General features: G+C 44.1%; 9 protein-coding genes, 1 long non-coding RNA gene and 2 pseudogenes across 14 annotated transcripts in view; 5 read left to right on the forward strand and 7 right to left on the reverse strand.

Moving 5' to 3' along the window:
- Positions 1-14,218: 14,218 nt before the first annotated feature.
- Positions 14,219-16,845, reverse strand: LOC133914429 (peroxygenase-like). Its single transcript, XM_062357534.1, has 7 exons — positions 16,761-16,845; positions 16,519-16,661; positions 16,132-16,281; positions 15,813-15,898; positions 15,390-15,484; positions 15,146-15,271; positions 14,219-14,772 (listed from the first exon to the last, which is right to left on the reverse strand). The coding sequence occupies exons 1-7, from the start codon at positions 16,826-16,828 to the stop codon at positions 14,634-14,636; spliced, it is 807 nt and encodes a 268-aa protein (XP_062213518.1). The 5' UTR covers positions 16,829-16,845; the 3' UTR covers positions 14,219-14,633.
- A 9,056-nt stretch (positions 16,846-25,901) lies between these two features.
- On the reverse strand, positions 25,902-29,811 carry LOC133916619 (peroxygenase-like). Of its 2 annotated transcripts, none has more exons than XM_062360368.1 (7): positions 29,706-29,811; positions 29,435-29,574; positions 28,671-28,820; positions 28,416-28,501; positions 27,939-28,033; positions 27,704-27,829; positions 25,902-26,290 (listed from the first exon to the last, which is right to left on the reverse strand). In XM_062360368.1, the coding sequence occupies exons 2-7, from the start codon at positions 29,544-29,546 to the stop codon at positions 26,152-26,154; spliced, it is 708 nt and encodes a 235-aa protein (XP_062216352.1). In that variant the 5' UTR covers positions 29,547-29,574; positions 29,706-29,811; the 3' UTR covers positions 25,902-26,151. The 2 variants fall into 2 exon arrangements, with proteins under 2 accessions (XP_062216352.1, XP_062216351.1); XM_062360367.1 differs by having other exon boundaries at positions 25,903-26,290; positions 29,435-29,595; positions 29,706-29,805.
- Positions 29,812-34,674: 4,863 nt separating this feature from the next.
- Positions 34,675-36,812, forward strand: LOC133914431 (MA3 DOMAIN-CONTAINING TRANSLATION REGULATORY FACTOR 2-like). The gene is made up of 2 exons (XM_062357535.1): positions 34,675-34,876; positions 34,956-36,812. Exons 1-2 carry the CDS (start codon positions 34,808-34,810, stop codon positions 36,810-36,812), a joined length of 1,926 nt encoding a protein of 641 aa, XP_062213519.1. The 5' UTR covers positions 34,675-34,807.
- Positions 36,813-41,136: 4,324 nt separating this feature from the next.
- On the reverse strand, positions 41,137-45,333 carry LOC133916620 (glucan endo-1,3-beta-glucosidase 3-like). Its single transcript, XM_062360369.1, has 3 exons — positions 45,018-45,333; positions 41,808-43,064; positions 41,137-41,719 (listed from the first exon to the last, which is right to left on the reverse strand). The coding sequence occupies exons 1-3, from the start codon at positions 45,082-45,084 to the stop codon at positions 41,541-41,543; spliced, it is 1,503 nt and encodes a 500-aa protein (XP_062216353.1). The 5' UTR covers positions 45,085-45,333; the 3' UTR covers positions 41,137-41,540.
- Positions 45,334-52,877: 7,544 nt separating this feature from the next.
- Positions 52,878-59,917, forward strand: LOC133916622 (uncharacterized). 3 transcript variants are annotated; one of them, XM_062360371.1, is made up of 15 exons: positions 52,878-53,116; positions 53,194-53,242; positions 53,702-53,879; positions 53,979-54,310; positions 54,536-54,780; positions 54,892-54,940; positions 55,698-55,776; positions 56,087-56,714; positions 56,795-56,887; positions 56,972-57,020; positions 57,125-57,247; positions 58,151-58,255; positions 58,341-58,432; positions 58,526-58,679; positions 59,327-59,917. In XM_062360371.1, the coding sequence occupies exons 1-15, from the start codon at positions 52,968-52,970 to the stop codon at positions 59,606-59,608; spliced, it is 2,607 nt and encodes an 868-aa protein (XP_062216355.1). In that variant the 5' UTR covers positions 52,878-52,967; the 3' UTR covers positions 59,609-59,917. The 3 variants fall into 3 exon arrangements, with proteins under 3 accessions (XP_062216355.1, XP_062216356.1, XP_062216357.1); XM_062360372.1 differs by having other exon boundaries at positions 56,096-56,714; XM_062360373.1 differs by having other exon boundaries at positions 56,159-56,714.
- A 423-nt stretch (positions 59,918-60,340) lies between these two features.
- LOC133916623 (homocysteine S-methyltransferase 1-like) lies at positions 60,341-63,693 on the reverse strand. Its single transcript, XM_062360374.1, has 7 exons — positions 63,393-63,693; positions 61,922-61,978; positions 61,580-61,785; positions 61,351-61,480; positions 60,990-61,193; positions 60,826-60,897; positions 60,341-60,705 (listed from the first exon to the last, which is right to left on the reverse strand). Exons 1-7 carry the CDS (start codon positions 63,543-63,545, stop codon positions 60,556-60,558), a joined length of 972 nt encoding a protein of 323 aa, XP_062216358.1. The 5' UTR covers positions 63,546-63,693; the 3' UTR covers positions 60,341-60,555.
- LOC133916624 (B-box zinc finger protein 22-like) lies at positions 61,987-63,381 on the reverse strand (annotated as a pseudogene).
- A 25,402-nt stretch (positions 63,694-89,095) lies between the features above and the next one.
- Positions 89,096-89,843, reverse strand: LOC133914432 (uncharacterized). The gene is made up of 2 exons (XR_009909247.1): positions 89,631-89,843; positions 89,096-89,530 (listed from the first exon to the last, which is right to left on the reverse strand). It is a non-coding gene; the product is annotated as an uncharacterized LOC133914432 (long non-coding RNA).
- A 6,880-nt stretch (positions 89,844-96,723) lies between these two features.
- On the forward strand, positions 96,724-98,897 carry LOC133916625 (3-ketoacyl-CoA synthase 6-like). Of its 2 annotated transcripts, XM_062360377.1 has the most exons (3): positions 96,724-97,594; positions 97,749-98,570; positions 98,716-98,897. In XM_062360377.1, the coding sequence occupies exons 1-2, from the start codon at positions 96,884-96,886 to the stop codon at positions 98,520-98,522; spliced, it is 1,485 nt and encodes a 494-aa protein (XP_062216361.1). In that variant the 5' UTR covers positions 96,724-96,883; the 3' UTR covers positions 98,523-98,570; positions 98,716-98,897. The 2 variants fall into 2 exon arrangements, with proteins under 2 accessions (XP_062216361.1, XP_062216360.1); XM_062360376.1 differs by having other exon boundaries at positions 97,749-98,897.
- A 29,281-nt stretch (positions 98,898-128,178) lies between these two features.
- On the reverse strand, positions 128,179-129,964 carry LOC133916626 (large ribosomal subunit protein uL15c-like). Its single transcript, XM_062360378.1, has 3 exons — positions 129,454-129,964; positions 129,094-129,245; positions 128,179-128,531 (listed from the first exon to the last, which is right to left on the reverse strand). The coding sequence occupies exons 1-3, from the start codon at positions 129,875-129,877 to the stop codon at positions 128,310-128,312; spliced, it is 798 nt and encodes a 265-aa protein (XP_062216362.1). The 5' UTR covers positions 129,878-129,964; the 3' UTR covers positions 128,179-128,309.
- An 8,692-nt stretch (positions 129,965-138,656) lies between these two features.
- Positions 138,657-139,593, forward strand: LOC133914820 (glutathione S-transferase T3-like; annotated as a pseudogene).
- Positions 139,594-142,017: 2,424 nt separating this feature from the next.
- The window catches only part of LOC133916627 (beta-hexosaminidase 2-like), a 2,520-nt gene continuing 1,871 nt past the window's right edge, over positions 142,018-142,666 (forward strand). The window contains exon 1 of the mRNA XM_062360379.1: positions 142,018-142,666. This exon is cut by the window's right edge and continues 375 nt beyond it. Coding sequence (XP_062216363.1) covers positions 142,192-142,666 — 475 coding nt within the window. The 5' untranslated portion in view covers positions 142,018-142,191.

Consider the following 142,666-nt stretch of genomic DNA (forward strand, 5'->3'; position numbering starts at 1 on the left):
GTACGACAAACACCTCGAGGCTTCAAGACAATTGTATTGGATTTCATTTTAGCACAAAAAACTTGATTTTTTAAGATTATTCATTTTGCATAATTTACCACGTTTTCACAAGATCAAGTCAAGTAATGTCTTTGCAACATAAGGAACATATGTTCCCTCAAAGTTCTATCATGAGCTAAACATTTGACAAAGACAAAAAACATAATGCAATATTCCCCAATCTACTATTTTGAATCAAGAAGCCTAGAGCAAGATATTCATTAAACTAGCTTTAACACAAACATTGACCAAGCCTAAGCAATGACAAATATGTGATCAAGAATGTAGCATTTCTTAGTCTACATGATTCATAAAATTACCAAATTTAATCTTAAAAAAAGCTAGCCTGCTTGAAATGTTTCATGTCAAAGCATCAAGAGGAGTCTAAGATTAAAAGTTTGCTCCACACAACTACTCAACTTAGTCTAAATTCAAAACTAGCAATCGAAAATACTAAAGTCATATAATACAAAGCTCAACTATAATAATTATCTTACATAATGCTATGGAAATACAAATACAACAAAAATAAGATAGAGTATGTACAAAAATATCTCCCCCTCACACGATACCACAGGGATGGCACACACCAAGCTCTCCCCTCAGAAAAGCAAACCTTACTGCATCAAGAGGCTTGGTGAATATATCGGCTAGCTGGTGTTGAGTATCTATGTATTTCAGCTCAATATCTCCCTATTCATTGTAGCCTGTCAAGAAGATTGTATCCCAGATACTCCACTAAGACCACATCCTTGAGAGTGAAACTCTCATTCACCTTTACCATACATTTGGCCATCACTCTTCCTTTCCGATCATCCCCGAATGTTATGTACTCATGTCCTTTCATCGGGGTGAGGCTGGAGAACTATGATGCATCTCCGGTCATATGGTGCGAACAACCGGAGTCGATGAGCCACTTGTTTTTTAAAGGAAAATGATGTCGCCTAGAGGGGGGATGAATAGGTGTTTTAACAAAACTTCATCCCCTTTTAATAGTTGGCCTAAACTTGCAGCGAAAATAAAGCTAACGTATTTTTCACAAGTGAAAGACCTAAATATACTAGACTCAACTAGTGCACAATCACCCTAAATAAATGTGAAGGTTGCAATCCTAGGGTGACAAAGATTATTCAAATCTAGAAAAGTATACAAGAAACCATGATCGGAAGTTCCGATCCTATTGATCAGATGTTCCGATCCAAGCCAATCGAATATTCCGATCACACTGATCGGATGTTCTGATCTGTTCAAAACAGCTAGAGTGAATAACATGAAATTAATTCAATGCGCATACAAGTAAGCATACAAGCATTGATATCAAAGTAATGCATAAGAGTAAGGAAACATAGAGACAAACAATTTGTTACTGAAGTTCGGATATCCACCGATATCCTACGTCTCCATTGAGGAAGTCGGTGACACTTGAGATGGGTATTTTTCAACGATTTTCCTCACGAGGTTGCACACATGCACTCCTCGCCTCCACTATGGTGAACTCTTCCTCCACTCCGGAGATGGTGAATTCCTCAACTATTTCCGGGTCTCCTCACTATCTTCACTTAAGGAGATCGCCGGCAATCCATCACTGAGCCGTCTAGGAGACGGTGGTCTCCAAGAGTAATAAACTCCTGAACTCGCGCATGATCAACGCTGAGTGGTCAAACACACGCAACTAATGCGACACGTGCGAGCCACCCAAGCTCCACACACACCTTACTCTATCCTTACTAAGCCACAAATGCTTGAATCTCACCTAATCTTGATAGAGAGGGGAGGGGAGCACTCAAAGGTGGAACACCAAGTTCTAACACTTCTCACAAGCAGCATAAAGCCAACCCAAAAACATCATCCCCACACAAGGAGGCCAAGGGGTACTTATACCCCCACTCTAAAAAAACTAGCTGTTGGAAAGATTCTACACTGATTGGAACTTCTGATCCCCAGATCAGAACTTCCGATCCTAAGAATCCCAACGATCAGAAACTAGCCGTTACAACATTTTCTAGCACACATCAGATGTTCTGATCTCCACATCGGAACTTCCGATCAGTTCAAAACAACAAATTTGAACTTCACAGATAAACCCAGATCTGCTAAGAACCAGATATCAGAACTTTCGATGTTTAGATCGGAACTTCCGATTAAAAACTAACTCCAAACCAAGAACCCCGATTTGGCACAAAACCAGAGGTTCCGATCCAAATCAGAACTTCCGACTAACTCCCACACAGCTAACAGAGAACACCAAGTTCTCAACAAACTGGACTATCCGATCCACAAAAATATGCTACTTCAAATTGCTCATATTTGCAGTAAAGAAATTTTTAGGTACTTGCAAGAAAACAAATTTTGCAAGTTATTCCCATGCTATGATGCAACATACACTAGGTTGAATCTATGATGCAAAAATATGCCGAAATTCCCCTTTGATAAATGCATAGATTTTATTATGCAAGATTCTTTGATTGTGCAAGATTTTTCTTTGTGGCATATTTTCTCCCCAAAAGCTTAGTGCATATTTTCTCCCCCTTTGGCAATGCAAACAACAAGGATAACGCATCATGCAATGCATGAACATGCAATTCTAAGGAGCTTTCACAAGTATACCACAAAGCATTTGCAAATGTTAGAAACGTCAAATGGCTATGGAGAGTAGAATGTGGAGCTCACAATCGCACAAAGGCTCAAAAAAGATACAATATCACAAGAACATGAAGCTACACAAGCTAAACATGAAAAATTGTTGGTGCGTTTAATTTCACATAGCCGAATCATGTTAAAAGTGACCACCATATAAGCATTCACTTGTGCCGAAGCAATACAAGCATTAAGAACTAGCAAACTTCAATCTCGAACTAGAAAAACAAGCATTCACAACAGTCTAGCTTTGTTTCTAACCACCGACCCATCCTCCCCTTGTTTGTTTTTGAAAACCCATTTGGTGCCTATGGTATGGATATTTGGAGGTGGTTCTACAAGGACCCAAAATTGGTTTCTCTCAAAGTTTTTTAGTTCTTCATGAATGACATTGATCCAATTTGAATCAGAAAGAGCGTGTCCAACATCATAGGGCTCAAAAGAAGCAACAAATATAGAATCTGTGAAATGTGGACTTGTACTCGCCAGATGGTCCGGCGCTCAAAGAAATAAACGCCGGATACTTCGCCGGAGTAATTGTTGCAGAGAGGATGCAAAATGGGTGTCTGGTGGAGACGCACACGCCGAATGGTCCGGCGATGAGATGATGTGCACGCCAGACTAATATTTCCAAAGAGGATGCGAAACTGTCGATCTGAAGAAATGAACATGCCGTATAGTCCGGTGCTCAGAAAGGGTGAAAGTGCTCAGAAGGGGTGAACACCGGTTCATTCGATGTTCACAATTTGTCTGAATTGATTCTTTCAACTGAGAATTTTGATTTTGACTAATTGGAGATGGAATTAGAGAAATGTGTGTGCTTGTCTAGTTGTGCAGGTGATGGATGCAACTTGGCGGTTGACGGAGGGATGATCGGGGCCAAGTGTGGAGCTTGGTGCCAGACGATCGAGGAGGCTGGACGAAGTCAAGGGTGGTCCTAGCTATATATATGGAGGTCAAGCAAAGCATGTGAAGGTGGATGAAGGTGGCGTGTTGACGAAGTCAAGCGAAGGGGATGCTAGTGCAAGTGATAAGGCGGCCTGATGGATCATGAGCCGGAGAGACTTGCCGACGGTCAAGATCACAAGACGGAGTACACGTATCGACATCGGAATGCTTGCTTAAGACGTAAGCAAGTGGCAGTGAGTCATACTTTGAGAAGCGTGCAAGATAGTTTCATGGTTTGACCTCAAAACCGTGGAAGGATGGAGTGTACTCCATCGAGACAAGTGGCATCATCATGAAGCTTGCGTCAAAGCGAAGATAAGTCATGAAGAAGCCATGATTGTTCGATGAACAGAGCGAAAAATAGACTAAAATGCCCCGATGGTAGGTAGGAGGCTATTGGAAGATAGTAGTATTTTAGGAATAAGGAAATTTAAGTGCTAAGCTACCTCCATAGGGCTATAAATAGAGGGATATGACTGTGTGGGAGGCTTAAGCAAGCACCATGTTCTGAGACACCATGTTCATCTGGGTCCTAAAACCAACACCATGTTCTGAGACAAGGGGTTTTCTAGGCCTATTCTAGCCGCCTTAGCTATCTCGGTGGATTTGAGCTTGCTGAAGAGTCAATCACAAGTCAATACATCATAACCAGATTACTCCTCAATGCCTGAGATCTTCACTTCATATATGCTACGATCAAGAGTAGAGATAAGCTTGATCGCCCTCTCATGATCAAAGTAAGGTAAAACCCCAGTGGATCTAAGGTTGATGAAATTCTATCAAATCGAGCAAAAATAGCATCCAAAGACTCACCAGGGTCTTACACGAACATATGATATTGTCGGTGATATGGGAACCAGGGGTCCCTGAGTCCCGAGACCAGGACAGTAGAATGCCACGTGGCGCCTTCCCTCGGGACTATTTCCCCAAGGACCTGAGAAGGCAGTTCCGGGAGAGGGCGCTCGGGACCATGAACAGTGGCCCCCCGAGTACCCGAGTTCCCCGAGGACCCGAGAAGGCAGTTCAGGGAGAGGACGCTCGGGGCTATGAACAGTGGCTCCCGAGTACCCGAGTTCCCCAAGGACCCGAGAAGACACTGTTCCGGGAGAGGGTGCTCGGGGCCATGAACAGTGGTCCCCGAGTACCCGAGTTCCCCGAGGCCCTAGAAGACACAGTTCCGGGAGAGGACGCTCGGGGCTATGAATAGTGATCCCCGAGTACTCGAGTTCCCCGAGACCCAAGAAGACACAGTTTCGGGAGAGAGCGCTCGGGGCCATGAACAGTGGTCCCCGAGTACCCGAGTTCCCCTAGGACCGAGAAGAGACATATCCGGGAGAGGGCTCTCGGGGCTATAAATAGTAGTCCCCGAGCACCCAGAGTTCCCTAAGGACCTGAGAAGCCCCTTACCGGTGGACCCCACAAGGGCTCAGCGGTAAGGTGTCAATTGGTGAGAGGTCCGATGCTGCATTTAAGAAGGAGCGTGGCCTGTCACTTCCAACCACTCCCCCCACGCCTGTTGTCAGTCCCTGCCACCACCCGTCAGGGAGGTGTGGGGGTATTTAATGCGACGGGTCCCATCGCACGTCATCCTGCGCGGCTTGGAGATATCATCGCTGGGCTTGAGGCTTATCACTTGCCCCCTTGCTGTGTCAGGCCCGCTCTGACCAAACGGACATGCGGGGTGGTTCGGCTGCTGCCCGATGGGCCCCCCCTCCTGCAAATGGCTAAAGCCGTGCGTAATGGGCGACAAGACCGGCTGGGGATGTACTTTTCAACCCCTGTAACGCCGAGCTGCAGCCCATGATGGTTGCTTTCCATTTATGGCTCATAGGGACCCGTGCCCTCCTTTCTGGGCATGCCAAGCCCCCTCGACGGTATAAGAAGGGGGTGGACACCCCGGAGAAGAACAAGTTGAAAACAAACAAGACTCCGACAAGCAGACAAGCTAACGAAGTCAGGACACACGAAGCTCGAAGCAAGACCGAAGCTCTAGACTTAGACAAAAATTCTTGTAACGCAAGAGATCCACAGAGAGGCATTCCCAAAGCAATAATAGCACACACACACGAGTAGGGTATTACGCTCCGTGCGGCCCGAACCTGTCTAAATCCCTCGAGCATTTACTCTCACTAGCATCTGATCATCCGTCCCGCCTGCATCCCTCATACTCGCATTTAATTCACGTACGAGGTAGATTCAAAATCATCCCCCTGGCCGAATCTCAAAGGGGGTCCCTCCGGATCCCCGCTTGAGGAGTTCATCCTCCGACAGATATTCTTGATTATACGTGCTTTGGCGTCGTGCCTTGATTTGGTGTCACACCCTAAAATTTCAATTTTGGGATGTGAATATTTTCAAACAATAGAATAGCATTTTATTATTTATTTAAAAGCCTTTCCTAATATTTGGTATTTTAAAAAGAGTTTATTTTGGGTGACAAAAAAAAATATTTGGGTTCAAAGCTTTCCAAAATGCCTCTCTGAATTTTTCTAGATTTATTTGAGTGTATTTGCTTTTTTGAAAATTCTTTAATTCATAAAATTCCTAAACCCTCTTGGGCCGAAACCTATCTAAAACCCAGCCCAAGCCGCGCCCCCCATCTACTCGTCTTCCTCCTCACGACACCATCCGCTCCTCTCTCTGCCATCCGCCATGACCGCCCGCGTAAGCTCGCATTAGTGCGCAATTAGACAACACTGGCACCCACTAGCTATCAAAACGTAGCATGCATTCATACCCTCATCAATCCCCTCTTCATTCCCCTCAATTCAAGATCAAAACTGATGCTCTAATTATCTCTAATGGCCATTACTTCAGCTGCCAGTTACTCCTCATCGCCCAGCCACCCCTCTATCCACATGGCCGATAAGTCACCCATTTAGCTTATGTGTCAGCGCAGCAAACAATGTCCAATCGGTGTCATCTCATAGCCTTGTATTCTCATGTAATTTTGGAGTTTAAGACGGCCTCAAATACAAATCTTGACAATACTAAAGTTGTAGGTCTCATCGAGATCTTCGATTGGCTCCTATGGAAGTCCCCATTTGGATAATTGTGTTAGAAGTTATGGCCCCCGAAATCAGTGTTGTGTAGATAAGCCTGAGTTCAAATAGTTTATCTTGTGATGCATTTTTGAAAATCACGATGGTATTTTCAGAAGTTCCAATGAATACCAAAGTTATATATCTTTTCGAGTACTACAAGATAGAGTCCAAAAACGTACAATTTGTAGTTCAGACGGAGGAGATATCATCATCGAACCCGAGCCATCTGTTTCGTCTTCCACCCATTCGTTTCGTCTTCCACCGCCGGCTGTTTCCTACCACCGGCCGTTTCCTCTCCCCACTTTGTGGCCAGCAGCACCCGGGCCTATAAATAGGAGCTTCACACTCTCCCCTACCCCTTCCCATTCCCCCCAAACCATAGTCACTGCTGCTGCCCTACCAGTGCGCCACCGCCACTGCCGTTCGCCACCATTCCGACGAGTCATCGCCCATGGAGGAGTTGCTCCGTCGCCCCACCACCGTCGATGATGTCTCTGTGCTATAGCGTATCATCAACATTGTCGAGGATCCTCTCCACACCCCCTGCCCGTTTGGACTGTGCCGCAGTGCCATCGGTGCCAAATGCCGCCACCGCCAGTGCCGTCGTCGTCTCCGCGAATCCTTCTTCCCCGATCGTCGCAGCAAGGTGAGGACCTCGGACCAATACCTTCCCCTCCTCTTTTCCCCTGTATGGATGCCATTTGTGATCCCTTACCGAACCCCTAGCCCAACCAAAGCCCGATATGTGCCACCACGGTCGTCGTCGTCGTGGACAGCTGCGCCATCGCGGATGGCATCGGCGTTCCTCGTTCTACCAGAGGTTGGATCGCCATACCCTTTGTCCAGCACGTGCCCCAGGATGTTCCCCACACCCTCACCAACCAGATCGGCTATTAGAGCACTGAAGCCAGTGCGATCACGATTGACGTGCCCGTTGCCATAGTCTGGACGAGTTTTGCGCGTGCAGCGCTGGTTCAGATAGCGTTCCCAGCGATCCAGTGCACAAATCATCGAGCCCCTTCACCACGGTGATCCCCTTTCTGTAGCACACGACTCGACAAAGTAGATTGCCGAGAGGATCACAGACGACACCGGGATCAACATCGTCATGTGCGCTGCTCCATTTTTGGCTGCGCCCAAAGCATAAGCCGATGTTCGCATTCGCGTTACCCATCAAACCAGGAGCCGTTTGGATGCACCGACCGCGTCACGGTATGTTACGTCACATCTTCTATGCGGCCATCTATAACGACGCCACCAAGAACGCGATCCCAACTTCCAATGTCGTTCCAATTGATCAATCTTCTTCTCAGGTGAAACCCTATCTAAACCATCACTACATAATTGTGTTCCAGAAAATATGAATATTTTTGTTCAAACCATTTCTTGAATATCACAGCAAATCTCTGGGAACGCACACATCTTCTTCGTTGTGTCTGTGCATGGCCACCACTAAACCTGGGAGCGTTCGTCACTGTTTTGCCACTACCTCGGGATTCCTCTGCCAAGACCAACCATAAAACCGAGCTTGCCTTCTCGCATTCTACACCATGCTCTCCTCGATTTGTTGAAACTCACTTCTGCCCCATGTCGATGTCAATGACCGCCAGCGATCGCCCTATTCAGCTCTCTCTACCCTCTCTGTTGGTATGCATAATTGCAAAACCCCCCTCATTTTATCTCTTTTATTTCTATCTTCATGTTTCCTATTTAGGACATTTTCATGTTAGCCCCTGGCTTCTATAGTTAATTCCGTTCCAGTGTTTATAATTCAAATAGAGTTCATCATTTCAAACCTTATTCAGCGAATTTCATCTTAACTCCAAGCCACTTTGTAAATTCATCTAAATTTAGCAAGTTTCCAACGAATCATCCTTGTTCATGCCTAAAAATTAATTAGTCACTGTTAGCAGTGAAACCTCAGTGGGTGCTTACGAGTCGGCGAGAGCTTTGTAACGACCTTATAGTGATCTCTCGATGCACACCTCGGAAGTGTGTAATGTACCGACGGGTACCGGTAAAAGAGTTGATCACAACTTGTGGGTAAAGTGTGCAAACTCTGCAGAGTATAAAACTGATCGATCAGCCGTGCTCACTGTTAAGAGCGACTTGGACTTCTTCTTGATTAGTTAGGATCAGGGATCTGGTATGGTTGGTCGGGTAGTCAGGTAATGGGATTATCTGGTGAGTTTTGGTAGTCGGATGGAATCCGATAAGATGTTCTTCTTGTTTAAGTGATATCTTCACACTTAGTAATTAGGATGTCTGTTGTTGGAGTTATAGGTTAAGGTTGCTTAGTGCAGTAAACCAGTATCTAACCTTTTTTGACTTGAGCCCGATGTCATTCTTTCCTACACTTGTATAGTACGATATGTATTCACACTTACTATTTTTGAATAATAAATGCTGCTCAGTTGGAGAAGACTACACGGAGATCAGGGAAGTTGGAGACTACAATGAAGACAAAGCGTCCTAGGTCGCATTGCCCTTAGTCGATTACCTATAGTGTGCCCTGAAGTTTTGTTGGAGTTTCCTCTTGTTCTTCTGCTGTTGTTTAAAACACTGGTATTTATTTCAATAAAGTTGTTTTTGTTCGATATAGAACTGTATATCAACGATAATGTCACCGCATATATGATGAAACTGATCCTGGCATACATGTGGAATGCACCTGGTTATTATTTTGAAAGATCGCGTGTGACATTTGGTTAGTGTCTTCATGAAAGACACTAAGAGTGGACAAAATCTCATGAGTAGTACAGAGGTATTGAACTCTATCAAACTCATTGCGTGGTGAACAATATATTTCTAGCCTTGTTGTTCTTTCCATATTGTTCAATTTGGGCCTGAGAAGTACGAACAACAGGGATCTCATAGTTGAAATCAATGATTTCTCATATAACACTTTCTTGGCTTAAAAGATAAATCTCCATGCACACCTTCCAGTATGAAAAGTCAAGACCTTCAAAGAAATGGATCTTTTCATGTCTCTCCATTGTCGCCTAAGGATCACAAAGACAGTAAAAGTCAACAAGTGATCAAACTAACTCTGATACCAATTGTAGGACCAAGAATGATGACTAGAGGGACGTGAATAGGCGCCTTACAAATTTCTTTGATGGCCTTCTCTTATCTTGTCACCCAAGCATCTCAAAACCAAGAGTGGAAGCAAAAACATAGGAAAAAGATATTGCACTAAAAGATCCTCAAAGAAAGCATGGCTCTTATAAATGTATATGAACACTAGGTTCTATTGAAACTTATTCCATGAGTCGTAACCACAAAAAGATTGCAACTTGAAGGAAGAACACTTTGATCCAAAAAGATAGGCACCCGGTAAATAAACTCTACAAGTTGATGATTTAGAGACAAGGGAAATCAAGACCCACTTGTGTACATTTGTATGTGAATTTTTCTGTCTCTAGCAACAAGGAGAATGACTTCCCAAGGTAGAGAAATTTTATCTCAACAACCAAAATGAAAATCACAATCAAAAAGGAAAAACTTGCAACAAAGTAAGGGAGCAAATAGAAGGAAACTAGAAGGAAATTAATACAAACATCGGAGAAAACAAGCACTTTATTTCTTGCAAAGGTCAACCCTCTTTTAGACAGATTACAAAGTATTTTTCCTCATAAAAAGTTCTCACCTACACATAGGCTAAGCACTCATCTCTCCTTTCCCTTTAACCCCTAGCAAACAAACTCAAATGGCTAGATTAAGTCTCTCCCACAGTCCCACCCCTTTATTTATAGGCCTAGGTAGGTGCATTGGCTCTTAAGTTTACTTGTTCCCAAAATAGCCCTCCTTTCCTATAGTCTCCTACCTACTACCAGGGTATTTTTGTCCATTTTTTCGCTCCATCCATCGAACGATCGTGGCATGTTCATGACTTAGCTTCGCATCGATGTAAGCTTCGCGATGATGCCACGTGCACTCCATCCTTCCACGGTTTTGAGGCCAAACCATAAAACCACGTCGCATGCTTCTCAAAGCGTGACTCACTGTCACTTGGTTTCACCTCAAGCGAGCATCTCGATATCGACACGTATACTCCGTCTTGCAATCTTGACCGTCGACAAGTTTCTCCTGCTCCCGATCCCTCGGGCCGTCTTATCACTTGCACCGGCATCCCCTTCGCTTGACTTTATCAACACATCATCTTCATCCATCTTCTCATGTTTTGCTTAACCTCCATATGCACAACTAGGATCACCCTTAACTCTACCCGACCTCCTCGATTGTCCAGCACCAAGCACCTCATTTGGCCCCGATCATCCCGCCGTCGATTACCAAGTTGCATCCATCACCTGCACAACATGAGACAAGGAAATGCATATCTCCAACTCTATTATAGATTAGTCCATAATAAAAAAATCCTCAGTTCAAAGCACATATCAGAAAAATCGTGAACGCCGAATGTTCTGACATTGTCACCTCCGCAACGCGGATCATCCGATGTGTTCAATCCAGCAGACCGTCCATCTTGCAACCTCTCTGCACAAAAAACTCTGACGAATCATTCGTCATTTATGCTGCTCATCGTCGGACCATCCGACGCGCTGAACATCTCCATACACACTTTGCAACCTCTTTGGAAAAATTGCACTGCGTGCATAATGTTCCATTGCCAAACCATCCAGCGTGCATTTCACATTTTCCCTCAGAATTGAAATGCTTCGGGGTGAAACTCATCTAAATGTCGGAGCATCCGACATGTTCATCTTCTCCGGACCAGTCATCTTGCAACCATTCTACAAGAAGTACTCCGACATGTACTGTTGCACATTTCCGGACCATCCAGCGTGTACTTAACCTTTTTGCTTGAGTTGAAAAGCTCCAGCATGAAGTCTTTCAGAGCGTCGGATCATCCAGCGTGTACAAATTGCCCAGCGTTGAACGATCCGGCGTATGCAATTTTCCTAGACTCAGAGACAAAATGCCAACTCCATTTTCTTTGCAACTTTTGTTAGTCATGATCATCATTGCAGTACATATATATGCTTATGCAATCTCACAAATCAACAAACCAAATCCGCAACCTTATCAATCACTCATCATATATAAATCAAGGCACATTTCAAGTTGGTTTCTCAAAATCAATGTCACACCACAACCCACCAAGAAGAAACCCACACCACAACCCAAGAGAGCTTCACAGTTTAAGATGAAAGCCATGTGAGAGAGTCTAGAGTGAGCGGTAGTCAAGTTTCTAACAGACGCTACCACTACACCTACTGTTAGAGAGAAGGTTACCTAGTTGGTTTTTGCTTTCACCGTAGGAGGGATGAGCGGCATGAGTGGGAGTGGAGTACTCGGGACATGTACCGCCCCTCTTTTGGTGAACATGAGCATTTTCTTCACTCTTACTCATGGGTTTCAGTGCTCTTCAGTTTCCTCATAAGGGTGGTGCCCAGCGTGGATCTTACCATGATTCATATGATTTTGGCTTCTGTGTTAGAGGCTTTGAGTCGCAGCAATTTGGTGGACCACAATTTCCTTATTGTGGTACTCACCCTCAGTGTGCTAGTATTGACTCGCATGCACATGCTTTTACTGCTTCAGGGCGGATGACCCAGTACTGGATTCCCAAGAGGTATCTGTCTAATCTCAGTACTAAGGCATCCACATATTATTCTTCTCATATGTAGGTGGCAGGCGGAGGCCTGAAGAACAAGTGGCTCATTGACTCCGGTTGTCTGCGCCTTATGACCGGAGATGCATCATAGTTCTCCAACCTCACCCCGAAGAAACAACACGAGTACATCACATTCGGGAATGATAGAAAGGGAATAGTGAAGGCCAAAGCTATGGTAAAGGTGAACGTGAGTTTCACTCTCAAGGATGTGGCTTTAGTGGAGCATCTGGGATACAATTTGTTTTATGTATCTCGGTTGTTGGATGAGAACTTGAAAGTGCATTTCAAATGTGATACTTCTCGAGTTATTGATTCGTTAAACGCTTTGGTTTGTCGGATTTCTTGAGTTGGGAGAGTTTTTAGAGCTAATTTTTCTGAGTTTCATGGTTCTTCTCATTTTTTAATTGCTCAACCTTCTTCTGAGCTTTGGATGTGCATAGGAGGCTAAGGCACATGAGCTTTGATTTGCTTTCTCATTTGATTACCCTAGGCTTGATCTGAGAGTTGTCCAAGCTCATGTTTGAGAATAACCTTGTTTGTGCTCCTTGTCGATATGGCAAGATGGTTGCCGCCTTTCACCTACCAGTTAATCTGGTGATGATTGAACGACCAAGAGAACTTCTCCATATGGATACTGTTGGTCCATCCCGAGTTTGTTCGGCGGGTGAAAAATGGTATGTACTTGTTATTGTTGATGACTACTCTCGCTACTCTTGGGTTTTCTTTCTTGTAAGCAAGGATGAAGTGTTCTCACAATTTTAGAGCTTAGCTTTGAGATTGTTTAATAAACTTCCTGATGCATTAAAAGCAATTCATAGTGATAATAGCACCGAGTTTAAGAACTATCTTTTTTATGCTTTCTATCTTGGATATAGCATTGAGCATCAATTTTCTACCCCACGCATTCCTCAGCAAAAAAGCGTGGTTGAAAGAAAAAATCAGACATTGGTTGAAATGTCTAGGACGATGCTTGATGAGCATAGTACTCCTAGAAAGTTTTGGACAAAGGCTATAAGCACAGCTTGCTATATCTCCAATCAGATTTTCTTGCGCTTGATTTTGAATGTGACTCCTTATGAGTTGCACTATGGAAGGAAGCTGAAAGTTTTTCATTTGAGAGTTTTTAGATGCCGTTGCTTCATCTTAATGCGTGGCAATCTTGACATGTTCGAGTCGTATTCTTTCGATTATATTTTTTTTAGGTATTCTCTTCATGATCATTCTTACAGGGTTTATATTCTTGACGCTAACACCATCATAGAATCATGTGACGTGACCTTTGATGAATCAACTCCATGTGCTAGCCCTGTTCTTGAGTGTGCAGGTGATCAGGAAATGAGCGAAAGCATCTTTATAGATGATGATCTTCTAGCTCTTGGTGATGATAAGCTACTTCCGGCCATCACACGTGCTTCTGAGCTAGCTCCTGCTTCTTTGACACCGGCAAAAGGTCCTGCAGACTCTACTTCCACTTCAACTACTTTCGAGCCTACACCAGTAGCGTTTGAGGGGAGATCATCTCATAGCGCGAGTCTCCTCGACCCATTTAGCAAGCATATCCCCCACAATTGATGATCGGTGACATTGGTGAGAGGGTAACGATGTCCAAATCTGCTCAATATGCTAGAGCCAATTTGCAACCTCTCTGGTATAAATGCTTCAACGTGTACTTCTGCCCAACGCCGGGTCATCCAGCGCGATGAGCACCTGAGCGCCTCCTCCTAGAATGCTCTGGCGTGTATCCCATCAGTCCGCTGGAACATCCGGCGAGATCATTTTCCCGAGTGCTGGATCATCCGGTGTATGCAATTTTCTTGAACTCGAAAATAAAATTGTCAACTCTATTTTCTTCACAACTTTGGTTAGTAATGATCATAATTGCAATACATAATCATACCCATAAAATCTCAAAAAACAACAAACCAAACTAAAAACCATGTCAATCACTTATTACAAATAAACCAAGCCACATTTCAACTTAGTTTCTCACTAGGATTAAAACCTATGATGTAAAACTTTATTGCGATATAGTAGACACACTAAATAAATTTAGAGCACATTTAGATATAAATGTAATTAGGTTATCTTATTGTTTTAATGCCGAATAGCTTTTAGAAACCATAATTCACCCCCTGTTACAGAGTCACCAGTCTTTACAACCTATAAAGGAAGCCCAAATATACACAAGGTATGACGATTGAACATTTCAAGTTCTTGTTTTCTATAATGCAGAAGTATTCCTTATTTGAAGTTTTGAATACAACTCAATGGTAAAGTGCTAATGCTGTACTGCCAACCCTTTGTTGAGCTGGAACTCTTCGGCGCATTCAGGAGGATTTCTTCTTATCTTGCAGTCGCTCAAATAGACTGCCGTCAAAGGCGCCCCGAACTGTTTCTCGTTGCAACAGGCCATCTTTATCCTTTGCCACGCTGTAGAGCAACAGCCATTCACCAGCGGCAGCGACCCTGTGAGCGCAACATCATATGAGAAACATTCGAAAATGAAACTTTGAGATCAAATTTCAAGCTGGACGACGAGTGCATTCATAATTTAGTTAATCAATGAAAAGTACGAGTAATGTTTTCTGTGAAATGTATGTTAGGAGTAGTTTACAACCTGAATTTGAATGATTAAATAGATATTTGAATAGATTCTGTGTTGAGACTCAAGTGTGTATCACCATTTTCTCTCTCTCGACAATCAAGTTTATGTAGTACTAACAGAAATAAACATCTTATAAGAAGAACCAATTGTTGAAATATTAACTGACAGTTGGTTGATTCAAGGAAAGACTGAAATTTGGTTAACAAAAACATTGCTAATTCAACTATGTCTCACCAGCCAAGGAAATCATACATATCGCGGTTTCCTTTAAGCATCGACATCAACTCGTCTTTTGTCAAAGCATTTGGATGAGTTAGCCCATATTTGCTAAATATAGCATCGAATCTTGATGGATCAAACCTGTACAGGACCAAGTAAAAATTAGTTAGAAATTTACGGCTAGAACGATATTAAATTTGTGGCCTTTCAGTAGAAAGAGCATGACTTAGACAGTTAGAAATGTGTTAGGTGTACATACCTCCCTTCAGTATCATAGGCTTCAGAATCACTCCCGTGCTTACCCTTGTGGATGTTCTTTATATGGATGGACAGCAAAGGGGAAGGTATCCATCCCTACATTCAAAAGGAACATTTAGTAGACATGAACTTATAGTATACAAAAATCGGCAATGGATGAGGTCCAAGCTAAGCAACGATGTATGTTAGCTTTTCTAAAGCAACATCATTGCAGAGACCAGCTAGAGGTGTCTTCTTTTCTCACTTACAAAAAAAATGACTTGACAATCAAGACGTCCCCATAAACTGAATGTCTGAATGTCCCAAGGGTGAGTAAGGACAGTTTGATTTAGATGATTCATTCCAGGCTAACAAGGTGAGAGTAAAGCTACAGCAGGTTTGCAAGAAAAAAATTAAACAAGTACAGAGGCCAAGAGAATGTTACCGGCTGAGTGGGAAAACTGAGGACGAGGTTGATCAGTATAGAGCCAACAAAGGATACAGGGTACCCACACCCTATGGCTCGCAGGCCTGAAAAGCAAGGAGGCACAAGAGGGTATCGATACAACAGTAGAAGCAATGGCGTAGGCTCTTCTTATCTGCTATTCATAAACTGATAAACTGAACAATTACGTCAATTTGCACGCAACGCTACTGCTCATGAAAAAAGCCTATGAACTATGCTTTCTGACTGCCTGTCTGAAATGAGAAAGGCTGATCGATCGCGAGATCGATCGCGTCAGGTGATTCAGTTAGTCACCTACCTTGAAAAGTTTCCCAGGGGTAGATGATCCCATTGCCGTCGCGGTCGAAGAAGGCAGCGTGCTGCTGAAGCACGCTCATGCCGCGGGGGTCGCGCCCCTTGGTCCCCTGCGGGTGGCTCGGGTCCACCGCCGCGAGAGCCCTTGCGAGATCTGCAAGCCCGGGGGACAAAAACAATCAATGCGCTAGAGCAGGATTACGGTTCTCCTAATCACAGAAAAGTCAGTATTGTCTCTCAACGCTTGTTCTAGAAATAACGATGATCTCTTCTTCTCCTCGACTAGTCGAGATTAGATGAACAATGGTTTATCTCACATCTCGTTGACACTATGAGTGCAATACATATATAGAATGCCAACTAGGCGAAGAAGAAAGATGGAGTTGCTTACATGGCTTGTGAAGCTGCTCCTGCAGGTCGGGGTTGAGCCTCCGCTCCCTCGTGACGGCCGCGAGGGGGGCCTCCGTCTCCAGCGACGGGTCGACCGGCGACGACGGCGACGCCATCCTCACTCGCGTGCTAAGTTTGCAGGATCTGCAGATCGAACGGGTTTGCGAAGTGCAGAGAGAGAAGGGATGTGAGCCGTTACAGAATACGAAGACGCAGGAATTAAGGATCGGGAGGCCGGGATACCTTTGGAGGTGGAGGAAGGCGAGATGGGAGCGCCATGTGGGAAGCCTCGCAACGAGCTGGAGAGCCATGCTGGCCAACAACGTCCGCTCTTGTGGTTTTAAAGCGGTAGCAACCACGGCGCAGATACGAGTGCGCCGTCCGCGTCGTCCGCCTGGAAAGTAGAAACGGCACACCAGGACGAACCAAGTACGCGTGGACGGCAACGGCAGCCGGCAGGCATTGTATTCTCTCGAAGGAACTTGCAGAGCTGTGCACGGAATGTGCTCTGCCGCGACAGATGGTTGTACTGTAGGCAACTGATGTAGGTAGTGGGTTATCTCTCCGTCCATTTATCTAATCTGATTTTATTTTTATTATTTTTATTTAATCTATGATTTTTTATATATTATTTTAATATAAATTTTAATATAAATGAACGATTCTGATAATCCATTCACAACTAATATGGCGTTGTACGGTGTGTTAGTAGGTCACGCTGGACCTCGCTTAACCAGAGCAGCATGCCTTTTGACAGTTCTTCTGCACATTCCGCGCAGCAGCAGGAGGATCCACTTACGTGAATCCCAAAAAATATGTTGATTTCATTTTTTTCAAACGTTCCACATTATATATATTAATACCCAGTATCTGCATCCTATCTGGATTACTAAGATGATCTATAGCTGCAGCCCGCATTGCCTGCGTGCGAGTCTACATGTTTGCACGTTGCCCTGCTCGTCCCTCGCTCGCATTCGTTCCCTATTTCTTTTAATCTTTCAAGCCGGAAATCTGGCCAGAAAAAATCCAAATAAACAAAGAGAAATGCGATTTTCAAAGTAGGGACTACGGAGAGTGCACATCTCGACGTTCTCGCTGGAAAGTGCCAGGGTCTGGGGAGAAGGTCACGCGTCCTGGCAAAGGCGGTACACGTGTGCTGGACTGCTGGCAAGCGGAAGGACGGACGCGTGACGCTAGCTCGGCCCGTTCTGTATCAGTTTCCTTGTCATCTGAGCCACCAAATTGGGTGGATTTCAGATCCCGCGTATTAACATGTGCTGAAAAAAATGCATATTCAGAACGGATGATAGGTTGACAATTTTTGGAAAACTAAATGATAGCATGGTTTACGCTACATAATTTTTTCTCGATTTTTCATAATTATTTCAATAATATTTTAAATTTTAAGAGCATTGAAATATCCTATTTTTATTTTTATCCTATCGCTCTTCAAACAGGTGGCAGACCTCTAGATTTGCACTTTAAAAAAAATCAGTTTCCTGAGAACTGGTAATATGATTCGGTTTTCATGGTTGGGCGGGACACTCTATGTTTGTCTCAAATTGTTATTGGGCCGGCTTTTAATACTATCGGACCTGATGGTGTAGGCCGAGATGTGTTTCTGCTTTTGTTTTTATAAACTAGAAAAATAAAAACAATTCTCGCAAAAGATAAAAATGAAGTGCAACAAAATCTTTCAATAAATTTTGTTTGTTTGTTCCTTCTAATATATATTCGGCAATTCTCTTACCGTCTCTTAAAAAATAAGCTAGAAAAATAAAAACAAAAAATTTGGACAAGGGCTGCCCCAGAAAAGAGAAAACGAAAACTTAAGGGACTACAAATGGCACCTGCGGTGCACTAGCTCCTTGTGTAATCTTTAAACCGTTGAATAATCCTGTTGGAATTCCAGAAGTCACGTTTTTTTGTTCCTCTGGAGCTAGATCGACCAGCAAGAAGAATCATGAGGGAGAGCAGGTCTTTGCGCTCATGCCTTTTGCCGCTGCCTTGACAACTGCCGTCCACCGATCATTTAAACCTCATTTCATTGCAAGAGCCGAGTAACGAGAAGCGTTGTTTTTTTATATCAATGAAACTATTCAATATTTTTTATTATATTTTTGCTAAGTTTATTTGGAGAGTTTTATAAACCACTTTTAGCTTATAACCTCCTCTTAGTATAAAAAATAAAAATTAACTCCTCTATGTATGTTATTTTCAATGCTACACACTAGATTAGATATTGGACATTGCCACATAAGTGTGGGGAACTGTCCAAATAGTAATCTAATTAATCACTGAGTCGATCATTAATATGACAACTACTACAGTGATTAACCAGAATATCATTCTGATAGTCCCAGCATGTGTTTACTTTCAGATCAGAACATACGTTTTTACAACAAGCACATCATCACAGGACATAATAAAGAGCGAGTAATTAAATTAAGTTACAAGTCTTTAAGTAGATTAAATTTTACATCAAAATACATAACTCAAACATTGCTAGAGTAGCTACATAGCGGAATAAGTCAGATAATGGCAAAAGATGGTTGGCGCTATTACCCTAAGGCAACACCCTCAAAATATCCACATATGAGTAGTCGGCACTACTCCTGCCCGCCACCAATATCGACAGATGTAAAGTAGCCAAAAACTAAATCTTCCTCACCTTAAAAGCAAACAAAGCACATGAATATGAAGGTACTCTCAAGACTTAATTCATAATATGCACTTATAAATAGCCCGACTTCAAGAAGAATGCAATTAGATATATTAGCAAGGATTCGCCCAAAAGGGGTTAAATGAATTTATAATGCAAACACGATTTTAACTCAAGTGTAAGCATCTACACCTAACCAAAATATCATGGTATCCAGATATCATCAACATATCCTAACTGTAACTTGTACTATGTCAACTCTTCATCAACATCACCATCTATGTCCAAACATTCCATCACAACATCCCAATAACGAAATTCCACGATTTATGTAAATGGACAGAAGCATGCTCATAACCGAGAGCACGGCAATTCGAATTGTTTTTACACCATATAGAGAGATACTTCTTTACCCACACGACATAAGGACCATTCGGCTTGTGTCACCCACTAAAGTGCACATAAGGGGTACCCATGTCAACCTTTTCTAATTGAGCCCCGACCATTTGAACATGCACCTATAGGTGCTGAGGTCCACTATGGCTACTCCCAGAGCACCCTAGATACGTCTAAAGGTGTGGAGGTAACTAGAACTACTTCTCGAGTAAACTAGATACCTCTACAAGCATATTATGCCCACAACACATTTACGACGTTACCTCTACAAGCCTATTATACCCACGACACCGTAGACCCACAAGCCAAAAGATCACAGCTACAAAAAGTATTCGGCTTATCTACCATTATATCGATATGTGGTAAGTACGGAAGTGCTAAAGCCAACTACACAACGGACGATGCTTAAACAATTCAAGGGAGCCTATAGCATCTGAGACTCCCTTCTCGAGCCATCCCTATTGCCCTCCAGAATCTAGTCTCGTCCTCACGAAAATACGCATCCCATCATCATCATTTTCTTTGTGAATAAAAATAAACCCTAAGCTTACGAACGATGGTCGAACCATCGCTCAATTTCTACTGAAGACCTAAGCCTTGCTAACCATAACGTATTCATTTTAAGTTAGACCATTGAGTGCTATACTCAGGGTTACAATGGATCAAAGGACAACAATACCAAGGAAGGGTAATGCAACAATTAGTATTTATTCTAAAAAAAAACCCAACCTCGACTAACTATCATGCATGACATACATATAGCATACCTTATCAAATTAAAGACAACATATGATCCAAAGTAACGGGTAGAGTATGCTTAGATGCTTGCGTTGGTGCTCAGTTTGATCACAATCAACAGCAACGAAATCCGGTTCACCCTTGATCACGCCCGTATTACCCTCCGGTCTTTCATTCACTAAAGAAGAACGCGTGCAATGATGAGCATGAAAGAGATGCCATGAAATATGCTACATGACGCATAACCATAAAGGATGTATCATAAAAACAAGCTAAGAGTACAAGACACGCGAAGGAACAAAGAAAGTTCGCGAACTTAACTTCATTGGAAAAACTGACAGGCATCCAGAAGTTCCGGGTCAGAACGGAACCTCCAGGTTGGGCTGAAACCTCCAGGTGGGGTTCCGAGTGGGGATTCTCGGTTAAATCCTAACTCAAACCAGTCCAGATCTTCCGGGTTCGGTCGAATTTTCCGGGTATTACTCCTAGCGAGGGTGCTCGGTTAATTCTAAAATGAATTACACGGAACCTCCAGGTATACTCGTAACTTCTGGGTTCTAGCAGATATGAACTTTGCGACGATTCTCGCGGTCGATTCAACGTGCATGTAAAACTTAACTCACCTAAACATATATAAGCACTAGTACCAGGCTTCTAAACTTAAATTACATGCTAAAAAACACGAATGTTGTGGTAGAAAAGACTGGGCTCACCTGCAACTTCCGGGATTCACCCGGAACCTCCAGGTTCCTGCAGAAAGGTGTTTTATGACGATTTCTTTGCCGATTCATCTTGCATGTCGAAATCCAACCATATAAACATGCAAGGGCACTAAAGCATTGGTTCTAAACCTACATTGCTCACTCTACAAGCTCGATTCACTAGTTCTAACTCATTCAAATATCTCTTCTAGATCTGCAACCTCAAGAACGAAAATGCGCTTCGCCACTCGCAACACAGCTCCAAACCTATCCAAAACCGAGCTAAAACCGTGCATTGCTACCATGGGGTCCTAGAATACTTACCCAAAGTCCCTTGCCCAAGTTGGTGACCGTCGGGGATGGAGAAAACGAATGAAAAGCTCGGCGGAGAGGATGATAGAATTGCTGAAAATGCAGTGAAGCAAGGTGACGAATTTGATTTGCAAAACCTACAAACCTTCATGCATGTGAGAAACTCTTGGATGGATAGAGAGCTAGAGAGGTGGGGAATCTAATGGTAATACATGCATACCTAAAATCCCAGTGCTTGAAGGGGAGATTTGAGGGAGAATGAGAGAGTATTGAGAGAGGGAGAGGAGCGCAACAACTCTGCTCTTGCTGCTCGGTTGGGTGAGTGAGGGAGAGGGTGAGGGTGAGAGAGAAGAAGGGGTGGACTGTTGTTGCCAAAGAGAGGAAAAGGTGGTGGGGCCGGCCAGATGGGTCCCACGTGTTGGAGAGACTAACAATATTACAGCTGAAAAACATTTCTATCCCTACTCAATTCCTTCTCTCTTTTATTTACCCAAAAGACTAGGCGAGACTCAAACTAAATGAAAAAGTCTAATATCTGGTATTTCATAACTCATAGCGAATTTCTAATCCACCAAAAGAATTAACAAGTAATCATAATGCTTAACCATTAAACATGATGCTTAATGACATGATTAAGGAATTAGGACGTGACAAGAAGGAGGGACGGGGTACAATGCATATTGCATGCCATCATCTGGAGATAGTTATTATGGACATCTCTGCCAAATACGGGTAGAGGTTTAGCAACAAAAAAAGTATTTGCTAATGAACATTATCTATTTGTTAAATCTCATTTGTTTAATTGGTGAATTGTGATTGTGTGGTAGATGGAGTCTGCATCACGGTTGCGTGCATCTTCGGATGCAGCGGCTGAGATATTTTTATTCCATTATTAAAAGATCATTTAAACTTGGTGCAGGAAGCCAGTTAGACAGATCCATGTTCCATGATGACACATGTGGCCAATGTTGCGATTTGTGCCCAGATCGCCTGCGTGAACACACATTAGACAAACTGGTTGCGAGCTCACATCACGCATAGATGGCCATCAGACTAACCTCATTTTGCTAGGCTGCCAGCAATTTTTTTTTTCTTCGAAACGATGACACGAGCCTTACTGATTTTTTCATAGCAAGGAGTTGAGCAAAATATTTACAGAGGCCAGAAAGGAAAAGATATGGAACAAAAGCACGGAAAAAAGACATGAAGGAGTATCAATGTGACATATGTGAAGATATAGAACTGAAGAAGGATCTAATCTGGAAGGATGTCAAATTACCAGGCAATTTGCTCTTCACCAAAAGCTCTTCGTCTTTGTTCAATGTCCTCCTTGATCATGGAGGTAACCTCTTCCACCGACTTCACTTCATTTTAGAAAGTTCTTCGGTCTCTTTCTTTCTAAATGTTCCACCAAAAATATATGATGATTCCACTGCCATCTCTTCTGATGTCTTTGTCCATTTTCTTGTTTGCTCCCTACCACCATCTTCTCACTATTTGATGTTCGGTAAGGGCTAGTAATCCTCGGAGCCGTACCCAGTTTGTGATGCAATTCCATACTGCTGATGTGAATGAGCATTCTTTACATAGGTGAACAAGGGTTTCATCTACCTATCTACACAGTTTGCATAAATGGATGTGTGGCCATCCTCTTCGAAAGCAAGGTTGTCCACCATTAGAATTTTGTTTTGTAAGAGAATCCATGTGAAGAATTTGCACTTTGGCTCAGTCTTCGCCTGCCAGACATTTTTCATGTTGTATGTTTTGGTCATGCCAGTGAATTGGATGTCGCATGCACTCTTTGTTGTGTAGGCACCATCCCACATCCATCGTCATATAATTGAGTTTGGTTGTGTCTCATCAATGGATACCTGCTATAGAGCCTCCCACAAACTTACTAGTTGTTCCAATTCCTCATGTGTGTCAATGTGGTTGAGGTCTCTTATCCATTTATGCTCCGGCAGCACCATACAAACTAGTTTGTTTTTTTCTCCAAGATTTGCCAAAGAGCAGGGGGGGCTATATTCTTTGGGGCTTGACCCTGCACCCAGCTAGATTGCCAGAACGAGGCCTTCTTTTCATCTCCTATTGAGACCACTATGGAAGCATTGAAGAGTTCTAGGTATGTCTGATCGCAAGGGACTAGCATTCCAATGCATGGCCTTGCTTTGTCCTTCCACGTATACCATAGCTATCTTAAGTGTAGCGCTCTTGCAAATCGTTGGAGGTTGGGGATTTCTAAACCGCCCAGCTGCCTTGGTTTACAAATTGTGTCCTAGTTAACCAAGCAATGACCCCCACTGACCTTCTCTGGTTCTTCTCCTTTCCATAGGAAGCTTTGGCGTATGCGGTCTATTTTCTTTACAAGCCACTTTTGAAGGGGGGATACATTGAGGTGATAAATAGGTTGTGCTGATAGGACTGTTTTTACCTGTGTTTCTCTGCCTAATGGGGCCAACATTTTCCCCTTCCATCCCGGGAGTTTAGCACTCAATTTGTCAACAAGCGACTGAACATCAGCTCTACGGATTTTTCTTGTATGCATAGGGAGGCCCAAATATTTGCACGGGAATTGCCCTATTTTTCCCAGGAAGTGTTGTAGGATTTGATCCATTAGTAGCTCCGAGCATCTAATCGGAAAAATCTCAGTTTTGTTGAGGTTTGTCTCGAGACCTGAACATTTGGTGAAGGCCTTGAGTAGCTCGTTGAAGGCTATGAGCTCATCTCGATCGGGGTTTGCAAAAATGCCTGCATCATCTGGGTAGAGAGAGCAGCGTAACAAGGCTGACCTTGGATTATCTCCCGTTGCGCCGCGAGTGAGATGATATTTTGCAAAGGATCGATAGCTAAGATAAAGAGCATCTGGGAGGGGGACCCCCTTGTTGTGAACCCCTTGCATGCCTTATGTCTTTGCCAGAGGCTCCATTGAGAAACACTCTAGATGAAGAGGTCGCCAGAAGGAAGGATATCCAGTCTCTCTATCGTTGTCCAAAACCAAGCATCGTCATGACCTCAAGAAGATAGGGCCGGTTTATAGAATTAAAAGCCTTTGAGATGTCGAGTTTTATAAATAGGGATGGTTGTTTGCTCTTGTGCTACTCTTTGATCACGTTCTGGGCATATAAAAAATTGTCATGGATGCTTCGTTTTTTTTTTATGAAAGCGCTTTGGCTACGAGAGACTATGTCATTGAGTCTAGGCGCTAAACGATTTGCCAACAGCTTGGTGAGGATTTTTTAGAAGCTGTTAATCAAACCAATTGGCCTGTAATCACCCACTACCATGGCATCAGCTCGTTTTGGATGGAGTATTATGTTTGCATTGTTGGTTAGGCCAAGGTTTGTCGTTTTGAGATTGCAGAAGGCATGGACGGCATTGATCAGATCGCTTCTAATAATGGGCCAACATTTTTTTTGTAAAAAAGGCATGTGGATCCATCTGGGCTCGGAGATTTCTCCATTGGCATTCCTTTGATGGTTTCGTATATTTCTTGCTCATTGAACGGTTCTTCAAGAACTAACATGTCTATGGCCTGATATACAAGGTTTTCCCAACGTAGGCTGAGCTCTCTTCTTTTATGTGTGCCGAGTTGGGTGGAGAAGTACTTGAACAACTCGGACTCCTTTTGGTGTGCAGTGATCGCATACCTGGTAAATGTTTGCAGGGATTGGACGAAGTGTTTCCTCCATCTCGCATTCGCTTTGATATGAAATTTTTTTGTGTTCGTGTCTGCGTTTCGGATCCACGTTAATCTTGAGTGCTGCCGCATCCTTGCCCTATCTATGGCCGTTAGTCCAATGTCCTTTTGCTTTAAGAATTTCCTTAATTCTCTTTCTTCTTGAATTAGAAGTCTATTTTCCTGCGCTAGATCAAGTCTGTAAATGACCTCACATGCTATTGCAAGTCTGAGCCTGACGTTTCCAATCGAACAGCACACCTAAATCCTAAGAGCCTTAGCTGTTCTGTTAAAGCTTGATGTTCATGCGCAAGATTGGGTCTACAATGTTTAGAGGTTGATCCCATGCCTTTTGGACAGTTTCCATGTAGCCCGGCATAAAGATCCAATAAGATTCAAAGCGGAATCCTCTGTATGTCGATTGAATGGTTGTTCCTTCTAATAATAAAGGACAGTGATTGGAGTCCATACTTGATAAAGCCTGCAAATTCGCACAAGGGAAGAGGAGGTCCCAGTCGCTTGAGCTGAAAAATCGATCAATTCTAATTAGGGAAGAGGCTGTCAGCAATTCAGAGACAATTCTGCAGCAAGAGCCAAGCACGGAATTTGCATTTGGAGAGGGGCCATGGTTTCCTTATCCAAGTTAAGAGCTCTTGTGGCCCAAAGATAGGGCCTTATAGGTAGAGTTCGCGTTATGTTGAAATTATGAAGGTGCTCCCATATATTCCGAGAAGCTCAAACTGTTTCAGTAACACTGCTAGGTACTGGGTTGGACTTGGACCAAGCTTTCCTTCTCAATCTGTTTCTATAACACACTTTTTAGATACCGGGATGAGCCCCCATTTCACTTAACAAAACTAGGCAACTTTACAGGAACCTTTAACATGAATTTCATAGAATTTTGTGGGAGCCAGAATCAAACTGGGCTTCCTTTTTTTCTCATGTTTATTTAGGAGCATACACATGTTTTTCGAAACAACTTTGGTACACGCATACGAAAGCCAACATACACAAGGTAATGATGGTTGCACAATAAAAGTTCTTACTTGATACAGTGTATAAACCTATCTTATTTGAACACAAATAAATGGTAAAGTGCTAATCTTGTACTGTCAACTCTTTCTCCAGCTGGACAACTCTTTGGCGCATTCAGGAGGATTTCTTATCGTGCTGCAGTCGCTCAAATAGACTGCCATCGAAGGCACCCCTGATAGTTTCCTGTTGCAACAGGCCATCTTTATCCTTTGCCACGCTGTAGAGTAGCATCCATTCACCAGTGGCGGCGATCCTGTGGGCACAAGATCAGATGATAAATATTCAAAAATGGAACTCTAGAACAAATTTCAGGTGATCAGTAGTAGCATGGAAACTAAAGCAATATGATGCCAATATCTTATCGCAAGGAATGACAAATATCTGGTATTGGAACCAGGAGTGCATTCATAAGTAGTTAATGAATGTGAAGGCATCTCGAATAGTTTCTGAGAAATGCATGTTAGTACTTTACTATTTTTTAGGATCGTATGCTAGTATTAGAATCTGGAATTGAAGTCCTAAATATGTTGTCTTTGTTAAGACTCGAGTGTATCACCATTATTCCAGTATAATCTTCTTATGAAAACTCATGCAACAGTGTTCTCAATTCTGATCCATTGAATGTATCCTTTAGGCAGGCGCTAATAGGGAACAAAGTGGTGAAATGGTATGAATTGGTTTCTAAAGTTGCATAAGTACGACCAACTTGACTCATTCCATTGGTCTCTCCATAAAAGTGGCATGTTTTTTGTCCAATCTATGTTAGAATCATAATCAACAATGATATAATTCAAAATAGTTGGTTCTTATGGAAACTTAATGAAGTCATCCTAACTCAAGACAACTTAGCTAAACGTAGATGGCAGGTAGTGAAAAATATTGTTTCTGTATTAACAATGAAATTATCTAACATTTATTTTTTGAATGTCAGTCTGCTAAGTTCATATGGAGAACCGTTCAAATAGTGTTTGGTTTACAACCACCGAGGTATGTCACCAATTTGTTTGGAAATTGGTTACGGAATCTAGACTCAACATTAAGACCTCAAATTTTAGTAGGGGCAAGTGTTTTATGTTGGGTCATATGGTTGAGTAGGAAAAATATTGTGTTTGATAAGAGAAGTGCTTTATGTTGGATCATTTAAGGTCTCAAATTTTAGTAGGGGCAAGTGCTTTATATTGGGTCGCATAGTTGAGTAGGAATGATATTGTGTTTGACAAGGGAAGTGCTTTATGTTGGGCCATTAGACTCGCTTCCGGTCCTTGCTGCAAAAGGAGGTAGCGGGACAACGAATGAAATGGTCATGCAGCAAAATGGAGACAAACGTGATGAAGATATTCACCAAACATGAGTGGATGTTTATTAATAGACTTTGTATTTGAGTTTATTTGCATCATTCTTACTTCTATGAACTTGTGCTATGTGTTGGCACCATATTTACAACTTATGGTTAAACCTTGTAATAATGAATGGTTGAGTGCATGCCTTATGAAGAGGTCTGAGTAAAGACATTCCTTTATCTAAAAAAATTCCAATATAATATGATCTATATGCAGTATTGTATTAACAGAAATCAAAATATTAAAACGGCCACCGAAAATTGGTTAATTTGATAAAATAATTAAAATTGGTTAAGCACAACATTGCTAATTCAACTATGTCTTACCAGCCAAGGAAATCATACATATTGCGGTTTCCTTTAAGCATCGAGGTCAACTCGTCTTTTGTCAAAGCATTTGGATGGGTTAGACCATACTTGCTAAATATCGCATCGAATTTTGATGGATCAAACCTGTACAATACCAAGTGATAGCTAGTAAAATAAATTGTGGCTGGAAACATGGAATGATATTAAAATTGTGGCCTTTCATGAGAAAGAGCAACGTGTTAGACGTACATACCTCCCTTCAGTGTCATAGGTTTCAGAATCGCTCCCGTGCTTGCCCTTATGAATGTTCTTTACGTGGACGGAGAGAAAAGGGGAAGGTATCCATCCCTACGTTCAGAAAGGACAGTTCATAAGCACAAACATATAGTTTATGAAGAAATGGACAACAGGTGAAGTCCAAGATGAAGTTTAAGCAACTAAGCCTGCTGGCTTCTCTTAAGCAAAACCATTACAGAACCTAGGTAGACATATCGTCTCTCTTCCCCTCCTTTTTTGGACTAAAGATATCTTTCTTCTTAGACAGAAAAGAAAATGACGTGACACTGAAGATTGTGACACAACTGAATGTCTTAATGTCTCAAAGAGTGAGTCACAACAGCTTGATCGAGATGAGTGATGACCAGTCCAGCAAAGCTACAGCATGTTTGCAAAAAAAAAAAAAAAAAAAAAAAAAAAGGTGGGAGCAACATGGAGGCCAAGAGAACGTTACCGGCTGAGTGGGATAACTCATGACGAGGTTGATCAGGAAAGAGAAAACAAAGGATGCAGGGTACCCGCACCCTATTGCTCGCAGGCCTGCACGGCAAGGAAGCATTGTTACAGCAGTGTAATCGATCACATAATCCTTCTCTTCTCAATCATCGACGGAGAGAAGAAGCAGTCAGGATAAAAAGCGCGGTTTCTGACTGTTTGTCTGATTGATCGCTGAGATTAATCGCGTCCAGTGATTCAGCTAGTCACATACCTTTGAAAGTCTCCCAGGGGTAGACGATGCCGTCGCCGTTGCGGTCGAAGAAGGACACGTGCTGCTGCAGCACGCTCATGCCGCGGGGGTCGCGCCCCTCGGTCCCCTTCGGATGGCTCGGGTCCACCGCCGCTAGAGCCCTCGCAAGATCTGCGAGGACAGAGACGGAAATCGTTAATGCGCTGGAGCTGGATTACGGTTCTCCGAATCGCAAAAGGGACTTCTCCTCGCCGAGATTAGATGAGCAATGATTTATCTCATATCTTGATGGTACTATGACAGTGTTCTGCAGTGCAGCGCACGCAGAACGGCAGAAGTACAGAACATAGCAGCCAGGTTTTTTTTCGATTACAAGTTACGCGTACGTGCACACACACCACTACATGTGTGGAGCCGTATCCTAACGTCCTCACCACCACACAGCAGCCAGGTGAATTTTTTTCCTATTTTGATCCTTTTTAAAATTATTTTTAAAATAAATCAGCAGTAAAACTATTTTAGTTTGACATGGCTAATATCTGCACCATCGCTTTTGGCACGAATGTTAGTCGTGTTCGTGTTCACGCTATCATGATTGGTGCGGATACGGTCAATATTCACGTCATCGTACGTGACACGGATCTCAAGAGTTAAAATTGGAAATAGTTTTACCGCTGATTTATTTTCCAAAATAATTTTAAAAAAAGATCAAAGTAGAAAAAAAAATACCAGCCAGATTAACGTAAAGGTGACGGGTCACGGGAAAATGGAGTTGCTTTGCTTACATGGCTTGGGAAGCTGCTCCTGCAGGTCGGGGTTGAGCCTCCGCTCCCTGGTGACAGCCGCGTGGGGCGCCTCCGTCTCCAGGGACGGGTCGGCGGGCGACGGCGACGCCATGCTCACTCGCGGACTAACTTTGCAGGATCTGCAGGTGGAACGAATCGGTCTGGGAAATGGAGCTCCGGGAGATGAGATGGAGCAGTGAAGGGAGAAGGGATCAGGCCGTTACAAAGCACTAGGCCCGGGACGGCGGTAAGGATCGGGAGCTCGGGGTACCTTTGGAGCTGGAGAAAGGCGAGATGGGAACGCCGTGCAGGAAGCCTCGCGATGAGTTGCAGAGTCACGCTATTGCCGGCTAACAACGTCCCCTCTGCTTTTTAAAGGGGCAACCACGATGCTGCCAGCTATGGGTGCGCCGTCCATCCGGAAACAGCGTACAGAGCGTAGTACACGTGGATAGCAACTGCGGGCATTGAATTTTGCTAAATAAACTTGCAAAAGGATTTTTATTTTGTACGAGGAAAAACTTGCAGAAGTAACGTGACAACAGTTGCCCAGCTCGTCCCGAACATAGTTTTCCCAATTTTTTAAAACATTGATCCGGAAACCTGGCCACAGCATATCCAAATAAACAATGTATTTACAGTTGGGACTTGGGAGGAGTGCACGTCTCAACGTTCTCCAATTTTTTAAATCTTTTGAGCCGGATATCTGGCTAGAAAGATCCAAGTAAACAATGGGAGCCGTGATTTTCAAAGCTGGGAGAGTGTATATCTTTTAAGTTCTCAACAGTCTTATTTAACACAGCTTATGTTTGTAAATTCTGAGGATTCTACAAAAGTTGTGTTAAATAATAGGATTCTGCAGTAGATTATCAGTAAACTGATTTTGAAAATGAACGGTACAATTTGTAGAAGCAGAATCTATTCTTTATAGAATTTTTCAAAAAGTAAATTATGCAAAAACATAAACTGTGCCAAACAGAACCAACATCCTAGCTGGAAAGCGCTGGGTGGAGCCAAGGGCATGAGTACTGGGCTCCCAGGTAATTAAATACTTGCAGAAAAATCATTCTCTCCTATGAAAATGGGTACTTAGAAATGTTCAATTACAGTATTAACCTTTATTAACACACTTTATCATCTTAAGCAAACTTAAGCATATCTTCCTTCCTATAAACACCCATCTCTGACATGACCGAAATAAACCAGTTTTTTTCCTGTAAGCACATTCACTAAATACCCCCATTGTACCAACCATAAACTAGCAAAACTGTATTTGAGCACGTTCAGGCTGCGGGCTCCAGTGCTTGCTGTTCCGGGGTCATGTGGCCTGGTGCGAATACGAATGTAGCATCAATCGCATGGCCAGATTAAGAAAATACAGGAATATAAAAAATACAGGATTAGAGTTGCTTAACCCTTATAATTCTATAAAGTAAAACGTTTAGATGCAACACAAGATAAGCATATGAATTTGGAGAGAGATAAAAACAAAGAAAAAATTTCTATGCGGTCCAACATTTTGCTTATTTTCCTTTCGGTTCCTCTGATCCAAGGGCTCAATATAGAAAAAAAATCATTAGGAACTAGAATCCCACAAAATTCCTTTGACAATCCTCCGTTCCAAGGGGTGCTCGCGAATGCTGGTCAACTGGTATGCGTGACAAGATCGTATTGCCGAACTGGCTTCATGCGTCCAACCGATCCCTTCATGTCCAAGTACATTTCATCTCCCGTCGAAAAAAATGCCCTCTAGTCTCGTCGTCTCGTTGCCGTATCCGCAACCGTCTCGAGGGCGACGACTTTTCGCTCCACGAGTACTTCTGAATTGATGATTCATAGCAACGCGCTGCTCCCGAGCCTCGACACGGAGGCGGTGACCAGCAAAACGACGATCCGTAGCTGTGGCAGCGAGAGTAGAGACGAACTGAAGAGGAGCGGCGAGCCGCTCCAACCGTGTTCTGCACTATGCACTGCCACTGCGCGCACCCAGAAACGAGTCTGCCCAAAAACATGTTGCAGAGAAATCATGGCGTGCATTGCGTGGATACTGCCAGTGACGCGGCCACAATAAGACAGCTTAATTTGGTGTTGCCCGCCCAGATCCATACCCTCGACCTGCCCGGTCACGCATCCTTCGGCGCTGCTCAAGAGTTTCTTCCTAGTCCGACGTCCGATCGCCCAGCCTCCAAAGCTGAACAAAATAGACGAAGGCAGGGAAAATATATTTTTCGCTAATTCAGGGCACATCTCTTATTCATATGAACTCAGGTTACAATCAACTAGTAGATAATTTATTAGAGAAAATCTGACCAATGGCACTTAACTCTAGTCTTATGGTTAAGGACACTTCATCTCTGGCCATCGCAGTGCGGCCCGAGCCTCATCGTGGCTAGTGCTGAGGGGATCACAGACTTCTCTCACACCACTGACTATATCTTCGGCCATAGTCACGGGGCTCCAGACTATGCTATCTCTGTAACTCCTACGGCGTAGCCTCCATCGAGCTTCCTTGCCATCTACTCCGCGTTCGGCTCTCATCATGCCGCTCCGGGCAATGTCGCCTTCATCGAGCCTCGTACGCGCCACCTGCGAATCTTGAGGCCCTCGCTCCTAACTCAAGACGTTCCCGCTGCAGCGACGGAAGGTCGTCCAAGGTATTCTGCCTTTGAAAGGGGCTGGAGCTAATTCATGGTACATCCGCTCGCCCCTCAGAACCTCAAAACCAGCGGATGAGGGGTACTATTAGAGGAAACATCTCAGCCTAAGATATTTAGATGGTGTATTATGGTATTACTATAGCGATCAGAATATCCCTGTTACCACGTGACATATAAAAGAGTGAAATGTCCAGAATACTATCCTATGCACATGATTGTACATAATATCTTAAGGACAATGTGATAACTTTTCCTACACATTCTCTCTATAAAATATGCCCTCACAGGGCAGAGGAGGAGGACTCGAAGTTCTCCACGTATTACAATAATTCTCTCTCCACATCCTGTGAGCTCTGCTTTTCTCTAAACTTGAGCCTCCTTTGTAGAAAGGGGCTCTCGCCACACTCTATCCGAAGCATATTTTCGTGCCCCAACAATAGGCATCCTCTTGTGCGAACTCGAGCTCTCAAATAGCAAACTCACAAGGTCCATCTCCTCTTCTACTCCTATGAAGCCACTTATTTCCGGTTGTTCTAGGGATCCTAAAGAGATCTTCCAATGATTTTTTCTGGGCATCCACACCATCACAAAAGTACTATAACAAGCACCGCCTTTTTCTACTGTGCACTAGTATTGTAGCATCTAAGCGGAGCCATTCGTTTTCGATCCGACAGTTGAAAAGTGATCCTAATGTAGATCATTGTACCTCATTTGCAGTGATAACTCCACTGCAGAGGATCCGTGTTCAAAAGTACTTCCACACACTAGTGCCCTGTGAATCACAAAGGTGACTGAGAGCCGGAGAGGTGCCTCAGATTTGGACATTCGATGGTTCGCGATGAGAATTTTTTATAAAAGAAGCTTTTATTGATTTTTATTGTTTTATTGAAGTGATATAAACGCATAAGAGTGCATTTTTTTCTCTCTGTAAATCTCGGATGCACGCAACCAAAAAAGGAAAAGAAAGAGGAAAAGAAACATGAAAAGAAATCTGAAACTAGTAAAGGATCCGAAGCGTGGTGGAGCATCAATCCGAAGCCTAGACCGTTATCTAAATCAGGTAAAAAAATTCCTTGACCACTCACTCTAAGTGAGTGCAGGTTGCTACCACCATATCATAATACTCCTATTGTTGTAGAATGACCCATGTACGAAGCCAAGCATGTAAATGAACAAATAACTTGCAAGTGAGAGTTTTTAGTTTTCCTTTTATTAAAGATAATATCATTTCTATATAGTCATATTGATCAATAAAAAGTCACAGTTGCTACTATTATTTTAGTTTTCCATCGATTACTAAGACCATAAAACCAGTTTCCACTTTAATATAAAAAATATGTGCTTAATGATCTTATTTTGTGACAAAGATAACAATTTTGACTCTTACTATTATCTTTTAATTAGATTATATTTAGTTAATAATACTCCTTTACTTAGGTACCACATGAAAACTTTAGCTTTTAGGGAATGGGACATTCTTAGCAGCGGAAGCAAAATGCTACCCCAAATTGGCAGACGCACTTACCAGTGAAGCGACTGCGATTCGTGATGACCTCCAGTTAGTTGTGATCGGGGACCACCGCAAGGTGGTGGTGGAGGCGGACAATCTCACCCTGGTTTAGTTATTTGCTAAATTATAGGGATGGAGAACGCTCGGTACTTGCGAGGGTTTGTCATGACTCATGACATCCAGGAGACAGGCAGGACTTGTTCAGCAGTTTCCTTTGTACACGTTCACTGGGAAGCAAATTGCGCAGCTCATTCCTGTGCGAAGAAGACCTCGACAGATGCCGCCAATTTTTCTTGTTCTGGCGGTGTCCCGTCCTTACTTAGAGGAGACCGAGCTGCGGCTCTCATGGCTAGCGGCGGTCTTACCTAATGTATAAAGGGTGTGTGTACAAGTGCATGTATGTGGTGTAAATTTAGATACTATAATTTATATTTACTTGACGTGAAAGCCTTTAAAAAAACTTCCTTAGAGTGGCACTAGACAAAATTGTAATCCTGCTGTATCATAGTAAACCTCGTGTGATTTGCCAAAAAAAAACGAGAGAGATCCATCACCGAGACACCGAGTGATCTAAGTCCGTCAAATTTGCGAAGCTGTCCGCACGCACCGCATGTCCGCACACGTATGCGGCGGCATGCGAGCCCTCCCTCTTCATCGCACCTGAAACTCTGGATGGTCGATTTTGTTCTAGTGTTTTCTATGTTTAGAATAGAGTATTCACCTCTTGCCTGGTTCCCACGACCCGGTCCATCGACTCCAGTCACCTAGCGCCCATCTCCACCTGCTTTACGTCCGTGCCCACCATGCAGCGACAAAGTCCATCGATGACGTGGCGCTTCCAGGCCTGTTACAGCCTTCTCCCTTCTCTCTTTGCTTTGACTGGGAGGCTTAGCACATAAAAACCATTCCATCGGATGCATTCGCTCTTCACAGCTCTCGCTCAATCGCTCCCTGAGTTAGAGCTGTCCCAAAGAATACAAATAATTCCAGAAAAACAAGGGAGCCTCTCGGTGACGGTGTGGAAAAAATTTTGGTGCTTCCAAAATGTGTTGATTCTCTCGAACTGATCATCTCTGTACATGTAACCTGGTTGAATCGGCGCCTGCACAAGAACGACGGCCCCTGCTGCCTCCATCTGAATGCAGGGGACGGGACATCTGCAGCTTGCCGCTCTCGGATGATTTGAAGGAGTTGCAGAGAGTCCCCATGGAGTGCAATCCCGATGGCGTTGTTCCACCACCTGAGCGCCAGGCGCCGGTCAAATGCGCCACCGAGGTAAACCACTGTTTGGACGCATTTTTCGAGTTACGGCTTGATTTCGTCTGCAGTTTACGATGCCGGAGAAATGGCTCAGGATGCGATCCAGCAAAGCCCGGCGCTTTCTTCCGAAGAGTTCCTCCAGTTCAAACGGAAGGCCACCACGATCGTCGAGGAGTACTTCTCCACGGACGACGTCGCCGCGACGGCGAACGAGCTGAGGGAGCTCCGAGTGCCGTGCTACCACTACTACTTCGTCAAGAAGCTGGTCTCGGTGGCCATGGACCGGCACGACAGGGAGAAGGAGATGGCAGCCGTGCTGCTGTCCTCGCTCTACGGCGACGTCATCGACCGCCCGCAGCTGTACAAGGGGTTCTGCAAGCTCACCGAGTCCTGCGACGACCTGTTCGTCGACACGCCCGACGCCGTCGACATCCTCGCGGTGTTCGTGGCCCGCGCCATCGTCGACGATATGCTGCCACCAGCGTTCCTGGCGAAGCAGAGGGCATGCTTGCCGGAGGGGCGCAAGGGCGCCGAGGTCCTCCACAGGGCGGAGAAGAGCTACCTGTCTGTGCCGCACCACGGCGAGATCGTGCTGCAGAGGTGGGGCGGGAGCAAGCGCATCACGGTGGAGGAGGCCAAGGCCAAGATTTCCGACATCCTGGAGGAGTACCTCGCCGCCGGGGACAGGAACGAGGCCTGCCGCTGCATCAGGGACCTCAAGATCCCCTTCTTCCACCACGACGTCGTCAAGCGCGCGCTAGTTCTCGCCATGGAGCGCGGCGGCGCGGCTGAGGACCACATCCTGGACCTCCTCAAGTCGGCGTCCGAGGAAGGGGTCATCAACGAGAGCCAGATCACCAAAGGGTTCGACCGTTTGATCGACTCTGTCGACGATTTGGCGCTCGACGTGCCGAATGCGAGGCGTCTCCTGAAATCGGTGATCCTGAAGGCTTCGTCGGAGGGCTGGCTGTGCGCGTCGTGCCTGAAACCGTTGCCGCCCGAGCCAAAGAAGACCAGCGAGGTCGACAACACGGCGGTGCGGCAATTCAAGGCGACGGTCGAGAACTTCATAAAGGAGTACTTCTTGACTGGAGACATCATAGAGGTAGTGAGCAGCTTGGAGGCCGAGAACTACTCGTGCTGTTCCTCCTTCAATGCGATCTTCGTCAAGAAGCTGATCAACGCCGCGATGGACCGGAAGAAACGCGAGAAGGAGATGGCTTCGGTGCTACTCTCCTCGCTCCGCATGCCACCGGGGGACGTCGTGGCAGGGTTCCACCTCCTGATCGAGTCCGCCGAGGACGCCGCGCTGGACAACCCGGCCATAGTCGAGGACCTGACCATGTTCTTTGCTAGGTCGGTGGTTGACGAGGTGATCGCGCCGTCTGACCTGGAGTCGATGGAGGAGGATGCCAGCCGCGGCACGGCGGATGGCTCCACTGGCATGCTGGCGCTCCGGAACGCCCGCGCGCTGCTCGGCGCGAAGCTCTCCGCGGAGCGGATCCTGCGGGGCTGGGGCGGCGGCGGCAGCGGCAAGGCCGGCTGGGAGCTGGACGAGGTGAAGGACAAGATCGGCAAGCTGCTGCAGGAGTACGACTGCGGCGGCGACATCCGGGAGGCGTGCCGGTGCATCAAGGATCTCGGCATGCCCTTCTTCCACCACGAGGTGGTGAAGAAGGCGCTGGTCGCGATCATCGAGAAGCGGGGCAAGGACCAGAGGCTGTGGGGGCTCCTCAGCGAGTGCTACGGCCGCGGCCTGATCACACCGAACCAGATGGCCAAGGGCTTCGAGAGGGTGGCCGACTGCGTCGAGGACCTCGCGCTCGACGTGCCTGACGCCGGCCGGCAGCTCGGCTGCTGCGTCGAGCGCGCCAAGAAAGGAGGATGGCTTGACGCGTCCTTCTCGATCGCAAGGCCGGTGCAGCCAGTCTCCAACGGTGTTTGTACGTGAACTATCACCCGTTCATGCAGGATGCAGTACTGCAACTCCATTTTCTGGGGAGATCGTCTGCAACTTTACGTGATTATTATACATAACATGTATGTACCAGCAGGAGCAAGAGAGACGCCTAGGAGTATATATATATTCCCGCAAGAATTTTGTTATAGGATAGGGAGTATAATCCTCCATCTTTTAGGAGTTTGCATGGCGTTTTGCGGGGAGGACATGTGCATCGAAGAGTTTGTGTTTGCCATTGTTCTTATCTTGTACTCTTTCGCGATTTTTTGTTTTGACAATTGTTTGTTAAGAAAAATACCAGGTTACTCTTTGTTAACTCTAGCCTCGCTGCAATGTTTTATCATAATAATTTTTGACGAAAAGTTAGTGTATTTTTATATGAAAAATTAGTCTATTTTTATTATTTATTTTATTTTATTTGGACTCTTTATTTAAATATTTTGTTTCACAAATCTTATGAAATCGAACTGCTAATTATTAATTCCTAATTTAGATATTTATTAATCGTATTTGATATAGACTTTTTAGTCAAACTAGATCATTAGATGTTTATAACAATGAGTATTCTAGATTCTTTATTTTTTTTGACTAATGTAGTAATTTTATAAACTTGAGAGTGAATATAGTGACTCTTTTTAATACTTAAATAATAATATAATAGACGTGTCATATTATTTTGTTTTATTTTTCAGCATCTAGCTCATCGCATGAGTCTTCTCTTTTCGAAGGGTATATGTGCAATTATGCATAACAAGAGTTGGAAAAGGAAGCGACTCCAAAAATTCAGGCCCAACGACCCAGCCCATGAGCCATTACCCAATCTAATGTTCAGAGCTAGAGTTTAGACGGGCCGGGCAGGACTAGCCCAGTAACTCAGAAGAAACTCCAGAAAAAAAAAAAGAAGAAAAGAGAATTTTTATATACTTATATATTTTAATATCTTTAAGAATAGTCTGTTTGAAAAATTGCATGCTTGAGCTATCGTTGCGTGTTGAACGAGTGATAACAAGATTTTGTCTGTTGAATGGACGAGAACTTGTGGATCTCAGTACTCAGTACATTAAATAACTAGAGAGATGAACATCTCGCCTGTTTAGTGGACGAAAATTTGGTCTCGCCTGCCAAACGGGCGAGATCTCCATAGTTGTGATACCAGACGAACCCACCTAAAAGATCTCGTACACTGAATGAGCGATATCTTTTAAGTATTTAATCCAGTCACGCTGTGCATGAAGATGGGTTACCTGTGGGGGGTGCACATCTAAGAGAAAGATGGTTGCACTGTAGAGAGTGAGAACAACAATTAATTTTAGTTACTGTATCGTGTGAGGATAGTAATTATTTATGCTTGTATCGTGTAAGAATGATAATTATTTATGCTTGTATCGTGTGAGAATGATAATTATTTATATTTGTATCGTGTGAAAATGATAATTATTTATGCTTATATCGTGAGAATGGTAATTATTTGTGCTTAATTGTACCTGTACCTTATACATGACCATGACCGACATGTTAAAGATACTCGTGACAATTAAGGATATACAAAATATAAAAGACAATAGCTTGATTAAACTTATGTGACTAGATCTGCATAATAGATGGTGTATGAAGCATTTAGTGGTAATTTTTTTTTACTAATTTAAGAACAAGAATCTTATAAAAATGTTTAAGGGGTTATGCGGAAGTTTAATATTTTTTAAAAAACACTAGATAAGCTGATGGAGAATCAAACACATAAGCATGTGCCGAGATCCCTGAGGAGGCCAGAAGACAAACTAGTATCTTTTGAGTCTCTGCCAATAACAATAAAGCAAACATCACGCAGAGGGTATTTAACAGATCATTTAACAAGTGAATTAAAAATAATCTAAGGTAGAAATAAGCTCTTCTCTACAACACAAACAAGATTAGATACTGACATTATACTTACAAATTTAACAGATAATTACAACTGGATAATAAAAAATGTAAGAAAGCTACCACGGATGGGGATTAGAGTTCATATTTTACACCTACTACAAACTGATACTACTACAGAAATCATCCTCCCTGTTGTGATAGGCACGGAAGACTCGGAGATACATCTCTGAGTACTTTAGGAAGCTCTAGTCCATTTTTAGGTATCTCTTACCCGTTCCTGCTCCCTATTAGCTGGTACCTACGTGTTCCTGCGGGTGTTCGTTTGATTCATTCGGTCCCGTGTTACAAATAATATCCTGCATTACTGCTCTGCAGCCTGTTCCAGCATCCGAATCCATGGCGGCTGTTCCTAGTGAAATCTCTCGTATATCTCTTCTTCCATCAGACAAAAATCGATCTTGACCAACAGCACACTATACAGATTAATTCGTAAATCATACAGCTACACTGGTTACAAAGACCTTCAAAGCAGGACCGATTGAACGGCAAAGGCTCTCAGTAAAGGCCAGGGTTTTCCACAAGGGAAGGGACCATCAGAAGGCACCTTCACCCTCCCCCTTAACCACGCTGCTCCCCAATCTTGCCGAACCCTTCTATCCCGACCTCTCGTGGAAGAACCAAGTAAATTCTTCAACAAGTGGAGAGATTTCACTAGGAACCGCCAAGAGAGGGGAGCACGACGCAAGAGAGGGCGAAGATGCAGGCTTCCTCCGGCCTTCGTTTCGGTGTGGTTAAAGCAAGAATAGTCATCATCGAGCCATGAATCTGTCGCCACCACAAAAAAAAAAAAGAAGTATCTGAAGAGATCTCACGATGTTCAAGGAGAGAAGCGAATTGTTGGACCTACGAGAAAATGCGAGAATCTATTGGAAGAAGCCGCATGTCCGGAGGTCCAAAGGTATGATTTTGCACCTCTTCGGAGACGAAAGCCTCGGATCCGCTCAGTGGCGACCCGGCAGGCAGATCTTTCAAGCGCGAAGAGTGCTCGAGCAAGGCAAATCTCAGATAAACCAATCGAAGAAAGAAACGAGACCAAAATTCGAAAAGGAAAAACGAAACGAGAGAGGAAATAGCTGGCATCGCCCATTCGCCTGGGGCTCAGAGACGGGGCGGCGTGCTGATGGATGAACACGGCGGCGCCTGCGACGAGGGACGCGGGGCAAGCTTATATAGGCCCCGGATTAGGGCGCGCGCACGGTGGGAAGACGGAATTACGGTTATACCCATGCAGGCCTCGTGGGCCGAGCGATCGTCGCGTAACGGCCCAACCCGTCGATGCTGGCTCGACAGATTTAACATCCATTGAACTCAGCGCAGAGGCGTCCAGACGAAATTTTTCAAACGGCCTTCTAAAATTGCTAAATTTTATAAAATATAAAAATATAAAAAATTCGCGTCCAGACGGGGGACGCGCATTGCGTGATAGGCCATGTGGTAGCCTTGCTACAGGCGTATATGGGCTGAAGCATGGACAGTGAGGCGTAACCTCTTCACGATCGAATCAATACCAGTATATTCCGATTTTTTATCTTTATATTTTTAAATAAAACATTTATAAATATATATGTCTATCTTGAAAAATTATAGATCTAAGATTTATGTCGTCCGTTGAAAGGATAATATACGGATGACATATTTAAAAATTAAAAAATATCACGTTTCAATGCTCTTAAAATTCAAAACACTATGAAAATAGGGTAGAGGCAAAATATGACTTGTACAATGATAAATAAAAAAGATAATTTTTAAGTGCAATTTTTCAAACAGACACATATATTTGCAATTTTGTATTTAAAAATATATTAAAAATCAGTATATTACTGTCCCGTGGGACGGACAAGGTCTCACAATCGAATCCATACCAGTATTCTGATCCCATCTGTCTCGTCTCTTCTCTACAGAAAGTGAACTCATCTAAAAAAAAGCTCAAAGCGTCTAAAAAAAGGCAAAAAAAAAATTCTCCGAAAACGTTCTAATTATGGGCCGTGGCCAGTGTGCCGCTGTGAGAACTTCGTCAGCGTTGTTTCTTGGTAGCTGGAGCGGTTGGTTTCCTTGAGTAGCTTGTGTTTTGTTAGCTCTGAACTTGGATGTTGATTTTCCTACTTCAACCCCACGCTGACTTCAATACAGTGGCAATAACATTCATAAAGTTTAAGGATGATGGCACTGAAAAAATATGCCAATTTTTAATGGTGTAACCAGTTAAAACCAAAGGAAGTGACGGCCGTGGCAATAACAGACATAAAGTTTAAGAATAGTGGCAGGCATAAAATTTAAGAATAGTAACATTGAAATAACATGCTAGTTTTCAATACCGCAACATGGATATAGCAGTTTCTAATGACATGGAAGGGATTACCCCTAAAAACCAAGTGAGCAATGATCAATCAACTAAATTGAAGGAAGCGGAGTTTCTGATCAAAAGCACCCTTGAGCGTAGGGGGCAGCACAGCGTAACATCTGATTGAGTTCCGGTAGAACATATGAACAAATTGTTGAAAAATACAATCTACTGAACCCCCAACATCTCCAGTTCATTCATCACATCCAACCAACCAGCAGAACGGGCTAATGCCTGGGCAGCAAACCAATTCCTGTCCCGAAACAATACCAGAGAGAAGCCCAGCAAGATGATCCTAGAGCAGCAGAAGCACATCCCGTTCCATTCGCATTGACAATGATCTCCACCTAGCACCGAGGCCAATCCCACTTGACAGCAAAAAGAATCCCTCACGAATACCCATACCCAACTCCTCTGCAAGTCTGCATGACTGCCTGCCTACTACGAACTACTACCTACAACAGAAGGACGCTCAAGAGCAGCGCGGCGACGACGATCCGGACGAGTGACGAGACGTCGCCGATCGCCCGGTGCGCGCCGGAATCCCCCGCCGTGGAGTTGGACGACGGCGCCAGCGACGTGCCGTTCAGCAACGATGTCCCGTTCTTTCCAGCATAAACACACGACCCATGACCTGAAAAAAGAAGTCGGGCAAAATGAGCCTAAGCATGCAAATCAACAGATGGCAAGAGCAATAAAGTATGGTTCTTGAGTTATCTTACTTGGGTCGGTCGTCGTGATCATAGCAACGCCGCTGAAGTAACACGTCCCGGAGCCCATCCCCATGCCGTGGTAGTACGCGTTGAAGGCGTACGTCGCATGCGCCTCCACGGTGTCCGGGTCGTAGCACGGCTGCCCCTGCATCAGCAGGGAGCAGTCCACCTTCCCCGGGCCGCAGGCCCAGTCCAGCGCCGCCTGCAGCATCTTCGAGTCCGCGCCATCCCGCGCCACGCAGTAGGTCTGGTTCGTCGTGTCGTTGGCGAGCAGCACGCCGGATCCCGTCAGGTGCAGGGTGTACGCCGGGATGCCGTTCATGTCGAACAGCCCCCAGTACTTCTCCGACGTCGACCCGGGCCGCGCGTCCTCGTCGTACAGCTCGTAGATGTACGTCGGCACGGCCACTCCGGGGTGCTTCGGCGTGCCGGTGCTGTTCATCACGTGCCGGATGAGGTTGCTGTTGTACGTGTTGGCGTTGTCGGACGTGGCGTCGGGCTCGGAGGAGGGGTCGCCCTTGTGCGGCCACCCGGTCTCCGTCACCATGACCGGCACGTTGGTGACGTTGAGGTACGCCATGGCGAAGTAGGCGGCGTCCACGACGGCGTCAAAGACGTTGGTGTAGTGCAGCAGGGTGTTAGCGTCCACCGCCTCCTTGTTCGGCGGTAGCGGCCGGAACAGCGAGTAGTCCAGTGGGATGACGCCGTTGGAGCGCATGTAGTCGTAGTACGGGTACACGTTGAGCATGAGCGGCGATCCCGTGGACTGCAAGAACTTGAGCATCGGCACGAGCACGTTGTCCAGCGACCGGTTGAAGAAGGCCTGGGACGGCGGGAACGAGTCGAGGATGATGGACGACGAGTGCGGCGTCGAGATCTTGATGTACCGGTCGAGCGCCGCGGCCACCAGCGCGTTCTGGAGGTACCGCATGGCGGGCATGAGCAGCGGCGCGGCATTGGGCACCGTGGAGAGCACCTCGGAGCCGACGGCAATGGCCGTGATGTTCACGCCCGGGTAGTGCGCAGCCACGTTGCGCGCGACCCAGTTGGCCGCCGTGGCGTTGGAGTTGCCGATGGCGAGCAGCTGCTCGTTGGGGACGGAGACGATGACGCGGATGCCGGTGTTGGCGAGCGCCGCGAGCATCGCCGGGTCGGCGTCGTAGAGGCGGACGTGGCGGATGTTCTGCGAGCGGAGCAGCGTCGTGATCTGCGTCGGAGACGGCACCGATGACATGGTCGTGCCAATGTTCACGCCGATGAATGCACCTGCGCGCCATGACAATAAAAGAAATATCAAAAGGTTAGAAATTACTACTACAATGGTAAAAAAAACCGCGTCACAGATTTACTATCGCATGTCATCAGCATCAAATGGAGATAAATTTCATTTGTTGTTGATTAATGCGAGACAAGAAGTGCATTGTAAGGCAGGAATCAGGTAGAAGAAAATACATTTTTTAAGCGAAGTTGGTGAACAAGAAATTAAGAATTGTTGCACACTAGAAAACAACAAAGCACAAAGCAGCATATCAGTTTTCCTATTAAAAACAAAATGAGAAATCGCGATTTGGGAGAGGACGCCAAGATAGCTGCAAAGCACAGGACAAGGCATCTTGGTACGGAGAAAGAGGTTGGAAACAGGAGCCACCACCCAGTGCCTGCCTCCGGCCACCCTAGGCATCTGCTCCCTGCGCACAGACGAGGGCCGGTTCACTGCGCAGCCACAGCCACAGCTGGAACGCATACGCGAAGGACGTGACTTAAAAACTTACCCATGGCCCAGCAGGCCTGCACGGCAAGAACAAGGCACTGCCAGGTGGTCCCAGAAACGACACCCTTTGCCCCAGCGGTCAAAACGCGATACACCGCACGCTGCGACAGTGTAGTACCGCCTGACAGCCGCGCAGGCCAATCAACAGGTGATCCGTGATGATGATTACTGGGTCATTAATGCTGAGCCAGCCTCTTGATTAACAACGAATCCAGCCACGCCCCCACAGTGGAGGTCAAAGGAGCGACTGCCACTAATTACTCTGACCACGAGTAACACAGACGAAACAGGAAAAAAAATCTACGCAAATGTGCTGCATACCCTACTGCAGCACTGTCTGAAAAGCTATCACTGTCTCCGATATGGATCTCGTTTAATTCATGCTTGTTACTTTGATATATATAATTAGCGTTTAGCTAAGGACAGATGACGTCTCCCTTGCAGTACCCTGCGTACAATTTTTTTCCCGACGAAACACTGCACAATCTTTGCCAGCCCATTGGCATTTGCATGGTACTGCATGTGGTACTAGTGTACAACTCCACTGATTTGATATTGGTAGGAACATCGAGTATGCAAAAAAGATGAAGCGAAGGGCAGACAAGTAGGGCCTATAAAGGATGAGCCATTGTACAAACTCGGAGCCAACCCTCTTTCTGCTAAACCTACGCGCAGAGCGATCAGGAGATTCATACCAGGCTGTTGCAAACTTTTCTAGTAGAAAGCTGGGCTTAACAGCATATAACCTACTAGTTTAATTGATGCAATACTAGTTGAGCAAGTATAGTATATACTAGTATTCCTTCCCATAGCGACAAGTAGAAATTATTCCAGACCGGCTAATACTGATATGATAATGACAGTGGATGTTCCTACCAACGTGCATAAACCACCCATACAAGAACTAGTGCACGTGAAGGGAGCAACGGACGAACGCTGAGCATGGGGAAACACAGAGAAGGGAGGAATCCCAGGGGAGACGAAGTGGACAAGCACAGACGAGAGAACCCCAGGATGCCTAGTCAAATCCAAGCCCCAAAAGTTAGCTACTGGCCAACTAAGCTCGCAGGCTGTTCCAGTAACTGGATTAATCCTACTTCAGATTAAAAGTTCCCGCGCTTAGGTGTTTATTGATATTAATACATTGCTGAGAAAAGAGCAAATGGTGGAACTGATACTAGGCCAAACCGCAAGAGGACAAACTCGATCTGAAGGGAAAGGACACCACTCCATCGACCAGTCTCAATCACACCGAGCCTGGGACTCCAGGATTCCGGCGAGAAAACCAGCTAAAACGCAGCAGCAGAGAAGCGCGGAAGCGACGAACGGAATGGGAGATCGATCCGTGCCATCCACAACCAAGAACGGCGAGATGGAGCAAACACATCCACAGCGGTCCACAGCGGCTATAATAACAGATCAAAAGAAAGAGCAAGAGGAGTTCTCACCATCTTCACCGTGGACCGCTGAGACGGCCAGCAGCAGGAGTAAGAAGAAGAAGACCAGCTTCTTCATGTTGCCGCAAGAAAAGCAAAGGAACTTGCAGCCTCCCTGTCTCTTCGATCTTTCTCTCTCTTCGCCTACTGATCTCTCTCCAACGGGTAAGAAGCAAAGCGCCTACCGCCTTTACTGCAACCTCCAAACTGCCTGAACCACACGATACGGGGTGGTGGATGCCGAGAAGAGCAAGCCAGGAACTGGAAGGGGGAAGAAGAGAGATTGAAGAGATGGAAAAGAAGTGAAAGGAAGTGGAGCGAGAGGTGTGGCAAGTGGGGTTATCAACATGAGAATACACAAAAGGAGGGGCTTTTGTACAAAAGTGGGGCCAGAAGCCCAGAACCCAATGGAGGAGGAGCCCACCGAGGTGTCGAGACTGTATGACAGTTTGAGTACCCACTGGCGCGATAAATCTGAGTGACATCTGGGCCCAAAATGCTTCCCGTCCCACCTGTCAGTGAGGAAGCTTTCTCTCCGGGAGCAATCGCGTTTAGCCGGGTAGCAGCACGGATCACGTGGCGCATGTCAGGCATCCAACGGCTGTGACGCGATCTCGGGGGCGCCACGAGGCGGTGGTACTGGTTTCTCGTCGCGCACCCGTCCAGTCCCGACCCATGCGTGAGATGTCGACCACAGGAAAATGGAGACCTCACCTGTCAGTAACTCAGTATCCGTAACCTCCGGTCGGCTTTTCCATCTCTGGGACAAAGGCAAAGACACGAACAAACCCCGAGAAAGCACAGCCACCGCCACCGACGCGTGGGGCCAGTTACCTGGGCCCGCATGTCAGATACTGCGGGGCGCCAGGTGCATGGCGACAGTGCCGCTGACGGGCGGGCTCGCTGTACGAGGAGGAGGCCGGGCCCCGTCCCGTCTGACGTGTCGAGGCAACGGTCAAATTTTGCGAGCGCCCAACCGGTGGTGGCAGAAAGGAAGCGAGGGCTTGGGCTGGGCTTTTCTCCTATGTAGTTCCGTTAGGCTGGGATCGGGTGCGCGGCGCTCGTGGCGACGACGATGCTCACTGGGTCCTTCGGCTTTCGGCCCTAACGGTCGTCTTCCCATGCGTCGCCTCGGCGGCACGCACGTCGTGCGTACGAACACGGCTGATACAGCGCAGCGCTTTTTCATCTTTGGCTTGGGGTTTTGGTTTTGGATGCCAGTGTCTTAGTCTGCTGGAAGGACGTGTCCAGAAGTGGCCACACAGCGGCCTGGCACGGCACAAGTTTATTTAGATACGCACTATTTAGGTATAACTTAGTTAGGTCTATTAGTTAAATATGTTATGCTGTGCCGGTTCACGCGTCACGATGCTAGTCTAGACACGGTATATTTAGGATCGGGTAATGTCTTGTAGGTCCGCGGCATAGTAAATCTAATGTTGTTTTTTTTTTCTCGGCCCAGAAACACATAAAAATAAAAAATCAAAAACCAAAAAATGTGATAATGGAACTTATGGAGACGAGCACTCTACCACTGTAATATGTATCTTTTTTGTGTATTAGAGATAAATACATTATATAAAATCTTATAAAAATAGAAAAAACTTAAACGAGTTGTGCCGACCCGACGTGCCGCTACTCCAGCCCAGGCACGGCCCACCTAGTCGTGCCGTGTCATGCATAGGTCGGACCGTTTTTCTTGTGCCTCAGGCTGGCCCATTAGGTCCGGTCCAATTAGCCACCTTTAGTCGTGTCAAATGGTACTTCGTTTTGTCAGGAGTAAATCTCTGACAACGATTTCGGGGTGTACCGAATGACGGATGTGTGATCTGTGTTTTGGGTGTGTGCATGAGAATAAGTGTGTATGCTACTTAAGAATATGAGAATGAGTGTCAAATGGTACTCACGAAGTCTGTTTTTATGTTACAAAGATCTCTTCCTCCCAAGTTGGACTCCCTTCCCTTTATATTCTAAAGGAATAGGAGCCTTACATGTGGGTCCAATAAAAGGGCTCATGCTTGCCTATATGGTCAGTCTAAGCTATCATTACAGGGCACACATGTGTTGTGCCTGCTCTGGAGCACTATAGTGCATGTCCCATCCATCGGCCGTATCCCCGCTCATCACTCCCGAGTCGCCCGACCTACCCTGTTCCATCGGTGGTTTCCCACGTGGCCTGCCACTCTCCATGTTGCGTTTGCGAGCCCATCCCGCAGCAATTAATGTAGCAGCACGGGACACGGAAGCTCTGTGCTGGCCTCGGTCGCCTCAGCCGGAGTGGAGCACCTGGGGAAAAAAACAACATGAGTAGTGGTATTAAATGAGAGTCAACCGGTTAGACGAGTATCTGTCCCGCGACTAGTAAAGGTTGGTCGCGGGAATTCCAGTGAAGGTTAGGGTCGTGGTCGCGCTGTGGGCCCAAATTAGAGAAAGAAAACTGGTTTTGCAAGAACTAGCAGTTATGGACCATCCTGGCAGGGGACCCTATATTCTTTACATCAATAATAGCCCTCAAGCTCCATCGCGGATACAGTGATCTAAGCAGATCCTCATACGGACGTGGTTGGGTCCGGTTGTACTACTTAAGTACCATGGTGAACACAAGCTTTGCCCAAGGAGTGGTCGGCGACACAGTCCACTTTCGTGACACATTCAGAAAATCGCATCCCGAGGGAGGTTAAACGTCCATAGAGAGAGATCGTGGGAGAGAGAGAAAAGGAGGGCATGCGCAAGGGAGATAGTCGTGGGAGAGAGAAACATTGATGGCCGTTGGACTTCAACGGAATTTCGGTTCCTCATCCAGCCCCTCGGAACTCGAGGCAGCGGGACCGAGTCGATCCTATAAATAAGAGGACAAAGAGCCTCCGAAAACCCCTCCGCACTCCAAGCCTTGCGCCAGAGCCTATTGCCTCTGACCTCCACACGTACCTCTCGCCAAAACCACCATCGTACACCCATGGTGTCACACACCAGAAAGGAGCATGACTTCCCCAAGTCTAAGTGCACTGTTGTGAAGCTGAAGCAGATGTATGAGAATCGCTTGCTTCCATGTCGCCTATCCTCAGGATATTGCCCTAGGGGGACTTCCCTACTCCCCGCTAATGGGAGATCATGATCTTTGTCTCGTCCTTTTTGGTGGGTCTCATTCCGTCCTTCTCCGAGTTCTTTACCACCGTCATCTCATTCTATGATATATGTCACCATCTCAACCCCAACTCCATCATCATGCTGAGCATATTCGCTCACATGTGCGAGAACTTCATTAGGATCGAGCCATGCCTTGATCTCTTCAGGTTTTTCTACATAGTCAGGTTGTAGCCCGGGCCAGCCACTAGGAATTATGGCTTTCATCTCCGTGATTGCATCGTGAGCTCCTATCTAGAGGTGAATCTCAAATCATCGTGGTCGGCCAAGAGGGAAGAGTGGTTCTACCTCATGACCGACGACTCTTTTGACAACCTCCGTATGCCAGGTGCGCTGGTGTGCCTTGCAGAGAACTGGGGAAGCTCTCCCACACCGAGCGCAGAACTACTGTCCCTCACCAGCTAGGTTAAAACGCTCAAGAAAACCGACCTATCGGGGTCAAACGTCGTTCGCGACTTCATCAAGCGCCGGTTGTGTCCCTTATGGCAAAGAGCACACCCGGCCTACCTATACATCGGGAGTGATGATGGCACCCGAGAGAGCTCCAGATATAACATCACAGTCGTCCCCTTAGCTCTAGATGCTGGTCGAACAGTAGCATATTCCTCTATTTCAGATCTTCACGACAAGATCATCAACTTGTGGGTCAGATCGTTGATGGTGGCGGCCACTAGGAAAGGTGGCCCTCCGTGCGTCCCCATGTGTGAGCTCCCTCCGTCGAAGAGGGCTCGGGTTAGACATGTATGTTTAGCATTTTTCTAGAATATCCTACTCTAAGACTTTTCCTTGTCAAGGTTTCATGGTTTGAGTTATTTTCAGCATCTTCCCAAGGTCGATATCCTGCGACCAATAGTCAACAAGGTCGAGGAGGTCCTCCGAGAGATTGAACGTGAGGGCTCCCTGCCCTCCTCGTCGCCTATCCATGCCCCGAACGCCCACCAACCTAGTCGTGACACAAACCTGACTGGGCAGGGAGGCGGCCAGCCTACTCAGAGTCAGGTGGTGGTTGCGGGTGGCGGCCCTGAGAGCGACGGTGGCCAGCAGAGCGTCGACCTGCAACGCCACGACCGACCCGCCACCACCCGGTGCCCCATGACCATATCAGGGCCGACCAAAGGCCTCACGACCAAATCAGGGCTGACCAGACACGTTGACCAAAGGCCTCAATTTGCATGCAAACATATGCACCCCTTGACTGCACCAGAAGTCTACTTCTGGTGCAGTCAAGGGGTGCATATGTTTGAATTCAAATTGAATAAAAAGAAAAATATCACGTGAAATGATACAAATTATATAAATAGAGCATTACAAAGGAATTCACCTTTTCACCGTATTCTATTTATTTAAATATTAATGTTAGATAATATAAAAATAAAAAAACTCATTATAATTCATCGACTTGGGGCATCAAGCTGCACCAAGGCCTAGTTGGATCTGACTTGGGCTAACGAATACCTCCATTTGCACAGTGGCTGACGAAGACCCATTTTTTAAATAATACTATTTTATTGAACAATTACAAAAATAATAGCTAAATTTAAAAATACAAGAATATTTACCTATCGGTACTCTGCATGCTGACTTCCTACGTAGTTGTGGGCCCAAAGACTTGTCGGCACATGGAGTGCCGACAAGTGGTGGACCCTGCGAAAGGGGGTGCCATGTAGGCTATTTGTGATGTGAAGGGACATGTCGGCACTCCTGCTGGTAGACAGAATGCCGACAGGCGCCACGTTAGGCCTGTGGGCACACAGACATCATCGACAAGCGGTTCATCTTATTCGCGCAGCAGATTCCTGATGACCCCTGGACCAGGTCTCTCGGTACTGTTGGGGCTCCGCGGTCCTAGCGCAAACATATCAGGCGTTGTGCGAGGTTTGCTGCAGGAGCAGTGTCTACATGTCAATCATAGGATGTTCATTGCTTTTGAACCTGTGGGCGTACGAGCGCTTCGACATAGGGTGCTCGCACCTGAGCTTGTACGACGATTCTTTCTACTTCCCCAACCAGTTTGGCCTGCACGACGCAATGGACAACTCTGTTATGGGTTCACTCTGGTGCAAACACGACATAAGTAATACATGTTAACATACCAAATTAAGTACCGTTATTTATTATGCTTATCTGACATTTTACCTTTTCATGTAGCCAAGGTGGGTGGCGATGACGACACATGCTTCGTACCCTCAGTTCATTGCCGCTTTCGACAAGCTGCAGATAGACAGGGTGCGCTTCCCTAAGGCATGTTAGGTTTGTCATCGACACATGTCTATGATAAAGTGAAAAATGTACCAAATATGCTACCATCGTTGTTACAGTCGTGTATTAACATTTCAATAATACAAGTGGTATTGTTTAGTGCCAATATGTATACATTGACTTTGCTCTGCCTGTGCCTCATTAATTGTTTATTCCCAAATTAATAAATATTATTACTAAAAAATCAAAAAGTTGTTGAAAATGCACTGTCGGTACTCGATTTGCCAATAGGTCTATCGGCATTCCAAGTACCAACAAGCTGGTCGGCTCTCCTATTAGCTGACAACTATGTCGGTGTGTACTCGGGGGATGTCCGCACGTGGAGTGCCGACATACCTTTTCGGCACCACATGTGTTTAGACAGGACCCTAGGCCCACTAGCACATAGAGTCGGCACGCGGAGTACTTACAGATCTCTAGTCGACACTTCGCGTGCTAACTGATATTTATTGTTGCAATTTTATGAGTTTGACTATTATTTTTATAATTTTTAATAAAATAATATTATTAAAAAAATCACGAAGACCTAGACCTGTGCGTTTTTGACAATCTAATTGTTCTACTTCCCTAAAATAATTAATCGTTCCACTTTCAACATATTTTTGTTTCATGAAAAATACATAGCGCTTCCAAAGTAAGGAAAAAAAATACGAAAATATAATAAGTTCTAAAGCTTGCTAAAAAAGTTCATGTAGTTGGTTCATTAAGTTCCAATGGTTATTGAAAAAAGTTCCCATAAATAATGGAACATGTTCCAAGGTTAAGGAAAAGGTTCCTGTAATTGTTTAAATAGGCTCCAAGAGTATTGACAAAAAAAATCATGTGATTAGTCAATGGTTATTGATAAAAGTTCAATTAGTACGAGCGCTTCGACATAGGGTGCTCGTACCTGAGCTTGTACGACGATTCTTTCTACTTCCTCAACCAGTTTGGCCTGCATGACGCAATGGATGACTCTGTTATGGGTTCACTCTGGTGCAAGCACGACATAAGTAATACACGTTAACACACCAAATTAAGTACCGATATTTATTACGCTTATCTGACATTTTACCTTTTCATGTAGCCAAGGTGGGCGACGATGACGACACACGCTTCGTACCCTCAGTTCATTGCCGCTTTCGACAAGCTGCAGACAGACAGGGTGCGCTTTCCTAAGGTATGTTAGGTTTATCATCGACACATGCCTATGATAAAGTGAAAAATGTACCAAACATGCCACCATCGTTGTTACAGTCGTGTATTAACATTTCAATAATACAGGTGGTATTGTTTAGTGCCAATATGTATACATTAACTTTGCTCTACTTGTGCCTCATTAATTGATTATTCCCAAATTAATAAATATTATTACTAAAAAATCAAAAAGTTGTTGAAAATGGCACTGTCGGTCCTCAATTTGTCGATAGGTCTATCGGCATTCCAAGTACCAACAAGCTGGTCGGCTCTCCTATTAGCTGACAACTATGTCGTGTGTACTCAGGGGATGTCCGCACGTGGAGTGCCGACATGACTTTTCGGCACCACATGTGTTTAGACAGGACCCTAGGCCCACTAGCACATAGAGTCGGCACGCGAAGTACTGACAGGTCTCTTGTCGGCACTTCGCGTGCCAACTAATATTTATTGTTGCAATTTTATGAGTTTGACTATTATTTTTATAATTTTTGATAAGATAATATTATTAAAAAAGCACGAAGACCTAGACCTGCGTGTTTTTGACAATCTAATTGTTCTACTTCTTTAAAATAATTAATCGTTCCACTTTCAACATATTTTTGTTTCATGAAAAATACATAGCGCTTCCAAAGTAAGGAAAAAAATACGAAAATATAATAAGTTCTAAAGCTTGCTAAAAAAGTTCATGTAGTTGGTTCATTAAGTTCCAATGGTTATTGAAAAAAGTTCCCATAAATAATGGAATATGTTCCAAGGTTAAGGAAAAAGTTCCTGTAATTGTTTAAATAGGCTCCAAGAGTATTGACAAAAAAAAATCATGTGATTAGTCAATCGTTATTGATAAAAGTTCAATTAGTACCAACTGTTAAAAAAATCATGGGGTTAGCCGTAGGTATGGACTCTGAAGCCCATCTCCTAACAAGCCCATCTCCTTGACGAATTAATCGGACCGAAGTCCAAACTACAACGAATCAGTCCTCACGGTCTGAATCCACTGGTTTGGGCCAATCCGAGTGTCGATTGTCCTGAATCGAATTTTCTTATTTTTATATTTTTAAATGCAAAAATTGCAATTCTATAATCCAATTGCCTGGAATGGCGACATGCTTAAATTTTCGAAGAGCTAGATAATAGTATTTCCTGTACTATATTTTTTTTCGAAATTTTCATAACTATTTAATAGGCCGATGGAGGATATAATTGCAAAATTTTAAAACTGACCAATATTTTTGCAATTTTCGGATTAAAAAAAGGTCCCCTGAATCCTGGTCCGCGTTTCCACTGGCGAAACCCGATCTGTTACCCATCCTGCCGTCTTCGTCTTAAATCCTCCACCTAAACCACCTCACAGCATCCCGCTCAAACCCTAATGCTGCTGTTATGGCCACGGGCATAGGCTCGCCCTCTTCCCGCCTCGCCCCCAGCCCCGACTGCGACGCCGACCACCTCCCCCTCGCTGGGCGCCACCGCCGCCCGGTTCGGTCGCCGGCGCCGCCGCGCGCCGAGCCATCGCCTCCCGCCCCCGATAGGTGAGCTCATCCCCTTCCGCTCTTCTTCTAGCGCGGAGAAATTTACGGAGTTGTGATTTTGTCTGGTTCCGGCGCAGGTGCGAGGCTAGCGCGGAGGCCCGGGGCGCCGGTGGGGCTGCCCAGAAGGTATGTTGTATTGATTTTCTGCGTTTTCTTTGAGATGCATTGCTTTCTTGCGTGATTATTAGATGTTACAATGTTGCAGATTTTTCTGCGTCTTAGAGTTGGTTTCAAATCCTTCCATTTTGCATTTCTTTTGCTTTCTTTTGGACTAGTGTTGTCGATGAGAACTGAGAAATTGTAAATTGACTGAAAATTTCAATCATTCGAAGTTGGACCGGTGACCATTGAGGCTAGCTAGGGTTTACCTCAACCATTGCTATCCCTCCATTTGTGCCGGACCGATAAAGATTTATTCTTTTCTGTGGGAGGCTGTTATCTTTATACTGCCCCCAGAGCGTGAGTCCCTGCTTATCTTGCCGCCCATTTGCCCTGGTTCATTTTTCTTTTATCTAAAGATCATATATGTGACACTGTACTATGATCTTCTTAGCTTACTTTACTATTGTGCTTGTTATATTCCAGAGTTGTCCAAGGCTTCCGAGAGGTGTACAATTTAATCCAAGCGATAGTGATCTTCTATGGCATCTAGCTGCAGAAGTTGGGAATGGTCTGGCTCATCGCCATCCATTTATCAGCGAGTTTATTAAATCTGTTGATGATGATAAAGGGTTTAGTTGCACTCATCCTCAAGATATACCCGGTATTTAATCTTGTTGAAGTAACTACCACGTAACCACTCCTGTTCTTTTGTCAGCTACTTATCTGTCACCACTTGTTGCACTTTAACTGCCATCTTCAGGTGTTAGTCAGGATGGACGTGCATCATACTTCTTCCATAAAATATTTGAGTTATACAGCAATGAGAATGGCAAAAATATCAGCTGGCAAAAAATTGGAACCCCTAAATCAATCATCTTGGATGGAACTCTGCGAGGTTTCAAGGAGATGTTTGTCCTGTATGCATACAAGATGAGTGATAACAGCCCTCAGAAAACTGATTGGAGATTACATCAATATCATATCAGAAACACAGTGAAGGATAAGGGAGAACTAGTGGTGTCAAAGATATTTTATGAATCACAAAACAATCAGTGTGAATTGGCTGAGAAAGCTCCTGCTAAGTCTGAACAGGTATTATTTTCTTATTTTCTTGTCCATTCCTATAGCAAGATTGTAATTTATTGCAATACCTGTCTTGTATTTTCCCATTCGTCACTCTGTCCCTTCAAGTCTTCACCTCCTTTGGCTTATCAATTATCGTTACCAAAGGACACTTGAAATGTGTTGGATCTCTGTGCTGGAAAAAGGAAATGATTTGCTACCATTGTTTGTCTCTGCCTTTATTTGTTGACTCAGGAGTGGATGCAAGGGGAGATGTGCGCTGATCAGAGCCATCTAAGTTCTTCCAAAGACGCTTTATATACCTCAGGTTTTGATCCTGGAATCCAAATCAATGACTATGATGAGAAAGATGAGCTTGATCATATATCTCTGCAAGAGCGCTACAGAATCCTTCTAGCAGACAAGAGTTCTTGCCCTGCTACGATATCAGCTGGAAAATCTGTACTGGGTGCAGGTTCTAGTGGAACAATTCCCAAAAGGTACCATGAGGAAATGTATGGATTTATTATATAGGGCTACGACCTACGATTTGATTTGTTATATCCTTGACTAAAGTTGTTCCTTGTGTTTTTTCTTAATGTTGCTTGCAGAAATCATGAAGGAACAACACACGGAAAAGATATATGTAGCATGTTGCAGGTGTCAATATACTTTTTTCAGTTATCTGACTCATAATGTTATGGTTATACATTTCTATCATCATTTTTGTAAATCACATGTTTTTAAGAATTTATTTGTGAGGACGTCCCACATGTTTATCTTACTCAATAGTATGCACATCACATTAGCTTTGGTACTATTTACCTAGAGCCAAATAGAACATTATTTATCCTTTTTCATGGTGCTACTGCTGCAAAGGCATGCACTTTTCATTTATTTCATTCTTTAAACTTGCTAAGTGTATATTGGCACATTGTTTTAGGATTGGATGTGTTTGGTCTCAAGATACGTGATCCGGGTCTCGTGTATGAAAGCCTAATAAATTGTTTATTCTTTAAACTTATTTAGTGAATGTTGCTCTATAAATTAAGGATTAAATATTGTTTGTATGACCACTTAGATGGGTGATCCAAGTCTGGTTTATGAGATCCATTTCCTAGAATACATAACATAGTTGAGCCAAGCTGCTACGACTCATAATATGATAGCATAACCAATGTTAAATAATTACATCTTATACGAGAACACTGCATTTGTTCAGATGACTATCTAAATTTAGTTCATGCAAACACACCTATTTTATACATATCGAATAATTATAATAAGTACTCGCTGGAATACTGTGATATTTCTATGGATTTGTTTATAATTATCTCAAGCTAGCAAAGCTTGAGTTTCATTTCCCTTTTTCTTTTCTTGAGAACCTGGTCTCTTGAACCTTTTTTAATTTGTACAGGAAATTTCTTCTGCACCTCCTATTATAGAGAGTATGGATGACGGCAACAACAGGAGGTTGCTCGGTGAAGATCTTTCAGGTACTCAAATGTCTACTACAAAATGTTTTGTTGGAAGCATCCATACCAAAGAGCTTGCAGTTCCCGGGAGGCCGGGACAGTTCCATCCTAAATTCCACACATGGTGTAGTTTCTTGCTTTCCTGATGGTTCTACAAACAACAGCAACAAGTTTGTAGTACCAAGTGGGTTATGTCAATAAACTCATGAGGCTGGACACAATGTGCCTCCTCTTTATTCAACTCCTTGCTCAAACATGCCTAGTGCACAATTACATGTAAAGAATAAAAAAAGTAGTTATAATAATGATTGTGCAACTAGTGATAAACTAGTTATTGCAGGTAACTCAGGTTTCTTGAGTATTTCTGGTATGTCATCTCTCACTAATCCATCGCTATGTGAAGTTGGATGCTGTCATGATCGAGTTGAGGGTACTGAAAATCAGGTGAATGGCACAACTCTCAGTACTGTTTCTGAGCTGCCAACAACTGAACCAACTTGTGGGAGTGAAAGCAGTCAGTTGGTTGTAAGAAAACATGGGACCTTTTTGGTTGATGTAAAATTGGAGCCTACGTTGGAAGGTTATGAGATTGACCCTTCTGAATCTCCTCGAGCAAATTCTCACCACTCCTCAAAAAATGTTGGCCTGGACGGAGATTTGGCAGAGAAAACCTCAGAGGATTACGCCTGTTCGAAGCAGATTGCAGACCCAAACCTTGTCAGTGAGGGTTGTAGTGTTTCAGCTGAAGCTAGTTCCCAGGCTAAGAATACTCATGCTGAAGGCTCAGTACCATCTTTAGGAGTTAAAAGTGAACTAACTGACAGTCCGCTGGGCTTATGTGAGACCAGCTCTATTGATGCTGCAGAGCATATTGCTAAAACAACGCATACCCGGATTCTAGACCACAAGGAGGGCATTACTTTTCGTTCTCATCAATGGAGAAAAAAGAAAACAGCAAGGTATGTTGCATGCGTATTGAGTATCTTCTTTCATCTTTACTCTATGTTTCAGACTAGGCTTACAAATAACATGTGTGCAGTTATTCAACTGACAAAATGCTTGAAAAAGATGCTTACACTAATGTTGAGCGCTTCACTTACTGTTCCCGTCGAAGGAGGAGGAAAACAGCAACGTATGCTGCATGAGTAACTTGTTCTTTTTAAGGTTCGCACTATTTTATGGATATGTTTACTAAAATGATGTGTGCACTGTGCAGGGATTCAATCGAAAAGGCACTTGATGAAGATGCTCCAGGACTTCTACAGGTGCCCATTTGCTGCATATGTAATTATATATATCAACATAATAATGGTATGCAAAAGCTTTCAGCCTGTGATTCTCTGTGCTTCGTTTTCTTTTGTGCCTGTAGATTCTTCTGAACAGAGGAATAACGGTTGAAGAGATTAAACTTTATGGTGCTGAAGAAGATGGTGAAATGCTTCCAGATTGTACAGAAAGTAACTTTGAAGACCTTGAAAATGTCATTACAAAAGTAAGATGTTCTACAGCAGTACATAGTATGACACAAATGGATAATTCCGTCTCTGAGAAAGAAAGGGCACTTAATTGGTGAAAGATCTAAAATCCCATAACTTGCAAACTGCGAAGTGGTTATGCTGGGTTGTGGTAGGAAAATGCAAATTTTAGCAGTTCGAATAACCACATACCAGTATACCACAATTTAACTTAGTGTAACTGGAAGCATATTAAACTGGCTTCTAATAATTGTGCTGTAAGCCTGTCAACTAGATTTTTTTAATGATTTTAGTGTTTAAATATTTTTTCATGCAATTGCTGATGTAAACTGATTACATCTTTTTTGTCTGTTATGAACCTTTTTGTAAACTTAAAAATTGACACATTAAAATCATATTGGTACTATCCAGTATCCGCTAATAACTGGAGCTTTGCATTAGCAAATATTACTTCCTAACAATCTGGCAAGTATCCAGAGTCTGCCACTTACCTGTTTGGACTTCCTTAGTAGCTTAAATGACCACTACAGTGTCCCCTTAAGTTTAAAATAGTTTAAGAATATTATTTATGGCAGTAACAACAAAAATGTACCCTAGAAAATAGATTATTATTTTTGCCAATAAGAGTGCTGTATTGGAACATGGTTAAGTGAGCTCTACCACTTTTTGGACTTTGGAGGGCAACCCTGCTTATATATACCTCTTGATATTGTGTACTGTACACTGATAGATGCTGTGCTGATTAAATCTAGTTCTCACTCCTGTGTTGCTATTTAAGTAATCGATGAAGAAGTTAGTAGACAGGTCCAGCTCGTGTATATCTGAAATTTGTACCTGATTGCTCTGTTGGGGGATTGCAGTTGCATCTTTTATAACAAATGTTTCCCTTTTATTCACAATGCTATTTGTTCAATGTGCAGTTATTTCCACAGAGAGCCTCCCTGTTGAAGTTGTCAGTAGCTAGACATGAAAAGGGGGAAAAGGCCATTTACTGCTTATCCTGTTTAATTTCTCTTATTGAGCAGGTTTTTTCCCACAAACAGATGCCCTAGCCATTAATTTTCCACTTCATGCGAACTTGATGAGCTTCATTGATCTTTTCTCTTGTAGTCCCGCTACCTTCAGTTTCGTGACTGTCCTGTGGAATGGGGATGGTGCAGGGATCTGCAATCCTTCATTTTTGTATTTAGAAGCCATAACAGGTGCCTCTTATCCAGTACTCTTTGTTTGATATTTCTTGTCAAAATGGTTGAAAGGTTTATTTTTACAGTGCCCCTTTTCATTTGGTTACACAGGTTAGTTCTTGAGCGCCCTGAATACGGTTATGCAACATACTTCTTTGAGGTTGTGCAATCATTGCCAATAGAATGGCAAATCCGTAGGCTGGTTACTGCAATGAAGCTTAGTGGCTGTGGCAGGACAGCTCTTATTGAAAACAGGCCATTACTGGTAAGGCTTCTTGTTTCAGCATCTTTTTTTCCCCCAGTGTATGAACTATGTAGATATGATAAATTTATATGTTCTATCTAGTAAGGACTTGGGGTCACCACCAGGGTTCTGAATCTGGTGGGTAAACCGGAATGTCCTGTGTGTTCCCTGTTTTTCTCGTACCGTGGCCCAGCTCAGCCCGCTAACGCACCCCCTCCATACAAAAAGGAAAAAAAAAGAAGATAACTGTGTACATTAGTGCCTAATACACATTTTACAATCATTTGAATTAAAAACTCAAGAAAAATGACTTGATTTCCAGGTGAAAACCGGAACTGGCCTGGGACTGTTTTTAGGCCAGTTCCACTTCCTAAACCCTGGCAATTTTAAATAAAATTAGCTTGGCATTTTGCTAGCTCCTAATTTCCTGTGTAGCTCCACACAAAATCTCAGGGCAATTAACAGTAATTATCACATTGGCTCTCTTACTCAAAAGCAGTTAAGACGTGTTCTTTTCAGTTAACTGTTATTAGGAAAATCTGAGTCTTGATCTTTATGATCTTTCTAGACTAAAGTACACGTGCCGACTGCTGACAACTTGACATGCTAAATTGAGAAATGAGAACTCATTTCTTGTTACTATGTTCTGCTTCAATTATATTTTTCAGGTTGGTGAAGATTTAACAGAAGGTGAGGCACGGGTTTTGGAGGAATATGGCTGGATACGAAACTGTGGCCTTGGAACAATGCTCAACTACCGTGATCGTGTGGTTCATGATAGATGGACCGAGAAATCTGTCACTGATTGGAGGGTGAAAATAGGGAAGCTTCTAATGACTGGTTATGCCGAGGGCCAAACAGTCGCAACTCATGTTACAAATAAAGCAGGGGACCTATTAGAAAACACTGAGGGTACTGACATTGAAGTGAAGTTGGAGGATCCATTTTGACAGATCCGTTGTATATAGGTACATATGTACCCTTCGTCATGTAATGCAGGGTTGTAGAAAAGTACACCAAGATAATTTGTTTCACCTTGAGTAGGCTAGTGCATAAAACATGTAGTGTGTAACCTATTTATGTGTGCCTCTGTAATTTGGAGAACATAATATTCATGTAACGGGTGTTGCAAGGATGGCTAGGTAGGTTGGATAAAACTTGGGTCATAGGGAAGTGGAGCAGACGGTTAGCTGCTCTCTCTGATGATATAATGTGCCACGTATATTTTTGTACATTAGATTCATTTCTGAGTTTTTTTTTCTTTTTCTTTTGTTTCGAGCAAGTGAACATTTCGCTAGTGTAGCAAATGTAGCAAGCGTGTTCTGTTCTGCAGATTTTGGTACACTCCCCAATACTGCAGCAATCGAATTGTTATTGCTGTGCTTTTGTTTTGGCTGTCTTCTGTTGGTTAGCATATAGATAAGTTTGTTAACGCCTGACTTGCGATAAAAATTTAAATGCATAGCTAGTGTTAACAATATTGTTCAGGTTGATTAGAAGTTCATTCTCAACGTGTGCAAAGTAGATTTGGTTGTTGGTTGTTTCTTTGTTCAGATCGAGCGTTTCTCATCCCAATCTTACTAGACCACTAAATTGGGTAAGAACTTGCAACGGTCTGCACAACTGAATTTGGTGAAGAGCATCACATCCAAACAATCTTTTACTCTATTATTAAGATCCGTACCAGAGTTAGACTAAATACTACCTGCAGCCAAAATTCCAAGTTCGACTGGTGCATGTCAGCACTACCTTTTCTTTTGGGTGGCTAGCACCGCAATTTAAAACGTTTTACACTGCAAAATTATAATTAAACCATCATGCGATGAACTAAAAAGTAAATCTATATGCTGAATGTTATTCTCGCTACTGCCATGGGTACATTTCAATTATGAAGAAATCAATGTCCTGCTCTGCCCTTGAGGATCTTGGAAACGGCCCGAATAGTCGATGGCGTCGTCCGGCAGCATGCCCCCATGAGGCTAGCACCGGCCCCCTGCCATCTCTTGGCGAGCGCATCGAAGCTCTTGTGAACGAAGCACTCCGCTGGCTGTCGAGCATCACAGAATGTCAGAATCCACAGTTGGTGACGAGCAAAATTGCAGATTTGCGCTGGCCGTGCTATTCTTTTTCTTGTCCCAAAGAGGAGCATAGTGTGATGTCTACTCACCAGCCACCTCTTCGCCCTCCCGTCCCAGACTTCGCCGCTGTTCGGGTACACCGCAATTGCCTTCTTCGTTTGCTGTTGGAAATTGAAGTAGAACACTGCATATTCAGACAACTGAAGAACAGATGAGCATTGTCGCATTGCGGAAAAAAGAGGAGGATGCATACCTTCTTGAGCTCAGTTATGAGGCCCTCGATGAACTGAGGTGGTGTGCAGTTCACTCCTACAATGGCGACCTTCTCGCTCGCATTGAGGATTTGGAGGCAATCTGCAAAACTCTCTCCTGAGCACAGGTTCTTGCCGTCCACGGAGTTGAAGCAGATCCAAGAAGGTAACTGGATGTTCTCTTCCTCCAGGAGCTCGACTAAAGCCTGCAAGGGGTCCATGTCAGTATGGTAGGCACATGACCGACACATTTCAGTGCTGCTGAATAAGGGTGTTCCACACAAGCAGCGCTTCTTGAATTAACAAATAAAAAATCATTTTTTAGACTGATGTTTTCACGTAGAGTTCTGACTTGGAACGAACCTGTGCCTCTATTTTGTTAGGAATTGCCTCAAATGCAATGAGGTCAGGACCGGCACTTGCAAGGACCTGCAGCCGGCGCCTATGGAAGTCCTTCAGCTTCTCAGTTGTGATGTCAGCTCCGTATGATCCACTATGATAACCAAGATGTGTTAGTGTCGCAGGCATACAAACAGGATACTATGTAAACGACCTGATATTGCTTATTAACTTCGATATATGCCCATGTTACCTGTACTCTGATCCATCAGCAAGATAAGCTCCGTAGCTTCCAATTGATGCAGCGACAAGAGCACGGTTGTACATAGGTTTGGACTGCCTCAGCGCAGACTTCCAGAATTCGTCTCGTGCTTCCAGGGCCAATTTTACGCTTGTTTGCAGTAAACCTTCTGCCTCCTCGACAGACATTCCTCTGGCTAAGAACCCCGGGATAGTTGCCTGCAGAAAAAAAGGGATGTAAATAATAGCAACATTTGAATCTCTATTGAATTGAAACATGAAACAACTATGAACTACATAATCTGGTCTATGTTTTGTTCAATAGTTCTGAAGATGAAAGCCACGGGGACAGCACCTGATAGGATGAGGAAATGATGATGTCGGCGCCTGCTTCAAGATACTGCAGATGAACCTGCACAAGAGCAAAAAGCTACTAACACAGTACATAGAGAATATACACAAGGTCTTGAAATCGATATACTGTTCCTGTTCTAACTGAGACATCCGAAGTTCCATTCTGTGATTCTGAGTTATTGAATGACAGGTGGGCCTAGATACACTGGTGCGTGTCTAATAACAACGTTGTGTAGATAATATCTTTTCGGAAACGAAAGGAAAAGAAAAGAAGCCGAGGAAAGGGAAGGAGAATGGCAAGTTGTAAGCCCGATCATTATCTCCATTAATTTAGTTGGAGAAGGCTGCTGTGGTCTGGCTAGATTGCACAAGTGTTGAACTTTCCTCCGACAAGTACTTAGGGGGAGGTTCTGCTGATCGAATTAGACCATTGCGCATCGTCCAATCAACTACTCCTGTTGATCACATTTTGGCTGGGAATAATCTCCACTGATAACCACTCCTGGGAATAATACTTAGGTGGAGATACAGAGTTCTGCATGGAATAATCTCCATTGATCACATTTTGGCTGGGAACAGAAGCACTGCCTTCACCTGAAAGTAAGCATGCTATGATGAAGTATCCAGAAGCCTCCTGGCAGATGTCGCACTTGGGCACGGCCGGCGCCTCCGCGGCCGTCGCGGAGGCGTCCGACAGGAGCGGCACCCGCTGGTGCCTCCCGGCGAGCTTGTTGGCGGCGTTGCACCTCCTCGTCCCAGGCGACGCAGAGCGCCGCCTCGTCCGCGCAGCACAGCACCTGCGCCTCCGCCGCACCGCACGCGTTGCACTGGACCTTCATCCCGCCGCGGCAGCTGGGGTTTTAGGAGAGGAAGGACGGACGGCGACGCGGCGAGGGATGTGAAGGGGAGTTCTTGTACTGGTCACCGGTCACCACCGTCCCCCGAGAGTCCGAGAACGAGAATTCAATTTCATACCGTTGACTTTGTTTGGTATCTGTTGGAGGAACTGATTTATCTAAATACTTCTTCCCGTTATAAATACATCTTATTCTTTATAAGACATACATTTTAATAATGCATAGTTTTTTTTATTAAAATATATTAATAAAATCTATTAAATTTATGATACTATAAAATTATTTCTCAAAACGAATTTCCACATATGATTTTAAGGTTTTTAACCTAAATATTTTAAAAACTATTATTAATTATAGCTTTAAAAGTTTGACTAAACCTTTTTCAAAATTGTATGTATTTACGACGGTAGCATATATCGCCAACCGAATATGTATCCCAACGCACGAAAGCCCATCCCATGAACAATCGCGTATGTCGGTTGCATTGTGCAGTGCCCTTCGTCTCAGTGTAAGCAATCCATGGTGTGTGTGATGTAGAGCAGTAGAGATGCTTGGCACCATGTATGAGCATATACACACGCACGCACGCACGTCGATGGGGCGGTGAGCACTTACCTCCTTGACGAGGTGCGGCCTGGTGATGAGGCAGGCGGCGCTCCAGAGCGGGTCGTTGATGTCGGCGCCGAGCGCCTCCAGCTGCGTGGCGAAGCCGCCGTCGATCACCGCGCACCCGCCTGCCTTCTCCACGAGCTCCTCCACCGCCCCCATCGCCTGGGCCCTTGCGCTCCCAGTAACTCAGCGGCAAATTTGTCGGCGAGATGGTTGGTAAGGGAGGACAGGACTTATATTTGGGGAGAAGAAAGCAAGCGGCGGACGAACGCGGACCGGTTCCTGGGGTAGGTGCGCTCGCAGATCAATCGACGTCCAGGATGGAGGAGTGATTTTGAACCGGCGCAACGGCAGAAGGATACGTAGGCACGCATACAAATATGGTATAAAGTTAAGGACCTTCAAAATTCAAATCTGTTTTTTTACTACGTTTATCTGTACCAGGTGGCAGATGCGATGGTATTTACAATTTACTGTACGGTAACATATCTCTGTATGAGGAAGCATAGCAGACCCTCTGCATTTTCTTTTTTCGAGGACTGACCCTCTGCCTTGTGGCTTCACTAAAATATGGGCCCATTGTTGAGCTTTTGGATCAGGAATCAGAGACATGCAGCGAGGAGTTGAGCAGCCAGAGTTTGACTGTTTTTGAAGGAAGTGCCGCCCGGCCAATCTTCTCAAGAAGAATTAGGCAAGGTGCAATCACCAAAGACTGAAGAATCAGTAATCAGTTCATTCCACACTATGAATCGGGCAACGTTCAACTTACCCCAGAATCAGAGCCTGTGAGTCCCATTCTTGATGGGACTTTCAAGTATAAGGGATTCCACAATTTATTATTGAATAACTTGATATGTTCTTATATGTTATTATTGTATCCATGATATATGAGTCCAGATCATATATATCATCCTCATATTGGATAATATATTATAAATTAAATAGTTATTCGGTGGAATATTGTGGATTTATCCTTTAAGGTTTGACAGCAACCTCTCCTGTTGAAAAATGCCAACCTGTTGGGCTTCTAGTCCTTTCTGAAAGGCCCACCTAATATCATTATTATTTTTAATGGGCTAAAAGTGGTAGGTCGGACATATTATGAAGACATAAGCCTGACATGTAGATCCATACAAAACATACATAATCTCCATTTCAGCCCAAAACAACTTCACACCCATTGGCCTGAATAGGCCCATCCCTCCATCGCAGTCCAAGGAGTCAAGGACACTAGCTTCAGAAAGGAAAAGCCGAAAAACCAATGGCGATGACCCAACCAACCTCACACAGTTACACGGTTGCATACTTGCATGTCGATTTATATATATATATATATACACACATGATAGGTCTATTACGTGCATAGACATAGAAATGACATGCGCTGTGTATTGCAGCCGACCGAGCCAGCTTCTTCCCTCGCGTGTCCCAGCTAAGCCTTTGGTGAGTCAACAAATTAAAAGAGCCAATTCACTGATACTAAATACATATCCAACCCACCCAACAAAGCATGCATGCGGAGATTCTTTTGTTGATTCGAATCGTTAAAATACAATATCTCTAGAACCACAGATCTAATTTTTGATCCGTCTGAAGCATATTGTTGAAAAGAACACGTTTAACAAAATGAGATCCATGAATACTATATTTTGATAAAGTTTTAGAATCGTGATACAGTTACAACATAGTAGATATCCAGTTGAGCTTTGTGTTATACTGCAGTTACAATTTAGGTTGTAGTTGTGATTAAGAGACAATCAAATTATAATATGTTGAACAATATAGTTACAACATGGTAGACACTCTAGTTACAAGAATGCATTATCGAGTGAGTACTAGTTACAACACGGTAGACACTCTAGTTACAATATGATAAATACTCTAGTTGTAACATGGTAGTCGAGTGTGGACTAGTTATAACATGGTAGATACTCTAGTTATAACATGCTGAACAATATCGTTATAATATTACTGATTACAATATAATCGTAATTAGTTATAATTAGTCAGCCTAGATAGATAAGTTGCAATATCACTATACATATAATTGTAATCGCTCTATGCTTATAATTGTAATAGATAGTTGCAATCACTCTGTGTTTATAGTTGTAACCCCTCTATAAATGTAGTTATAACTGGTTGTAATCGCTGCTCACGAGGTGGGAATGAGCTTGGTCATCTTGTGGGTCTGCGGGGTAGGTGGGTGGGAATGCGCTAGGTCAGTTGGGTTGGTGCGCGCGTCAGAGTTTGGTTGGTTACTCGATCAGGCGCGTACGTGGCCTGTGTGCATGTTGCAGGTACGCTGCACATAGGTGCAGTGTAAACATACAGTGTTTAAAAAAATGTAATAATATACTACCATCACCTTGTGGACCTCATCGTTCATAAATAAAAAATAGCGGTGACATGGCACATGTCGCTCATTCACTAGGCGAGATCTTGCTGTGAGCAACACTTTGGTCTCACCTAGTAAACGAGCAACATCAAGGTCTCGACCAATGAACGGATGACAACTTGATGTGATCAAATTTAATTTTATTTGTGGCAGAATAAGCGTCGGTATGCCATAATTTTTTATTGTAGATTCGTCCAGTGTTATTAGATATTTGTACGATATTTTGGATACCCGGATTTAACGAAAATGGAAAGTTAAACACGATGATTTTTATGGGAACTGTGACATACATGGATGGTGATATGTACGGTACACGATCATTTTAACCTAAATAAGTACCGTGTCTAAACCTAACATGTCTTAGTGAATATAAACAATATGATTACAACATCTGATCCACCGAATACAACGTGGATACTTTCACTTCCTCGCCGCTTCTGGTTCTGCCTCACGCGCGCCTGACATGCCCTCTCGTGCTTCCTCTTTCTCCGTCTCACAGGCCTCCGTCATCATGCAGTTATACTCCTCCCTCATCTTCTACTACTCCTCCTGAATGTGCTTACATGTAGTCTTCCTCCTCTCGTCGGCTTCCATCTCATGAAAGTGTCTACAAGCGGCGTCGTGCTGAGTGTGAAGGAGGAACATATCCATTTTCGATTGCTCAGTATCCAACAACCGTGAGAAGTCACATAATGGTGGTGGCGACTGCAATAAATACCAAAATATTAAGTGGTAAATCTTAATTATTTTTTATAATTTATACAAAAGTTATTACTTGGCAACGGGAGCCAACATTGATGCTTTTCTGCGATAGATCATACTCGTAGTTGCGGTACACGAAGAACCTCCTTTCATAGGTGTAGGAGATCTCAGAGGACTTCATGATCCTATAAAGGTCTCCACACTAGTACATATGCACTTTGATCCCATCAGGCGTAATATCCGGTAAGTATTTTTTAGGGAAAGGATCGAATGCTATTTTCATCAGAGTTGTGAAGGTTGTCGCATTTTAGCGACACCTTTTGTGTGAATCCATCGGGCGTTGCTGCGAGTAAGGTCTCGCCCGATCCCAAGTCACCACAATTCTTTATTTTTGACCGACCGGGCTCACAAAGCGTCGTCCTTTTATAGGATGAGACTTTGCTCTCGCCTGATGAATGGACAACAATAATTTATTATTGTACTTTTTTAAAAAATTGATTGTGTAATTTTGTAAATATTGAAAAAATATATACACACAAAAAAATTCCTTGCATGTCCGTTGTCGACGTGCGCTGCCGCAAAAAACGTGCCGACGCAGCAGCCGTCGTCGTCTCGCTGTCCTCCCCCGTCCTACGCTGACGCGCCGCGCGAGACCGAGACCAAAACCGTTCGTTGGACCTGGACCGGAAGCTTACCGGTCTGCAATCGGCATGTTTAGCCTCCTGCACTGCAAAAACAGACCAAGTACACATGGGTAAAGTGGCCGTGATAGAGCTCGAAACAGACTTCGTCTCTTCAGTCGGCTGTAAGCCACGAGCTGGTCTCGCCGTTGCGGCGCCGCACTGCCGCCCGCAGGCGGGTCTCTCGCAATGAAGAGGCCTCAGCGGCTAACCGTACCGTGGAAGCGAAACAGCGACCCAGCGCTTGCACGTCCGCTCGTCCGACGAGTCGTTTCTGACTTTTTCGTCGTTGACGTGCCTGTTTCTCTGATAAACTTGCCAGCCGCGATGCGATGTGATGGAATGGAATGGAATGGAATGGAACAGAAGGTGAGGTATCTCGCTCATTTATTCATGTTAGAAATTCAGCAGGCTTCGACCCCCACCATACCAAACAAAACTTTGTGTATTGCTGTGGGTATTTAGTTGATGAGTGGTGCCTTCATGGCCTATGCTCACTGTTTTCTATCGGGCACTTAATAATGTGTTTAAGGAATTTAATTTCAAACTTGTGCTTTTAAGAGACAGCATCGCTTTTGCAAGTTCCTTTTGGAGCGAATACGGACTTTTAATTCATGTAACTTTGCGTGCTAGTCGTCATATTTGTAGCCATAAATTTAGAAGCGAACTCTGGATAACGAATGAGCCAAACAGAGGTGCACGATGATTCCAAAGACGCTCTGAATTTACAATCAGCAGGATGCTGATTTCGGAAGTTTCTATCGGAAGTTCCAACCTATTCGAAAATCCGATTTCTAGAAACTTGGTGCTTTCAAGTTCAGATGGTTTTTTAATCGGAAGTTCTGATCTGGAGAATGAAAGTTCTGATGTCAATCGGAAAGTCCGATGTTTAGAAATCTGGTGCTCTTGGGATCAGATGGTTTTTAATCGAAAGTTCTAATCTGGGGATCAAAAGTTCCGATATGTGATTTTTAACAGATCTGGGAGTGAGTTTTACCTAGATTTGTCCGTTGGGATACTTAGGATCTGTAACATCCTGAGTTTAACATGTTAATTAATTACAAATTTCTTTCTAAATTAAAACTTTTTGTAATTAATTAGGCTAACTAAAATCAAGGAGGTATGTATATGAATGTATATATATCACTATGTATACAATCATATATTAAATGTATTAAGTTGACCAGGTATTCTAAAATGCACAAAAATTATTTCTAAAATAGTCCCTGCATTAAATTGGTTTATGGTTTTATGGTTCTTTGTGTGGAGAATTGAAATAAAATGTCTCTTAATTCCAAATCTCTTCATAGATTCTATTCAGCTCAATTCTAATTTGAATTCAAATCTTTTGATTCAAATCATCTTCAAGATCTCAAGATCTAAATCCAAATCACAATTAAAATGTCCCCAATTAAATTTATGTAAAGACCAAACTCAAATCCAAATTCAAAAACAATTCATTCCGAAACCCTACCTCATTTTCTTTTATTTTCTTTCTCACCAAACCGAATTCCCCCAGCCCTCTCTCTCTCTCTCTCTCTCTCTCTCTCTCTCTCACTCGCGCGGCCCACGGTAGTCGACTCGGCCTCCTTTCCCCTTCCCCCGCGCGTGCAGGCCACCGCAACCCCGCGTTCACCGGAACCCCCCTTCCCGACCATCTCTCACACGCGCCGGCCTACCCGCCCGCGCGAGCTGCGCTGTACGAGTGTTACGCATCTACCACTTGTCCGCGCCTTCTCCCTCTCCTCCACCTCACCGCCACGACGCCAGCCATAATTTCCCCTTTGGGAAATATCACCATGACCATCCTCCGCTCCCTCGCTCTGTCTTCTCTGTCTGCTCATGCCCACGCGCCGCCCATACCGTTTGGCACCGTGACTTTCTTGCCCTCGCAAGCGCGTGGCCGGCGCAGTGCGTCCATGCCCCGAGAAAAGAGGTGTGCGCTGTCGCACCACCTTACCACCGCACTGCCGCTGACGATTGGGTGATGCAGTGACTGCACCGCCTCACTACTCCTTTCCCGTTCTATAAATAGAGTGCCCCGATGTCTCTCTCTCTCTCTCTCTCTCTCTCTCTCTCTCTCTCTCTCTCTCTCTCTCTCTGTTTCCCCATTTCATCATCACCACAGCGCCGCCGCCATTCCCGCTGCTATGACCTCACCATCGTAGTTCTGCTCCCATCCCCCACGAGCTGCCGAGGAGCACCAGGAGAACTCCGCTGACACCTTGCTACCCTCCATCGACCAAGAGCCTGGTGGGAGGCCGCCCGCGTTGGGAGCCAAGCCACTCCACCACCAACACGTTGACGTATCGCCGACCACCGCCCAACACATCACCATTTCTGATCTCAGTGAGGTTCCCGTCCCCTAGCGCAACCCTCCTAGGTAGCATACCGTTGCCCCCGTGCTTCTCTCCCCACGTAGCCGCGTGCAGCCCCATCTTCTGCTCCACCGTTATGCGATTGCTCGCCGCTGGTGTGCTTATGCCCGTGTGTGTGTTCCGACCATCGTGCTGTGTAGTCCAGGGAGCCTTAGGCTCCTATTCTTGCAGGGAGATCACGCATAGGATAGAGCAGATGCTGCCCAATTTCTGTGCCGTTGTGTAGACCACCTCCGACCGTAGTCTGGCGTCGCTCCGGCCCTAGCTCGCCATTGATAAGCCCCTAGACGAACTCGTCATCGCGTGTAGAAGCCCGACAACCATCCATCATCGTGAAACCTCGGCATGTGAGTGATTCCAGCGAGCCCTTCAGTGTAGCTCTACCACAATGGCTCGCCGTCGATCCCCCTTCCCCGCTCTGCTCGGGGCGGCGCGTCAGCGCGCACGTGCGCACACGCGCATGCGTGGCTAGGCCGTTCTTGCGCCTGCGTGGCCTAGCCGAGCCAGCCAGTCCAGCGACCCACAGGTCACACTCCAGTGGGCCAGCCTAGCTTCATAGCCCGCTAAATCGGCTAGCCCAGCCCAAGTGGGCCGAGTACTATACAACCCAGTACTGTGTGGCCCAAGCTCAAGCCCAGCCTAGTCCAAGCCCATTTGGGCCTAATCCCAGCTGCTGTTCATGCGGGCCTAGGTTACTGTTCATTTGGATCTCACCCATGAATAGCACAATTTCTTATTTTCTCAATTTATATTATATTAAATCTTTCGGGAGTCATAACTTCTCCGTTCTGTCTCCGATTCTGGTGATTCTTTCACCGAAATTCATCTAAATTCAAGATGTACCTATCTATCACAGTGTGATTTATTAGGGCTCATTTGGCTTTCCATTTGGTTTTATTTGATTCTTCTCTAGTATAGCCCGTTAATGATCGTAGTCACAATTACAGAACCACCAGAATTCTGCGAGTGCTGCGCGGGAAGTGTCAGAAGCGAGGAAGATCCTGACTACAACCAAGACTTTGAAAAAACCCTCAGAGAAGGCAAGTCCTATCTCCCTGATCATATTGAATATATGTTTTCAACTAATCTACATGATCAACTAAAACTGGACTTATATTGCATGTGCTATGTATTGCGCTTTTACAAACTGCTTGTAGTAGTTAATACTATTAAACAGTTGCCATACCATAAAAATTATCATCCAAAGTACATATCAGCATAGGGTTACCTGTTGTTATCTATATTAATGACAAATGACGTCTTGATATCTAGCATGCTTAGAATTGAATACGTCTTCTTGGAGATGTCACTTTTAAAACACCTCTCCTCGGAGATAAGAATTACTGTTGCTCAATGTTAAACTCATATACTATGGATCCTTGATGATAATGAATTTCGTGATGGTTGTGAAATTCTTGATGTCATGTGGGATATGGTGGGAGGTGTGCAAAAACGGGTGAAAACTGTTTGACGGGGGCAGATGGAGTAGTACTCTGGATGAGGGTGCTCCTGGGGCCTTGAGTCACCTATGTGGTGTTCATGCCAGAAGATACCTACCCTGGCTGCTTAAGGATCAAGTCTTGCACCGTCATGCTTAGCCACCCCTGTGCAGCCATGCATCCTGAATGGGCATGACTTAACTTTTCTTCTCCGGACTGAGTTAGGCATCATACTAGGAGGCTGAGAGCAGCGAGTAGTCAAATGACTATGTGGCCCTTTGTTTGAACATGCAGAAACCGACAAATGCTTAAAAAGAGAATTTGGTGTTCAGTACAAGACTACTTTTACTTGGGGGTAAATCTCGTAGAAAAGCCCGACAGGAAAGGTGAATGGAGTGTCTTGGTATAGTTCGCTCCTCCGCTTGTAATGGATGGAGGCTAAGCATATCGCATGGGTAATACTGTATAACCTCTGCTTAGTGTAAACCTATTCAAATAGCCGTGTCCATAGTCACAAACATTCGAAGGCGTGGTCACACTTGAATATACTCCTAGTGCGTGTCTTGATGAGTGAGTGTGTGGACTAGATGTCCGTGTGATGAGGTTCTAGCTCGATCCGCAAGAAGCGTGTGGTACTAGAGGTACACCAGATGTGACAATAGGGACTGCGGAGTGAGGTGTAGCCCCTCCTAGGACCAAAACCTCCGGATATAGCTTGTTACCTGGTTTTGATCTACTTAAATTATTTTAAAGCTAATCATAAATTATACAATTGAATACCTGCATAAACTATTTTACGCTTAAAAATAAACCGTAAAGCCTGATCCTTGAACTACCCCTTTATGTATCTATCAACACCTTGAGGCAAATAAGATGGTTAAAGTTGATAAATGATTACAATCTAAGTATCCAATATCACCCAGGCAAAGCTAATGTTGTGGCTGACGCCCTGAGCTGAAAAGTTTACTACAGTAGTCTTCAGGTACCAGAGTTAAGACCAGAATTTCTCTCAGAAATGCATCAATTGAATATGCACATAACACAAGGGTAAGTTCATACCCTAGTGTTACATCAAACACTGGATGATAAAATTCGTGAAGCCCAGTCAGAAGATGAGGAGATTCTAGAAGTCAAGAAGAATCTTGGATTAGACAAGGTACCAGGGTTCAGAATAGATTCCCAAGGAACTGTGTGGTACAAGGATCGGTTATGCATACCGGATCAGGAAAATTTCATTGAGTTAATCCTGGAGGAAGCTCACAACTCCCCCTACTCCATTCATCCTAGATGTACCAAGATGTTCACGGACCTGAGGACCAAATACTGGTGGACCGGAATTAAAGTTGACATAGCAGGGTTTATTGCTTGATGTGACACATGTCAAAAGACCAAAGCAGAGCACCAAAGGCTAGCAGGATTGCTGCAGCCATTACAGATCCCAACATGGAAGTGGGATGCAATTGGTATGGATTTTATAGTCGGATTATCCAAAACTCAGAAGGGTAACTACTCCATATGGTTTATAGTGGATCGTCTGACAAAAATAGCCCACTTCATACCGGTCAAAACAACCTATAGAGGGGATAAATTGGCAGACTTGTATATTGACAATATTCTGAGGCTACACAGAATCCCAAGTAGGATCGTCTCCGATAGAGGACCCTATTTCACATCGAGATTTTAGAAAAGTCTACATATTGCCTTAGGTACTACACTGGATTTTAGTTCTGCTTACCACCTATAGACTGATGGTCAGACAGAAAGAGTAAACCAGATCTTGGAAGATCTTCTAAGAGCTTGTGTGATAACCTACGGAAAAGACTAGGAGAAAAGTCTATCATTTGTAGAGTTCTCATATAACAACGGTTTCCAAGCTAGTCTTAAGATGTCACGTTTCGAGGCATTGTATTGAAGGAAATGTAGAACACCTCTACTATGGTCAGAAGTACGAGAGCGTACAGTCTTTGGACCTGCGTTAAGAGTTGCTAAGATCAGAGAAAATCTTAGAGCAGCTCAGAGTAGACAGAAAGGTTATGCAGATAACCGGAGGAGAGATTTGACCTTCGAAGTTGGAGACTACATCCACCTCAAAGTATCCCCAGTAAGAGGCACATGAAGATTTAAAGTTTGTGGAAAGCTAACACCTAGATATGTGGGATCTTACGAGATACTTGACATGATTGGAACAATGGCATACAAGTTAGCACTTTCAGAAAAAATGCCCGATGTGCACAATGTGTTCCATGTATCACAATTAAAGAAATATTTGAGAGTTCCAGAGGAACAAGTTCCCCTAGAAGCAATGGATCTACAGCCAGATCTTCAGTATGGGGAGAAACCCATCCGAATCTTAGATGTGGCAAGCCGTCAAACCAGAAGAACAGCAGTCAGGTTCTACCGAGTACAGTGGAGTAATCATACAGAAGCATAAGCTACATGGGAACGCGAAGAGGATCTGATGAAGGAGTTTCCAAATCTCTTCGATGAGCTTTCCGAATCTTGAGGTCAAGATTCCTGAGTTTAACATGTTAATTAATTGCAAATTTTGCTCCAAATTAAAATTTTTTGTGATTAATTAGGCTAATTAAAATCAGGGAGGTATGTATATGAATGTATATATACCAGTATATATACATTCATATATTAAATGTATTAAGTTGACCAGGTATTCCAAAATGCACAAAAATTGTTTCCAAAATAGTCCATGCATTAAATTAGTTTATGGTTTTTATGGTTCTTTGTGTGGAGAATCGAAATTGAATGTTTCTCAATTTCGAATCTGTTCATAGATTCTATTCAGCTCAATTATAATTTGAATTCAAATCTTTTGATTCAAATCATCTTCAAGATCTCAAGATCCAAATTCAAATCACAATCCAAATGTCCCCAATTAAATTTATGTCAAGATCAAACTCAAATCCAAATTCAAAAACTCTCTTTTAAATTCATTCTGAAACCCTACATCCTTTTCTTTTATTTTCTTTCTCACCGGGCCGAATTCCCCTCTCTCTCTCTCTGACTCACACGTCCCACAGTAGCCGGCCTGGCCTCCTTTCCCCCTTCCCTCGTGCGTGCAAGCCACCGCAATCCCGCGTTCACCAGAGCCCCCCTTCCTGGCCTGCTCTCACACGCGCTAGCCTACCTACCCGCCGTTCGTTCGCGCCTTCTCCCTCTCCTCCACCTCACCGCCGCGACACTGGCCACCATTTCCCCTTTGGGAAATATCGCTACGACTGTCCTATACTCCCTCGCTCTCTCTCTTCTCTGTCTGCCCATGCCTCCGCGCTGCTCATACCATTTGGTACCGTGAAAAGAGGTGGGCGCTGCCCTGCCACCTTACCGCCGCACTGCCGCTGACGACTGGGTGATGCAACGACTGCACCGCCTCACTACTCCTTTCCCGTTCTATAAATAGAGTGCCTCGTTCTCTCTCTCTCTCTCTCTCTCTCTCTCTCTCTCTATTTCCCCATTTTGTCACCACCACAGTGCCGCCTTCATCACCATTCTCGCTGCTACAACCTCGCCGCCATAGTTCTGCCCCCTTGTGAGCTACCGAGGAGCACCATGAGGACGTCGATGACCCCTTGCTGCTCTCCATCGACTAGAAGCTCAACAGGAGCCCACCCGTGCCGTGAGCCAAGACACTCCACCGCCGACGCATCGACGTATCATCGCCTGCCGCCCAACACATCACCATTTCCTATCTTGGTGAGCCTCCCATCCCCTCGCGCAACCCTCCTAGGTAGCATTTCATTGCCCTCGTGCTTCTCTCTCCGCGTAGCCACGTGCAGCCCCATGTTCTGCTCCGCCGCTGTGTGATTGCTCACTGCTGGTGTGCTTATGCCTATGTGTGTGGTCTGGCCCTCGTGCCGTGTAGTCCAGGGAGCCTTAGGCTCCTATTCTTGCAGGGAGATCACGCGTAAGCTAGGGGAGATGCTGCCCAATTTTTGTGCCACCGCGTAGACCACCTTCGGCCGCCGTTTGGCACTGCTTCGGCCCCAGCCCACCACCGATAAGCCCCCAGATGAACTGGCCGTCACGTGCAGAAGCCCAACGACTATCTGACAGGTGAGTGATTCTAATAGATGAACTGGCCGTCGCATAGCTTTGCCGAAATCTCTCATCGTTGATCCCCCCTTCCCCGTTCCGCTCAGCTCAGGGTCAATCTCGCACTTGCACGGCCTAGCCGAGCTAGCCAGCCCAGCCACCCACAGGCCACGCCCCAGTGGGCTTCACAGCTCCATAGCTCGCTAATCTGGTCAGCCCGACCCGAGTGAGCCGAGTACTGTGCAGTCCAGTACTGTGTGACCCAAGCTCAAGCTGCCCCAGTCCAAGCCCATTTCAGGCCCAATCCCAGTTGCTATTCATGTGGGCCCAGATTACTGTACATGTGGGTCCCACCTATGAATAGTGCTATTTTGTATTTCTTGATTTATATTAGATTAAATCTTTCGGGAGTTATAACTTCTCCGTTCTGGCTCCAATTTTGACGATTCTTTCGCCAAAATTCATCTAAATTTGAGATTTACCTATCTATCACTGTGTGATTTTTATTAGGGCTCATTTGGCTTTCCGTTTGGTGTTGTTTGATTCTTCCGTAGTATAGCCCTTTAATGATCGTAGCCACAATTGCAGAATCGCCAAGATTCTACGAGTGCTGCGCGGGAAGCGTTAGGAGCGAGGAAGATCCTAACTACAACCAAGACTTTGAAGAAAACCCCGGAGATGGCAAGTCCTATCTCCTTAATCATATTAAACCTATGTTTTCAACTAATCTACATAATCAACTAAAACTGGACTTATATCACATGTGATATGTATTGCGCTTTTACAAACTGCTTGTATAGTTAATCCTATTAAACACTTACCATTCTATAAAGGTTATTATCCAAAGTACATATCACCATAAGATTACCTGTTGTTATCTATATTAATGACAGATGACATCTTGATATCTAGCATACTTATGATTGAATACGTCTTCTCGGAGACGTCACTTTTAAAACACCTCTCCTCGGAGATAAGAATTATTGTCGTCAATGTTAAACTCATATACCATGGATCCTTGATGTTTATGAATTCCGTGATGGTTGTAAAACTCTTGATGTCATGTGGAATATGGTGTGAGGTGTGTAAAAATGGGTGAAAACTGTTTGGCGGGAGCAGGTGTAGTAGTATTCTTGATGAGGATGCTCTTAGGGTCTTGCACCTATGTGGTGTTCATGGCCAGAAGATACCTACCCTGGCTGCTTTAGGACTGAGTCTTGTGCCGTTTTGTGCCCCTTGCAACCATGCATCTTGAATGGGTATCGAACTGAGTTGGACATCATATTAGGAGGCTGAGAGCAGCGAGAAGTCAAGTGACTATGTGGCCCTCTATTTGAACGTGTAGAGACCGGTAAATGCTTAAAAAGGGAATCTAGCATTTAGTACAAGACCACTAGTACTTTGGGGTAAATCTTGTAGAAAAGCCCGGCAGAAAAGGTGAATGGAGTGTCTCAATATGATTCGCTCCTTCGCTTGCAATGGATGGAGGCTAAGCATATCGCATGGATAAAGTTGTACATCCTCTGCAGAGTGTAAACCTATTCAAATAGCCGTGTCCACAGTCATGTACATGCGAAGGCATGGTCACGCTTGAATAGGCTCCTAGTGCGTGTGTTTTGATGAGTGAGTGTGTGGACTAGATGTCTGTGTGATGAGGTCCTAGCTCAATCCGCCAGAAGCGTGTGGTACTAGAGGTACACCAGATGTGGCGATAGAGACTGCGGAGTGAGGTGTAGCCCCTCCCAGGACCAAAACCCCCAGATATAGCTTGTACCTAATTTTGAACTACTTAAACTGTTTTAAAGCCAATCATAAATGATACAATTGAATACCTGTATAAACTGCTTTATGCTTAAAACTAAACTGTAAAGCCTCATCCTTGAATTACCCATTTACGCATCTATCAACACTTTGAATTAGTATATGACTTGCTGAGTACCTTCGTACTCACTCTTGCTGTCATTCAGATGAGGAAGCCGATGCCAACTTCACCAGAGGTGAAGGCAGGGATGAAGAGTAGTCTTAGAAGTCACGTTCGCACCCTAAGCTGCTTGTGGCATGGGCTTTTGCTTTCCATTGTTCTTTGTTGGCCTCTCGGATAGGTTTTTAATATACAATATATGTTGTAACCTTTTGTACTCTGAACCTTTGTAATTATGTACGAAGTTTGTCTGTAATACTATAACTATTGTACTGTGCGTATCAACTACTTGATCCAGGGACTGATACGGGTGGCACATGAGATCTTGGGTTGGGGTCCAGATCGGAAGTTCCAATCGGGGTTTCGGAAGATTCAATTTGTGTAGTTTGAGTCCAACAACTAGTTTTTCTGAGTGGGGTATAAATATCCCTTTTCCTCTTCCCATTGGGGCAAAGCTTTGGAAGTGGTTTGCTGCATTTGTGGTGCTTGTGAGAGGTGCTAGAACTTGGTGTTCCACCTTTGAGTGCTCCCCTCCCCTCTCTATCAAAAATTTATGAAAATCAATCCTTTGTAGCTTAGTGAGGATAGAGTGAGGTGTGTGATGTTCGGGTTGCTTACACGTGTCGCTTTAGTTGTGTGTGTTTGAGCACTTGGCATTGATCATGCGCAAGTTTGGAAGTTTGTTACTCTTGGAGACCATCATCTCCTAGATGGCTCAGTGGTGGATTGCCGGCGATCTCCTCAAGTGAAGATTGTGATAAGGCACATAAGTGGTAGCGGAACTCACCATCTTCGGAGTGAAGGAAGAGTTAGCCATAATGGAGATGAGGAGTGCAAGTATGTAACCTCATGAGGAAAAGTGTTGAAAAAGACCCAGTTGAAGTGTGACGGAGCTTCCTCAACATATACGTAGGATATCAGTGGATATTCGAACTTCGGTAATAAATCATTTATCTTCGTATTTCCTTACTTTTGTGCATTACATTGATATCCATGTTTGTATGCTCATTTCCATGATATTCAAATCTGTTGTTTTTGTACAGATCAGAAGTTCCGATAAACAGTAGCAGAACATCTGATGAATAGTAAAATTGGATCATCTGATGAACAGTAATTATAGAATTTACTGTTAGAGTTTTGTTGCATATCTTTCTAGATTTGAATAATATTTATCACACACTAGGATTGTAATATTCATATTTATTTAGGGGAATTGTGCACTAGTTAAGGCTAGCATATTTAGGTTTTTCACTTGTGAAAAATCTGTTAGTTTATTTCTGTTGTAAGTTTAGGCCAAACATAAATAGGGGACAAAGTTTTACAAAAATACCTATTCACCCCCCTCTATACGACATCATTGTCCTTTTAAGTATACACAACTAAGAGTCTAGTGATGAAGTTCAAAGTTACACTAGAACATCCGGTGCTCACAATGAGTTTGAGTTCGGGTTCAACAGCTAGTTTCTACTACTGTACACACTGGATGGTACGATGTTTATACTGCTATTGATGCTGGATCACCCGGTGTTCACAGTCTGTTTGAGCTGTTGGAGAAACCACTAGCTCGTGGGTTTGATGCTATAAATACCCACCACTCGGCCATTTGAGTGTGCTGGAGTCTAGGGAAGCTCATAGACACTTGAGAAGATATCTAAGCCACAAAAGTGCTAAAAATGATCATCCAAGGCAATTAAGTACAAGATTAGAGAGTGATTAGAGCTAATAGGCCTAGAGAGAGTTGTTACTCTGTGTTCCTGCCTAGAGAGGGGATCAAAGAGTGATTCTACATTGTACCAAGTGGTACGTCAGCACCTGCTTGGTGACTCGCAGATATTGTGAGCGTTGGTGGCTCAACTCTGACTTGGTGTGGAGCGGTCACAAGAAGGTTGTATGAGGACGCGGAGGCCCTTGCCTTGGTGGCTCAAGCTCCGAAGTGAAGACAGCGGTAAGAGACCGGAAGAGAGGCTTGTGGTGAGGCCTTACCTTGATAGCTTGGTGGCTTAACCTACTTGATGCCTAAGTGGCTTAAGGGTCGTGACTGGGTGCTGTTCGGGAGCTATAGCTTAGGTGTTGCTTCAACATGGATTAGAGGTGACGTTTATGCTATCGATACCAAGGGATAAAAAACTTTTGTGCTGAGTTTGCTCTCTCTACCTTCTTTACGTTTCCGTATTTACATTCTTGCAATCATCTTTGCATGTTTACCTTCCTAGAGTAGTTTGCTAGCACTGGCTATAGCTTGTAAACCTTTTTGAATGGTAGAGTAGACACATTAGATGAATATAGAGCACATTTAGATAGAAATTTGTATAGGTTTATCTTGTGAAGTTTTTTTGTGTCCATTAGTTTTAGGTGTCCTAATTCACCCCCTCTTAGGCCGTCACCTATCCATACAACGTACCACAAATAGAACAAGAAAGGTCTTCGTCGGACCGTGCTTCTCGAACTTTGGAAAATCCCAGAGCGGGGCTAGGACATCCCTCCGTTGAATGACAGAGAAGCGTCCCAACAACTCATCGTGCAACGCCACACCCACGCCTCTCGCTCCAACAGTGGCACCCTCGCAAGGCAGGCCCATCAGCAGAGAGACGTCCTCGAGTGTGTGAGTCATCTCGCTGCACGGGAAGTGAAATGTGTGCATCTCGAGACGCCACTAGTCGATAAGGGCCACAAGCAGGCCCTGTCGTAGTTGAACCAAGTGTGTGCCTCCGAGCCCCCCATCAACATGTCCACCTCCACGAGCCAACACAGCGGAAGTAGCCCAGTAGTACGCAACGTACAAATATAATACATTTAGTGAGCAATACCGATAACAAGCCGTAATAAATGTTACATTCAAATGGTTCACACCTCATGATCCAGTGCACGTCAATCCTCCTGAGCTCATCCGGCACACGAGATCATAGTACCGAGAGCTCCTCTACCAGCACGGCGATGCGGTACAAATGGTGCCTAATTTTGAGCTGCGGGTCAAGCAGCTCCAGTTAAGTCATACCTGCATGTTCATAAGTTATTTACAGTTTGGTAAGTAAATTAATCAAAGAGTAACAATTAATCATGCAACATATAACATTAGATAATAGATTGTTTAATGCGTACACAAATATGTTAAGGAATCATAACTTAACACATTACAACCTCAAACATAGTGACAGTCTCACTACTACAACAGTAAACTATAATGTTGTGCACACAAATATCCATCACAATACGAATTACAACATTAATCCAACTCAATGAGTTGATAAAGCCGACGATCGACAAGGATGAAAATGTCTCCCATCTGCAACTGATCCGGAAGGACCTGCTTTCGCGTGGTTGACACTTGGAATACTAACGGTGCATTTCTTGTAAGTGTTTCTATTCCATTACACTTGCTGCACCATTTTACGTGATGATTAGAATCTGTTTCGTCCATGTAATTATAGAGCCTCGTGCATTATCCCTTCTTCTACTTCATCTTCTTGGGATCAAGGATGAACACACAATCGGGCCCAGGGTCCTTCGTGAAAGAACTATAAATCCCAAAACTATAGACCTTATGGTTACATGTGTTAAACAGAGCTTCCTTCTTGGAGTAGTCAGAGACATACCTACGAGTCCTCACCCCTGTCATAATACATGCAGCAATCAGCTTGTAACAGCTATAAACGCACCTGTCATCGAAGATTGTGCACTCTTGGATAACTCTCTCACGCTTGCCCCCTCCTTCCTTTGTCCATGCATAGAATTTCATATCTATGCTGTGCAGTTCCCATGTCCTTCACTTGGTGCATCTTTGCCTTGTCCGTCTTGTCTTCCATGTACTTAGTTATCTGCGTCCCATAAATTAGATGAGCATCATTTAGTGTTAGGTACACTATTTTATAGCGCTCCCTGAAATACTTGCAGGTCCCTTGAAGCATGAACTCTATAATCCCCACCAGCGACAACCCCCTCACATATTTTATCACCCAGTTATAAACCTCTGCTAAATTTATAATCATAATGCCATACCTAGCCTCATTTGTGTCGTAGAGCAAAGCCTACTTCTCTTTCAACTCATTCTCAATCCACTCACTAAAGGACCTCGTAGATGACCCGGTCCTCCGCATTATGAAAATTTCATTGTCCATTGACAGGAACTCAAGAGGTACTGCTTTGTCCTCCAGTCCCCTCACGGGTCTCCGTGCACGCTCCTATGTTTGCTTCTTCGTTATCTCATCTAGTATCTTCCAAAGAGCATCAAATTTCTGCTACTGGTTCTGACCGTATAACCTATTGAACATGTTCATGAGGTTCTTATTTTTGAATTTACGGAAGAAGTTTGCACCCAAATGCCTCATACACCACCTACACTATAGATCTAGCCACACATGTCTCATGATGCCATCGTCTGTTCCATTCTGTAGATCATGAATAGCTTTGAGCATCCCTGCATGCCGGTCATGTATAAGGCACACATTCGGTCGAGCACCCATAATTATCATCTTAACATGGTACAGGAACCAATACCAACTGTTGGTGTTATCATTCTCCACAAATGCAAAGGCTAGTAGCACTTGGTTGTTCCCATCAACCCCAATAGCAGTCAGGATCTGTCCCTTGTACATACCAGTAAGGAAAGTACCATCGATGAAGAGGATATGCCGATAATGCGTGAAAGCTTTGATACATGGTCCAAATGCGAAGAAGCGTCACTTCAGGACATACTTGTTAGGTTTGGATAGCAATGAGTACTTATCAATGTCGTAATACATCTTCGTATTCCTTAGAGCAATGGTCTGCAAAAAGTGTGGAAGATTGTCATATGACACTTTGTAGGTCTCAAACCTTATCTCAATTGCCTTTCTCTTCGCCCTCCATACCTTATTGTAGCTGATAGTGTACTTGTACTCCTCCTCAATTCCCTAGATTATAAACCCTGATTTGTAGTTCAGGTTGTTCACAATCTGGGCGTACATCAATTGGCGACAAAGGCTGAGGTGATGTTCCTATAGTTAGGCTCAAGTTTGTCCAACGTGCAAGTGTGCTCTACCATAATCGACACCTCCCAACACTTAATCCACTTCTGCCTGAAGCCATGCACCCGCCACGGACAACCCTCCTTCACGCACTTGACATTATATTTCTTCTTTTTTGACTTGAGAACATAAAACTACCGTCGCAACGATATTGCTCATTGAGTCACATCATCCTTCATGGCCTGACTGGTAGGATACCTAGTACCCTTGTTCATCTCATTCTGCATATACTCCCAGGGCATCTGGTTCTCCATTTCATCACAAGGTTGTAAAAGTTGGGATTGTTCTAGTCCACAGGAACAGAAGCATCGTCCTCATCATTCGACCTATTATACTCAGGAGATTCATCAGTCACCAGATCACCCCGCTCCATCTGTTCAATTAGAGAAATAATTTGTTCTCCCATGTCTGTCTTATCGGTCGGTTCAGTCGAATAATCTGATGAATTTGTAGCATCCGAATCGACATCCTCATTACCCTCATCCTCATCATACTCTTCCTCATCACCTTCCTCCCCTGCATATCCCCCACCCTACATCTCCCCAATTACCTCCTTAATCTTCCATTGCACAAGCAACATAGGTGACCAACCTCTTTGCACAATATCCTACAGGTACATCCTCCAGACTTGATCTTCCCTAAGCGGTACATCTCCCAGTACACATTATCTCTCATATAGTTGCCCACAATACTAATGGTCATCTTTTGAACCTCAAGGTCTATTTTGAAACCACATATCAACTAGGTGTACAAGTATCTGACACTCTTTTGGATATGTTTGGAAATATCCTTATCTGTTGACTCAAATACGGATAATACTATATCTTTCAGACCATATAATATTTCACCATCCTTATAAAAAATCATAAACTGTCACTTATCTGATATACCTGCCAACTACAAACAAAAAACCTTAACATTATTGCGATATAACATAACAAATTATGTAAAACTACATCTACAATAATGCAACACTCATTAAAAATATGTCCCAACATATAATCTATATTGTAATAAAGTATCCTAGATCACTACATCAAACACCTATAAATCCTATATCTACTACCTCAACTATACCTACACTATATCTAAATTCTACATCTAATACCTAACATATATCTAAATACTACATCTAATTGCTAAAATATGTGTACAAACATGATCTAATTACTAAATTATGTCTAGCCCTAATTCTAAACCTAGATCTACATTCTAAACTACGTCTAATGACTATCCTACCGGATTTGTAAAAAAATGAATAAAAAAATATAACTCTTTTCTCCGGTAGAGGTCCGTCTCTAATTTCTCCTCCCTCCCCTCCCTCTCCTCCTCTCCTCCCTCTCTCTCAGCTGGGTTGGAATCAAAAGGGGTGCTAACATCGGCAGGACCGACGTGACCGATTTTTATACCTAAAAGATCTTGTCCGAACAGAGCAACACCATTTGGGTGGACCCACCAACGTCACCGCATTCTTTTTTATCTAATTGGCAGGGCCCCGTAAGGTGTCGCCCGGTCTCGTCCCAATAAACAAGCGACAATAGTCTATTTTACAATTTTTTAAAACAGTTGTGTAATATATATATATATATATATATATATATATATATATATATATATATATATATGTATATCAAATCACCGACGCAAACAACGGCGAGACACGTCCGGCTCTCATGATCAAAATGCATACGTAGGCTCGACCATTCACGAGACTGCTGCTATGCGTACTGGGCCTTTCTTATGCCACTTTTAATGTTCCACTTTGCGTATTGGAGCAGTATTTTTTATGACGTGGCAAATAATGGAGGATGAGAGAGTCAGTGACTTTCTCTCAGACATTAAATGATCATACACATAATATTTTTTATGATATTGGAGAGAGAATTTTTACACTAATGTATATGAAAATTGACAAGTGATAGACATCATATAAAACATTTGTATTGGAAGTGGTCTAAGATCGGCTCACATGCGCACACACCATTATTACTGGGATCTTAAAAGACGGATTAGGAAACGGTTTAAGGTGGCAACAAGACGGGTTGGGACGGATGGAGTTAGAATGCACCTGACCCGAACCTGAAACTTAAAACCTGATTCGGACCCGAAGATCAAACTAGGTGTAAATTCACCCTTGGCCCCAACTCCGACTCCAGCAGGGACTCAAAACCTGACTAATTTGATTTTATTCCTTAGTCCTTGTAAATTCACAAATCACAAATCAGAAGATACAACTGCACAACTAACACTTTCGTAAGCTCATAGTTCGCAAATAGATAACAATTCACAACTTCATAAATCTCAATTACGATAATCAAGCTAGATAATTATATAACAATGTCCAAAAGCTCACAATTAACTAAAAAAAAAAACACATGCATGAATCATGATGCATCCATTAGGTTGTATTGCAACTTGTAAGGGTAGCACACTAGCACTTTGATCAGCTTGCCAGCTAGGTGTCAACTCTCAACTTCTTGCTAGTTGCCACGCCAACAAAATTTCCTGAAAAGACAAATGCAGTTCCTGAAAAATAGAACTGCCATGCACTATAATCAACAGTAGTTTGCATAAATGACAAAGAACATGCATGGTAACGAGTGCTGAGTTTGCACTCAATGACAATCTTATGCCAGTTTGATGTTGTATTTCATCCTTTTTTTTACGTAAGAATGAATTGAATAAATGGACATTCCTTTTAGCAAAGCGGTGTTGTTACTGCCTAAAGAATTAAATGGTATGTAACCATATTTCTTTAGCAAGAGATAGATATCCTATATAGTATCAACTAAATTGTACAAACTCTAAATTAGTATTATCAGTGCTACTGTGTGAGAAGTCACTAGCTAAAAGAATAATATTGAACCTTTAGAATCTTTGCAGAAGTGCATGTGGTTCTATCTAGCATGTTATCTTCAAGCAATAAAGTCAATTATGCTAATCTGTTCATATAGCAGTACAAAGAAAATGGCATTCAACTTCCTACAAAGAAAAATACAACTGCCTAACTGAACAATTCATGTGGCATTCTACAATGGCTGCTGACTGAAGGCAAAACTCAATTCTTGCAAACTAGGAAAGAATGCTCTAACCTCTAAGCTATGATTACAGCAGCAAGAACCAGCTGACCATGGCTTCAATGATCAGTTAATCAACAACAGTTGAATCAGGATCCTTCTACAAACAGAGACCACATCAGTATAAGTGTTAAGTATGAACCACACACTACAAAAATAATAAGCTCACAGCTTATGTTGAATTAGGATCCTCCTACAAACAGAGACCACATCAGCACAAGTGTTAAGTATGAACCACACACCAAAAAATAATAAGCTCATAGCTTATGTTTAACAATACCATAATTTTATCCATGACACTATATTAGCTTGACAAAGCAAATAGATACGGTAATTAATTGCCAGTAAGCAAGAAATAGCTACATGGGTCAATACGCTAGTGTACTCTCAAATGGGGTAAAATTATACATCAAACAAGTACTAAACTTTTCAAAACAAATGAGCGATTATCTACGGCAACAACTTCATTTCGATATATGCATGTAACACATCAATGTCAACTTGGCTACATTTTATCCTTTACCTCTGAATAAGTTGTGTTCCTTGATCCCTTGTCCGAAACGTGACAATACTTTTGATTTTTTTACCTGCCTGTATTAGTAAATATAAATAAGTTTTAGAGTAAATTTCACAAAACTACACTACAATTGTCAAACCTATCACAAAACTATATTTTTCCCCTCCTATTTCATAAAATCACACTTACTTTGCATCACTTTATCATAAAACTATACTTCTTTTAGTTTAACTACCATAAAACTATATTTCCCCCCCCCCCTCCTATTTCATAAAACCGCACTTACTTTGCATTATTTTCACAAAACTACACTTGTGTTACTATGAACAGATCTGACAAGATGGGCCCACGTGTCATACTTACAGGTTTCAACCCTCACCGTTTGCTGGCACGATCGACTATGTCATATCACGATTGCTTACTAAGTTAGCAGATCCTACGTGGTCTTTGAGCTTCTTCTCTTGGAAGCTACCGATCTAGCACGAGTTGAATTCCTGGACGCAAAAAATTGGCTCTGGTGGTTGACATGACACCATTTAGCCGCTCAAATGGTACCAAGTATGATGCATAGACCCATTTTGTTAGATCTGTTTATAGTAACATAAGTGTAGTTTTGTGATAAAGTGATACAAAGTAAGTGTGGTTTTGTAAAATAGGAGGGAAAAAAATATAGTTTTGTGATAGTTTTGACGATCGTAGTGTAGTTTTGCGAAATTTGCTCTAAGTTTTAATGTTCTTTGTTTCACCTCTACGGTAAGCGAATCAAATAAATTTACCTATATACCGGAGGGGGACTAGATCATTGAAGGACCCCGGACTACCATCATCATCTACCAGAGGATCAGATGGGATATTGTAGCCTTCAATCGAGCTGCCCGAGCAGGGGAGGGGAAACTGCTACATTGTTGTTTATTGCCACGACGCCACGCACCTATGCCGCTTAGCGCCCAAAAGCGCCGCCGAGCTCCCAGAGCCCCAGACGTGCCGTCAAGGCTGAGCACCCGGATGAATCGTTGTTCGCTTGCGCTGCCGGACTTTCGTTGCTGCTCGCCACGAACTCCAGATCTGGTAGCTATCAATCGTGAATTGTCTGCGGTCCGTTGGCGTGGGGTGGGCAGATCAGGGACTCAGGGTCACGGGTGGGAGCCTAGGGTTAGCGCAGGGTGGGCGGGTTAGGCCATCAGGGACTCAGGGTCATGGGTGGTTGGGCCGATGGAGTCTGACCGGGGCACTAGGCAGGATTTGGCAATCGATCCATGTATTTTCGGGTTCAGTGGCCCCACGAGTGAAAAACTAGATTCAGACTCGAACCTAATTCGAGTCAAGGCTCGACCCCATGGCCCCGCGAAACTGTTTTTCCATTCAAACTTGGTCTCGTTGGGTCTAAAATCCGCGAGGACCTGACCTGATAGTCCCTCGAGACTGTTTTTCCATCCAAATTTGACTCCAACAGATTAAAAACCTGTGGAGACCTGATCTGATGGAGCAAACTGCCATTCTTAAAACAGTTAGTTGGACAGTTGGGTCTAACCGCGGCAACCGCATCTAGCTGACGCGTGCTAGTCGATATTAATAGCATCATTTTCTGCTTCAAAAGGGACATCGTGAGACTGGATTGAATTAGTTAGTATACATGTATGCGATACCACATGGACTAGAACCATATATTCTATTTCCATAAGCTGTGCTTTACTGTTTTAGCTGCAGCCTGCAGTGCGTGCTCATCTTGCTAGCGGAAGCATGGCTATCAAAGTTGAAGGCATCATTTTCCTTGCACGTACGGAGGACGATGGTACTCCAGATTAATCGAGCTAGCCAAACAGCCCCAGCGATCGTACATCTAGGCTTGAATATGTCGTTATTTCATCATACAATCTAACTTTTATGATTAAAATTATGATCGCAATTAGTATATGATTATATTTTTATAATTAAAGATATAATTATACGTTATGCAACTGTAACAGCTCTAACTAATATACATATAGTTATAATAAAAAACTAAAACACCTATATATATAAGTCATTCTCTTTTTCTAGAATTTGTTTTTCGATTTAAGGATTTTTCTATGTCCTCAATGGCCCATGCTGTTCATGTCTAATTTTTATATGATTAAAAAACCATTCATCTTATCTATTTTTAATTGAAAAATGATTTTTCTCTAAATATTCTTTACTTTTTTGCTGTTGTATTAAATTATGCATGATGTAATCTGTATCTTGCTTGATTATAATTTTTAACTGGAAAAAAATTGTGATCTCAGTGGCCTGGCCTTTTGGGCTCTTACGAGTTGTATATTGATAAATGGGTGATAATAGTTAGTTAGTAGTCTGCATCTTTTGGACATTTGCTTAATATAAAATGACTGTTTGTAAATAGGCTCGGTTTGGCTATCTGCAAATTTGCTTCTGGTAAATCAGTTTTAGGGTTTCCCAAACGTAGAGCAGGTTCTAGTTTATGTGCCGCATACCTTACGTCACATGCCTAGATGAATCTAGACATTAAATGTGAGTATATTGCTCATGTCTTTTTTAAACAATTTCACTTAAGATTCCTTCATTTGAAACAAGTTTCTTGGATGAGCCTAGCTGATCGGTAAATAAACTCAACTATTTATCTAGCCCTAGATGGAAAGGAAAATCTCTCGTACAAAACATTCTTTTCAGAATTCTCTCGTACAAAAACTAACTGAGGTTGCACCGTACACTACAACCTAGAAACATCAACATGAAAGCGAAACTACATACAGAGTATTACGTATGTACTACAGGTACACTTGCACACACACACATATATATATACACACTGTTTATCTATTATGCGCCAAGGCGTAACGTAGTTTACCTCTGCGCACATCATCAGTTATGATTCCAAAAATAATATAATTACGATCACAAGATAGGTCAATTAATACAAATATATATAGTCGTAACTTGGTATCTCCTCTAATCGTAATTATGTACTTTTTATTATGTGATCGTAACTTTTTCACATTTGTGTATACCCCCAGTTGTGATCTAAAAGCAGTATAATTATAATCCACAATATATGTCAGTTATTATAAATAAATATGATCGTAACTCGGTATCTAATCTAGTCGTAATTATATATTTTTTGTCATACGATCGTAACTCAACTATCTGTACCGTTGTAACTGATTAAAAAAATTAGATCAGATTTTACAGTTCTTTTTTCTACAATACCTCGACGTGACATGAGCTTGAAAGAGGTTAAGAATCCGTTTTCTTTTTATAAGAGCTAAATACGAATCAATTATTTTTTTGGCTTTTTGACCTATATTGTAGGATGGATCTCGAAAGATAGGAAAGATCTTCCTCCAAGTCGAACATACGACTTTCATCGAATTCGGCTTTCCACATAATTCTATAGGGATCTATGATATTGAGTATGGAATTATGTTTACCCACTTTAAATTGAGTATTTATTTTCCTCCTTTTCCTGTTCGGATAAGAAAATCTGTATTTTACATATCCATATGATCGAGATGAAAAACGAAGTGATTCGAATCATTGCTATTTGACTCGGATCTGTTCCGAAAAAGTCGATGTATTCGAATTGTTTGTTGGCATGCAGTGTTAGCTTTCCACCTCTAGATCTACCGATCCACCAACCGAACGTACACCCCAATTTTTAAAGAAATGCTACGAGCACGCAAGACAAGAACCCCTGCATGCATGCCTACGTATATGCTAAGACTGCAGGACGCCATAGCTAACCGCAGCCAAGACTCAACTAATCAGGCAGCAATTTGCTGCCACCCGCGGCTTAGTTTAGTCGAGGTGACAGTGAAAACTGAAGAATCTAGGCATCGTCGAAGTTTTCTTCAGATCAGCTCGCCTTCCAGCGACCAAACTCACCAACGCCCAACCATACACGGTCCAAGTTGCAATTTATAGCAGGATATGCCAGAGGATTCGCCGGCAAATGCTCAACCCAGCTTGGTTCCTGCCTTTCTTTCTAGTCCTGCAAGAATGCAAGTTCTTTTTTTTTTTTTTTTTGAGGAAGAATAACTCAAGTTAGGTTACCCTAGCGTGCATAAGAAAAATGAATGGAGTACACGTACGGTTGAGTTTGTTGAACCATTGGGTGATATAAATGGCAGCGGATGGATGGATAAGCTTCATGAGTGTAAGCAAAGCTTTGACCTTGTCCAATGAATTCACTCCATGTGGGGGACTTTGACTCCTGTAGAATACGGAAGTCAAGCCTTCTATTTCCTTACCTTTCTAGAAACAAGTCAAGCTGATTCACTTGTTGTGTTATCAAGTTGAAGTCGGTGTACGAGCGAGCGCTTTGCTCGACGGTAGAAGCTCCAGTTGTGAGCCGAACCAACGCACGTTCGAGCTCTGCTCGAGGCGTGCGTTTCGTACTGGGGATTTATTCCTCAAAATCTGCAGGTGTTCGATGATTAAAATAATTTCCGAGCCCTCCAGTCCGGCGTAGCGCTACAGAAAGGATTACGACGTGCTTGTCGTCTTCGGGATTCTCGGTAGTCTCGGTGATCTCCAGAAGGACGCCTCCTCCTCCAAAGCTGTGTAGGGGTAGGTCTGGGTGTGTGTGCGCGTAGGGTGGGTGGGTGGGTGGGTGTGTGAGTGAGTGTGCGTGCGCACATGTAGTCAGTGTACCACCTTCCCAGTAGGGGGAGTGAAAATCAAAAAAAAAAAAAAAAAAAAAAAGTTGAAGTCGGTGTACTTTTTGGTCAGTCACATCGCCGTCTTGCTAGTATGGCCACTGCATGCTTTGTACTGAGCAGTGATGAATTCGCGTTCAGAAATCACAAGAATAGTATTCAACCGAAATTGCTTGAGCTTGACGAATGATATTGATATTTGATACTTTGTATAGAACCAGTAACCATGCACGAACGTACAATTTGTTACACGCATGTAGATATACTTCACATCCAAACATTGCATGAAAGTCACGTGTTTAAAAATAAAACAATATGTATAAAATTTATTTAGCTTCATAACACGTGTATTGTATTCACGAAGAAAGAATTACGTAATACAATACGCTATCTTAACGAAGAAAGAATTAATGTATTGTATTCATGAGGAAAAACTTAGGTAAAGAAAATAAATAAACGGTATAATAGTCTTGAAAAAAAAATAGCCCAACTAATTTCTCATTCCGAACGATGCACGTGTTTAACAAATTCTCGTACAACTTTAGGGATATTGCCTTTTGATTCATTCCCATATATTTCAGCAGGTCAACTAAAAACTTCTTTCTTAAGTCATGCATATCCTGTAAGCGCATTATATTTTATTATAATTGTCAAAAAAAATGCATAACCGGATGCCTAATTGCTTAATGTAAACGAAAAGAACCTTTGAGAACACTCACAATGCAAATATTCAATTGTTCATATTAGAGTAAGGAAAGCAGCTGAATAAATACAACCGAATTAAAAATTTTCAGATATGCTACAAATATGAGTATGGACTAACAAACTTTACCTGGTACAAAAGGATGTCAGAAGCCATTAGAACAGGATGAGTCAAAAGCACCACTCCGACATTTTCATCACCCTAATAACATACAGAAAAAATATTCACAATGCAATCCCATTTCTGAAATCTAAAAAGTTCTATACCATAATATAAAGGACTGGAGGGATTTTGCATGCATGAAATATGAGTTCACCTGATCACAAAAGTTATGGAATTAATGCTTCAGTAAGATAGTAGTGCCTGAACTAAACCTATAACAAGAATTGTATTTTATATCGTGGAAAGGCATCAAAACTGTTGTATGATGATAAATCAGAACTTCATCATTTGGTGGCACTTAAGCAATATTGCAGATCAAACAGATTTCACAATGGAAAATCATCACACACACATACACCATATACTAAACTCAACGATGGAATACAATGAAAGAAGAATATTTTCCGTATATGTGATTAAATGATGCATCAAACGTGAAAGCTATACCCTAGGATTGATCTCCATCAAATTCAGTATTACTCTGTGCACACTGCGTTCAGTTTTTTCTTTCTTTTTTTATATGTGTAATGGCCACGTGCACCTGTTAAGTACAAAGGCTGGAACATTATTTCATCTCAAAATAAAGCGTCCTTCGTCTAAAAAATGACTACTCAATCAAGAAATGCTATCACTGGAAGGGATATATCACATGGCAGTGGCCCACAAGCACAAGAATAAGCACGTTCATAAAGTGGAGTAATATTTTTACTTTATCCCATTTCTCAGTAGGATATTCACTAAGGAATGGATATTGGTGCAGAGAATTTCGAACTGCAAGATATAGTTTGTATCATCCATGATAGGTAAAAAAATGAACTGTGGTGTTGGTTCCACACAATGAAAATGGTAATAGTTCTGCAAAATGCAAAGAGTCAAAGTCTGAGTTGTTCATGCCTGCTGATTACGGAAGGAGACAAAACCATAACCTTTGGAGCGTCCAGTTTTGTTGTCCCACATGACTCGAGTATCACTGATCATAAATGATACAAATGAAGAACTGAAAGGCTACAGCCAAACAAAAACTGGTAGAAGCTAAGAGAGGAGGCATAATATCCTAAATCTCTCATTTTGAATTTCTAAGCAAAAGAAAGAGATACATTTGATATAGCGAATTGTAAAACCTTGAATAACATGTCATAATCTTAACTCTTCAATTTGATATTAGAGCATATATTACATCATGATTTCTATGTGAAACAAAATGATGCATGGGCAGTAACCATGAACCAATATAAAAAAAGAGATACACATAATTTAATAATTCAATTCCGTCTCGTCTGATCTTTTATTGGTTTTGTTTTTTCTCTCGTGCCCTTCTCGCAAGGAAAGAAAGGAGAAGAGCTTCCCTTCTCGGCAGTCACCCCATGGTAACAAAAATTGCACAAGATGTAGGTCAGCCAGCATCCGAAAATCCTGGATCCGGTGGTCGTATGGTGAGATGGATTGTGCCTGAGCCCGCCCTTGGGCATCTTCTGCTACTGCGATGCAGCGCACTTGCATGCCCTACTGTGGCATTCCTACAAATAGAAAGCGTACAACCCAAAGAAATTAGGCTAAGAAACATAATTAGTAGAGCTATCAACCAAGAAAGCTAGGGTTTTAGCTCCCCATTTTACTTACCTTTGGAAGCAGAGCTCGAGGCGCTAGGGGCGGGTGGTGTTGGCTCGGACGTGGAGTGCGTGGAAAAATTGGGACGGGTCGCGGATACGGGAGGGGCAACTGTAGAGGAGGACGCGCGTGTAGTAGGGGCTGCCGCCGGAGCTCCCATCGCCGCAGAAGAGGGCTCACGCGGGCGGGAGGTGGACAGAGGCCGAGGGGGGTGCGAGCGACTGCAAGAGGGTGGGGAGAGGAAGGTGTTAGGTTAGGGCTTTGGGGTGGTTGAGGGGGGAGGGGAAGGAAGCATGCTTACCTGTGAGCTCGACGAGGGTGGAGACGGAGAGGGCGACAGCAGTGGTGCTCAGGAGGACGAGGACGACGGCGAGGGGGAGGAGGTTCCGGTGTGGCGGCGGCATGGTGGCGATGGCGATGGATTTGGGGATTTTGGATGGGGAGAGCGCTGCAACGAGGGCCGATGGCGATAGATCTGGGGAGGGGTAGTGGACGGGTAGAAAATTGAAGGTGAGATTAGATAGACGAAGGAGGGCCAAACGCAGCTGATGAGCGTGAAAACACGACGTGGACAGGTGGGCCACCGTTCATGCAGGCTGTTGGATGGAAATTGTGCAATAGATCCAACGCTATCAAATTGAACTAGATAGATAATTGTTAGGTGAGAAATAATTTTGAAAAAACTCGTACTTTATAGTATAGACTAGTGCAGCACATAGGAAGCGCCCTAAGTCCCAACCACATGCTTCTTGTGTAGCAGATATTTGAGCCTTTCAGGGTTAAGTGTTTGTCTGCAATTCATAACCATTTCGCTACGGGAGATCGACAGAGGAGAGGAGGCATGCTATTTTCTTTCAGGTAACAGACAACGTCTAGCGAGTATGCGTGTCGAAATCGTTTTGAATAAACAGTTACCATTAATATGTTGAGAGCTGCATGCTGAAACAACCAGGTTTGGTTTACACACACTGTTGTGGCAGATGATATTCAGAAGCAGTGCTAACAATCAGGTGAGGTGCTGAGGTGGTCCAGATGAGGAGGTGGTTCACCTCACGGCGAGTAGAGACTAGACGTCAACCAAACAGGATAGCGCCTGCGTGCCGCATAAATGGCGAAGAAGAAGACAGAATGCTGTTAGATCATCCTAAACGATTCGTGTCGGATTCAGAATTTTTTATAAAAGGATTTTCGTTCTTTCAACACTCTAACGATTTTTTTATGGTTTTTATTACGAAGAGATACTCAAAGTCATTCACTTCAGGAGATTATCTCATTTTCTTTCACGAATTCCTTCGAATGGAAGCTGTTGGAGATGAGAAAAAATAAATGGAATGAGAATGAGGAGTTGAATTGAAAAGGAATGAAATGAAAGGAATATGATTGACGATGATCTTAACTTGTTACTCTACTTGCAAAAGAAGGGGATTAGAAAGAGAAAAAAAAAAAGGAGACTGGGATATATGTTTCATCATGATTTGGCCATTTCCGATCATGTAAAAAGCCTGAGCTGTTGACAACGCTATCAGTTTCGGCACGCGGCACGCCCAAGCAGCGCCGGTTACAGCTGGGTTCGGTGTACTCTGAAGTCTGAAGGCTAAGCCATGGCCAAATTACTGTTCATACAGCCTGGTAATTAACCAAGGCATCACAGTGCGTATAGACAGCAAGCAGGACAACTTTATCTGGTCCAGTGCATTTGATTCGATCATTGCAGACTCCTACGTTAATGCTTGTACTGGACCGGACCGGACCACATCTCCGAGAAACTGGGAGCTGCTATCCTCTTTATCCTTCACCACTTGCACTTCCACAATCTTTTAATTTGGATTAAGTCATTGCATATGTGATATGTGAAACAGCTTTAGTCCAGACTTGTGTCCTGAAAAGAAGACTTTTTGTCGAGATTTTAACTCCTTTCTGAGCTCAGATGCTACTTGCAGTTAACTCCAGTCTTCAGATCATTACCTTTCTGAAGCCACATACTTACACAACAAATAGGAGTACTATATCAGGGTACCATTTCCAAATCTGCAGGCACCTCTAGTTCTAGCCATCCAAAGATGACTAACCAGCTGGAGCAGCTTACTGGTGTCAAAGGTTTTGTTCAAACGGAGCATGCAATGCATCATGCTGCAGAAGATCGGATCGAGCCCGAGTCGTCAAACATTCAAGGTTGCAGCCTTGCAGGTGCATTGTGATGATGACATATGTGAGTGCTGCAGTGAGTGTATCTACTCCCTCCCACTTGCCACTTTTAACTAAAAGAGTTTTCTTAAAATACTTGACATTTCACTCATCATAATGTATTTTTTACCACTCGTTTCTATTTTACTCTTATCAATTCATACTTCACCTCGTTATTTGTGTAACTCAATACTAATCATAAAAAAAATATTTTGGTTATAAAATATTTTACCAATGATTACCTAAATCTCCTTAATTTGTCAAAAGTGTCAAGTATAATTTTTCTATACTAGTCCACGTGGGGGAAAAATGCTGCTTCTAGAAATAAAACCAAATCAAGTATTTCTTTCGCTTCAGAACCGAAGCAGGTGAATGGCATCTCATGATTTCTCAATCCTCTAATTTCTCCAAATGAGGGAAAAATTCAGGCAGGAATTGTTCAGTTCTTGCCAGAGCATTTTGCGAAAATTGGTAGGAGGATTAGTCATTTTTCTTGTTTTATGATACGCAGTGCCTTGTTACATCAGCAGGGCTTTAATTGTGCAAATAGGAAGTACCAGCAATGAAGTAATTTTGCACATGTAGCAGTCCTGAAGCTGTTGCCGTTGTATAACTCGAACTCGGTGGCCTTAGAAGCAAGGTAGCCAAATCAGACCAACCATTACATATGTCTTTGTACACCCACAAGAAAGTTACCTACATCTCTGTCAAAAGATGCCAAGGAGCAGGAGTCTCGTCAGTTCCTTCAATGCTCCGTGCTCGGACCTCTCTAGAAGATGTGAGTAAATTTCACAGCACGGTAGTACAATGCAGTAAAGGAGACAACGGATATTCAGCTCGACTGAGCTGCTGAAGAAAAGGGACTGGTAGATAAACGAAATTGTTTTTTTTCTATGAACTTGTGTTTGATTACTTGTTTTATCGCTGAATTGCGCAGACATCAGATCCAACACGGGGTTAGCAGCAATGCGTTGGAATTATATACTGTATTCATCCATAGCTTGGTTAACGAGCATGATCCTTATCAGGTTCAGATGCAATCATGGATATATCTGAGCAATGGTCACTGTTCTCAGTCTCGTGTCCCGCCCTCCTTTCCCAAAACTGCTGAAGCTCGGCCAGTCTCTGCAGCTGACACTAGCATAGCATGGCCTGGCAATTAGACGCAAGCAAACACTGTAAACAAAATGTTCCGTCTCCGTGGAGCTTTGACGTTTCAGTTTTACAGAATGCAGTACCAAACCTTGCCGAACGCTGTCTTACCAGTAGGCGCAGCTCTGAACGTGGAGCGGCATTCAATCGTCGCTGAACATCGGCGTTATTAACCGCCAGTACAAGTGGAGCTGTTTTCCCGAAACTGCTCACCAACGATCGAGCGTCGCGAGCAGAAAATGAGAAGAGCCACCGTGTGCGTGCGCGCGCGCAACTGCGCAAGCTAGCAAGGAACGGGGCAAGCCGGCAGGGGCGGATCACGATCCTCTGACACCGTGACTTAGCCGTCTAATCTATGATCGGTGTTCAAGATTGTATTTCGACTTCACTTGAGTTTAACGTTTTCTGGTTAACTATATAATATTTTTCAATTTTGTAACGAGTTCAACATTTTCTGATTAGTTATGCAACATGTTCCAATTTATTATGCAATAGTTTCCGATTTAAAGTGAAGTCGCGATGACTTAAGGGGGTGAAATCAGGTGATTGTGATCCGACAGGAGCAGGCGCCCCCAGGCCCCAGTGTGCAACGCCTATCTCCTCCGGTTGGTGGCGGGTAGCAGGCTCATTTAAACTACCCATCTGCCCCCGATTTAGTTACGGGAAGTCGGGGGCCCCCTCCCGGTTCCCCTACTATATTAAGACTCACCCCGGCACCACCTCCACCGCATCCAACCCCAACAAACACAACGCATTGCGCCCAGCTCTTCCACTGTACGCACGGCTCGCGGTTGCGCTTGCGCTTGCGCGCAGGGAAAACGCTGCGGAGAGTAGAGCCGCGAGGCAAGCTTTGTGAGCGGAGGGTGGGCAGGCAAACATGCCGAGCGGCGGCGTGTTCTCGGGGTCGGTGAATCTCAAGTACGTGAAGCAGGGGTACCAGCTCCTGGTCAACCACTTCCTGACTCTGCTTCTGGTGCCAGTGATGGCCGCCACGGCGCTGGAGCTAGCGCGGCTGGGGCCAGGGGAGCTGCTCTCGCTGTGGCGGTCGCTGGAGCTCGACCTGGTGCACATCCTCTGCTCCGCCTTCCTCGTCGTCTTCGTCGGCACCGTCTACGTCATGTCGCGCCCCAGGCCCGTGTACCTGGTGGACTACGCGTGCTACAAGCCGCCCGCCAGCTGCCGCGTGCCCTTCGCCACCTTCATGGAGCACACGCGCCTCATCAGCGACGACGAGAAGAGCGTGCGCTTCCAGACCAGGATCCTCGAGCGCTCCGGGCTCGGCGAGGACACGTGCCTCCCGCCGGCCAACCACTACATCCCACCCAACCCCAGCATGGAGGCCTCGCGCGCCGAGGCGCAGCTCGTCATCTTCTCCGCCATCGACGACCTCGTCCGCCGCACGGGGGTCAAGCCCAAGGACATCGACATCCTCGTCGTCAACTGCAGTCTCTTCTCCCCGACGCCATCGCTATCCGCCATGATCATCAACAAGTACAAGCTCCGCAGCAACATCCGCAGCTTCAACCTCTCCGGGATGGGATGCAGCGCTGGGCTCATCTCCATCGACCTCGCGCGCGACACGCTCCAGGTAATTACCGAATTTAAGTAACTCATTTCCAGTAGAGTAATTCACCGTGAGCTGATCTTGATCTAGCGAGCTATTCTTGATCTAGCCGCTTGTTCTTTAATATTAAGTCCGGACTTGGAGTAGAACTAAACTAAATTAATCGATTAATTATCAGGTGCACCCGAACTCGAACGCTCTGGTGGTGTCGACGGAGATCATCACGCCCAACTTCTACCAGGGGAGCCGGCGCGACATGCTTCTGCCCAACTGCCTTTTCCGGATGGGCGCCGCGGCGATCCTGCTGTCGAACCGGCGGCGCGAGGCGCGGCGTGCCAAGTACCGGCTGGTGCACGTGGTGAGGACGCACAAGGGCGCGGACGACCGCGCGTACCGGTGCGTGTACCAGGAAGAGGACGAGCAGGGGTACTCGGGCATCTCGCTGTCCAAGGAGCTGATGGCCATCGCTGGCGACGCGCTCAAGTCGAACATCACGACCATGGGCCCTCTGGTGCTGCCCATGTCGGAGCAGCTGCTCTTCTTCTTCCGGCTGGTCGGGCGCAAGCTCATCAACAAGCGCTGGAAGCCCTACATCCCGGACTTCAAGCTGGCGTTCGAGCACTTCTGCATCCACGCCGGCGGGCGCGCCGTGATCGACGAGCTGCAGAAGAACCTGCAGCTGTCTGCGCGGCACGTGGAGGCGTCCCGCATGACGCTGCACCGGTTCGGTAACACGTCGAGCAGCTCGCTCTGGTACGAGCTCGCCTACATAGAGGCCAAGGGCCGCATGCGCCGCGGCGACCGCGTCTGGCAGATCGGCTTCGGCAGCGGGTTCAAGTGCAACAGCGCCGTCTGGAAGTGCCTCCGCAGCATTAAGACGCCCACCAACGGGCCCTGGGACGACTGCGTCGACCGCTACCCCGTCGAAATCCCCGAGGTCGTCAAGCTGTGACCGACGAGCGAGCTCGTTCGATCGTCGCCGCGCCGCCGTACAGTACCAGTACGTCCCGCGAAGCATTTCGCTTAAAAATTGGAGCTTTGTGCTGTTTTTTGTTCTTTCTTTCCTTTTCTCTTCTCTTCCTTTTTCCGCTATTAAAAAGCGTAAACATCTATACTTGATCACGGGATATCCGGATGTGTCACAGGAGGAATGATCATTCACAGGGAGATTCATTAGTTATTTGCTGGATGTGGCACGGTTGTCAAATTGTCCTATGTTAGGTGATTCGTATTGGGATGTGAAGGAATCGAGTGTTTGTAAATTGTATAATCAATGTTGTAACTGGTGAAAGGGATACATGTATTCTCTGATAGTTATTGGAGCCAATCATCTCTGCTTGTTAGTTTCCTCCCAATTGCATTCAGGGATAGCTTATTGTCTGAGATTGACTGAGATCAAGTGATGCATTGGAGTATCGTTCAGATCACAATTGGAGTTGGTACTGGGATTTGATTAACACTTGCTAGCTGCTGGCATATATATACTTAGCAATTGTTTAAGCGCAAAGACGAGCTACTCATGACCTATAAACAATGCGCTCACTAGGACCACATGCACGCTGATTAAGTCGATTCGCAGTTCAACTTGTGAGAGCTCGCTGATAATTCTTCCTCTATCTCTTCTCTAGTTTTGGAAGATCAGGACATTTCTGATGCTGAAGCTCATCACTTGTAATGTTAAGTTTTTAACTCATGCTCGCATTTTAAACGAGAAGATTAACAACTTGAAATCATTACTGATACCGACTTGGACATACCTGCACGTGTCTCTCCTATGAGCCACCCTTTGGTGTCCAAATTTGCTGTTCTATTAGGTAGAGTCCAGGCTCTTTTTCAGTACACAAGTAAATGCAATGCGGTCGGAATAGCGACAAACCTTTCCGGAACAGTCTCTTCGTTGAATGGAAGCAGGGGCGGAGCCAGAACATAAGGGGTCAACTCGCTAAGGTTGATAACAGTTATCATATAAGAAGTATAATATGGTAGAGTTTGTCAATGTAGATCTTGTGACAGTGCACGAGTATTAGTTCAATAGCTTGATAAATAATTTTATTAGAATTTTCAGCACAAATAAAACTTAAAATAACTGACTTATAAAAGCTATCGATCGTCTTTAGCCTCAGGTCAACAACTAAAGGCTATCAAAAACATACTGAAATTGAAAAAAAAATAGTTTTTTCATGACATCTTCAATTCTCCATCACAACTAAAAAATAGTTCTATACATTTCTAAATATTAGGATGATTGGGAGGAATGATATAATTAACCTTACTTCTACCCGATTAACCCAACCTCTACCCAATTAATCTAATCTTAAAGCATAGTTTCATACAAAAATTAGAGATTAGGATGATCTTGTTAATCAATAGGGTCCTAAAGCATGTGATTAACATCTAATTCTAAAGCATAGTTCAATTAAAAAATTAGAGATTAGGATGATCATATTAATTAATGAGTTCTAAAACATATAATTAATATGTTAATTAATAGGGTCTCTAATTTATTAGAGGGTCAACCCCCTCGGTGCCCCCTTCTCTCCACCTGAATGGAAGGATGGCTTTGCGAAGCACCTCTATTTCTGCTCCACCTCACAACATCTTTGGAGCTCCTCTGCATTGACGACGAACTCACAACTCCACAGACTTATTGATCAGATCCGACTGACGACTATCGGTAAAGTTTATTATGTAAATATAAAATAAGGATATATGGTCATTGCCTGTGTATATCGAATAAGGAGATATGATATTTTATACAGGTTCAGTTCTTCATTAAGATAATAATGTCTTGTTTTGCCTTTATTAATATTAAAAAAAGATAATTACAATAAAGATGTGTTTAGATCTAATCATAAGAATCTCAGCGAGTTCTCTCATGTTCTAAATTCTGAAACCTTTGTTGGATGAATCTTGTTGTGGTATCGCTCTGTTGTGGATCTCAATAGTTTATCTCTACTCCTATCTCAATATGCTTTCTCTTTATTACTAATCTGGCTCCTCACTAGAAATTCACTTGCTTTGCATGGGCTCTAATCAATAGATTTGGGATCTCTGGCTCGAGATCCTTGGATTGGGATCCCCTTGATGTACCCACTCCTACTTTTTATATAGTCAGGGTAGAGGAGTCGTACCTTACTCGAAAACTCCAAGTGCAATCTTCTTAGATCGTATTGCTTTCGGATATTTAGAAGACTCCTTCCTAATCCGGGGATAGTTTCAGTTAGAACACGATAAACTACTTGGAATATCGACACATGTCTTATTTACCCTATGGCGACCGTGAAACCTATCGTATCGGGTTAATGACACATGTACGATAGAAAACCTGTTCTTAGGATATACCATATTAAATATATATAATCCAGGCTTGGGATATTCCAAATAGTTCTAGGTATTTTTATTAAATATATATAATCCAAGCTTAAGATAATAACCCAACATAATATTTTGTCTTGATTAATTTTAGGAAAAGACAATTACAATAGGGATGTATTTAGACTAATTATAAGGATCTTAGTGAATTCTTTCATGTTCTAAATCCTAAAGCTCTTGTTGGATAAATCTCATCATACTATGACTCTTTTGTGATCTCAATGAGTTCTCTCTGCTTCTATCCGATTAAGCTTGCTCTGTATTGCTTATTCGACTCCTTGCTAGGAATTTAATTGTGTTGCCTGGGCTTCGATTTGGCTCGATATCTCTAGCTTGGGATCTCTGTCTCGGGATCTTTGGCTTGGGATCCCCCTTGACGCACGCCACCCCCTCTTTATATAGTCAGGGCAGATTAGTCGTACCACATTTAAAAACTCTATGCAACCTTTCTAGATGGTATCACTTTCAGATATCTAAAAGACTATTTCCTAATCTGATGATGGTTTCTGTATAGAACACGATAGACTGTCTGGAATATCAACACATGTCTTATTTACCTTAAACAGATATGAAATCTACCATATCGGATTAAATATACATGTACGGTAGATACCTGTTCTTAAGATATACTATATTTCTATTAAATATATATAATCATTGATTATTTATTTGTCATGATCGTCGAACAACTCTACACTGTGAGCGGAAGCAAATTTTATAGGACCCGGTCCTACGAAAGATCCTCTCTCCTATGATGACACGTGTCAATTCACTCTCTCTCCTCTTCAGTCCAGCCATTAGATCACGGGATGGATGATATTGATGAGATCCTATGAGAGTCTTTCTGAATAGAATTCTATAGAATTTGCTTCCATTCCACGCTGCTTGAAACGTAGCACGCAGGGTCTCACGTCACGCGTGGCCATGCCATGCCATGTCGTGTGCCCAGTGTGGCCATTGACAGGCCGATCGGGTCCTGAAAGCGAGGCACACAACGGGTGGGTGGGCAAGCTGGCAAAGGCAAAGCAAATCAAGTGGCTACGTTTTGGAGACGAAGTTTTTTTTTCACCCTCGACATTAGTACACATTGTGTTGTATTATTTGTATTTATATCATACTCAATACACGTTTACACCTACACATATAGATTTATAACATATACACACGTCTTATTGAAAAGATCCACAAAACCTCTGCCTCCACAAGCGATAGATAAATCGCGCTTCCTAGTCCACGGACGCTTGAGGCTTAAAAAAATACACCTGAGAATAAATCTGTCCCCTCTGTATGCTCTAAGGTTGAGAACCCCAACCTTGTGGTTGGGTTGGGCTCGCAGTTAATGCCCATCGCATGGGAGGGATGATGTGGGGGGTCGCCGATTGCATGGTCACGGCGCGCTCGCCTGCCGCTGCTCCGCGCGTGGGCGGGCGGAGAGCGAGCGACTTCAATAAAGAGATGATCGGGTGGCGTCGCGCGGTGGGCAGCTTGCACCGCCTGCCTCGGTAGCTTCTGTCGCAGTTGGGAGGCGTTAAATGCGTTGGCTGTCGCCGGGTTGGTGTTGGTTGGGCAAATGAGCGAGAGCGCCAGCCCCTGGTTCGCTTTCTCCCCCCGTTCGCCACCGCACCGCGGCCGCGCGAGGGGGGTAGTTCGGTTGGCGCGAAAGGGAGCGGGAGTTATGACGCGGGCGGCACGAGCGATCACGTCGCTGTTTGGCTGTAGAAAACAGGGAAACGGGGCGTTTGGTTCGGCGAGCGCAGCGGCAGGGCTCGGTTGCTCCGCCGCCACGCCAGCGGGTGCTATTGATTGCTTGTTAGCAGTTCAGGCCTGAGTTGAGTGTGTCACGCAGAGCTGAGCAAATGTTGGGCCAGGCCGGGCTTGGTTTGGCATCCACACTTCGGCGAACAACTACCATCAGAGACAACCTTGTCAAGCATTCACTTCCGGTTGTAGACTGGTAGTAGTAACATTTCTCTCCTCTCATCTCGTTCAAATTCCAGGCATTTCTCTCAACCGAATCCCAGCTGTCAGCAGCAAGCGTACTATCTATGGTGCAGTCTGCAGTGCCGCAGTACAGGCGTTTGTCCCAGCGGCGTATGCAAAAATCCAAATATAGGCAACATAATCTAAATATAGGCAACAGATATCACCTTTTTTATAAAAATAGATAATATATTGATATATTTATAAATTTAGTATATATATTCGGCACCTCAAACACGAAAAATCAATTATTCTTTAATGTTTTTGGACTCCTGTATTCGGCACCAGACCGGCTACTCACATCGTGTTGAATCGGTGCTTTCGGTGCGATGGTCGCGTCGTTTTACTTTTGTCGCTTTTTTAACCCACTGCTCCCGTGTTTCGCTATAAAATATGAGTAGGCTGGTTTTGTAGCACAATTTAGTTTTATCAGGCATGAGCAAATAAATAAAGAAAAGAACTGGATGAGTGAGTGTGTGTAAATTTGTTTCAATGTAATTTTCTCGATATTTTATTATTCATTTAATGTATTTGTGTAGGTAAAATTTTAGGGAAGTAACGTTGGGAGGATACAAAATCTAGTTTATCGAACTATAATAGTTGTAAAATATGATTATCATATAATCTGGTATAGACGTTACAGACGTTGATAAACATGCGATATGGGGTTTTTCGTCGCTGCGCAAATAGAAACTAACCATAAAGAGATGACAATAACAAATGTTGGCACGTACGGTATGCCTAAAGACTACTTAATAGCATGCCACTGCTAAACTAAACATACCTTAGGGAATCAAAATACACCAAATTACAATAGATGCTCTCTACTGAGTGCACCTAGTATATTTGCCCTTTCGTAGGGCATCAGGGCCCTCCACTTCTCCTCCTAACGCTTGAACCGTAGTTCCTCCTGCAGTTGCTCGTACTCCCGATGTTCGTACGATTCCCTTCTCTACCGCATGCTCATGCCGACCCACCGCTTCTGGTGCGTATTTTGTTCAATGTCCAACCATTCTATAAAGTCACAGATAGGTGAAGGAGACTGAACAAATGAAACAAGAGAGTAGATTAGTAATACAATGCATGGAATCATATGTAAAGTGCCACATTAGTGATATACGTCGTTATACCGGTGGGTACTCGTACGGTCCATGTCGAGGTTTGTCGTACTGGTAGTTGACGCACATGAAGAAGTGTAGGTCATAGGTGTAGAAGATGTCCTGAGACTCATAGGTGTACAAGGGTCGCCACAGAAGCACATCGGCTATTGACCCCCTAGGGGATGAAAATCTCCAGATGTTTCTTGGGTGGGCTTGGTGGAGCTAATGAACACATTGCAGTTGAGAGAGGTGAAGAATGAGTGATCTATCCATAGATAAAGGTGGGGTTATTTATGGTGGCTGGGGCTGGTGCATGGACTGAGTGCATGGGCTTAGCTGGGGGATGGAGCATATGATTTGCTATGAAAACTAGAAAAGTTATGGTATCGATTCTTGGTAGAGATTCCATGTGAAAGTTATTGCTTGGTGTGGTTATTTCATTATGTAAAAGTTCAGCAATGAGTTATTGTTGCCTTTGCATGGAAGTATAGAATCCTATGAAATCATTCCCTGTGAAAGCTGTTGATTTTGAGTGGGTGTAGAAGTAACATCTATCCATTTGATCTTAATCCAAAGTTGAAGTCTGCTTTAAGCATTCATCCTAAAACAAGTATAGTCTGAGGTTGAATAGTTCATACAATCACATTGTTGGTTTTAGAGTTGCAATTAATGTTAGTCTATGAGGTGCTGGTGATACGTTGGTGTGTCTCAAGCATGAGTTCACAAATACCTTTCATATGTTTGAAAAAATTGTGCTTGGATAGTACGTTAATATAATAAACTTACCATCGCATTAATTAGACAAATAGTTCATAAACAAAATAAATAGTCCTACCTGTCATTTGCATAGTTTGTAGTACATAGATGTTGAATACCTAGATTATAACAAGATGGCAGAGGAAAGTGGCGACATAAATTAGCGGAAGAATACCAGTTGTGCCAGTCAATGCTATCAGGATAAGATGGTTGATGTCTCTGAGGTGGTAATGGGAAGTTATAAGGATGGGTAACAACAAATCCACCATCATTTTCAGGTCATAAATGTCCTCCGGAGATGGTTATTCCTATAGCTACAACAATTTATTGTGAATTGAGTATAGGAATGCTATACTATTAAGAGGGATGTAGCGTTGAAGACTTTGTTACAAACTTAGTGCTCAAAGTTAACCCCTAGATGAGGGACACATTTCACATTCACGTCACTTGATTTTTTTTTAAAAAAGTTCTATTGATATCAGAAGTTCCGATGGGTTATATCGGAAGATCCGATATCAGTCGGAGTTTCTGGTGGTTTAAAAATCTCAGCGCTCGGGATGGTTTTGACTTAATTGGAAGTTCCGATGTTGTTGGTCGTAAGTCCCAATGTGTGCCGGAGTGTCCGGTGTAGTTAAATTTCTAGACCTTGGGAAGTTCTCGGCTTGATCGGAAGTTTCAATGATTTTAATCAGAAGTTTTGATGTGAGCCGGTGTGTCCGATGTGTTTAAATCTCTGGTGCTCGGGAAGTTCTCGCTTGAATCAGAAGTTCCGATGTTTCAGATCGAAAGTTCCGATATGTGTATATCCCCAGTTCTTGCTTTGAGTAGAGCTAATGAATGTTGTTACTTTGCATTGATCGGAAGTTTCGATCATAAAATCAGAAGTTTCGATGTGGGCTGAAAAAGTGCATAACGGCTAGTTTTTGGGGGTACCCTATAAATACTCCCCCTCTGTCACCTCTTCGGGTTGCTGGTGCTTTGACAAGTTAGAACCTCTCTAGAGCCTCAAAGTTCATCTCTCCACTCCCCTAGCTTTGTGCTACATCTTGCGAAAGTGTTTTGAGTGAGAGATCTAGTGAAAGTGGATTGATTTCATCTTTGAGCACTATGATTCATCTCCAAGTATTCTTCGTGCGCATTTGTTACTCTTGGAGATTAAGGTCTCACAGATGACTAGGAGTGACTCACAAGCCACCGAATCACTTGTGGTGCGCCATGAGAGATTGTGAAGGCTAGATTCCGCCTCCGAAAGGGAAGGAATACCAAGTGGAGGCGAGGAGTGCTTTGTGCAATCTCGCGAGGAAAAGGGTTGAAAGAGACCCGGCTCAAGTGCGACCGATCCCCTCAACGGAGACGTAGGATCCCCTCAAGGATCCAAACTTCGGGAACAAATTCGTGGCGTCTCCCCTCTTTGGTTATTTCTCTCCTTTTATGTGTTTGCGAGCAATTCGGTTAATATCTTGAGTTAGACTTTGTGCTTGGTAGTTCTTCTCCAAATTGAATAGTATATTATCATGTTGCATCTTGCATTTCATAGTTTAACTCATGGTTGCTAATAGATTTAGCTTTGTTCTATATTCAAGCAAATCAGAAGATATTGTATGTCGGAAGTTCCGATATAAGTCGGAACATCCGATCATCTAGATCGGAATATCCGATATTAATTTCCGTTGTGTTGTTATGTTTTAATTATTTGAAAAAGGGCATATTCACCCCCTCTAGGCCGTATCTCGATCCTTCAGACACCCCTGTCAAAGAGCATAAACATCACCAAGAAGTTTGTGATGTCTTTGTTGATCAATTGTGCCTCTTCTGGGAATGCTTAACGCGAAAGAGGAGCATTCAAATCAATGAAAAAAAAGATAAGTAGGGTGTGCTCATAGGAAATTACAAACCTGAATGTGGGATGCATACTGGTTGGACAACATCACTATTGTTCTTTGCCTCCTAGAGAAACCTAGAATAGAAGGATGGTCGACCAGTTTGCACACCCTGAGATACGCTTGACTCTGCTCGTACATAAAGGCCCTAAGGTCCTCGGTGATTATATATTGGAGCAAAGTGGTTAACGCAGAATATAAGGGTCTTACATGCAATTTGGCCACAGCTTGGATTAGATTGCTCTCCTTGAAGATATCATCCTTCCCTTCACGCACAAGCTACAATGAGACATTAAGTGCTATATGGATTGTTGTAGGTGTCCATGGAAAGCCTGTACTTCAAGATCTCACCATAGATTTATTCATCCTTCACTGCAACATTATGGCTTTGTACCAAAGCACGAATCTCTGATTAGTTAAGAAATATTAAACAAGTATTAAATATCACTATTATTTGACAAACATTACATAAATTGTGTGCTAGAATTATTTGACAAATATTACATAAATTAAAAATAATTAAATTAACAATATAATGAATAATATATGATAGGAATGACTATGATAATAAAGTCAATAATACATGTGTCGTTAATAAGTACAAGTGTACCGAACAACTGCACTAGCGACTCAACGATGACGATGCAGCACGTAATCCCTAGGAGTGTACACATCTGGTGGGTGTGTGGCCCTCATCTCATCGGTATGCGCTGGCCCCCTGCCTCGTGCTCCATTGCTTGTCATCATCAATGTCCTACCCTATGGGACCCCCATCGAATGTGTATCTCACCCCGTTAACTCTGCACTACATGTACCATGAAGAAGGATCCTCATGCGGTCGTATGGACACCCCTATAACGTGCTCCAACAGAGTTTGTTGTGCCGAAGGCTCACCCTACTAGTACCACTGTGAACCCCCAAGTGCATCAGGATATTTAGGGTACTGTGCACTGAGGAGCTCGGTGAAGCTGATAGCCTACACTACAGCAACCTAGTCAAAATCATGTGTGCCGCTCCAGCCAGGCGTCTGCTGTGTGCAGTCAACGACATCCTCATGATGAGTCGATGCTGTAGGCGGAGATGTCAGCGTAGCTTGAGGAGGTCGTTTCCACTGCAGGGCTTGTGAACCCAGTGTACATTGCTCGGGTGCAGGAGCATGCGTGCACTCCTGGTAATGCTTCAAAGCAGAAGGTGCCTCTCGTGACTGTGCCCGAATGGGTTCGTCATGGGCACTGGACGAGCGCTTGCTGTGGGAGGTACGGGATGGGTCAATTGCTGGTAGGTCATACCCCCTCCAACGTGGGGCACAACCACCTAGATCACATATAGTGGATAGGAAGCAGGACCCTCTCATCCTCATGTGGTCCCAGAGAGGGTTCTGATCCCTCCGTGTTGATGACCCGCTTGCTTCCCCACAAGCTTGCTCTGCCTGATGCCTCTTCAGTCTGTATAAGATGAGGGCCATGTCAGTAATACAGAGGTTTAACTAATAAAAATTATGATAAGTACCACAACAATTACCATAACATGAAGAAGATGTGCACGATCCTCAGAGAAGGGTCTAGGCCCGACTCTACAAGTCTGCTGAGTAAGGTGGTATGCATGCACAGATGGTACCACGAAAGGTATTCCCAGGAAGTGGCATCGTCGTATTGTCTACCAGGTACAACGACATCTGTCGTGGCTAACTCCGTCCACCTCTGTAGGTGCACGGTATTCACGAATGCCCAGTCTCGCATGCCTTCGCCCCCCTTGTGCGCTCCTCTTGTAAGTGAATGACACATTTATAATTTATTGTAGGTACTAATGCTACCTACAATAACACACTTACTCATGCACTTGACTGGCATCTTGTGGGGGAGGTACTGGCACCACCTGTCGGTACCTGAACTGCCTCTATACACGCTCAAGAGAATATGCTTCCATGTTATTCATGTACAATAAAAAGCATTTGGTCATCCATAAGTCTTAGTCACGCCAATAATATGATGCGATGAGCCCTCCAGTAGCAATTTCAGCCACTCGTGCCATGCGCCATGGATCCCACTCCATGAGATCGGCGCTAAGGACGTCCAAAACACTATTCATCTAGGAGTAGCTACCATGGTCTTGCTGCTGACTCCATCTTAGCCTGACATGCATCCACCGATACCCCATCATAGGCCTCATATCATTTGCAATGCAATCAGAGATGGAGACTTGATAGTAGCTCTTGAGCACCTAAGGCCGACAAACTGGAAGGTACTCCTAGCTCCATATCTGTAAGAGGTGTAGGCAGTCTGTAACTGATCCTCTCTTCTTTGATTGCTAGGCTGCATCACACAATCCTCTGTATGTAGCAGCCAACACAACAGATTCCCAACTGTAAGATGTCACCTCATAAGGATGTAACACGAGCTGACTCACTAACCATACAATATGGGGGATGACATAATCATCTGCCATGTTGCAGAACATGATGCCTCTCAGTAGGACGTACAAATACACCTCATAGTGCTGTAAAATTGTTGCCTCGTCCGCTTCCGGTGGGCATGGACCGAACTGTGGCAACCCATGAATCCAGGACATGGAGAGGTCAACATCTTTCTTGTCATATTGCACATCAAATCTACAAGATGCAGATGGTCAATGAAGCTTGAATAGCACTACAATATTTTAAGTGTATTACATAACAAATAATTACCTATCCTAATGTAACCCTTCCACTACTCCTTTGCTAGTTACGAAACTATTAACAGGGCGCCCCTGATTGGCAGCCCGATCAGCATGCCCACGTCCCTCAATGTTATGATCATCTCGCCAAAAGGAAAGTGGAACGTGCGTGTCTCAGGACACTACCGATCGACGAGATCTGTGAGTAGTGGCTCCTCAATTGGCGGGAGAGGTGTCCTTCTACCACTCGCCATGGGAGCTTCAGCCATCATAAGGGTGAAAGGTAGTAGTCCTGTCCATATGAGTGGCTCGTGGAATCGGGAGTCTAACTCCTTAATCGTGTGGACACTCCGGGCTTGCAATGGAAGCAATTGGAAAAAGTATTCAATACATGTACTAAGTTAGTAGCAAATTATCGTGGCAATTAAATATCACATATAATTGTGGTACCTGCTGCCCTGTGAAAAGTATCTAACCCCTATGGGTCTCATTGTACCGCTGTTGAAGAAGCTCAGTAAGAACACAATGAGTCATGACAATAATTTCAAGCTATACGGTTCAATAAGTAGGTGAATAACAAATTAGAATATATTACAAGCTTCATGGTTCAATAAGTATGTGAATAACAAATAAGAATATATTACAAGCTTCATGGTTCAATAAATAGGTGACTAACAAGCTTCATGGTTCAATAAAAAACATCGTATGCGATTCCAGTACCAAATGATATATTACAAAATAAGTAGTACAACTAATAGGTGAATAAGAATTTAGAATACAAACCATGAATGCGAATAACTTCAAACAACAAATTAAAATGCAACAACTCTAATACACTACAGTTCGATACTGGCATGATTGTTTACTACTGAGTCAGGCATGTCCTCCTATCATGGCCAGGTTGTTTGCAAACTTTATACTTGCATAGGTCATCAACACATCTGCTTCATCTATGTCACCTTGCAGCTCATGACTCTAGGCCTTCCAGGATCCTTGCATCATAGTCAGTGATAAGGTACCCACTTAGGCTCCTTGATCACTTTTTAGCTACTTCCGATGTTGAAGGATCGCATGTTTGGAAGCCATGTGTTCCTCAATGCATCGATCATGAAGCACAGTGCTACGTATTGTGATCGTCATTGCTGACCATGTCCCTGCAAGCAGCTAAAACATGCGAGCACGAGATATGATGCAATTTTGACTTATGCATGTGCATTTAACCTCGTGAGGCCCAAGTTGACATTACTGCATGGTGTCCCCTGAGCTGTACACTGAAGCATATAGTCGGCAGCACATAACCTTGAATTCATTATTGACCAGGTCATAGATCCTCATTCTATGAAAGTGTGCCTTGTTCCTCCTTCTAGATATGATTTTCTCCACCTTAGGTGTGAACCGCGTGTTGCAATTCATAGCAGTATTACCACGGTCTCGAAATTAGTCCGTCATTCTATAGAATGTGAGCTGAATGATGACACACGATGGGAGGTCTCATACTCTCTGTAGGATATTGTTGAACGCCCCCGCTATGTTCATTGTCATGATGGTGTACCTAACCAGGGATACAATAATTTTAGAAGGCATATTTGCATAAGAAATGGTACAATATGATCATTTAAATTCTATGTGCTAACCTGGCACCATGAGTGTCATGAATTATGGCCCAACGCTCCGCTAGTTTCCCCGCTATCCACTGTCTAAACGTAGCATGTGAATGGCTAACGATAGTTTATCCCCCAACCATTTGCGTTCACAGATGATCCTCCTATGCTTGTTGATTTGCCATCACCTTGCGAGTGGTCTCATTTAACTCTCTCCATATCTCGTTTAACTTTGCCTCATGGTTCTGCAAATACAACCCTTTGAATCTCTTTACAAGAGACTTGTTGCAGTATCTTGTGTACAGGTTCGCCCCTAAGTGTCGCATGCACTATCTTCTCTCCACATCAGGCCATACAATGGAGTTGTTTGTGCTATCATGTAGCGTGTCCAACACATGCAGAAGGCCATTGTTGCGGTCTGAGATAATGCAAACTTGTCCCCTATTTCCCACGACATGTGTCCTCACCAAAGTAAGGAACCACATTTAACTATCATTGTTCTCACTCTTAACCATTGCAAAGGCGAGAGGAATGATCTGATTATTTGCATCTGCCATCATCGCTGTCAAATATTTAAGTAAATGCTAATTAAATCATCAATATTAAATTCAAATAAAATAATTAATAGTTAATATTGAATTAAAATATTAATTAAACTAAAATAAAAATTATATTGACCAAATATTTAATCTCATTATAAATTGACTTCAAAACTATTTTGAAAGCTAGTTTTGCTAGATTTATTTATACCATATTTACTCTTTCAGAAGTTAAAAGCATCAACATATCGCTCTCAATCTGGGTGATCATCTCTTTTTACGGTAAATACTACTATGCATATAGTTCTTAACAAAATTTTAGTGCTCATATTTGACAATGCACTATTAACCTATTCATAGATATTTTTATGCTGAGTAAGCTAAAGATACAAAGGGACTAGTCTACGGTGACTAGAAGACACTGAAAATATTGCTTTACTTTACTTTATAGCTGCTTCTTTTCTTTAACTAAGGGAAGAAGTTCTTGTGTGGACAATTATTTTAATAGACTGAATTAAGATACTAATTAAATAGGCGCACATCACTATTAGTTAAAAAAATTCAATTTGATATTTTTGTGCATTGTGATTTCTATCAAATCTTTCTGTCCAACCTACATTTTTTGAATGTTCCTAAAAAATATTTTTTTATTCTTTACCCTTTCTTTTTCCTTCCTTTCTCTCTTTTTTCACTCATTTCAGTCCACCACCCTACAGCACCACTAGTACAAAGTGCCACCACTAGGTTATCATGTGATCAAACTAATTAAATAATCTAATTATACTGACTAATCAAATTCACGTTAATTACTATTTTACAATCTACTTACTCTGACTAAGCAAATAATTACTATATATAAATTCATGCTAATTACTATTACACAAATTCACACTAATTACTATTACACTAACTAAACAAATAATCAAATTCACAATCAAACTAAGCAAATAATTATACAAATGTAATTGAACGGATTAAATAATCTACTTACTCTTATTATTATTATTGATGTAAGTATTAATTAAATATATAATTTAAGTATTTATTGTAACTCGCGCTACTGCTTCTCCTTATCTCGGGCTGATTCTCCTCTTCTCGCGCTGCTGCTACTCCTCACCTCATGCTGCTTCTCCTCTCCACACGCTGTGCTGCTACTTCTACTTTCCTCCCCTCCCTTGCTCGCACTGCTCATCTGTTATCTGGTCGCGTTGCAGCTCCTTATAGCGAAACACGGCAGCGCGCTCGCATTTTATAGCGAAACACGGCAGCACTAGGTTCAAAAAGGTGGCAAAAGTGAAACGACATGACATGACGTGACCTGCCACGCTAAAAGCACCGATCGACGTGATGTGAGCGGAGCCGGCCTGTATGAGGTGTCAAATACAGGAGTTTTCAGTACCTTAGGTACCGGGATCAATTTTTCGATGTTTGAGGTGCTGAATACAAGTAATTGATTTATAAATACACCAATATATTATCAATTTTAATAAATATAATGCCATATATTATCTATTTTTAGATTTTTATCCAGCGGCGTACATACTTTTTCATGGCGCAACGCCCGTGAGGCCGTGACCAAGGCTATATAATTCGCTTGTCCTGGTGTACCCCATTTATGACAAGGAAAAATAAAAATCAATTCATGATTTATTCGTAACATAAAGCCACCACTTCGGCCTTGTAATATCGTGATCAACACTAAATTCAGTTTTATGAACCACACGCATTGTTTGATAAATTTGAGAAGCATAAGCAACACATAGATGCTGAAACCTACTTTTTCCCCCTTCTCCTGAGAACATAATCTTTTTTTTTTTTTGCTGTTACCAGGTTATTAATTTACATTTGAAATAGGAGTAGGCTCCTGTGCATCCAGTAATCTCCAAACATATCCGAGAAGTCGAATTCTGAAATGTATTCCAACTTAGACCTAACTTTCTAACACAAAATTAGCTCGGTATGGCCGCACTAAGCAACGATTTCCTGTCTTCACACACAAAATCCGTGAGCAAGAGATGATCCCTTTGGCTGGGAAGTCTTCTCATCAGTCACCAGTAGTATGAAACATTTTCTTTTGACACCAAAGTAGAATGATGCATGGACAAGGAAAGAAACAATTTGATACATACATTCAGAAGAAACCTTACTTGATAAGCATATGTGTACAGCTCAATTTCAATATGATATCCTGATTTCCCTATAAAGACACAGCAATTTCACAATATTATCTCTTCTACCACAACCTTGTCTAAAACAGCTTTGTCGGAGGATGATTCCTGATAATAAATCCGAGATATACCGGACGATGAGCGTGTGGATCTACATTTCTAGTTGATGTATATCGAACTGGACCCAAGAATACAAGGATTTATCTAGGTTCAGGGCTCTCGTAGGATAATAAACATACGTCATGTGTATTATCTTATAAGTTAGGTGAACTTATTACAAAGTATGTTATCTTGTTTCTGCAAATAGTGTCTTCATTCCTTTATATATCAGAGTAAAAGATGTTCATACAAATAAACCGTGCCAAAACATATGACAGGCCTACACCTGACAAAGCTTAGCTATTACTAGCTCATCATGACAGTGGGTAAGCACGTCCACCCTGCTCTAGTCATCCTACACGTCCTATACCATCATCGAACGTCATCATGCTCACCCGTCAGACCATCCCACAATATTAAATGCTACGAAACGGGTCACTACAACACCACGCCACCCCCACAACCATGCCTCTCCAAAAGCGAGTGTCTAGGAAGGAAAATACTCGAGTGGACATCATTAAATGAGACTTGACTGGTTAGGTGAGTACATACTCTGCGACTAACAAGGGATTTTGCCTTGCAACCAGGGGACTGGTCACACGAGCCTCGCCCTGGTCACACAATGAGGTTGTAGTCTTGACAATACCTATTCTCAGCTGACATTTCACGGTGTGATACCCGCTTCATGGGGCACCCCCTTACCTATTACACTGATAGTAGCCCTCAAACTCCCTTGTGGATATAGTGGACTGAGTGGTTCACCGCAGGGGTCTGTGGTTGCTGCATGCCATATGGTCATGGTCGAGTCTGGTCGCACCACATTGGCCTCAGGTGATCATAAGTTTGCCCAGAGAGTAGTCGTCGACGCAGCCCATATTAGTGGTCAACTCAGGAAACCATATCCTGAGGGGAGGTTAAACATCCAAAGAGAGAGAGAGGGGAAAACGTGGAAGAGAGAAACATTAATTGTCACCATGCTCGAGGGAATTTCGGTCCATCACGTGTTGCCTTTCGAATTTCATACGGATCAGACCCCGTGACGGTTCAGATACCGGGTGGCCCTTTAAATTAGAGTACCCACGGTTCCCCACGAATCCTTTTATCATCTTCCTTAGCCTCCAAGCCTTCACACTCAGAGACCTTCATCTCCGTCTCCATCTCTGTTCTTGCCCTCGTTGCATCTTCCATTTCATCCGATGGTGCACCAGCAGCAAGCCCGCCTTCCCTAGATCAAAGTGTGATAGGGCAAGGATGAAAACAATGTACGATGCTGGTTTGCTCACCAGCCTGCTTTTTCCTCAGGGTAGCGCTCCAGGGAGAGCGCGCCCACTTCCCGCTAGGTTAAGATAGTGATATTTGTCTCATTCTACTTGAAAGGCCTCGTGCCGCCTTTCATAGAGTTTTTCACCACTGTCATCTCCATCTATGACATCTGCCACCTCCATCTCAACCCCAACTCTATTCTCATGCTAAGCATCTTTGCTCACATGTTTGAGAACTTCATTGGGGTCGAGTCGTGCCTAAAACTCTTTTGGTTCTTCTACACTTGTCGATCAGTGACCAGACCACCCACCGGAAGCTACGGTTTTTTCCTTCGCGACGGCACCGCAAGTTTTGGGCCTCAACTCATCGCGATCGGGCTGGAGGAAGGATTGGTTCTACCTCACAACTGATAGTCCCTTGGACAACCTCCATGTGCTGAGCACACCAACACAGGTTACAGACAACTAGGGGAATTCACCTGCGACTACCTCAGAGCTACTGACCCTGGCTCAGTAGGTTGACCATCTTTGAGAAGTCGGGCTGACAGGGTTGAACGTTGTCTATGATTTCATTATGCATAGGTTGTGGCCCCTCCAGAGGCGAGCACATCCTAATGTCAGCCTCCCCACCGTTTCCTTGGTGTCGGCTTTTTTTATAGGTGTGCGACATCTCATGTCTATGATGTTATTTAGATCTCACTAGCGATGTTGTCAGACTTGTGGATCTGAATCCTAATGTCAGCCTCCCCTAGGAAAGATGGTCCTCCGGCCGGCGTACTCTTGTCGTGTGATCTATTCATAGATAGGGAGAGCTTAGTGTAGGAGGGTAACTTTGATATTTCTAATTCCTGCCATCGAGCCTTTTTAGGAATTAGATTTTCACAATTGGCGCAATTGCAGGGCCTCTCTAAGGTCGATGTTTTGAGCCCAATCATTAACGAGGTTCTGAAGGCCTCTGATCATGCCACCTCAAGGAGGGGAATTCACTGCGACCTCCATCCCGAGGCTCAATAGAGCACGGCCCCTCCTCCACCTAATCCATCTGGTCACAGAGACGGCTAGCCTACCCCAGGCCGAACACTGACCACGGGCGGAGGATATACGAGCAGTGCTAGTCAGTAAAGAAGCAACCAACCTCGCCCTGAGTCAGCCGGGGTGACCAGACTACTCCTAGTCCATCGTCGACACCTAGCGGAGGTCTTTCTAGTGGTGTCGGCCCATAGGGGAGCGACCAATCTCACCCTGAGCTAGTCGGGGGTGACCAGACTGCACGCCAAGCTACCGCGCAAGGGTAGAAGAGATTGGCGAAGGATTTGTCTTCCGTAGAGTGGCCCAAGCACGTTCTTGGGACACCGATAGCTCTCGGCTCGATGGCAGACATGAACTCCTCCTCGCCTGGTCAACTCAGTGGCCTCACGAGGTCGAGAGTTGTGCTCACCACCCTGACCACACGGTAAGCCTCCCTGCTATGCGTAGGTACTTTTAGTTCTTTCTTGACTCCTCAATTTGTTGTTGCTGGAGGTCTTCTACCCTGGTTGCGACCCCTTCCCGATGCCTCAGCTAGATATTCCAACCCTTGAGCCCGCAGTGGCCCTGACTCCAAAAGTATCAGCCATGACCTCCACATCTGCAGAGCCTATTATGGGGCTTGTTCCAGCCTCTGACCTGCTTTCCCTAGTTACCAGCCTTCCCGCTTCTATCAGGAAGCTGATCACTGAGAAGGAGGCGACAGACCACAGCTGCGCTGATTTGGAGAGGCTAGTGGTAGAAGAAAAGGAGGCTAGGTGCCTGCTTCAGCGAGAGAAGGACATACTTCAAGAGGAGAAGTCCATGCTCGTCGCTCGACATTCCATGCTGACGAAGGATGAGAGGACAATGCGTGGCTTTCTACAGGATGCCTTCATGGCGATGTGGGGGCCTCTGAGAAGTGTCAAGCTGGAAGCCAACGAGCCAAAGGATGGAGTTTGCGCAGGGTTGGGCCTACGCCATCCATGTCCTGGTAGAGAAGTTTACCCAACTCCCGGGCATCCTAATAGAGCGAGCAGCAGAGGACATGGCGAAGGTGGCAAAAGACGTGATGGGGTACGTGCTCCAGTGTTACCGCAGTCACGACCCCAACTTCAACCTCGAGGCCATCTAGGAGGGGGTCAAGGCCGCAGATCTAGAAGCCGAGGCGAAGCTACAGGCGGAGTGCCAAGGGGTAGTGGAGTATGTAGGGTCTCTCTTCCGGGTGGAGGCTATCAAAGAGTAATTATCAGATTGTAACTTAGGCTTGTATTATACCTTGAATGAAGGTTTTTCATTTCCTTGATGTGCTTATGCTGTTTCTATGGTCGTAGAGTCCCTGACTTGACTAAATCTCCTGCTCGCTACGAGTCACCGACCATGGACATCGAGGACACCAATGACCAGCGCAGTCAGGAAGCGGTGGCTGAGTGTGAACTCGGGTTTGCGGTCGAGCGAGAGAACTTGCAGAGCGATCTTGGAGGTGCGCCAGTCTTGCCATAGAATAAACCCACGTGTAGTCTTAGGCTAGCCATGTAATACCCGACTAACTGACTCCTGCATACTCTGTGACCTGTTTGCGACTAGCTTGTCAGGAGGAACTGCTCGTAGTGCAAATGGACTTGAAGTGGACGATGAGGGAAAATGACCAATGGCGTGCGTATTTCTACAATTGCCTTATTCGGGCGTTCACCCCCTTCGACTCGTTGCTTTGGGCCATTGGCGTTCAGGTCTGCCCAACCCCTAGGGATACCATGATCGGTCATACTGACTGGTTTTTGACGGCCTTACAAGGAGGCAGGTAACCTCGAGCAGAGGCTTTGCGAGACCATCAACAACCACCTTTTTTAGATCAGGGTCTCCATCACCTACCTTGCCCTTGCCTATGGTAGCGATCACTTTCCTGACCTTGACCTTTCTCCGGTAGTCTCTGCAAGCTTTGATGGTGTTCAACGGAGCTCGGCGACCATACAAACTCAGTTATGTATGCATCTCATTCCCTTCTTTGGACCGTCCGGTTCAACCCGCTGAGGGGCATCTTTGGATCCTAGGACATTGAATAAAATCATTAGAACCAACCTTCAGGCTTTACCTGAGCAGTCACCTTGTAACATAAGGATATAATTTTATATAATTTTTCCCTGTGTTCATGTGGTGAGTAGGCTTGTTATTTCTTAGAGGGGATCAAGGCTTCCGTACCGCTCGCTAGCTAGGTTTGCTGATGATCAGACGGTTAGGGGCTAGAACAGTCTATGATTCCTTTTCTTGCTACTAGCCCTTTTTACCTAGTCGCTCATATGGTAAGTACCAAATCGACTAGACCTCAGAAAGCTGCCGACCAGGCAGTCTAACTTCTGAATTTGAAAACTTACAAGCTGATGGGGAGACCTTTCTTGTTCGAAAGATCCTGCAAATCAGATCTTTTGGTATTTGAATTGGAAAAACTTACAAGCTGAGGGCAGTTTGGTCTTGTCCGAGAGATCGGGCAAAATAGACAAACAAGCTCGTGCATGAGCAGCCTTACACATAGAACTTGTGTAACTGGTTTATATTCCAAGAATTGTGCAGTTCACGGCCATCCTCAATGGCTAGTTTGACTGCACTAGGTCGGTAACCTCAACCACTGTAGGGCCCTTCCCACTTCAAAGAGAGCTTGTTCCGACCTGTATTATTCTAGATTTTCCTTAAGATGAGGTCACCTACGACTAGGATCCACTACCGCATCTTGCGGTCATGGTAGCACCTGAGGTTTTGTTGGTACCGGGCTGCTCGAATTAGAGCGCAATCGCAGAACTCTTCTATCAGGTTTATGTCATCATCCCGTCGAGCCACCTGGCCATCGTTCGAGTAGCCAGTTACTCGAGAAGACTGGAGGGTGATCTCGGAGGGGAGCATTGCTTCAATGCCAAAGACCAGGAAGAATGGAATTTTGGTCGTGGCTCTGCTGTGGGTCGTTCGCAACAACCAGAGTACCGTGGGGAGTTGTCCACCCAACGTCTCAAGTAGCTCTGAAGCTGATCCAAGACTTGGGTTTTGACTCCTTGCAATACCATCATGTTTGCCCTTTCAACCTGCCTGTTTCTCTGGGGATGTGCCACCGACGCGTAGCATATTTTGGTCCCGATCTCTTCACAGTAGTCTCTAAAAGTGCCACCGACGCGTAGCATATTTTGGACTGCCAAACCGCACTACCAGCCCTTGTATGAACTTGATCGCTGTCGTGGCGGTGATCTTCCTAACTAGCTTGGCTTCAATCCACTTAATGAATTTATTGACTGCCACGAATAGGATTTTGACCCGCCAGGGGCCTTCGGGAACGGTTCCACAATGTCGAGCCCCCAGACAGCGAAATGCTAAGAGAGTGGTATGGTTTGCAGTGTTTGGGCTAGTAGGTTGGTCTGTCAGTCATCGCACTGACATGGCTCACACTGTTTCACTTTCTTGCAAGCATCCTAGAGGGTTGTGGGACAATAGAATCCTTACTAGAATACTTTTTCGACCAGAGTGCGGTATGAAGCATGGCTACCACATATGCCTCCGTGGATATTAGAAAGCAGTGTGCTCCTCTCTTCTTGAGTGATGCACTTCAATAAAAGGCCATTGCTCCCCCTATGGTAAAGACGTCCTTCTACCAAGGAGTATTTGCGGGCTTGCCATGTGACATTTTCTGATGATGCATCATCATCAGGGATCACTCGAATCCATCTAGGTCATACCTGAATTAAGCTCAGTGACCACATGATGGCCGCTTGAGGACTGTACCAAAGGACGCGTTGCCTCCAAAAGTATTACTTCTGGTGCTCCGTTTCCAAGCGGAGCATCCCCTTCACCTTGATCCAAGACCACGGTGGATGGTCGTGTAAGTCTTTCTTCAAATACTCCAACCGGGATAGGTTTGAGAGAAAAAGCTAGACGGGCCAGCTCATCGGCGAGAAAGTTATCCCTACGCAGGACATGCTTAACCTCAAAACCGATAAACATCATTCCAGCTTTCTCACTTTAGCAAGGCATGTCATCATTGTCAGGTCAAAGTACTGAAACTTCTTTTGCACTTGTTTTACGACTAGTAGTGAGTCCCCTTTGCGTTTTATACCAAGTGCAGAGGCTACCCTCATTCCTGACAAGACGCTCTCATATTCTATAACATTGTTATTAGCATGAAAATATAATTGAGCTACGTACCTGAGGGTGTCGCGCGTCAGGTTGCACAGATAACTTGTGTTGTATGCCATGCCGGTAGGTGAGGTCAAAACCACTTCAGGACCTGCTCCTTTTAGCATAAACGACCCATCAAAGTGTATGGTCCAGTGCTTGTCCACCTCTGGTTGTTGTTCCTGCTCGAGCTCAAAGGATGACCACTCGACCACAAAATGGACCAGCGCTTGGGACTTGATAGTCGTTCGGGGATGGACTGAATATCGAACTCCCCAACCTCTACTACCCACTTTGTTGTTCTTCCTGCTGCATCTCTACTCCGAAGGATTTTCCTAATTGGGAGCGAGGAGATTACCTTGATTTTGTGGGCTTGGAAGTAGTACTTGAGCTTACGAGGCCATCAACATGGCGTACAACAGCTTCTATGCCTATGATCGAGCCTTCACGTCGTGTAGGACTTCACTAACGTAGTATATTGGTCGCTGAAGACCTTCATACTCGACGACCAAGACCACGCTCGCGACCTATGGGGTAACTGAAACACAGAGCAATAGCTCCTCATCTGGTCAGGGAGCGATTAGTACAGGAGGGGAAGAAATGTACTTTTGAGATCTTGGAAGGCCGCCTTCGCTTTTGGCGTTCACCAGAAGTGATCACTTATCTTCCGGAACGTGAAGAGCTGCAACCCCTTCTCCCTCATACTCAAGATGAACCTGCTCAAAGCTGTTGCGCACCCCATTAGCTTCTGGACCTCCTTTAACTTGGTCGGTGATCCCATTTGGTCGATGGCTCTGATCTTGTCTGGGTTTTCTTCTATTCTTTGACTCGACACGAGGAAACCAAGAAATTGCCCTAACAGGACTCCGAACGTGCACTTCTCCAGGTTCAGCTTTATGCGGTACTTTTGAAGGTTATCAAACGTTTCATGGAGGTCGGCGACCAGGTCGTCCTTGGTCGATGAAGCCAATACACATCCTCCATTTACCATTAGGCTTTCAGATGATGACAGGGTTAGCCAGCCATTCCGAGTACTGCACCTCTCAGATGAAGCCTGCTTTTAGGAGCTTGTCAATCTCCTCGTGAAGTGCTTCTTTTCTATTGGGTGCAAACTGACACGCATTTTTCTTGGCAGGTCACGCATTAGGTTTTATAGATAAATTGTGCTCGATCACGTCCCTACAGACTCCGAGCATATCAAATAGACTCCAAAATAAGACATCCGCATTTTCCTAGAGGAAAGTGATGAGCGCAAGTTCCTATTTGAGGTCCAGGTCAGCCCTTATCTAGATCGTCCTCGATAGGTTGGTGTCATCCAGGCAAACTTCCATGAGCTGATCGTCAGGATTGGAGACGGCATGGACCTTCACCAGGAGACCACTAGGCTCGGCGCTCTCGGGCTGCGACCTATGAGTTAGCTCGACTATGTCGAGGCTACTCTTATCGTAGTGTAGGGCCATCTTTGGATTGCCCAACATAGTCATGGCTTCTTTGGGACTAGGGATCTTGATCACCTAGTATGCATAGTGGGCAACAGCCATGAACTGGGTCATCGCTGATCGCCCTAGGATCCATCAGCCATCACGCGCCCCATTCGGAGATTATGCACCGTGGGCTCGACCATGATGGGGTAATGACTGGGGCGCTTGACGTATGCGGGATGATCCGCCTAGATGAAGGTGAGGGGTACCTCCGACCACTTCAGGCACGGACTCAGGCTCGACATGGTCGCACATACTTCGTGGACCACCGACTTGTACTCCATATTCAAGGAATACATTGTGGTGCCCCTAAAGATATGGTAGATCATGTGCTTAGCCTGATGGAAGACCAAAGCCAATTGGTCAGGGTTGGCCCCGTCCTTGCCATTATCGTTGTGCTTGGGATTGCATTCGCCAAGCTCTTGGTTAGTGATGTCTTGCACGACCTAGCATTCGGTCAAGTCGTGGGCGTCGGTACGATGGATCAGGCAGTAGCCTCTGCCCTTCTTCCCGTCCTTCTTCTCAAGCATCAGTGTGGTTGGCTGGTTTGCTCGACAGCCATGACGTCGGGCGGTCCAACCTTGCACTTGTTTTTCTTTTTCTCCTTTTGGTCGACCCCTTTGGAAGAAGCAGGCTGGCCGGAGGTTGGCCGCGGCTTCATGCCGACCTGGCGCTCTTGGGCCTCGGTGGCTTGCGTGCATTTGTCTGCGAGCTCGAAGAGCTCAATGGTGCTCTAGACTTTCTTGGTGGTTAGCTTTTCAACCATCTTGTGGTCTCTGACCCCCCCCCCCCCCCCTCTGGAATGCTATGACCACGGACTCGTCCATGATCTTTGGAATGGTATTCCGACATTCGGTGAAACGTCATATGTAGTCTTGCAGTGGCTCACCATGCCACTGCCAAACCTGATACAGGTAATCCTTGATCCCTAGTTTGGTGTAGGTCCCTTGGAAGTTAGTGATGAACTGGTGCACAAGTCTTCCCAGTACCAAACCGACCCGTGGAGGAGGTTCATTAGCTAGGACCATGCTGAACCAACTAGGACGGTCACGAAATAGTTTATCATAATCTTCATGTCACCTTCTGCGGCCTGCACTATGGTGGTGTAGATCTATAGGAACTTCTCTGGGTCGATAGAGTCATCGTATTTTTTGGCTAGGACTGGCTAGAACTTGTTCGGCCAAGGCACCTCTCGCAACCGAGCAGAGAAAGCATTGCACCCCATCCCGTAATAGGGAGCCGCTTGTCGTTTGGTCACTATATGCGCTCGAGGAGAGAGCCAACGGTCTCGCGGCCCTAACAAAGGGACGGAGGAGTCTGACACCTTCCCGCAAGGGGAAGGTGAGTGGCAGAGCCACTTGCCCTTTTCTTGCTCTCGCCGGGCGCGGTCCTCCTATTTTCGGGTGGCCCTTTGGCCCTAGATTACGTCACGAAGGTTGCGGTGTCAAAGAAAGTCGTACAGGTCAGCAGGTGGACTGTCCCGGCATGGTGGGGGTCTTCTTGTACTCCCTACCACTGAGGGAGCTGGGGTTCCTCCTGCCGCGGAGCCCACTGTGAACCTTGTAGACCACCACCTCGATTGTCCCTTATGGTGGACGGGGTGGCAGCTGCCACGGTCTGGCGCCAAGCGATCTCTACGAAGAGGGCAAGATCGCGCAACCATGGTGCTATCGGTGACCCCTTCGGTATCGTCACTGACAGGTGGCTAATAAGTACTCACGTAGTATGCAAGTTCTGGGCGGGGGTCATGGCCTCATAATAGAGCCGCTGAACTTGGAGCAACGAGACATTGTGAGGAGGGGGGAGCCCCCTGCACTCGCGTACCATGTGCGGTGCGACGGCCTTAAAGACGACGACACCAAGGTCTCTACCTCATGTGGGCGTTCCTCCAGGTGGCGTTGTTGTTGCTGGGGCAATATATGACCATCTCCATATCTGGAGTCGGACTGGTTTCCCTCTTGGCCTACGACCTGGGGCTCACATCTGGCTCCCACGGTATGAGCGTCACTGTTGCCCCCCTCCCCCGCTACATGGGCCGCCGTGCAAACTTCACATTCAGCCTCAAAGTCTTCGGACTCTGGCTCGGTGTCCTGTGCTTTGAGCACACTAGATTCGTCTGGGTCGTACCCCATGACGAAAATCTCATGATGACCGGGGTCCTCGGAACGAGACTTCACAGCTGTCATGGATCTAGATGTGGATAGCCCAACCATAGCCTCCAAACTTGCAGAAAACACAAAAAACACGCCTCTACCTGGCACGCTAACTGCCGAGGGATAATCTCTAACAATGAATCCGGAGTATACCAGACGATGGGCGTATGGATCTACATTTCTAGTAGATGTATATCGAATTGGATCCAAGAACACTAGAATTTATCTAGGTTCAAGCTTTTTGTGGGATAATAGTCCTATATCCTGTGTATTATCTTAGAAGTTGGGTGAACTTGTTGCAAAGTGTGTTCTCTTGTTTCTACAAGCAGGGTCTTCATCCCTTTATATACCAGGGGAAAATATATTCATACAAATGGACCGTGCCAAAACAGGAGACAGACCTACGCCTGATGAAGCTTAGCTATTCCTAGCTCATCATGATGATGGTTAAGCATGCCCACCCCGCTCTGGTCATCCTGCACGCCCCGTAGCATCACTGAACACCATCACACTCACTCATCATACCATCTCGTGACATTAAATGCTACGAGACATGTCACTGCAACACCACGCCGCCCCACAACCATGCCTCGCCAAAAGCGAGCGCCTTGAGAAAAAATACTCAAGAAGACAACATTAAATAAGACTTGACTAGTTCTATGAGTACCTACTCTGTCACCAACAAGGATTGGTCTTAGGATTTTACCTTGCGACCAGGAACTGATCACACAAGTCTCGCCCTGGTCACGCAATGAGACCGTAGTCTTGACAGTATCTACTACCAGCTGACATTTAGCGGTGTGAAACCCGTCTCGTGGGACACCCCTTACCTATTACACCAATGAGCTCCTAGCATAGGAAGTTGCAGCATAATTGTACTGCATCCATCAATCAATACAGTATCATTGTCGAGGCATGCATATTGGTCACATATATGAAGTGAGATTACGGTTCAACTGCTTATAAATAAATATGTTAAGAAAGAAGATTGAATAGTTTGCCAATCAGGTATTAAACTGGAGATATAGTCAAATATTGACATACAACGCTCATAGGAAATCAGCGGAACAGATTAGTTAGGTGATTTGGTTTTACGTAATGATGAACTACATATTCCTCAAATAAAAAGGGCTCTTTCGGTTTTGACTTAGACAACACAAAAAATAATATTTGGATGAATCAAATTCAGCCCAAATGAATCCTAAAGAAATGGTAAAGACATAAAAAAAAGAACATTGAACTGAGAGATAATTCATCAAATCATTTAAGCAAATGAAACAGCAGTTGATAAACCCACTAGCCAAGTAATTGTCATGTCAAGAAGGACAAGGGGATAGTTATCAACAAAAAAGAGCAAACCATAGATTATTATAATGGTTGCGGAGATATCAATAACGTCCTAACAAAACAAAGACACAGAACCACAACTTGGCACTCATAAAAATCCGAACAATTGCTGATAACTGAGAAGGGTTGTGTAGGATACTGATAGAAATTCATAAATGACTCGATCTCCATGAGGCAATGCAAATAGGAAGCCTTAAGTTTATTTCTAGGGGGAGTGCGTCATCCATACTGTTAAATTAAATCAAACAAGAAATTCCTTGTCATGTACCACCAAGTACCAAAGCCAGTGTTAGGCCCTACCATAGTCCATAGGTGCTAAAAAAAACTATTGCGTGGAACCTGTTAGCTATACATTCTCAATTAATTGGCAACTCAATAAACTTACATACCTTGTAGCATCGTCCTAACATAACTTCTTCAAACACACATCCTCATTCCTCCATGGACGAGTGCTGCTGACATGTAGTCTTCACCAATTGTTAAATGCATATAGAATGACATATGATGTGGTGCGCCCCTGTATTATTAACTGACTATTCTTGCCAGAGGATAAACAGTGCATCATATAGGTATGCATGCCCATCATTCTCCAGAAATCATGAAAGGCACACATGGACGATCAAGAAGCAGGCAGGTTTACATCAGGGCATAAATATGCAATGAAATGACGTTCCTTTTACTTTAGGATCAAATAACCCAATTCTTTTATTAAAAAAGACACTTCTAACTCCATATTGATTGAACAGCATTTTCTTTGAATAAAATAAATATTGATTGAACCATAACGCTGCAGGAGAACAGTGAATGAGCAGTAGAATTGGCTGTTAAGCATAGATGTATATAAAGATGGCCAACTGGGTCGGGTCTAACGGGCCAGCCCGTGGCATGGGAAAAATGGCTCGGTTCAGGCACGGCACGGCATGAGAGTAAATGGGCCGGGCCGGCACGGCACGGTTAGGCAGGCCGTGCCTGGGCTGGAGCCGCGGCACGCCAGGCTGGCATGGCACGGCCTATTTAAGTTTTTCTATTTTTCTAAGGTTTTATATAATTTGTTTATCCCTAATACATAAAGAGATGCTTAACAGGGTGGTAGAGTCATTGCTTCCCATGTATGAGATCTTGAGTTCGATCCCTATATTCGGTGGTTTTTTGATGTTTTTCCAGATTTTCACGTGTTAACGGGCCACCAGGCCAGAAAAATATTAATGGGCCTATCGTGCCACGGGCCGGCACGAACCGATCTTAAATGGGCCGTGCCTGGGCTGCAACCACGGCACGTGGACCGGCACAACACGGCCCGTTTAGCTAACGGGCTGTAACGGGCTGTGCCTGACTGGGCCCGTGCCATGCCGGGCTGGGCCGCCCATTTGGACATCTTTAGATGTATGCATGTTAAGCTACCGCCATCAAACCACATGCATCTTGAAATATAAGGGGATAGATGATGATCATATAAATTGATCTGTTTGGAACTGAATTTACATTCAGCATGATATATATTATATGATCAAGATAAGCGATTAGAAGGAGATGAATTGGCAGAATTGTCGCTTTATAAATTTCTTGTGAAATATATAGTCTACTCCTTGTTCACATAACGTTATAAAAACGTACAAACGGAAATATAAACTTTAAAGAAACAAAACGAGAAAGAAAGTTCTAATGCAACATAACTTAACAGATAGAATATGAACCATATGCTCTATTCAAGATCATTCCATGTATCTTTGTGAAAAAACTTAAATTTGAATGAATAACAAAACAAAAAGACCGTCATCGAAAGAAGTAACTCTCTAAATTAATAGTCTAGAGGCAAAAAGATTCAAGACACTCTCAAATATATGAGTATATGAACATTTATACTTCTAGCAACAAGAAAAACAACTTACTAAGGTTAAAAAAATCGCAGCTAGGTAAAAACAAAAATCAACAAGAAAATCACAACCGAAAAAGAAAAACTTGCAAACTTGCAAAAGAACCAATAGAGACACTAAAAGGAGGGGAATTCAAGCATATGCGAAAACATAAACTTCATTACTCAAACAGATCAGCCTTATTTTAGACGAATTATAAGAATTTTTCTTACATAGGTTAAGCACCCATTTTCCTCTTTTTTAAAACTCTACACTATTCTCTCAAATGGATGACGAAAAAAACTCAAACGACTAGTTCAAAACTCTCTCATTGCCCTACCTCTCTATTTATATACCTAGTAAACTTGATCCCTAAGTTTACTAGCTTGTTAACAAAATACTACTTTCTTATAGTACACTCCTACCTACCACCGATAACATTTTAATCCATTTCTTGCTCTGTCTATCAAACGATCGTGGCGCCTTCATAACTTAGTTTCGCCTCGATGCAAGCTTCACGATGGTGCCACATACTCCTCCGATCCTCAACGGTTTTGAGACCCAACCGTAAAACCCTATGCACCATTCTCAAAGCGTGACTCGCCACTTGCTTACACCTTAAGCAAGTGCTCTGGTATTGACACATGTACCGCTCTTGCGATCTTGACTGCTGACAAGTCTCTCCCATTCTCGATCCCTCAAGCTGTCTTGTTACTTACATCAGCATCTCTTTTGCTTAACTTTGTTAACATGTCGTCTTCATTCTCCATTTCATGATTTGCTTGACCTGCACATCTGCAACTAGGATCACCCTTGGCTCCGCTCAGCTCCATGATCGTCTTCCACCAAGCACTCGTTTAGCCTCAATCACCCACCGTCGACTGTCAAATTGCATTCGTCACCTGTACATTATGAGACAAGCAAACACATTCCTCTAACTCCAGTTAGTCTATAATCAAAATGCTCAAATCAATCTCAAGCAATCTAAAGCTCGATAAATCAAATCAATGACCTTATCAATCACTCATTATATATAAATCAAGATACATTTCAAACTTGGTAAACTTGGTTTCTCATATATGATTTCAGCTCTGTTTAGAAAAACACCTCTAAAAGGCACCAGGAACAAAAAGGAAATTCCGGGCTTTGTTTGACTCTTTTTTTTTTTTTTTTGCCACAGGCATGTAGTTCATTTTTTTTAAAAAAAAAAAGATGCATAAAATAACTGCATATCACATAGATACAAAATTCATGGTACATGAAGAATTAGGGGGAAAAAAGGGAGCTATAAGTATACGCCAATGAAAAGGGTAGAAGAGAAGTACAGCACATATGAATTCTATGCAGACGTGCCATCAGTTTCACCAGCACCGCCCTTTTTCTTGGCGAAGTACTCTTCTGCGCGGGCTTGGTTCTTCAGATAAGCTTGCGATAGCCATTTCTTCCGTTTAGGCAACAGAGTCAAAGTACAACCAGCTGACTCAAGCTTCTCCTTAGCCGAAGCTGAGAATGCTCCAGCCTTGATGTTCAACTTGACTGACACATCACCGTCTCCTAAAATCTACAAACAGGTGAACCAAAAGTGAATACGCATGCAAAACAAAATATCATCACAGATGTTACCATACCAGGCTACCAGCCAATGGGGCGGACGGGAACAGTACTAAACCATACCAGCAGAACTATTCAACACAACATGCGGTGCTCACAAGCAAGCTAAAATTGATCCAAGATTCCAAGTCCTACCTAACAGATGACTTCTAAGTTCTAACTCACGCAGCTATACTTGGTAGCTGCCATTATCGCAGACCAGTTCAGGCACTCATGAATCACAATACAGCGACATTTAAGAAGTACAAGACTAAGCACACCAACAACAATGCAACTAAAACTCTAAATCACACTATAGTTCTTGCTTTAAATCTGAGGTGCAATAAGGTCGGCCTCAAGAGCAGGTCCAGGCAACATGTTGTTCTCACTGGTTGAGAGCCAAACTGAACATTCATACGCAAGGGCCCTCATATTTTGTTCATCTCATGCTTCAAATCATATCTCACACAAATAAAATTCTCAAAAATAACTAGTAAGTCAAGTAGCAAAGGTGTAATCATCATTCGTTATACCTTAAGAGGTAGCTTCCTTTCCCTTCCAGATGGATTGATCAAACCCCTCGATTTCAGGGACTCCAATGATATCTCGTCACCATCCTTGAACCCACCACGCACTATGTCTTTTAAATTGAATGGCACATACTTCGGCAACCCAATGTGCATTCCTGGAAAGGCATAGTGAGACTCGCATCAGGTAACTTATCTATCACAATCCTTCCCAACACACTGTACAGTTATCTGGATATAGGCCTCAAATTTAATCAAGTATGGACAGTGTCGAAATGAGGCAAGCATTTGCCTCTACTAGAGCTTAGTGTGTGAGGCATCATTGAGGAGACTAGGGGAAGCTTAGTTTTGCGCGAGGCGACTCACCACCGGCAATGCCGCGGAGCTTGGGGATACGGCGGTAGAGCGGCATCTGCCCTCCCTCGAATCCGCGGCGGACGCCGGGCCCCGAGCGCGATTTCTGCCCTCGCATGCCGAACCCGCAGCTCGCGCCCTGCCCCGCCGCGATACCGCGCCCCTTCCGCTTGGGACGCCGCCGCGACCCCTTCTGCGGGCCCAGGTTGTCGAGCCGGAACTTCTCCGCTGGCGCGGCGTCCGAGGCCTCGGCCGCCGCCGCGGCGCCGCTGCAGACGACGGTGACGCGGCAGGGCGGGCGCGCGCGGAGCTGGAGGGGACGAGGTGCGGCCTGGCGGACCGTGAGGGGCCCAGGGGCGGCGGCGAAGGAGGTGGAGGCTGGGACGTGGAGGAAGGTGGCGGTGGGAGCGAGGGAGAGGAGGGTGATGGAAGCCATGGCTGGCGTTGGAGCGGAGGGCGCGCGTGCGCGGCTTGCGAGTGTGGATGAAAGGGGATAATTGGGGTTTCGGAGGGAGATAAGATGCCTCTGTTCCCTCCATTTTGTGCTTTGCTTTTTTAAACAGCCTTTTTCTGTATAGTGTTACGGTTGGTAATTAGTAATCAATTTCAACTGTAATTACCAACTGCAATTAGCAGTTATTGTTGTTCGTTGGGGAGGGCTGTCTCCCTAACGGATAACTTCCACCCTTTTATCTGTATATTTGTAACACAACAGTGCAATGCAAATCATTCGATTGATTCACTTCCACTCTCTCTTCTCTATTCACTTACAACATATAGCAAGGCCCATTCAAAATGCAGAAACTTCAGAAGAATGTGACTGGAAGTATCGTAATACCCGTATGAATTACATTGAACCAACCAACGTTCGAAACGAATCCTGAACGTTCACCAGATAGATAGCTTGTTTGGGACCCGAATGTTCACTAGATAGCTCAGAGAGGAGATTGCTGACGACAATTACCTCGTGGTAATGTTCACAACAAGGCTACAAGGGGCCGTGATAATGTTCACTAGGTCTTTTTAGGGTGGTTGTTCACTGGTTAGCAATGGGGTAAAAGTGTAACTGATGGGTTCCATGTTCCCTGGACATAATCCACTATTTATCCTGCCAATCAAACGAAACCCACATCTAATTGTCTCATGGAAGCCTTAAGAAAGCTTCAGACTTTAAGAAAATCAGAGCGGTTGATGGCATGCATCATGCAAAGATATCCCACAGGGGAAAAAGAATCATCAAAGTCGTATCATTTGCAAAGCCTAAGGCCTGAGTAAAACGCTCTAAGACAAGACGAAAGTGGTGAAACGTAAAAGGAACAAACAAAACTTATATACAAAGACATTTAGGAATAAATAAAGACATCAAGATGCTTCACAGAACGGCTTAGCAGTCCGCGCATATCCAGCAGTTGCAATGTGCGCAATAGAAACCAAGGTTTTACAACTATCATACTGGATAATCTGTCATCCTGGCTTCAGTTAAAATAAACTAACGGAATTCTTGCACTCTGCCATCTGAAATGACGACAATTTCACCTCTAATTGGTGAATCCCACGGAGACGACACAGATTCACAGCCACCTTGACTTCCAGCAACCCCATGACTACCCAGCATGATTTGGCAACGCTCTTTCTTCAGGTCGAGAAGCTGGCACAATTACAAATTTGCTATTGTCCCCTGGGTCTAGTGAGCAAGAACCAACACAACCATCTTTTGTTCCATTTAGTGTATGAGATGTTGAGCTAGCACGCTTCACACCATTGCTGTTCCATTTCAAGAAACTTTTGGTGTTTTCTTCTTTCTGTTCGTTTATTGATCAAAAGTACCTCATCTTCATCCGACTCACTAACACAATAGTAATTCAACCATTCCGCACCATTTGCTTAGTTTCCTTTTATTCCGTCTGCTGCACTCCTGGTTCTGTAGTACAGCAGTTCTTGGACATTTTGGTGCTTCCTGAACACTTTCTGCAATTTGAAGGTCAAAATGAACATCATTTGACAACCTGATTTTCTTTTTAGACCTGTCACATGAAGAGAATTCAATCCTGAACAACCAATTGTATTATCAATAAGATTAAGGAACTCATCAGAGGCATCTTCTCGTTTGTTTTTGTTGCCTTTTCTGCTCTTATTTGATGTATGTTTGAGGTGTCAACTTTTGCAGACAGGTTTATCAGCCTTGCCCTCCTCACGTGCTGCTTCAGCTGAAGTTATCAAGAACAGTTGGCAATTTCATTATTCTGTACAAGGTAGCATACTAGAATTCAAAATTTATGTCTGCAGAATCTGCATTGAAGAGTCATCTCCAGGCATTTGTAGAAAGAAAATGACCTACTTTATGATATAATATGATGTCTGTAATTTGAACTGGTAGGTCTGAAGCTAAAATTACCATTTGAGCGTTTTAGTCCAGACTTTCTAGTGATGATTCTTGAACTCTACGGTAGCTACCTGAGCACCGCTTGTGCCTGCGCATATCAAGACAGACATAAGCAAACCAAACATCCAAATATATTAGTACGGATAATCTAAAATATCGAAAGCTTGAATCTGGATAATTATGATTTGGATTTGGATATTATCCAATTATAACTGTTGGATTTGAATTAGGACGAGGTATCAAATATGTAGTCAAATTGGGGTTTACTGTAATTATTACACCTGAAATTACTATCCCTAAGCCAATAACTCCATACATGACCTGATAACACTTTTATTTAGTTATGTGACTAAGCTCTATCACGTTGCTCACCTTTAATTAGAAAATTCAGAGTGACAGTGACTTAGCAATTTCTCTTCTAATTTACTATTGACACGGTATATCAATCTAATTCAACCGGGTTAAGATCCTAAATGGATTCAAATGTCATACCTGCTATACATCCAATTCCTCGTCCCTTTTCTTTTTGTGTGAGGATAAATCCAATTCCTGTTTGAATACATGACTTAAAAAATGGTTTGACAACTATTCAATTTGAATTTGACCATTTGTTCCCCTAAAAGTACATCAAAAATTACCACATTGCATGTATAAATCTATGTCAAACATGTGCGTTTGTAGTTGTTGTCTATTAGGCAGTAAAGATTAGCCCCAGCCCAAGGGATCAAGACACTACTGATCTTTGCTGAAAAGATTCATTGTTATCTTACATTTCTGTCAGCATTCAGATGCACTCTTATTTATATCAAGTAGGCAAGTAAAGGCCAAAAATTGCAGTGATAGCAAATACCTCTATGCCAGTGACACTTCAAATTTTGACACCGGCCATTGACATATTCTTTCAATGCAGTCATCATGAGAAGGTCCTCTCATCTTGATTGACTCGACCGAATCTCCACAGCTTTCACGCTGCAAATTGCTATGTTTTAATGTGAAAAAGTTAACATTTACTCATTGCAGTCCAGATTCTTACTTTGTGGTGACAATATTTCTTTCTTATCTCATAGAGCAAAGTGATGCTGTAGCCATCAACTGGTCGCTGAATATAATTAGGTTTTAACAAGGAATCTGTAAGTACAGACAAATTGATAGTTGATAAATGAATTCAACTTACATGGGAATCAGCTACAGAGCTCATATTGATTGTATTCATCAGTTCCTGGAATTTTGCACCATGGTCACTGCTTAATCACAATTTCGAAATTAATTGGAAAGAATTATAAACTCGGAAGTATATTAAAAAAAATACAAGCTACTTAAAGTGATTATTCAAGATAATTAAGTACAAGATTAGAGAGTGTTTAGTGCTTATAGGCCTAGAGAGAGTGTTGCTAAGTGATTGCTGACTAGAAAATGGATCAAGGAATGATTCAACCTCATACCAAGTGGTATGTTGGTACTTTAGAGTCTTGGTGACTCACTGGTAAGCTTGTTGACCCTCGGACTTAGTGTGGAGCGGCGACAAGACGATTATACGGGGATGTGGAGACCTTTGCCTTGGTGGCTCAAGCTCCGAAGTGATCACGGCGGTAAGGAAACAGAAGAGAGATTAGTGGTGAGACATTGCCTTGATAGCTTGGTGCTCATCCGGGTAGAGGCCTTATCTTTGTGACTTGGTGGCTCAAGAGCCGTGACCGGGTGCCGACCGGGAGCATATCCTTTGTAGAGCTCCAACATGGGCTAAAGGTGGCATTCATGTCATCGATACCACAGAAAAAAAATCCTTGTGACGAGTTTACTCTCTACCTTATTTACATTTTCGTATTTATATTTTTGTAATTTACCTTCTTAGATAGGTTGCAAGCGCTTTGATCGGTAGAGTAGACACACTAGATAAATTTAGAACATATTTAGATAGAAATTGATATAGGTTTATCTTATGTTATTTTTAGAGCCAAAATAGTTCTGAGTGTACTAATTCACCCCCCCCCCCTCTTAGGACGTCATCGATCCCTTCAACCGGGAATCTTCATGATGAGGTAGTTGTGATGGGGGACCGCTTCGAATTTGTTCAGAGTGCCCTGACCCAGGATGACATTGTACGCGTATGGTACATCCACGATGTAGAAGGTGATTGCCTCGGTTCACACGGCGAACCCTCACTGAAGGTGACAAGAAGCTCTGCCTGGCCTTGGGCATTGAGGGGGGCCTCGTTGAACCCTTGGAGGGGCCTCCGGGCTAGAGAGAGTCGGTTCTGCAAGATGCGGAGCTGATCAAAAGTATGCACGAAGAGGATGTCCGTAGAGCTCCCTCTCTCAACCAACACTCTCCGTACCTCTACATCGGCGATGTCGATTGTGACAACCATGGCATCGGTGTGGGGAAAGCTCACCCCAACAACGTCGTTGAAGATGAAGGTCACATGGGCATCAGCCCATCCAGGGTCACGGTGGTGAACGGTGGTTGCCCTGACATGGTAGACCCCACGTGCATAGTCTTGCCACCACCGATTTGAGGAACCATCACCTCCGGTTATGGCTAGGACCACTTGCTTGCCATGTTCTCCCTCTTTGACGTAATGTACCGTAAGTGGCTAAGGCAGAGGGGTAGCGCTAGCTGAGGAGGGTTCTGCAGGGCTAGGTGATCCACCTGGCGGCTCGCTGTAGGCGCATCGCCTCCGGATAGCTCATCTCCAGCCTAACCCCCTGCCATGCATGCTGTCTGCTACCTGAGCAATTCCTCTTGGAAGGTCACAAGGGTCCAGCAATCCTCATTACTATGACAATGGTCTGCCCCGTGCAGAGTGCATCAGTACCCATGTTTAGGTTGACGGCCATAGCACGTTGCCTCTCAGGGAAGGTGCCAGAGCGCCCACGGCTTTGCCCGCTGGATCGGTATGGGCCAGGAGCTCCTTGTGCGTGGTCGATATTGTGGATGCCGGGGCACTGGTGTGTTGTCAGGATCTACGCCTTCTAGAGCCTTCAGCCTTGTTGGAGCCCCTTTTTGCAAGAGGAGGCAGCAGGGCTCGAGAGGCCCTCACTTGAGAGGCTGGACTCGCAGGCTCGATGGAGGGGGTCACGATGGCATCCATGGACTCCAGGCAAAGCCACTCCTGCTCTGCACAAGTGTGCTCCTCAAACTTACACATGAGGGCGTCCACCGTGCACATCGGGCACCGGTGCAGCCGAACGAAGAGGGGACCGAAGGCCAATCCATGGGTCGCCACATCCATGATCAACGACTTTGAGATGCCCATTATTTGGGCCTTCATTTGGGCAAACCTCTGAAAGTAATCCCGAAGGGTCTCTCCCAGTTGTTGTTTGATGGTGAACAGACTCCTAGAGGTCACTGGCTCAACGAATGTGCCCTGAAGTTGTTGTAGAAGGCGTCCCAGAGATGGGTACGGGTGTAAATAGCCCCCAACTCCAGCGCCCAAAACTATAGGAGGGCTACCCCTTCCAACTCAAGGGGGAAGCATTTGATCATGGTGGCCTACCCTCCTCCGTTGTCCTCGATGGCTAGGGCATACGAGCGAACAAATTCACCTGGGTCCGAATCGCCCTTAAACTTTAGAAGTTTGGGGGTCCAAAACCCATCTGGGAAGGGCTCTTCCTATAGGCTCGCCTGCAGGGGTGAGTCAGAGTCTAGGGGCAGTACCTCACACTGATGGTCCCGAGGCTCAGGTGCTTGTAGACTGACCATAGGCGGCGCTTGGGGACGACGAGGAGCAAAGATGACGTCGTTGCTATCCCCTGGAGCCCGACCCGCCACTACGGCAGCCATCACAGGAGCAACGATGGTTATTATCGTGACCTATTGCGTGTCTTGCTGGCCACCTGCAGCTCCTCCAGTTTGGCCTAAAGGGCCACCACATATGCCTATTGGCTGGCCGTGATAGCATGTACAGTTGCAGCCTCAGTCGTAGCCCCTTGGAGCGTAGCGAGGTTCTCACCGTACTTCTACTAAAGGGCATCCGAACTGGCAGGACCCCTAATGTCAACCATAGTTAGGGTCGTGGCCAGATCGGTAGTGGCTGTGTGGCCCTCGTTTTGCCCGAGAGTGGACTCATCATCACCCCCAGTTGGGGCCTTGGTGGTCTTCTTCTTAGATGGCATTTTACATCGTTCGTCCCCACGGACGATGCTAGCTGTTGGTGAAAGAAAAAGTCTTCCGTGAATAAGATGAGGCGAGAGCCAACCTACTGAGTGGCTCAAGCTTGGAGAAGTATAGAGGAAGAGAATGCCTTGAATGATGAAAAAATCCGTCACTTGATGTGGTGGTCATGGGTCAATATTTATATTACCATCCAGAGTATAAGTGTATAAGCATACCCGTATAGGGTTAGTAGATATACAAGTCATTACTGTACAACCGAGATCTAAGGCTAGTCTCGTAAAATATTGTTATGATAATTGCTAGTGATAGTTACGGCAAGCGGCCACGTACTTAGTCGGTCGTCTATTGCGGCATCGGTCCTGCCTAGTGTGTCAGGTTGGCTGTCAATCACATCGGTATTAAATGTCGATCACTTCATGACAGATACCACGTGGCTGGTGGATCCCTTTCCCATTAGTCCTACTGGGGGCCCATCGCTCCCTTAAGCCTCGGGGGGTTAGCGGCCTTCAAGGGTCCGCGAGCTCCAGAGGCTTGGATCTCTGTGACGACTTGAAGCCCAAGATCTCTAGAGGGGTTTTGTTCCTGGTGGCCTTTGGACCTAGGCTGGCGGAGCCTAAGGGCGTCAGCGGTCCTCGATAGTGACCCCTAACAATATATATTCATCCAAAGTACTCTAAGATCCATACAAATTAAAAAGACATTACAACCAAGTGGGGATGTTTTTTTTTTTTTGGTTTGAATTTGAAAACGTTTCACCAATCTTACTCACATTCTATGGTGGTGACCGGTGAGAGTACATACATCCAGTGTTCATAAAACTGTTGAAAACCGGTTGAAATGCACGATTTTTGATCGATTCAGTCTGATTCGCATTTAGAAATAGATTGGTTTTCGATCAAATTTAAATTCAAAATTTGTTGAAATTTGATTGAATTGGACCAAATTTTAACCGAATTATCTGATTTTCAAAAAATACGCTGGATCCGGTTTTTGGTGCTTGGTCATATTTGTGAATCCTTCCTGCACCAGCATGTATGGATTTAAGTTCATCTGTTGTGGAGCCAGAAGTTGCTACGCATCCACGTGCTGCGGATAGCGCCAACCTCAGAGCATCTCCAAGAGACTCTCTTTTTGGCTCCCTATAGCTAAATTTAGGAATTATGGGTCAAAATTATTCTCCAACAGACTCTGTATCTGGCCCCCAATCTTTACCAAGCCCCTATCCCACCCCTTACGCTTGGTAGATTTTGGGAACGACAGTCGACTCCCTATCATCGTTTTCGGCCATCCCGTGCCTTCTTCCCGCGTGACCTCGCCCTCCTGCGCCTTCTTCCCGTGCCAGCCCGCTATCCCGCGCCTTCTTCCTGTGCAAGCTCGCCCTCCCGCGCCTTCTTCCCATGCCCGCGCCAGCCCTCCCTCCCGCGGTAGACCGGAGCCCACCCGTGCACGGTCGCCCGGCGTCCCGCGACAACCTGCCCACCCGCCGTCCAGCGCCTGACTTCCTGAGCACGGTCTGCTAGCCGTCATCGGGGGCTTCATTGCTAGGAGCGCGGGGTGGGAGACCACGCCACTGTCGCATAGGTCTACACCGCTGGAGCCAAGAAGAAACCTGTCGCCGCCTTCATCCACCTCTCTTGCCGTCCGAGCCCCTGCCGTGCTGGTAAGGCCCCGGTCTGCCCCTTTCCCTTCAGTAGCAGGTGCAATTACATTGCTATGCAAATAGTGTATTTGAAAATCACACTTCTGTATGTAGCCAAATTTTTATGTAATTGAATCTTTGGGCATGATCAGTACCATCGCATTTCTTTGGCTACTATTGTATAGTCTTGTCTTATCAATGACAGATCAACTTTGATTGTGTTCATACACCCTCCTTTGTCACCTCTTGAAATGGGACTTGGATGCGAATTCAAGTACGCTTGTTTGTTTTGTAGACTGGTTGAAGTCAAAAGTTTGTTTCTGTTTGCTACTTGACCTGAACTTGTATAACCTAGTGGGAATCAAAATTCTCTGGTAGATTAGCTTAAAAAATGGGCAGGCCTAATTGGTTGGTATTTTTTGGTACCTACCCTTCGATGAGTGAGTTGAGTATGTTGTTCTTGTTCCAGGTGAGGATTTGAGATAGATGTCAAGTTTGGGGGGCAGATAACCAGGGTTAATAAATTCGACAAAAACCGCTGGAAATTCTTGTGCTGATTCTAATTTCAAATTGAATGATATGTCTGAAAATATCAATTAATTACTAGCAGAAGGAACTACTGAGTAGATGTATGTTTGTTCATTACTGTTGATGTTCTTTTCCTATTATATATGCTCTTCTTTACTCTTGAATGATGTGATAATATTGACATTAAAATGGGTGCCATCTTAAATAAATAGACAATTATTTCATCTCTGATACATGTAAAGTAGCATCTGCCCTTTCTAAAGGTTTCTTTGAATCTGTCACATGAGTTTGTCTTGCTGTCATTTCCCATTGAGCTGCATCTGCATCCTCCTACCTCTTTAATCTCTTTTCAATGTTAGTCAAATCAGTACCGTATGGTTGATATTTACAAATTTATTGTTTGAACTGTGTTAATGGTATATTGGTGTTTACATTATTGTTGCTTGAGTTGCATAGATGGCATGATCAAGTACCTATATTGTTCTATGTCACATACATACTATGCAATATAGTCAAGATTCTCACAATATTGTGAATTTAATAGGGACTATGGACATGAGTGGATATTATACTATATTGATGAATGAGGTGAGCAATGAAATGACTTGGGATGGACTAAGTAGCCCACCTGAGGAGCAAGTAACACCAATTGTGAAAGTTACTCCCACCGTGAGACCAACCCAAAAAAGATCAAAGAATTTCTGTGAAAAGAAAGACAAAATATTGGTGTCGGCATGGCTCAATATCAGTTTGGATACAGTCCAAGGCACCGATCAATCTCGTTCTGCTTATTGGAAAAGAATTTATGATTATTTCCACTCCAACAAGAAATTCACCTCAGATCGCTCTCAAAATTCCCTCATGCACCGTTGGTCTGCTATTCAAGAAAATGTCAACAAGTTTGCCGAATGTCTAAGCCGGATTGAGGGTAGAAAGCAAAGCGGAGTGTCTTACCAAGACAAGGTTGTTGACAAGTTTCTCATATAATTTTGTTGTCTATACATCATGAATTGGTGCTAAACGTACTGATTTTTTTTTTACTTGTATAGCTAGTGCAGGCATGCACTTTGTTCAAGTAGGAAGATAAGACTAATAGTCATCTCACAAAAAACAGAAGACTTCTGACACTTCAAGTCCGGCTATGTCTACTCTTATTAGCCCTGATGAGAGTGAGGCTACAACTCCAGAGTATTCTTTATCGAAGAGACCAATAGGCAAGAAGAAGGAGAAAGAAAAATTATGTTAAGGTGGAGATCTTGTGTACATGGAGGCGTTAGATAATTTGTGGGCTAAGAATAAAGAGGCTGATGCGGAGAAGGAGCTCAAGAAAGATGAGAGATACAAACAAGCTAATGCATTGGAACATGAGAGGGTTGCACTTGAAAAAGAAAATATAGAGTTAAAGAGTAAAGAGTTTGAGTTCAAGAGAATGTTGGAAGAAGAGAGAATTATGTCAATAGACATTAGTGGCATGTCTGGCCCGTAGGAGCAATACTACAGGAGCTTGCAGGATGAGATAGTGACTCGATGATTGAACAGCTCGGGTTGATAGAAGCTCATTGTCAAGTTGTTGTTGTCTTAGTACTTCTATATTATGTCATAGTTGCACAGATAGTGAACACACTATTTGTTTGGAGTTTTTTGAGTATCGTCATTGTGTCGTGTGTCGAGAGCTAGAAAATACCTTTTGCTTTCATGATTTAGGCAATTGACTTTTCTCTGGTACTTTATGGTCATTATTATTTTGATTAGAATTGTCTTTATTGACGATGTGCAAGAAATATGTGTACTCTGGATATATTTAGGAGCTGAATATGTGTACTCTGAATATGTGTTGAGGTGACAAACTGCATAAGAGTTGTAACTCTTATTCCTTCCTTACCAAATCCTATTGTGAAGATGCCTATAGCCTACTTCCGAGCCTGGAGTTTGTGTTCATGGCGTTAATACTGGTCTCCATAACAATGCCAAAGGTGCTCTACTAGGTCATTTTGGAGCTGTGAATGAATTTCCTTGTACCTAATTTTTTTTTCTGAGCTTCAATGAACTCATGAAGTTCAGGCGTCTCCTCATGGGAAGGTTCCACCTTTTCTCCTACTTGATCATAATTGAAGTCTTCTGGTCCTTCCTCTCGCTCATCTTCAACGATCATATTATACATGATTACGCAAGCTCTCATAATTTGTTCGAGAGTGTCTTGATCCCAAAAACGTGCTGGTCCTTGAACAATGGCAAAACAAGATTGTAGAACCCCAAATGCTCATTCCACGTCCATCCTAGCTATTTCTTGTGCTTTGGCAAAATATTTCTTCTTATTGCCTAGTGGAGATGATATTGTCTTTACAAATGTGGCTTATGTAGGATATATGCCATTTGCAAGGTAATATCCTATTGTATAATTATGACCATTGATGGTATAATTCACATTTGGAGCGTGACCTTCAACTAGCTTTGAAAAGAGTGGGGAGCATTGAAGAATGTTGATATCATTGTGAGACCTAGGTAAACCAAAGAAAGCATGCCAAATCCAGAGATCTTGTGTAGCAACAGTTTCTAAAATGATTGTAGGCTCGTGAATATGGCCGTTGTACATACCTTTCATGCAGCCGGATAATTCGTCCACTTCCAATGCATACAATCAATGGATCCTAGCATTTCTGGAAAACCTCTTACCTCCCCAAGTGCAAGTAAGCTAGCAGTATCATTCTCATTTGGTGATCTCAAATACTCATCTCCAAATACTTCAATAATAGATTTGACAAGTCTTTTCAGACTATATATAGCAGTACTTTCTTTGATGCGAACATATTCATCTGTAGCATCCGCGGGTACTCCATAAGTTAGCACACGGAATGATGCAGTAATCTTTTGCAAACAACTTAACCCAAGTTTACCGGCTGCATTTCTTTTCTGCACAAAGTAGTCATCATGTCCTTCTACAGCATGCATTATGCGTATAAACAGAGAACGCCTCATTCTAAACCTGCGCGGGTATGATAAAAAATGAGTCATACATATCATGATCTACAACAAAGATATATATATATATATATATATATATATATATATATATATATATATATATATATATATATATATATATGTACTGATTACAAACCTGTGCCTGAACAAATTAGGGCCGTACGTAGGATCATCCAAGAAATAGTCTTGATACAGTCTCAAATGCCCTGCTTCTCTGTTCCGATGAACTACTTTATACCCAAGGACAGATCCGCCATGGTGTGGTTCCTTGTCAAGCTAATATTGATTGTGTGCTACGTGTGCTGCAGCAATAATGAATTCATCGTCATCATCGGATGATGACGAATCCAAGACCTCTTGCATGAGAAAGCTACGACGACTCATAAAAAAAAATCAATTTCTTTGCAATTCCCTCTTACAGATTCTTCTAGGATCTTTCTTTCTTCTGAACCCAACACAGAGTTCGTAAGCTCATCAGATTAGGATGCTCGATACACTACGATCTGGCAATCTGGAGTGTAGACTACGTACCTGTTCACTTCACGCCGCTCAGATCGACGCTCGTTGTCGTCACTCGGGAAGAGTGGATGACGCCGTTCGAGATCGACGGAGCCTCGCTCGTGGAGACGCCGCTCGGAAACGCCTCGTCAACGTCGGGATGGATGCTCGGGCCGCTCGTGACGACCGCTCGGGAACGTCGGTCCGAATCGACGGCCTCACAGCGTCACCAAAGATCCTGTGCTCTTTTTTCTGATAAAACACACGAGGAGCGAGCTAGACCGTGGGGCGGCAGGGAGAGACGGAGACGAGCCGCGTATGACGATCGGTTCAAACTTGGTTATGTGGATGAATTTTAAATTACAGAGAGTCACAAATAAGGTATCTACTATAGGAGGAAGGATTTATGAGTAAATATTTTTAAAATATCTCTATATAAGAATATAGAGAACCAATTTTAGAGAGTTGTTAGATATGCTCTCAGACCGGGCGCTAACGAACAACCCACGAAAGTCGAAGCCACTGGATCTGAACTCCTCGTCAATTCCCCACCATCCTAGACGCCAAAATCCCTCATCCACTGCGAACCTCCTAAACCTCGGCAATGGCGGCATCGCCGTATCTCCTCCTCCTCCTCCTCCTCATCCATCCAGCGGCTGCACCTGCTTCCCACGCGCCGCCGCCACGGTCGCCTTCGCCTTCGCCTTCGCCGCCGCCGCCGCCGCCGCCTCAGAAAGTGCATGTGTGGCCGAAGCCGGTGTCCATCTCGTGGTCGTCCGCGGTGTACGCGCCGCTCTCCCCGTCGTTCAGCATCCGCGCCTCGCCGTCGCACCCGTCGCTCCGCCACGCCATCGCCTACTACAGCCGCCTCATCCACGCCGAGCGCCACACGCCGCTGGTGCCCCCCGCCAACTACACCCTCGCCCGCGTCTCCATCCGCCTCCTCGCGCTCTCCGTCTCCGACCCCGGCGTTCCGCTCGGCCCCGGAGTCGATGAGTCCTACACGCTCTCTGTGCCCCCCAACTCTGCCTCCGCCGACATCACTGCCGCCACTTCCTGGGGCGCCATCCGCGGCCTCG

This window comes from Phragmites australis, chromosome 4 (genome assembly GCF_958298935.1).
Source record: "Phragmites australis chromosome 4, lpPhrAust1.1, whole genome shotgun sequence".
Taxonomy (NCBI): Eukaryota; Viridiplantae; Streptophyta; class Magnoliopsida; order Poales; family Poaceae; genus Phragmites; species Phragmites australis.

What these genes read in the sequence shown, in the direction of transcription:
- LOC133914429 (XM_062357534.1), bottom strand. Translation starts at nt 16,828, where the DNA reads ATGGCTCTCCAGCTCGTTGCGAGGCTTCCCACATGGCGCTCCCATCTC. An exon ending in GGAGCAGCTTCACAAGCCAT is followed by an intron (nt 16,282 to 16,518) that starts GTAAGCAACTCC and finishes CCGGGCTTGCAG; the next exon opens with ATCTCGCAAGGGCTCTCGCG. An exon ending in GCCTATGATACTGAAGGGAG is followed by an intron (nt 15,272 to 15,389) that starts GTATGTACACCT and finishes GGTCCTGTACAG; the next exon opens with GTTTGATCCATCAAGATTCG.
- LOC133916619 (XM_062360368.1), bottom strand. Translation starts at nt 29,546, where the DNA reads ATGGCGTCGCCGTCGCCCGCCGACCCGTCCCTGGAGACGGAGGCGCCC. An exon ending in GGAGCAGCTTCCCAAGCCAT is followed by an intron (nt 28,821 to 29,434) that starts GTAAGCAAAGCA and finishes CTGTCCTCGCAG; the next exon opens with ATCTTGCGAGGGCTCTAGCG. An exon ending in TGAGTTATCCCACTCAGCCG is followed by an intron (nt 28,034 to 28,415) that starts GTAACGTTCTCT and finishes TTCTGAACGTAG; the next exon opens with GGATGGATACCTTCCCCTTT.
- LOC133914431 (XM_062357535.1), top strand. Translation starts at nt 34,808, where the DNA reads ATGGAGTGCAATCCCGATGGCGTTGTTCCACCACCTGAGCGCCAGGCG. An exon ending in CGGTCAAATGCGCCACCGAG is followed by an intron (nt 34,877 to 34,955) that starts GTAAACCACTGT and finishes GAAATGGCTCAG; the next exon opens with GATGCGATCCAGCAAAGCCC.
- LOC133916620 (XM_062360369.1), bottom strand. Translation starts at nt 45,084, where the DNA reads ATGAAGAAGCTGGTCTTCTTCTTCTTACTCCTGCTGCTGGCCGTCTCA. An exon ending in AGCGGTCCACGGTGAAGATG is followed by an intron (nt 43,065 to 45,017) that starts GTGAGAACTCCT and finishes CATGGCGCGCAG; the next exon opens with GTGCATTCATCGGCGTGAAC. An exon ending in GATCACGACGACCGACCCAA is followed by an intron (nt 41,720 to 41,807) that starts GTAAGATAACTC and finishes TTCTTTTTTCAG; the next exon opens with GTCATGGGTCGTGTGTTTAT.
- LOC133916622 (XM_062360371.1), top strand. Translation starts at nt 52,968, where the DNA reads ATGGCCACGGGCATAGGCTCGCCCTCTTCCCGCCTCGCCCCCAGCCCC. An exon ending in TCGCCTCCCGCCCCCGATAG is followed by an intron (nt 53,117 to 53,193) that starts GTGAGCTCATCC and finishes GTTCCGGCGCAG; the next exon opens with GTGCGAGGCTAGCGCGGAGG. An exon ending in ATATATGTAGCATGTTGCAG is followed by an intron (nt 54,941 to 55,697) that starts GTGTCAATATAC and finishes TAATTTGTACAG; the next exon opens with GAAATTTCTTCTGCACCTCC.
- LOC133916623 (XM_062360374.1), bottom strand. Translation starts at nt 63,545, where the DNA reads ATGGGGGCGGTGGAGGAGCTCGTGGAGAAGGCAGGCGGGTGCGCGGTG. An exon ending in TCATAACTGAGCTCAAGAAG is followed by an intron (nt 60,898 to 60,989) that starts GTATGCATCCTC and finishes AATTTCCAACAG; the next exon opens with CAAACGAAGAAGGCAATTGC. An exon ending in GGAGGGCGAAGAGGTGGCTG is followed by an intron (nt 60,706 to 60,825) that starts GTGAGTAGACAT and finishes GATGCTCGACAG; the next exon opens with CCAGCGGAGTGCTTCGTTCA.
- LOC133916625 (XM_062360376.1), top strand. Translation starts at nt 96,884, where the DNA reads ATGCCGAGCGGCGGCGTGTTCTCGGGGTCGGTGAATCTCAAGTACGTG. An exon ending in TCGCGCGCGACACGCTCCAG is followed by an intron (nt 97,595 to 97,748) that starts GTAATTACCGAA and finishes ATTAATTATCAG; the next exon opens with GTGCACCCGAACTCGAACGC.
- LOC133916626 (XM_062360378.1), bottom strand. Translation starts at nt 129,877, where the DNA reads ATGGCTTCCATCACCCTCCTCTCCCTCGCTCCCACCGCCACCTTCCTC. An exon ending in GCTCCGCGGCATTGCCGGTG is followed by an intron (nt 129,246 to 129,453) that starts GTGAGTCGCCTC and finishes ATGCCTTTCCAG; the next exon opens with GAATGCACATTGGGTTGCCG. An exon ending in AAAGGAAGCTACCTCTTAAG is followed by an intron (nt 128,532 to 129,093) that starts GTATAACGAATG and finishes ACCTGTTTGTAG; the next exon opens with ATTTTAGGAGACGGTGATGT.